The following is a 144179-nucleotide window of genomic DNA, read 5'->3' as shown; positions in this document are numbered from 1 at the left end:
CTCAGAAATTGAGTCCCATAGTGCTCAGAGCCATTTGAACCTTTTTTTTTTTTTTTTTTTTTTTTCGCCTCGACCTCCAATCGTACAATATTTCCCAGCGTCTTTTAAGCGCAATTTGAATCTCAATAGCAACATGCGTTACATCACAATACGCGTCTTTTCCAGACCGTTCGAATGATGGTAAAAAAAGTATGGCGTCCCTTTTAAAAAACATGTACTTGCCTCATTATCTCGGTCAATATACACGTTGTGATTATTGTGCATGTACCAAAGTATGTGCCCCATAGTCGGCTATGATTCGCCAAACACCGCTTGTCGATACGTGCAATCTCCCCCGGAATAGTAGGGGTGTTACGTCTTACGCGACTCACCCTGTATATGCGTGAGAGAGAGATAAAGTCTGCAAAGGGCAGTAGTAGTAAAGAAGTAATATGCCTGATGTTCCTGATGCTGAAGATTCACTGCACGCTATTTTTAGCAAAACCTTGTTATTACGCATCTAAATGTCTCTAACATCATAACTTCTGAACTAAGTGTCTTACAAAAATGTAATTTTGCGGGTTCATTCAGTAGTATGTGTGGATACTGCCCGCGTACTCTGTTGTGAATTGAGCTGATGGTCAAGAAATAATAAATTGAAACACTATTATTACTGACATTTGTTGGCATAACACTGTCTAACGATAAAGCTTCACCCCATGAACAGCGAAAATGTAATAAGCGATAATCTTTATTCTTTCATCATTTTATGGCGGGTGTAAGCAAGAAAAAGCTTCGTAAATGTTTGAAATTATTTGTGAAGTTTGTAGGAAGTGGCGAAGAGCCGCCATCCTCAAATACTAGATGAATGAGTTCCAGTTAACTGCGCACTGTCAATTATACTATCTCAAGAAAAACACACAATTTGTAAGTATAATATTTGTTTAATTGTCGTAAGAATTACACGTCTTGAAGAGTATATTATGACAGGATTTAAAATTATTAAATTCAGTCAATAATTACGCGAAATTTTTAAAATCAAGTTTTTGTTACCCTTGAAAGGCGTTACATAGGCATCCTGTTGAAGCAAAACAGTCGCTGTATCGTGTGTGAGATACAGAGGCAAGCGAGTGTGCCGGGACTTACCTTGGGACTTAACCCAGTTCACTGCTAGGAGCGCCACGTCACCTTAACGCGTCTACGTGTAACGCACAATTATTGCACCATAATTTAGTATGAAATTTAAAGCCATATTTTACATTCAAACTTTGTCAACATACGTTTTATTGTAATAAAGTTTTAAATGTCAAGTCTTAAAGTAATTTAATCAATAGTTTTCGTAAACATGCAGTTTTAAGAAAAAAATAAGTGGTGCTAAATAAGAAACCCAGAAAGCCTAAATCTGGTCAGAATGTGCCTTTGGAGGTCATAAAAGAGTGGTGCAAGTTTCAAAGAAAAAGAATAAAAATAGCAACCGGAATCAACGCTTTTAAGAAAAATTGGAGGCTCTAAATATTAAACTCACAATTTTAAAAATTTCTTTAATGCTTCAGTTTAACCTAAGAACTAATAACTAAGAGACCAAGTTAAACTAACTCTCATAGTTTTTGAGTAGTTTAAGGAAAACCAAATTTGTAACTAAATTATACCCATTTGTAGTAGCTTAAGTACCTGTAATTTTACCAATAGAACATTTTGCCTACAGAATATGAAAAAACCTACTAAATAATAAGGCTATAACAAATTTTAGAATTGTAGTATTAATAACAGCCAATACAAGATCTATTAAAGTTATAGTTCAGAGGTAACGATGTACCGTTAGTTCCACTATAAAAATTCTAGAAGTCAACTGAATCTTCTTCTGTGATTTCAAGCATCTTACCAGAATACATGTAAGAATTAGGAATATTCTACATTAATTCATAACTTGGTTAGTTATTAAAGAATATATGTTCGAGAAAGCAGTCGTTCAGAGGCTGCCGTGTGCATAAGGCAGATAATAACAGATGTCCCCTCGGCCGTCCGCTGCGGCACATAAGTAAAAACAGCCTCAGAGGCAGCAAGAAGGTTCACTTCGCACTCACCCACTGTATGATCCGGGTCTGTTTAAACGTCGGATTGCGCTCTGCATCGGATGACGTCAGAGACGAACTACGATAAAACGCGTATTTTCTGTAGTAACGTAGTGAACTCGCGAGGACTGTACGCCGTCCCGGATGGCTTAAATTTTGCTAAGGTAACTGTTTGTGTGCCGTCCGTGATAATTACAAATCCGCGTGGCAAGTGGTGAATATCGTCTCCACTTTTGTGGCGAGCATTTATTTCAAACATCTGTTTGATTACTCAGGTCGAAAGACAATTTGGGAGGAACGTACCGTAGAAGTCGTCTCGGAACTGCTAATTGTGCTGTTTAGAATAGAGAGATTTACTGTCAATTGAACATAGTGATTTTCAAAATGTTGTGCCTGAGATACTTTACTCAATATAAGTTTGAACTAGAACTTTATACCTTCATTTATAACCATAGTCCTGATCCCGCTAAGTAGAAAGAGCATAGAAACAGTTCATTCAGTGGGTCAGACCTAAATGTAACCATGCAAACTGGAAACTAAGGTCAGTATGGTCTCCATCGCTTTCTGGCTGACCACAAAAATAAGTTGCTAGGCTCGCTTGAGAAAGACGGCGAACAAAGACACCAACAATAAACAACCATCATTAATAATTAAACCCGCTGCCCCACACTGTCGCAGTCACGTTGTTCCGCGTACCAGAATAGTTGTGATAAGATAGAAAAAGTGATAAGGAAATACCCAAGAAAGAGTTCAGATCGCCAAAACGAAAATGTTATGAATTCTTTCGTCTCAGCCCACAGTGGGAAGATGTTTACTTCGTTACTGAAACACAACGTCCATCGGTGGTTGTTTTGTAATATACAATTATCAGCACTGCAGAAGTATAATGTGAAGCGAAATTTCCAAATGCCTGATGACAAATCAGAAAAAAATCGTGAAACAAACATCGGCGGCTGCAAACACTTAAAGTAATTTCTAAATTAGCCATCACTTCGAATAATGAAGAATGTATTCCCCAACTTCTCGACCTAAGACAGAATAGAATGAATTAAGTAAATAATGATATAGATAAGACGTATGTTAATTCCTGAATTTATTACTGTTTTTGATACTGGATTATATGGGTTTGCAATAGACCTTACCTCTTTCTGTAACGTGTTTACAGGAGGAAATTCAAGTGATGTGCAATGATGTTCCAGTGAAAGCAAACTGTTACATAGGTCTTGAACTAACAGAATGAACATGTCCTATCAGCGTTGGAGAATTTTTTAAATAATGCTTTCCGAATGCAGCAATAATTTTACGTGCAATGGAAATTCCTCTTGTCAAAACAGTTTTTCTCAAGGAGAATGGTATACAGACATCTTAAGGAAATGGCGAACCGCCTAAAAGTGAGTTTGAGACACATTGAGGAAGGTTCAGAATGGCTCTGAGCACTATGGGACTTAACTTCTGAGGTCATCAGTCCTCTAGAACTTAGAACTACTTAAACCTAACTAACCTAAGGACATCACACACATTCATGCCCGAGGCACGATTCGAACATGCGACGTAGCGGTCGCGCGGTTCCAGACTGTAGCGCCTAGAACCGCTCGGCCACCCCGGCCGGCCATTGAGGAAGATAACTTGGCTTTTATTCGGCTTTGGACGAAAGCACTGATGTGACTGATGTTGGTGAACTTAACTTATTTGTGATTTTGTTGATACCTAGTTCACCTTGCAACACGCCCGGTACGAAGGGGAGTAGATATGCAGTACTAATAAAAGCTAGCCCTTAGGACTCGAGACTGTACAACACTCCCTAGACACAGGAATGGGGCTGGATATTTAATGACCGTGTGCCTAAACCCTCGTACGTGGTCCTTCCCGCGGCGGTTGATCTGCTGCTTTCTGCATGATGTGTCCCGTAATAACTATTGTGTAGCAATACCAAGTTGATCTGGTAGAATTCACTGCATTCTATTAAAACATTCTCACAGGTTAGGGCCGCACTGTTCAGAATTAACATTATTCCACAATGGACGTGATCGGTATTTGTACTCCAAGTACGTTATAGTTGTGACTTATGAAGATGCTGTCTAAATGATGGCATCAATGCTAAAACACGGTGGATAGAACACAAAATAACACTGTTCAGTCAATGTTTTATCAGTTGACAATTGGCACAGTTCTTCCAACAGTACTAAACAATTCAGTAGCTTATAACACGAGCGTGCGCGTGACCGAATCGCGGCGCGGATGCTCCATAAAATTTCGGGTACGATATACGAACGAGAAAGTACCTGTGCTCGTGATATTCAGCCAGTCAAAACGATATATGTTTCTTTCTCTTAGAACTTGCAATTAGGATCATACCAGTCCACATTACTTTTCCGTAACCAACGCGACGAGATTCATTATTGTTCTCCCGATACGACACACGGAACCGATAGACGTCACCTTTTGGATAAACGTTGATACCGCGTCGTGAAGACTCATATTAAACACAAAACTTGTGTGGGAAACATTTTCAGTTACTTCACCATAACTTTTAAGATAGACGCTGTAGTCACGGCGTCAGCGCTCGGCAGAGAGGCGACTATCGATAGTCAACAGTACAATTTTATGTTACAACCGTGATAGAGGAACAACTTAATTTGGCCTCAGTGGAAGACAGAACTACGGCTCACAACATACATTCTTACTTAGAAGACATTACTGATGAACATAACCAGTATTATGTTCATAGACATTCCAGAGCAGCACTTACCCTAAAACCTGCTGACGTCTCTTGCAGTAATTTTCCCGAAAGCCATGACATCATCAATTACGTTGAGCAAATGACATCGTGAAGGTTGAGTATGATGGTAAATTTAAAAATTAAAAATGTGCGAATGGAGAGAAAATTTAAAAATTAGAGACTACATAAGGCGGAAAATTAAAAGAACTAAGAAGGCAATGGTGATCTTTGACATACTTGGAGATTGCGAAAGTACTGATTCACTGACTAAGCAAAATGGCAACACCTACCTTTGCCTCCCCTCCACTCCCTCCTCCTCTCGTCCAATCCGATCCTAGCACTTCACAGCTCGTTAAAATGATACAACAAATTAAAATGTAGCCCCAGAGCGGCAATTAAGCCATGCACAAATGTACCTGAATACTTGAATTTTTATAACGAGGAATGGTACAGATTTCACCACATGGGCCGGCCGAAGTGGCCGTGCGGTTAAAGGCGCTGCAGTCTGGAACCGCAAGACCGCTCCGGTCGCAGGTTCGAATCCTGCCTCGGGCATGGATGGTTGTGATGTCCTTAGGTTAGTTAGGTTTAACTAGTTCTAAGTTCTAGGGGACTAATGACCTCAGCAGTTGAGTCCCATAGTGCTCAGAGCCATTTGATTTTCACCACATGGGAACAACAGACATTAATAACATTCATGTTTAAAGCATGACAGACTCCCAGTACAAAGGTCGATATCGAACTCTCAGTAACGAACATCCACATTGCACCTGTTATTCATCCTACCTACCAAACTGTTGAGAAGTCCTTGGGGTATACTGTCCCACTGCACTCTCGAGGAAGTTTTCAGTTCTTGCACGGTTCGGGAAGGAAGTGTTTGTTGAGAAACACGTCTGCCAAGAGCATCCCAGGTATGCTCTATACGTTTATGTCGGGGGTACGCAGGTAATTTCATTCCTTCAATATCTTCACTTTTCAGTGCGTCCGACACATCATCGATCGTGTGTGGACGGGAATTGTCGTCCAAGAACAAGAAGTGGGTACCTGCCGCACACGAAAACAGACGTACGTGATTCAGAATAATCTTTCTGAAATACCGCTATACTGTAAGGTACCTCACGAAAATATACACAGCGGTGTTTGGCCGTTGTGCATAATTCCTGCCCACACCATAACGCCTAGGCCTTGCCGATGACGTTCATAAACATTCTGTGGTGTGTATCGTATTCTAGACTCTCTCCACACTACCTGGTGGCCAGAATCAATTTCCAGAGTAAAAGGGCATTCGTTGGAGAAATTCACTCTGTTGCTGATCCCAACCAAAATGCTCCCTACATCAACGAACCTTCTGCTTTTCCTTTTACTGACATTGGTCGGGTTTTCTGTAGTAATTGTCGGTTGTTCCGTAGCAATTGGTAAATGTTTCTTAGCAAGGATCTGCTTTTGTGGAAAAGGTGCTTCCGGACGCCATAAAGAGTACAGGGTGCAGCCAACTGCAGGTGTCATGTGGGTACCAATAACGTGTGTCGCTTTGGATCGGAGCAGAATCTATCTGGTATCGGGCGGCTAGCGGAAATGGTAAAGACTGCCAGTCTTGCTTCCGAGATTAAGGCGGAGCTCACCATCTGCAGCATCGTCGATAGAATCGACTGTGGTCCTTTGGTGCAAAGCCGAGTATAGGGTCTGAGTCAGAGGCTGAGGCTGTTCTGTGACCATGATGGTCAAGGAGTAAGGTAGTTGTAGATTCCTTGACTTGCGCCATCGGGTGGTGGGTTTCCGGGTTCCGCTTAATAGGTCAGGAGTCCACTACACACAGGAGGCGGCTACACGGGCAGCAGGGCTGTGTGGAAGGGACTGGGCGGTTGTTTAGGTTTAGTGGGTCTCAAGGAACCACAGAAGGGGCGTCCGTCAGAAAGTGGGCAGGTAAAACACAGTAAGGTAGTGGTAGAAACGATTGGTACTGTAGTTGTAAATTGTCGTAGCTGTGTTGGGAAAGAACCAGAGCTCCAAGCCCTAATGGAAAGCACTGAAGCTCAAATAGTTGTAGGTACAGAGAGCTGGCTAAAGCCGGAAATAAGTCCAGCCGAAATTTTCTCAAACGATATAACAGTGTTCAGAAAGGATAGATTAAATACAGTTGGTAGTGGAGTATTTATTGCTGTCAGAGGTAGTTTGCCTTGTAGCGAAATTGAAGTACATAGTTCATGTGAGACAGTATGGGTAGCGGTTATACCTGACAATCGGACTAAACTATTAATTGGATCGTTTTACCGACCCCCGACTCAGAAGACATAGTTGCTGAACAGTTCAGAGAAAACTTGAGTCTCATTTCAAATAAGTACCCCGCTCATACAATTATAGTCGGTGGTGACTTCAATGTACCCTCGATATGCTGGAAAAATTATACGTTTAAAGCCGGTGGCAGGCATAAAACATCATCCGAAATTGTACTGAATGCTTTCTCAGAAAATTATTTTGAATAATTAGTTCATGATCCCACTCGAAGCGTAAATGGTTGCGAAAGCATACTTGGCCTTTTATCAACAAATAATCCTGTACAAATAGTGAGTGTTGTGACGAATACTGGGATTAGCGACCACAAGGCAGTTGCTGCTAGGCTGAATACCGTAACACCTACAACCATCAAAAAGAAACGCAAAGTATATCTATTTAAAAAAGTTGATAAAAATGCTCTTAACACCTTTTCAAGAGACAGTCTTCACTCCTTCCGATCTGATGATGTAAGTGTAGAAAAGTTGTGGAATGTTTTCAAAGAGATAGTATCAACAGCAATTGAGAGATGTGTACCACATATATTAATAAGTATTGGTACTGATCCCCCATGGTACACAAAACGGGTCATATCGTTGTTGCAGAAGCAACGAAACAAGCATGCCAAATTTAAAAGAACACAAAATCCCCAAGACTGACAAAGTTTTACAGAAGTTCGAAATATGGCGCGTACTTCAATGCGAGATGCTTTTAATAATTTCCACAACGAAATTCTGTCTCGAAATCTGGCAGAAAACCCAAAGAGATTCTGGTCATACATAAAGCACACCAGTCGCAAGACACAATCAATACCTTCACTGTGCGATAACAACGGTGAAGTCACTGATGACAGTGCCACTAAAGCAGAGTTATTGAATACGGTTTTCCGAAACTCCTTCACCAAAGAAGACGAAGTAAATATTCCCGAATTCCAATCAAGAACAACTACCAAGATGAGAAACGTAGAAGTAGATATCCTCGGTGTAACAAAGCAGCTTAAATCACTTAATAAAGGCAAGGCCTCCGGTCCAGATTGCATACCAGTCTGGTTCCTCTCAGAGTATGCTGATAAAATAGCTCCATATTTAGCAGTTAGGCCTATACACAACCACTCGCTCACAGAAAGATACGTACGTAAAGACTGGAAAATTGCTCAAGTCACGTCAATACCCAAAAAGGGAAGTAGGAGTAATCCGCTGAATTACATGCCTATATCACCAACGTCGATTTGCAGTAGGGTTTTACAACATATCCTGTATTCGAAAATTATGATGTACCTCGAAGAAAACGATTTATTGACATACAGTCAGCACGGATTCAGAAAATATCGTACTTGTGACACACAACTAGCTCTTTATACTCATGAAGTAATAAGTGCTATCGATAGGGCATGTCAAATTGATTCCATATTTTCAGATTTCCAGAAGGCTTTCGACACGGTTCCTCACAAGCGTCTTCTAATCAAACTGCGTGCCTACGGAGTATCGACTCAGTTGTGCGACTGGATTCGTGATTACCTGTCAGAAAGTTCACAGTTCATAGTAATAGACGGAAAGTCATCGAGTAAAACAGAAGTAATGTTCGGCGTGTCCCAAGCAAGTGATATAGGCCCTCTATAGTTCCTGATCTATATTAACGACATAGGGGACAATCTGAGTAGCCGTCTTAGTTTGTTTGCAGATGATGCTGTCATTTACCGTGTTGTAAAGTCATCAGATGATCAAAACGACTTGAAAAATGATTTAGTTAAGATATCTGTATGGTGCGAAAAGTGGTAATTGACCCTGAATAAAAAAAAGTGCGAAGTTATTCACCTGAGTACTAAAAGAAATCAGCTAAATTTCGATTACGCGTTAAGTCACACAAATCTGAGGGCTGCAGATTCAACTAAATACTTAGGGATTACAATTACAAATAACCTAAATTGGAACGATCTCATAGATAATATTGTGGTTAAAGCAAACCAGAGACTGCGATTTATTGGCAGAACACTTAGAAGGTGCAACAGGTCTACCAAAGTGACTGCTTAAACTACGCTTGTCCGCCCTATTCTGGAGTACTACAAAGAAGGGCAGTTCGTTTTGTACTATCGCGAAATAGGGGAGATAGTGTCACATACATGATACGTGAATTGGAATGGCAATCATTAAAACAAAGGCATTTTTCGTTGCGACGGGATCTTCTCAAGAAATTTCAATCACCAGTTTTCTCCTCCGATTGCGAAAACATTCTGTTGGCACCCACCTACATAGGGAGAAATGATCATCACGATAAAATAAGATAAATCAGGGCTCGCACGGAAAAATTTAAGAGCTCGTTTTTCGCGCGTGCCGTTCGAGAGTGGAACGGTAGAGAGACAGCATGAAGGTGGTTTATTGAACCCTCTGCCAGGCACTTTATTGTGAGTAGCAGATTAATCAAGTAGATGTAGAAGTAGATGTTCCATATCAATTGTCAAGCAGTGTAAGACACACATGTTGCACTGAAAATCACACATGGGCAATACTGCTGATCCAACTTACCGCTTAAAGTGCACTTGTCCACGAGAACGACCAGTATAAAAATGTTACTCCCGTGTCTACATTCGTCAGGTACATTTTTCTAACACCATTATCAGAGTCAGCCAAATATTAAAGTCATCCTATACTGGGGTATGATCTTCATCTTGCAATTCAAAAGCCGGCCGCGGTGGTCTAGCGGTTCTAGGCGCTCAGTCCGGAGCCGCGCGACTGCTACGGTCACAGGTTCGAATCCTGCCTCGGGCATGGATGTGTGTGATGTCCTTAGGTTAGTTAGGTTTAAGTAGTTTTAAGTTCTAGGGGACTGATGACCACAGATGTTAAGTCCCATAGTGCTCAGAGCCATTTGAACCATTTGCAATTCAAACCGCTGGTCATCTTCTACTGTCGCACAGTGAAAACTGCATAAATCTTTGGTGAAATAGCATACTGAACAGTTATAATACATTACGAAATCTGATACGCATTTTTGAATGAAAGTCGACTTAAACTGTATAATTTATTTGTGACAAATGAGCATTTTTTGCGGACAGGGCCTCGAACTCATACTTCCCGCTTTATGCGAGCGGTCGTCTTATACGCCTCAGATATCTGAGCACGCCTCCAGGACCGACCCAAACTTCCATATGTGATTCCCGCCAGAGGGAAACATTCGATACGAATCATCGTTTTAACCCGTTGAGGCATGGAATACTTATGATGCAACTTTAGAGTTTCTGTGTTGACAAATCTTGTGCAACAATTTTCCGTCAGACGTGCATGCATGTCTGAAGGAACAGACACTGCTTAACGCTCCACAGCTGCTCAATTACGTAATAAGTATTACATGTGTATACGGGTTAAAACGACGACCATATCAGCCATTACCTCTTACCGGTTACCTGTTTACTGTTTAACATTTACCATTTGACATTACATGTTACTCATTACCAATCACCCACAGTCTGTTTCCCTGTCACGCTGAAGAAGGGCCCCTATTAGCTGACACCCTCCCGGTAGCTGACACCCCACGCCAAGTGCTGGTAAACTTTATAAAGTTCCCAGAACAACTCTGACTTATAAAATTCCTGAAAAATATCGCTTTCAAAGACAACGTTTCCATTGCGTAATAGCATTATTTAGCATAATCCTTGGAAGATGACAAAACCTTTTGTACAGCAAGATTAAGCACTATCATGGTGTCGCTACAAAGTTTGTCTGACTTCGCAAGAACAGAAACCCTCGTTTCTTTCCCACAAGAATGAGTATTACTACTGTCTAGTAAGCTATTCCATAGAAGTGTCATCCATCGTTTTGATCATATGCATACTGTGTGTTTAACGTAGGAACTTTAACATCGGAATTTTGAAAAAAAGTTAGCGAAAATTTAAGTTGGCTGGTGGGCGTCAACCTGCTTTGTCACAAGTGGTCTGAAATGATTGTAGCCATACTACTATATAACCTCCGTATGAAAAAATTTCGTTGGTTGGTCATCACCTTCAGTGATTGGTCATATGACTGGTGTCGTGGCTATGGTGAGGAAAAAGTTTGAAGTAACTGGTTTCAGCAGGAAATACGATAGATCACATTAGATCATAGAGTACCAGCGTTCATGGCTCATACTTGTGTCATTGATGATTTTTATTTTATGGGCATTAGAAGATGATCCAGGCCATTTTCACGTGCCAAACGTTTCACCATTATCCGAACTTTGTGTGAATACGTACAAACAGCTTGGCTTGCTGGGCTTCAAAACTGCTATCTATGTCTTCGTAGCTTCTAATGATGTCACCAGTATTATGAGTCAAAACTTTCTTCAGAAAAACATGCCTTGGACCATGTCCATAAAACAGATATCACCGACGAATACACTGCTTATGTTCCACTTCTCACAGTTGCAGTCACTGTGGAAGTTTTTTTTCCATATATTCGCTGCTCCAGCAGTGCGCTCTCAGGCGACCGGCCTTCTTGTGTTGCTCGCGAGGTCGCAGGTGGGCATCACTCGTGTCCATACCTACTCTATAGTATCTACACTATCACTTATTAATTTCAATACAACCAATAAATAACATCTAGTTCTCTGTAGATAAGGTCTAATACCGTGGGCTCGGTTTAGGAAGCGAAGGAATAGTAAGATAGCTATACATACGTCATGATTTATGTTTGTGGTCATCGAGATACAATAGTATCCAACAATGTTGTGTACATTAACTTTATGTACCTATCTGATATTTTTGTTTACGTATTTGATGACGGACGCCGCATTTGGTGCACCTGTGTTGTTCCCTGTAGTGATGTGATGTCCTCAGCGAACGGCAAGCATTGCTACGATACAAACATGTGATTCCTGCGTGTCAGTTCCTTTGTGATATTGAAGTGTGCACATCGTTAGTATGGCTCCAAGAGTGGAGATATCCATAGAAAAACGTGCTGCAATTGTAGCACTTAGCCAACCAGGTTTATCTATTCGCCAAACTGCGAAACAGTGTAGTGTGTCTGTACATCCTTCACCGCCAGAAGACTACAGGTAGCGATAAGGAAATACCATTACGAGGACGACCACGTAAAACAACTGAGAGTGATGATAAATATATCCGAATTATCAGTAAGGGAAATAGATTCAAAACAGCGCCATAAATTCGTGCAGAATTGGTAGAAATGAACACGACGACAATATCTGTTGCAACAGTATAAAAGGAAATTGACTGAAGCAGGCTTTAAAGGATGCGTCACAGCAAGAAAACCCTTTCTGTGGGGCATAAATAAACAGAAGAGACTTGAATGGGCTAGAAAACATCGTAATTGGACATCGTAAGAGTGGACGAATGTGTTACTCACCGATGAATCGAAGTTCGAGACTTTCGGAACCAGTAGTAGAATACTTTTTCTCCGATTTGTACGTGAAAGCGTAGCCCATCAGTGTGTTCTGCCTACAGTTAAACACGGTGGTGGTTCTATTATGGTTTGGGGATGTTTTGCCGGAGACAGTGTTGCCGATATTTGAAAACAGAATGCTGTATGGATCAGAAGCAGTAACACCGCATTCATCGGTATCATGCAACACGAAGTGGATTGCGCTTAAAGCGGACAGATTTATCTGGGAAGTTAGTATATCCAGCAAGGAACACCTCTGGAATATTGTTAAGGATGTGTGGAATCATATAGATTCATAATACCTACAAAAACTGATTGATCGCATGCCTCGAGTTTGTGAGGCAGTTATTAAATCGAAAGGAGGATACTTTGATGAAAGTAAAATATAATGATAGTGATTGTATTATATATATATGGAAGTTAATATAATTATTTTTTGTGAGAAGTAACGTTTGATTTGTGTTGTAAATCTGAAATACCAGGCTGTATTGAAATTAATGAAAGGTAGTGTACGTGAGGTCAGAACACTCGTAAATGGGCTGATGGGGAAGGCTGTAGTGTCGGAGCCAGACGACAAGGCTACACGCCACAGACAATTCTCGTGTGCCTCTAGTAGTGAAACCTGCGTATATGTTAAGACGCTGTCGTGCTCCTGGCAGCTTGTATTGTTCGACGCTATAGCAAAAAAACGTAAGATATGAACGGTTTAGTTATCTCTGACACAACATGCGATCTTGTGCTGCATTTGTTTCACGTAAACCCGCAAACCCTAAATTACCATCAACAGTTTCAAATTAAATGTGTAAGCAAGGTGAAAATCTTCTTCCAAGAACGTCGAGAATCACTGTCAAAGTTTAATTGGACAGTGTTCGGTAACTTGAGGTGAGATATATGCCAGCATCTTTTAAAGAACTACCGATTCCATTGCCTCTCTGGCTTGCACATTCCTTTGGCGTACAGAGGTGTCGGAGTGGTAGGACACTTATAAGTTGCCCCGGCTTTTACATCAGCTTGCAGGAATATGTTTCAGTCTTACTGTCCTATAATTTTAAAGATATCGGATACCTAGATTAGGCAGTTTCTTGGAGGCAAGCTTATTCCTAAGGTACATCCGTCGGTAATTAGAATCTCAACTATGTAGCCTACGACACGCTATCCACACGATTCACACAAACACAAAATAGTCCGATACAAAGGTCTTGAAAGTGATTTAGGTTAAAAATTAGATAATACGCTTGTACTGAACATTCGATTTTATTTATTACTTGATTACAAACCACATTAAAACGGTTTCTAACTGTACTCGCATGAGTTAGCCATTGCCATTCTGTTTTTTATGGTCGCCTTTTCAGCATTAAACGTTTCGTGATCGACAAATGAACGTCTCTAAAACAACACCCGCGATCGCGCACTCATACATATTCGAGACCTCCTGACGTGATTCCCCCGAGAACGGTTCGAGTGCCGCAGACTCACTGCCACCAGCCAACCGATCTCAGGCGCCAACTCGCCCCTTCCAGAACCATAAGGCATCCCCGTCAGCAATACCGCTGCACCGTTGCAAAGAGGCGCACTGTTCTGTAGCAAAAAGCGTAAGGGGCAAATTCGATGCGTCGTACCCGTGTCGACGTCCATACCCTTCAACACTGGATTCCCATTCCGGTTCACATCTTTGTACGTCAATCCATATTTCCTACCCCATTCCTTCCCCTTCGGAGTTTATGTTCTTCGTCTAATCACCTCGCTGAAGACAAGACGAAAATCCTTAAATTTTCTTTTATCCTTCTACACGTAGTCCATCGAACTCGTCTGGAATTTGACTGATCGTTAATTTATTCGCCTTATTCGTCCATTAATGACATTTTGTTGATTCGAATGTAAACTACACGCTTCAGAAAAATATACAGGCTATCTATGGTTCTATGCCAAGATGCAGTACGTGAGGCCTTCACTATAAACTGATTTCAGTATGTGTCATGAATCATATATGCTGTCTAAAGCTCGTCTCAATCCCATGTATAGCTCACCCATATTTCTAAGTGTTCGGAGACATTCGATTAGTAAATACAAAAGGCAACATACATCCGATATAGTAAATACAGAGAAGAAAACATTAATCAGTGCCATTGGATGATGAAACGTGTATTCTTAAGCTAGGTACTTTGGTGACTACGTAACGCATGTATGATAGGAGGATAGTTTGGTTAATAGTATTGAAGGAATATCCATAGATAAAACGTCCATTCATGTTCGAAGAATAAAGCAGGCAAGTTACTACATCACATACCCGGGGCGGGCAATGATCCACTGGTACGCTGACAGATACTACTAGAATCATCCTCTTACATATACATCTACATACATAATCTGCAAGCTACCGAGCGGTTGATGTCAGAGGGTACCGCATACACTTCTAGTCATTTCCTTTCCCCTTACATTGACAAACAGAGCGAGAGAAAACCGACAGTCTATATGTCTCGCTACGAGCCCTGATTTCTCTCATCTTCGTAGACCTTATGTGAAACATACTTTGGTGGCAGTAGAATAGATCTGCAATCTGCCTCGAACGCCGGTTCTCTAAATTCCCACAATCGTGTCTCGCAAAGAGAGCGTCGACTTCCCTCCATGGATTCCCATTTGAGTTAACGAAGAATTTCAGGAATACCTGAGTGCTGATCGAACCTACCGGTAACAAATGCAGCAGCCTAATTCTGAATTGCTTCGATGTCTTTCTTCTATCCAACCTCGTGGAAATGCCAAACACCCTGTTAGTACTCAAAGTGGGTCTCACTAGCGTCCTACACGCTGTCTCCTTTATACATGAGCTACACTTTCCCAAAATTCTCTCAATAAATCAAAGCTGAGCTATCTCCTTTCCGTCTATCTACCTGACGTATACACTCAGTTTCGTAGCGCTTTGCAACGTTACGCCCATCTAGAAAAGTTTTTACTGAGTTTAACGAAGGCGATGTTGGCCTGATATATTCGACGATGCCCTTTGGCTACACTGACTAAATGATTCTTCTAAGAAATACCAAATTAAGATAACCTGATGATGCCTAAATAAGGCGAAAAGCGTAGTTGAAAAATAAAAAACTAAAATTGCAACCAAGACTGTTTTTAACCAATAAAATTACGCTTAGATATTTAATCGATGCCAGGTCATTTATGTATATGGAGAATAGTAGCGGTCCTATCATACTTTCCTGGGTCATTCCTGACGATACCCTTGTCTCTGATGAACACTCGCCGTCTTACAAACAAAGCGCAATTTTAAGTTTATTCAGCTTGGTCGCCCAGTTCCAGTTTATAGTACTGAAATGTTTATTTCGCGTCGTCATTGCCTGTTGACTTCACCACTGGGCTGTAGGCAGATACAGTAGTATACTTTGTCTTCGAAATAGAAACAATATATCGTTATTACATGACAATCTGAAATGGTAGCACACCACCCAGGTGACCAGGAGCCCCATACATTTTGTGAATGGACTGCGCGTAGCCTAGGGAAGGGAGCATAAACCCAAGGTAGATGAAGGTGAAAGTGACAAGAAGAAAGTCTGGAACAGTACTCCAGGTTGTCGGAAAGATATTATTCTCTCTGATCACTCCCATTAGAAAACGTTACTTCTTGATCCAAAAGAGATGGGAAATGTGAAAACCGAACTTTAAGTTTTTGTATATGGACCATAGATATCTTATGATGTGTCCTTATGTTGTATTAAGATCGCTTTCATCGCGAGATCTTACTGCCGTAAGCTCTGCCATCGTCATTCTAAGTGTCTGAAAATCGTTCTTCTGAAGACGACATACACTGTCAAGCCAAAGGGTTAAGATAACCTGCTTGATAACAAGTCGGTCCACTTGCGACACGCAGTACAGCAGCGATTCTGCGTGACATGAATTCGACAAGTTCTTCATAGGTTTGCGGTGGTATGTGGCGCAATATGTCTACACACAGGTCGCCCAATGCCTGTAAATGACGGGAAAATAGTCTGTGGGGGCAGAGCTGATGGCCCATAGCCTCCCAGATGTTTCCATCGTGTTCAGGTGAGGCCTATTCGGTCATCAATGTAAGTTTGTTACTGTGCTCCTGAATCCTCTGTAACATGATTTGGTCTTGTGATCCGACCAGTTATTATGCTGCAATACCATCAAGCATGAATGGATGCAGGTAGTCCACCGTAACGTAGTTCTAAGGTATCGTGGCTCCTTCGGTTACTATCACAGGCTTCATGGAAGCCTAGGTGAATGTGCCCCATCGAATAATACTGCTCCTACCTGTCTGAGTGTATAGCACAGTGCACGATACGAGCAGACGTTCACCAGGATGTTGCCGGACACAGCTATCGACCTTGCGTGATTCGTGCGATTAATCCGACCAGGATACAAGTTTCCGCTGATGCAACCACAAGGAACCTGTGTCTACTGCAAAAAAACGGTTCAAATGGCTCTGAGCACTATGGGACTTAACATCTATGGTCATCAGTCCCCTAGAACTTAGAACTACTTAAACCTAACTAACTTAAGGACGTCACACAACACCCAGTCATCACGTGGCAGGGAAAAATCCCTGACCCCGCCGGGAATCGAACCCTGGCTCCCGGGCGCGTGAAGCGAGAACGCTACCGCACGACCACGAGCTGCAGACTGTCTACTGCAATCTTAATCATCGATGCCTCCTGCGGGGCAACACATTCAGCGATATGTGCTAAAAGCAGTTGTACCTGCTGCAGCACTGTACTCTGTCGTCACATATGCCCCAGATCGCTGCCTATTCCGCTCTTCAGACGGAAAAAGACTCTAATCTTCTTTCCTATGCTGGGGCATGGACGACCAACAACTAATCGCCTACTGGTGGTTTCACAGCCGTTCAGCCACTTTCCATAGATGCTCACAACAGTAGCAAGCGGACGGACGACTAACTCAATGTTTCCGCAGTGTTGTTTCCCAGATATCGGACCATAATAAATTGCCGTTTGTAGAAGTCGCTCATATCAGAGGATTACCCTACCTGTGGCCCGTACATTCGCTACAATGGCTCTCCACTCATCTCTCTTCGACTTACATACATTCCTTACAGCGTCAGTTACCCGCAGTGCCACCTGCCGTATTAATTCCGTCGGTGGTAATGGTTACGTCTTGCCTCGTCAGTTCAAATGGTTCAAATGGCTCTGAGCACTATGGGACTCAACTGCTGTGGTCATCAGTCCCCTAGAACTTAGAACTACTTAAACTTAACTAACCTAAGGACATCACACACATCCATGCCCGAGGCAGGATTCGAACCTGCGACCGTAGCAGTCGCGGCCTCGTCAGTGTAATTTATGCTGCTTAAGACTAGAAAACTTCGTGGCAGCTGTCTAACTGTAATGTATGAAACAGTTGTCACATTTCACATCCCATGAAGACTCACACATCAATGAACAACAGAGTAAACTCCAAGCCTAGAGCTGCATCACAGTTCATCCAGTGCTACACAGAGAGATCAGCTCCGTTGATTCTATCAGCAGATATCATCTATACCAGACTGAACACACGCCCCCGGCTTGGATTTGCCTTTAACCTTTGCCGAGCTCGTGCGCTGCTACGAACAACGGGAACCTCAGCAGGTCAAAGCGGTGTAGTGCTAAGCTGGTAATTATTGTGACAGGAAAGTGAATAGTCAAACAGAACTTCGCTAATGCTATGTTTTAACTTTAAGGGCAGTATCAGTTTATGTAAGTGTAACGAAGTTTTTTCTATGAATGATTATACGCTTGTCTTGGCGCCCAAGACAGCTGGATAGTAGTTAGTGCAAACACGGTGGCAGATCCCCTCAAAGACACCATGCCTAAGATGATGGACGTTCTAGTATTTCTGCCTCAAATATTACGATTTCGCTGTGAACAATCAAAGACTTTATAAATGAAATTACCATTTTTTTAGAAAAAAATATCGTTTGAACGAGAATATATTTCAAAAGAAAAAGAAACGTGTACTCCACTAGGATATGCACAGCTTTAGCACAGGAAGCGGTTTGTATATCTCCTCTTTTCATTCTTAATTACTCTTCATTGTAAAAGATTCGTTATCTGTTGATAACTTCAAACACTGAAGCTTGTGCTCCGTCTCTAATGAACTCGATGTAGACGGGACGTTAGTCCCCATCTTCCTTCCTCCTCTTGATATATAGACAAAAGAGGTGATCCAGAAAAGAGAGCCGCACGGGGTAGCCGTGCGGTCTGGGGCGTCTTGTCACGGTTCGCGCAGCTCCCCCCGTCGTAGGTTCGAGTCCTCCCTCGGGCATGGGTGTGTGTGTGTGTGTGTGTGTGTGTGTGTGTGTGTGTGTTGTCCTTAGCGTAGGCTAGTTTAAGTTAGATTAAGTAGTGGGTAAGCCTAGAGACCGTTAACCTCAGCAGTCTGGTCCCATAGTCCTTGCATAAAATTTCAAATTTTCCAGAAAAGAAACGAATCATTTAATCGAGGTAAAATTCAAAATTGTGGTACAACCTAGGTTCTGAACACCTTGTCTTCAGCAGTTTCATGAAATCTAAGCTAATTTCTTGTATCTCACTAACAACATAAAAGATAGTAATTGTGAGTTAACGAGTGTTTCGCTCTCATTTAAGTATATGGCCGAAAAAGTCAGCCGTCAGGATTTGTGAAACGAACCCTGTCGTCGAGGACCGTGTGCCACAAAGGGCGCAGATTCACATCGAGATGGGGAAATTCATAGGCATCTGTTGTCTACTGGGGCCTAAGCTCTGTAGTGTGCGAGTGAGACAGACGAGAACCTACATCATAGGGAAACCCAGGGAAGCATAGCAGTGTTAAATACGGAGGACCTAAGATCGTCCATAAAGGGAAACATTTATGAAAACTGAAAACTGTTCAGTTCTGTAGTAATTCAGGGAATTAAGCCACAGTTATTTTAATCTACCATCCTTCATAAGTTATCATGGTGACCCCAATTAAACTTGAATATTGGTCACATTTGTAATAGTTTAGGATTTACTGTTAAAGTGAAACTAACAAGTTTTGTGACAAAGATCAGAATGCTAATATCTGAACGCTTTAGTCGATCTTAACGATCGACATTTCATATAGAAGCGCATCATTAAAATGACAAATGTTGTAAATATCACCTCTGTAACTTCATTTGTTTAAAAGATATAGTAAATTTAAATTAATAGTATTTTCAATTAAGCATCAGATCATCATTACCTCTACACAAACACACTGAACGATGACAGCATGACACCTTATTGAATCATTAGGTAATAGAATATTTGTTGTAAAGTTAAGTGCATAACACTTACTATTGTTCTTTATTGATTTATCATAAAACACATTGGTCAAAGGCTACTGGCCGTGACATTCAAAGTTAAGAAGGAAATTGTATTGGTTTTGTGTAAAAGAATTTAACGTCTATTATGTAATGGATATTATTGTTACTTTATTTAGAACGTAAAATCGGTCAACTTTTGATTATTTAAATATGTTAAAACGTAAAGTAATGCAGGATAAGCTGTAGCCAATCAGATGGAAGGCTTCAGGAAAGGGAACTGCCCTAGTCAGTTGAGCGAGGATATTCGGCGTGCGGGAAACGAGGCCGAGGACGGGCAGAGGTGAAAGCGGGCAGTTCTGGTCTAGACACCAAATAGAACAGTAAGGGTGGAGACGTGAAAGCGGAAGGTCGGTTCTTAGGTAACTAGGAAGTGGAACGACTTAGAAAATTTCGCTTTGTGTGGTATCGCGGGACTTAAGTCTCTGATCGGTGAGCAGCCGCGCGCCTGGAGTGAACTCTAACTTTTCGATTAAATATCGAGGTAGAGTATTGCGTTGCGCTATGAGATTGTGAATGATCGAACTGTGTCAAGTGGATATGCGCTCGATTGTAACAGTATCTCTTAATACTACCACTTTCGTTATTAGTTTGTTTTCTGAATAAATATTACTGTAACCAAATCGCAGCTTTGTGGGCTACATCATTTATAGGTCATTAATTTAGTTTCCGAAATTATTATTAATGTTATTATATATTACGTTAACTTTGTCTTTCGCAAACTTGCCATCAGCCAGAAAATTTAACATAAGGGCCACAAGTGTCTGATTTTATGCGTGTAATGCGACACGTGCGGTTCAACCCCTAGACGAGTTTGAGCCAAGACATTTCGACGAAGAGGAACCGCATGTGAGCCCGAACCTCTTTGGGATGTTAGCTCACATAATTAATTAATATTACTGACATTTGGAGAAAGTGTTAGGTGTCGATATAATTTAAGGGAAGATATCTAAATTAAGACACAAATATTTGGGTAAAAACTAGTCTTCCATCACTCTTATCGAAGCGTTAGTGTGGTACTCGATTCAATTCCATGTCTGCGAGCAAACACTGACGTGTAATATATTAACCTACAGGGTGTTTAAAAAATGACCGGTATATTTGAAACGGCAATAAAAACTAAACGAGCAGCGATAGAAATACACCGTTTGTTGCAATATGCTTGGGACAACAGTACATTTTCAGGCAGACGAACTTTCGAAATTACAGTAGTTACAATTTTCAACAACAGATGGCGCTGCGGTCTGGGAAACTCTATAGTACGATATTTTCCACATATCCACCATGCGTAGCAATAATATGGCGTAGTCTCTGAATGAAATTACCCGAAACCTTTGACAACGTGTCTGGCGCAATGGCTTCACATGCAGATGAGATGTACTGCTTCAGCTGTTCAATTGTTTCTGGATTCTGGCGGTACACCTGGTCTTTCAAGTGTCCCCACAGAAAGAAGTCACTGGGGTTCATGTCTGGCGAATAGGGAGGCCAATCCACGCCGCCTCCTGTATGTTTCGGATAGCCCAAAGCAATCACACGATCATCGAAATATTCATTCAGGAAATTAAAGACGTCGGCCGTGCGATGTGGCCGGGCACCATCTTGCATAAACCACGAGGTGTTCGCAGTGTCGTCTAAGGCAGTTTGTACCGCCACAAATTCACGAAGAATGTCCAGATAGCGTGATGCAGTAATCGTTTCGGATCTGAAAAATGGGCCAATGATTCCTTTGGAAGAAGTGGCGGCCCAGACCAGTACTTTTTGAGGATGCAGGGACGATGGGACTGCAACATGGGGCTTTTCGGTTCCCCATATGCGCCAGTTCTGTTTATTGACGAAGCCGTCCAGGTAAAAATAAGCTTCGTCAGTAAACCAAATGCTGCCCACATGCATATCGCCGTCATCAATCCTGTGCACTATATCGTTAGCGAATGTCTCTCGTGCAGCAATGGTAGCGGCGCTGAGGGGTTGCCACGTTTGAATTTTGTATGGATAGAGGTGTAAACTCAGGCGCATGAGACGATACGTGGACGTTGGCGTCATTTGGACCGCAGCTGCAACACGGCGAACGGAAACCCGAGGCCGCTGTTGGATCACCTGCTGCACTAGCTGCGCGTTGCCCTCTGTGGTTGCCGTACGCGGTCACCCTACCTTTCCAGCACATTCATCCGTCGCGTTCCCAGTCCGTTGAAATTTTTCAAACAGATCCTTTATTGTATCGCTTTTCGGTCCTTTGGTTACATCAAACCTCTGTTGAAAACTTCGTCTTGTTGCAACAACACTGTGTTCTAGGCGGTGGAATTCCAACACCAGAAAAATCCTCTGTTCTAAGGAATAAACCATGTTGTCTACAGCACACTTGCACGTTGTGAACAGCACACGTTTACAGCAGAAAGACGACGTACAGAATGGCGCACCCACAGACTGCGTTGTCTTCTATATCTTTCACATCACTTGCAGCGCCATCTGTTGTTGAAAATTGTAACTACTGTAATTTCGAAAGTTTGTCTGCCTGAAAATGTACTGTTGTCCCAAGCATATTGCAACAAACGGTGTATTTCTATCGCTGCTCGTTTAGTTTTTATTGCCGTTTCAAATATACCGGTCATTTTTGAAACACCCTGTACCTTCCTGTGTATTAGGGCTACTTCTACTCGTGCTACGCTACAGAGAAGATGTACAGAATATTTCAAGAACGAAATTCTGTGGAGCTGTCAATATCACGACTATACGTTACTCCGCGAGAGACACACTAGCTTATACGCCGAGCCAAAACATTACACAGGTACGAGACTACACGACTTACCGTTAGGCAAGCCGGCTGGGGTGGCCGAGCGGTTCTAGGCGCTTCAGTCTGGAACGGCGCGACCGCTACGGTCGCAGGTTCGAATCCTGCCTCGGGCATGGATGTGTGTGATGTCCTAAGGTTAGTTAGGTGTAAGTAGTTGCCGGCCAGAGTAGCTAAGCGGTTCTAGGCGCTTCAGTTCGGAACCGCGCTGCTGCTACGGTCGCAGGTTCGAATCCTGCCTCGGGCATGGATGTGTGTGGTGTCCTTAGGTTACTTAGATTTAATTAGTTCTAAGTTCTAGGGGACTGATGACCTCAGATGTTAAGTCCCATAGTGCTCAGAGCCATTTGAACCATTCTGTAAGTAGTTCTAAGTTCTAGGGGACTGATGACCTCAGACGTTAAGTCCCATAGTGCTCAGAGCCATTTGAACCATTCTGTAAGTAGTTCTAAGTTCTAGGGGACTGATGACCTCAGACGTTAAGTCCCATAGTGCTCAGAGCCATCAGCACCACCTGAACCATTTGAACCGTTAGGCAAACATGAGGTATCCCACTCGTTCAAGTGTACAGAAGCCAAAAGGGGTATGTCTAGTTGTATATCAAATCAAGAAGTCTTTCAACCGGAGTTAATATAGATCTGTACTTAAATGTTTCTATAGGAAATAAACTGAAAGAGGTTGGCAAAATGGCTCTGAGCACAGAAGCACCTAGAACCGCATGGCCACTCCGATCGTCTGAGAGAGGTGACGCGCCGATAAGCACACTGGTTTCACATTAGGGAGTGGTGAGGTTCCAATCTACGTCCAGTTATCTAGATCCCAATTTTTCATGGCTTCACTAAATGAATTAATTCGGATGGCGGTAAGGATTCTTTCAATAGTCCTAAGTTGATTTTCTATCAAATCCTAGTCTGAGGTTGTCCATCTTCTCTAACGACCAAGACCTCGACCGGGTAGCAACTATTAAGTTATCTCTTTCCCTCCTTTAGAAAGAAGAAACTGTACAGTTGAAGTATTCGACATAAACGCATAAGATATTAACAAAAGCACTGGAATATGCTGGCATAGATGCTCTGTAATAATCAGGCGATTAGAGAAAGTGTTTTGAATCAATGAAATGCATGTTGGTAACTTATATTCGTTGAACTTCCGTTGTTGAACGTTAGAAGCTCTCAAATGTCGCTTATTTAAGTCATTCAAGGAGCATTAAGACTGAGAAATATTTCACAAATAAAGGACTTAGTTGCGCTGAATACGAAGGAAAGTACTCCCAGCGCATCATAGATTCACTTGTCTTGCTATGTAAAAGAAGAGATAAGAGATCTTTTGCAAGCATGCTAGTATAAAAGATTGGTGTGTGGGACGGGGTGCTGTGCTAGTGGGAGGGGTGGGGGGGGGGAGGGGTTGGTGGAGCGGAGGGTTATGACTATTGTCTCATCAGTAGAGAAGTAACAGTAGAATGGGCCGGTCAAAGGCGCTTAGTGACTTCCAACGTCGACTAGTGACAGAGTGTCACTTGACTTACTAATCCATCAGGAGCATTTCAGCCCTTCTAAAGCTGCCCAAGTCATCTCTTGGTGGCACGATTGTGAAGTGGAAACGCGAAGGAACAATCACAGTCAAAAAATGACCAGACGGACCTCATGCATTGACGGACAGGAACCGTCGAGCATGTTGTTGATTGAATAACACCGCTTGAAGCCAGCGGAAGGAATAAATGGTGAGTTCAGAAGTACTACCAGGAGTCCAACGAGCGCAATGACTGTGCGTAAGGAGTTAAAAGGAATGGGGTACAATGATCGAGCAGCTCCTCATAAGCCACTTTTTTCTGTAATCAATTACAAGTGGCGCTTGCGGTGGTCTGAAGAGCTGGATGACTGGAAAAGAGTGATATTTTGTTGCAGTGAGATGCAAGGCTTTGGGTTTGGCGAATACCTGGAGAACGTTCCTACCATCATGTGCAGTACCAATAGTAAAGTGAAGGTGGTGTTATGGTATGGAGGTGTTTCCGTGATTAAGGTGTGGTTCCCTTATTGCGCTTAAGAAAACGCTGAATACGGAAGGATATGAACAGTACAGTGTACTGCATTCAGTACGGGAACAGTCAGGACAAGATGACTGTTGTGTTAGCATGACAGAGAGCCCTGCCATAAAGCAACATATGTTAGGCAATAGTTTTTGGACAATAATATTTTTGATGGACTGACGTGAACCCAATGGAACATCTTTGGGATGAGTTACATCGTCGACTTCACTTTAGACTCCAACATTGGACACCACTATCTACTCTTATTGGAGCTCATCAGGAAGAATGGGCTGCCATTCCTCGGCAGACATTCAGACGCCTCATTGAAAGTGTACCCAGGAGAGTAAAAGCCGTCATAACCGCGAAGGTTGGACACACACCGTACTGATGTTCGCCAGTAGTTGTCTCGACGGTTTGGATGAGATAGCGCATGTTGTTGAAAACTACACTGAAGATCCAAAGAAACTGGTACACCTGCCTAATATCGTGTAAGGCCTCCGTGATCATGCAGAAATGCCACAACACGACGTGGACTGGACTCGACTAATGTCCGAAGTAGTCCGGGAGGGAACTGCCCCCATGAATCCTGAAGGGCTGTCCATAAATCCGTAAGAGTACGAGCGGGTGGAATCTCTTCTGAACAACACGTAGCAAAGCATTCCAGATATGCTCAGTAATGTTCATGGCTGGGGAGTTTGGTGGCCAGCAAAAGTCTTTAAACTCGGCGATGTGTTCCTGGAGCCACTCTGTAGCAGTTCTGGAAGTGTGGGGTATCGCATTGTCCTGCTGGAATTGTCCAAGTCTCTCGGAATGCGCAATGGACACGAATGGATGCAGATGATAGACAGGATGCTTACGTACGTGTCACGTGTCAGAGTCGTGTCTAGACGTACCAGGGGTGCCATATCACTCTAACGGCACACTCCCCACACCATTACCGAGCCTCCACCAGCTTGAAGAGTCCCCTGCTGACATGCAGTGTCCATGGATTCATGAGGTTGTCTCCATACCCGTACACGTCCATCTGTTCGATGCAATTTGAAATGAGGCCCATCCGACCAGCCAACAAGTTTCCAGTCGTCAACAGTCCAATGTTGTAAGCCGATGTGTAAAGCTTTGTGTCGTACAGTCATCAAGGGTACACGGGTACACGGTATACTCGTGAAATGGTCGTACGGGAAAATCCCCACTTCAACGCTACCTCGGATATACTGTGTCCCATCGCTGGAGCGCCGACTATAACAGCACGCAGGCTATCAAGATGAAAGAGAGTGTGAACTCTCTTGCATCTTGATAGCCTGCAATTTTAGCAGCAGTTACCGATGTAACTACTGGGCCAGACACTTGTTGTCTTATATATAAGTGCCGTATTCTGCCTGTTTACAAATATCTGTATTTGAATAGGGAAGCATATACCAGTTTCCTTGGCACTTCAGTGTACACTCCTGGAAATGGAAAAAAGAACACATTGACACCGGTGTGTCAGACCCACCATACTTGCTCCGGACACTGCGAGAGGGCTGTACAAGCAATGATCACACGCATGGCACAGAGGACACACCAGGATCCGCGGTGTTGGCCGTCGAATGGCGCCAGCTGCGCAGCATTTGTGCACCGCCGCCGTCAGTGTCAGCCAGTTTGCCGTGGCATACGGAGCTCCATCGCAGTCTTTAACACTGGTAGCATGCCGTGACAGCGTGGACGTGAACCGTATGTGCAGTTGACGGACTTTGAGCGAGGGCGTATAGTGAGCATGCGGGAGGCCGGGTGGACATACCGCCGAATTGCTCAACACGTGGGGCGTGAGGTCTCCACAGTACATCGATGTTGTCGCCAGTGGTCGGCGGAAGGTGCACGTGCCCGTCGACCTGGGACCGGACCGCAGCGACGCACGGATGCACGCCAAGACCGTAGGATCCTACGCAGTGCCGTAGGGGACCGCACCGCCACTTCCCAGCAAATTAGGAACACTGTTGCTCCTGGGGTATCGGCGAGGACCATTCGCAACCGTCTCCATGAAGCTGGGCTACGGTCCCGCACACCGTTAGGCCGTCTTCCGCTCACGCCCCAACATCGTGCAGCCCGCCTCCAGTGGTGTCGCGACAGGCGTGAATGGAGGGACGAATGGAGACGTGTCGTCTTCAGCGATGAGAGTCGCTTCTGCCTTGGTGCCAATGATGGTCGTATGCGTGTTTGGCGCTGTGCAGGTGAGCGCCACAATCAGGACTGCATACGACCGAGGCACACAGGGCCAACACCCGGCATCATGGTGTGGGGAGCGATCTCCTACACTGGCCGTACACCACTGGTGATCGTCGAGGGGACACTGAATAGTGCACGGTACATCCAAACCGTCATCGAACCCATCATTCTACCATTCCTAGACCGGCAAGGGAACTTGCCGTTCCAACAGGACAATGCACGTCCGCATGTATCCTGTGCCACCCAACGTGCTCTAGAAGGTGTAAGTCAACTACCCTGGCCAGCAAGATCTCCGGATCTGTCCCCCATTGAGCATGTTTGGGACTGAATGAAGCGTCGTCTCACGCGGTCTGCACGTCCAGCACGAACGCTGGTCCCACTGAGGCGCCAGGTGGAAATGGCATGGCAAGCCGTTCCACAGGACTACATCCAGCATCTCTACGGTCGTCTCCATGGGAGAATAGCAGCCTGCATTGCTGCGAAAGGTGGATATACACTGTACTAGTGCCGACATTGTGCATGCTCTGTTGCCTGTGTCTATGTGCCTGTGGTTCTGTCAGTGTGATCATGTGATGTATCTGACCCCTGGAATGTGTCAATAAAGTTTCCCCTTCCTGGGACAATGAATTCACGGTGTTCTTATTTCAATTTCCAGGAGTGTATTTGGATGTCTTCAACAATCAAGGGATTACATCTGCGTTTGTCAAATATTCGAGTAAATTAAAGTTGGTAATATATAAAAGTGTCACTACTTGTTATTCTAGCAAAATGGATATAGGAAGCAGTATAAGAAAATAACGTTTTGTAGACGATGTAATCGTTAGAGATAGAAATCTAGATCGAATTGGGCAACGGGGGAAGGATATCGACCGTATGTATTTCAAAGTAGCCATCATCGCATCTTCCTTCAGGAATTTAATATGAATTCATCGATCGAAGCAGTGGTTGCGGCAACTGACAGCATCCAAAGGCAGCGTGATCAAACCTCCGTGCTGACACCGATACTGAGGTTTTGCACGCTTTTCCTAAAGCGATTAGAGCAAATTAACTTCTCAGTAGGAACATTAATCGTTCGTCTTCTTTACGTCTTTTAAATCAGTGTGATCGGATGGGGAATAGAACCATACTTTTCGTGAATGTTACACTTTAAACGGTGCGCTGTCCCTCTCCGTCATTCATGCAGCAGTGACGCGTTTTGAAACATAGTTAAATCTCAAATATAGTTAAACCTCTAAATATTTCATTACGGAGAAGAAAATAGCCTCCGTATGCTCTCGGCATTTTCGTTGAAATGTCATATATGTACGAGAAATTCTAGTGTATGCATGGGCATGAAAAGAGGGAGAGAGAGAGAAAATCTTTTTTATGGACTCCATTCGTACATGGGTAATAAATGAAAGCGCACTCCTGCGTCATCATTCAGTAGCACGCAAACCACAGTAGTAGAAAGGCAATCATTTGGCGTGGTGGAGGTGTGTGAGAAGCGCTTACCCCGGTGGAATTTCCACTTCCACATAGGGCGCGCCACCTGCTTTCTCGCTTTTCGGGGAGAATGGAGGCGGCCCTCACGGTGGGCAGCGCGGGCTGTGGCGACAGCTGTTTGCAATATTTCACGTCAACAGGTCGCCCGCATACCGCATTCATAGCGACACGGATTTCGGTCTCAGGGAAGAATCGTGCTCTGTAACGCGATGTCGCCAGAGGCTGGCAGTGCGGTTTGAGGCCTTTCTTGTTAAAGCAGATACCACGACCCAACGCACAAAAGGCTATTTTCCCCTAGCGGCCTACGTTGCTGGCTGTCCCTTTTTTTCCTAAGCAGTGTTCATTATGGCTGAAATCCCATAATGAGACTAATATGGGGTTTATGACACGTTAGGCCACATTCGGTCATCGGAATGGTGGTTTTAGAGCGTCAAATAGCCTCAACTATGGGAAAACTGTACTCTACGAAGCATTGCTTCTTGACAATGCTGTACTGGTTTTATACTCTCTGGGAATTTAATGGAGATTAAAACTTTTTGCTATGCAGTGAGATATAAACGGATAATTGCCTTCTGAGGGTGACGCTTTTAGACTTTTAAGATTCAACCATTTCTTACGATCCGTCTCAGAGCTTCTGTTGGTGAATACTTATTTTGTGCCATATACGTTCCCCCGGGGGTTGACACGAGAGCCTCTGCGGTGACTGGAAAGTGGAAGAATACTAACTGATAGAAAGTAAAAGTGAGCAGAGCCGAAATGAATGCGTCTAGCATTGACGATGAAAGGTAAGGGTTGGGTTCGAATCCTGGCCAGGCACAAAGTTTTAAACTGTTGGTTTAGTTACTTAGTCATTAATCTGCGGATAATATGCACATGACGCGACGTGTCAGATCGCTTGCAAATAACATATATTTTCTGTGAAAAAACCCAGCTGTATGATGGCAATTTACAACTTTTACAGAAAATGATCTTTACTTAACTTTTTTCTAACGAAATTTAATTAATGGAAACCAATCACATAATCATATTATATTCAGAAATCAATCTATGAAGTAAAAGACGTAGTCCAGTAGAAATTATTTAATTTCTTTTAAAACGATATTCATTGTCTGCCAACACCATTAATAGTCACGTAGGGTGGTCAAACATATTTACGATTTTATATTTCAATGCTTTCAGTGCAATAGGAAGATTATATTGTGGAAATTGTGACAAATTTGGTTCCTAAAGTTAGAATAGTAATTCTATTTCCATTTTTAAGCTGCCAACAGTTCTTCAATGAAAAAATCGTAAAAAAAGTAAATACACACATCAGAAAACTTTTGCATCACCCAGGTTTCCGAAACTCTCGAAGATAGCCATTGACTGTGGATATTGTATCACAGACACTGTTCCTTTGACCGTTCAGATATGTCACTAAACCTGCCCAAAGGTGAAAACAACAATGCATAAGCAGCGCCTATTAGACGGAGGGTGTTCGATAGCCGATCATTTCCAGTCATTCCACCGGGTAGGAGGTACACGGCTCGTGTTGTCTGTAGTTCAACCATGCCTAGACGATCAATACCGCAGTTCGGCCCGTCCGCATTGTTACTTTGTGCCAGGAAGGGCTCTCAGCAACGGAAGTGTCCAGGCGTCTCGGAGTGAACCAAAGCGATGTTGTTCGGACATGCAGGAAATACAGAGAGACAGGAACTGTCGATAACATGCCTCGCTCAGGCCGCCCAAGAACTACTACGCAGTAGATGACTACTACTTACGGATTATGGCTCTGAGGAACCCTGACACCAACGCCACCATGTTGAATAATGCTTTTCGTGCAGCCACAGGACGTCGTGTTACGACTCAGACTGTGCGAATAGGCTGCATGATGCCCAACTTCACTCCCGACATCCGTGACGAGGTTTATCTTTGTAACCACGACACCATGCAGCGCGGTACACAGGGGCACAATAACATGCCGAATGGACCACTCAGAATGTGCATCATATTCTCTTAAGCGATGGGTGTTGCATACGCTTTCAACCAGATAATCCTCGGAGACGTGTTTAGAGACAACCCTGTCAGGCTAAACGCCTTAGACACAGTGCCCAGCGAGTGTAGCAACGTGGAGGTTCCCTGATGTCTTAGGGTGGCATTATGTGGGGTCGACGTACGCCGCTGGTGGTCATGGAAGGCGCCGTAATGGTTGTACGATACGTGAATCTCATCCTCCAACCGATAGTGCAACCATATCGGCTGCATATTGGCGAGGCATTCGTCTTCATGGACGACAATTCGCGTCCCCATTGTCTACATCTTGTTAATGAATTCCTTCAGGATAATGATATCACTCTACTAGAGTGGCCAGCATGTTCTCCAAACATGAACCCTATCGACATGCCTGGGATAGATTGAAACGGTCTGTTTATGGACGACGTGACCGACCAAACACTCTGAGGGATCGCCGGCCGAAGTGGCCGAGCGGTTCTAGGCGCTATAGTCTGGAACCGCGAGACCGCTACGGTCGCAGGTTCGAATCCTGCCTCGGGCATGGATGTGTGTGATGTCCTTAGGTTAGATAAGTTTAACTAGTTCTAAGTTCTAGGGGACTGATGAACTCAGAAGTTGAGTCCCATAGTGCTCAGAGCCATTTGAACCATTTTGAACTCTGAGGGATCTTCGCCAAATCGCCGTTGAGTAGTGGGATACTCTGGACCAACAGTGCCTTGATGAACTTGTGGATAATATGCCACGACGAATACAGGCATGCATCAATCCAAGAGGACGTGCTACTGGGTATTAGAGGTACCGGTGTGTACAGCAATCTGTATCACCACCTCTGAAAGTCTTACTGTATGGTGGTACAACAAGCAATCTGTGGTTTTCATGAGCAATAAAAAGGGCGGACGTGATGCTTATGTTAATCTCTATTCCAATTTTCTGTACAGTTTTCGGAACTCTTGGAACCGAGGTGATACAAAGCTTTTTTTGGTGGGTGTATATTGAGAGATAGTTGTCGCTACGAATAATTTTTTTCTAAACAGCAGTAAACATGAAATTCGATAATGGACACCAAACAACGTTGCAACACGTTTCTTGGTGGTAGATACTTTGTGTCCAATTGTGTCATTATCCCCAGAAAATTATTCGATGTAGCGTTAATGTATCAAGATGTGCAAAGTAAGGAAATTTTATGATGTTTTTGTCACCAAAATCAGCAATTAAACATAGAGAAAAAGTTGCTGAAAACTAGCGTTTGACAGTGTACGTAATATGTAATATTCAATGCAAATCCTGATCACTATCCGTATCCAGGATTTTTGAACGTTTCGCTTTAAACATTTCCTTTCCCCATGCTCTTTTTTAATTTTATTTTTATTAGTAAAGATCTGTAGCTAACTGAATTAAACGATTCTTTTTTATTGCTAAGTCATTTTACCGACAAATAACTAAAAAAATTCTGAGTGTTTCTTTACTGCTCCTTCTCTTGTTGCAACTCCATTGGGCATGATTATGATGCTTACGACCACCAAAAAGAGCAGTGTATCTGCTCTGTTGGTATAAGATGGGGGGTTATATACCGGGTAATCAAAAAGTCAGTATAAATTTGAAATCTTAATAAAGCGCGGAATAATGTAGATAGATAGGTATAAATTGACACACTTGCTTGGAATGACGTGGGGTTTTATTAGAACCAAAAAAAAAAAAAAAAACAAGTGTTGCTAGACGCGTGAAAGATTTCTTGCGCGCGTCGTTTGGTGATGATTGTGTGCTCAGCCGCCACTTTCGTCATGCTTGGCATCCCAGGTCCCCAGACCTCAGTCCGTGCGATTATTGGCTTTGGGGTTACCTGAAGTCGCAAGTGTATCGTGATCGACCGACGTTTCTAGGGATGCTGAAAGACAACATCCGACGCCAATGCCTCAACATAACTCCGGACATGCTTTGCAGTGCTGTTCACAACATTATTCCCCGACTACAGCTATTGTTGAGGAATGATGGTGGACATATTGAGCATTTCCTGTAAAGAACATCATCTTTGCTTTGTCTTACTTTGTTATGCTAATTATTGTTATTCTGATCAGATGAAGCACTATCTGTCGGACATTTTTTGAACGTTTGTATTTATTTGGTTCTAATAAAACCCCATGTCATTCCAAGCATGTGTGTCAATTTGTACCTCTCTATCTACATTATTCCGTAATTTATTCAGTTTTCAAACTTATACTGACTTTTTGATTACCCGGTATATTTAGCAAGAACAGGAGCGATCCTATCATTCAGCTCATTGAACACCTGTAGTTGTTTGTCCCCACTCGGAGCAATTGCATTACCTACTACAAATATGACAAAAAGTCACGTATGAGATTTGCAACCATATGGATATTTATAAAAATTATAAGCAATACTAACAGGCCGCTCATAACTGGTATCACCATCACATGGTCGTAATACAAAGTTCATTAAAATATTTCAGAAGCAAACAACGTCACACACTACACTGACGTTGATCTTGATCACTTTTCACTATTATCTCATCACTGTGGATTTTTATGTTTGACATTGCGTCTGCAATATTTTCGTCAACTTTATATTTTGATCATCTGATGATGGGCTACGCCCGAAACGCGCAATGTAATAAAGAAGTTCAACTAACACCTTGTGACTGTTATTAGCGACGTACCATCACAGGTTACAAGTTTTGTAAATTCCTGAACTTATCTAACATGAGACTTTGATCCCAATAATTTAAATACGTGCTCAACTATTGACAAATTACACTTTAGCAAACATACAATTACGTTTCTCCAACAGAATGTTGTGATTTACACTGTCGAATGTATTAGACAATCCGCGAAGACTGTCGATACACGGAACTGTGAAATTTCGATATTTTAATACACAGTCTCCAAATTTCTAGGTGGTATGTTAGTATAATTACAGTGTACACTACGTGGCAGAGTAGAGAATTCATTTCCGACAATGTTAGTTTATGCAAAATTAAAACTTTTTCAGAATAAGAACTAAAGTTTCTGCAGAATCTTGTTGATCTTATTTAACCATGACACTGATATCGCAAAGTTATCTCGTTGATATAACAGATTCTCTCCTCTAAAATTCTGCCGCCAAGAGGAGAAAAGGTTGTGCTGCACCCTGCCTAATCGCCACCCTTAGCACTTTATTTATTTAATCGAATGGCTAGGACACCCCGTCGGGTAGACTGTTCGCTGGGTGCAGGTCTTTCAATTTGACGCTACTTCGGCGACCTGCAGTCGATGAGGATGAAAGGATGAGGACAGCACAACACCCAGTCCCTGGACGGAGAAAATTCCCCGACCCAGCGGAGAATCGAACCCGGGCCTAGAGGATCGACAATCCGTCACGCTGACCATTCAGCTACCGGGGGCGGACATCCCTTAGCGCTGATATTTTACGTTAAATTCCAGACATCTCTGCTCAGTCTGAAGCAATGAGAGTATTTGAGATAGATGATGGTGACCCATGTGTGAAATGGGTACATAAGTCCGGAGGTAGCTTTGGTGGTATTCAGGAGTAGTTCGTGCCTGTTTCATCTTGTCCTTTATGTTCCACAATCATCAAAAACCTCACAATCACTAGACCTTGCTTTGCACGCTATTATTACTATCAACATCATCATACGATTAGACATCGGGCATCTTTGGCACTCATGTCACTAAAGTAGCAACAAGTACGACGGCTGACGTCAGCAAATCAATTACAATGTGTAGTAAAGGCACAAGATTACTGACAGAACGGTTAAACTAAGAAGAACAGAAAACCAGAGATGGAATTATATGGTGTGGGAGGGGTGGAGAGAATGTGAAGCATCAGATGTTGCCACGTGATAATGTAGTGCTAAAATGAACAAACTGGTTGAGTTAGTGTTACCTAAATGCACACTCCTGGCCATTAAAATTGCTACACCACGAAGATGACGTGCTACAGACGCAAAATTTAAACGACAGGAATAAAATGCTGTGATACGCAAATGATTAGCTTTGCAGAGCATTCACACGAGGTTGGAGCCGGTGGCGACACGTACAACGTGCTGACATGAGGAAAGTTTCCAACTGATTTCTCATACACCAACAGCAGTTGACCTGCGTTGCATGGTGAAACGTTGTTGTGATGCCTCGTGTGAGGAGGAGATTGCGATTGCGGTTTATCGTATCGCGACATTGCTGCTCGCGTTGGTCGAGATCCAATGACTGTTAGCAGAATATGGAATCGGTGGGTTCAGGAGGGCAATACGAAACGCCGTGCTGGATCCCAACACCCTCGTATCACTAGCAGTCGAGATGACAGGCATCTTACCCGCATGGCTGTAACGGGTTGTGCAGTCACGTCTCGATCCCTGAGTCAACAGATTGGGACGTTTGCAAGACAACAACCATCTGCACGAACAGTTCGACGACGTTTGCAGCAGTATGGACCGTCAGCTCGGAGACCATGGCTGCGGTTACCCTTGACGCTGCATCACAGACAGGAGCGCCTGCGATGGTGTACTCAACAACGGAACTGGGTGCACGAAAGGCAAAACGTCATTTTTTCGGATGAATAGAGCATCATGAGGGTCGCATCCGTGTTTGGCGACATCGCGGTGAACGCACATTGGAAGCGTGTATTCGTCATCGCCATACTGGCGTCTCACCCGGCGTGATGGTATGGGGTGCCATTGGTTACTTGTCTCGGTCACCTCTCGTTCGCATTGGTGGCACTTTGAACAGTGGACGTTACATTTCAGATGTGTCACGACCCGTGGCTCTACCCTTCATTCGATCCCTGCGAAACCCTACATTTTCGCAGGATGATGCACGACCGCATGTTGCAGGTCCTGTACGGGCCTTTCTGTATACAGAAAATATTCTACTACTGCCCTAGCCAGCACATTCTCTAAATCTCTCACCGATTGAAAACGTCTGGTCAATAATGCCCGAGCAACTGGCTCGTCACAATACGCCAGTCACTATTCCTGACGAACTGTGGTATCATGTTGAAGCTGCATGGGCAGCTGTACCTGTACACGCCATCCAACCTCTGTTTGACTCAATGCCCAGGCGTATCAAGGCCGCTATTACGGCCAGAGGTGGTTGTTCTGGGTACTGATTTCTCAGGATCTATGAATCAAAATTGCGTGAAAATGTAATCACATGTCAGCTCTAGTATAATATATTTTTCCACTGAATACCCGTTTATCATCTGCATTTCTTCTTGGTGTAGCAATTTTAATGGCCAGTAGTGTAAAAGGCGTCAAACATGCAGAAGTACTGCCTGACAGTAACATGCGAAGAAACTAAGACAGATTTATAGAATATTTAGAAACCATTAAATGAACGGAAGGCTTCATTGATGTAGAGTATATGACAATAGTATTCAAAAACCGAACATTGGGAGATTATAAGTGACTATTTAGCGATTTATGATTTAAATTATGCAGAAACTCCATATTACTACATGCTCACAGCTAAATGAGACAGATTAGCCCAGGAAAAAGAAACATTACACGAGAAAAATTCACTTTTTATGAATATCATTCTGAAAGTGTGAACAAATGTGTAAGAACCAAAGACGTGTAATTGTATTCAAAGAAGAAAAACTAGCTTACACTGCTATTCGTTATATTCACCTATCTAATTCCCAGTCATATAAAAGCAGCGCTCTGAAACAAAAATTTCATCAGTAAAGTAGATGGGGTGTAGCAGCTAAGCCTTTAGGGAAGCAGAAGATAGTTGAACAATAAGCGAAACCTCCAAACTTACCAGCCACCTGCCAGCCGTTGTGGCCGAGCGGTTCTAGGCGCTTGAGTCCGGAACAGCGCTGGTGCTACGGTCGCAGGTTCGATCCTGCCTCGGGCATGGATGTGTGTGATGTCGTTAGATTTAAGTAGTTCTATGTCTAGGGGACTGATTACCTCAGATGTTAAGTCCCATAGTGCTTAGAGCCTCTTTCCAGTGACTTACATATTTCTTTCAAACGTATTAAAAAAAAAAAAAAAAAACTTCATGTCATCTTGCACGATCATGTGAGGAACAAATTTCAAATCTGAAATTTATGATAACGGTTACAGCGAGATGAAAAAGGTCATGGGATAACAATATGCAAATATAAAGTTGGCGGTAGTATTGCGTACACAAGGCATAAAAATGTAGAGCGTTTCCAAACTGTCATCTGTACTCCGGTGATTCATGTGAAAAGATTTCCGACGTGAATAGGGCCGCACGACGTGAGTTAAAAGACTTTTAACGGGGGTAGGTGGAGATACACGCATAGGACCATCCCTTTCGGAAACCGTTAGGGAGTTCAGTATTCCGAGATCCACAGCGTCAGTAGCCAACCGCAATCACTTAACGACCAAGAGCAGTTGCGTTTGCGTACAGTTGTCAGTGTCAAAACGCAAGATACACTGCGTGAATTAACCGCAGAAATAAATGTGGGACGTACGACGAACTTATCCCTTAGGACAGCGCGGAAAAATTTGCGACCCATGCAAGCGCCTTTGCTAACCGATCAAGATAGCCTGCGGTGCCTCTCCTGGACTCTTGATCATATCGATTGGACCGTAGACGACTGCAAAACCGTGGCATGGTCAGTTGAGTCCGGATTTCGGTTCGTAAGACCTAATGATAGGCTTCGAGGGTGGCACATACCCTGCGAAGCCATGGATCCACGTTGTCAACAACGCACTGTGAAAGTTTGTGGTTGCTCCATACTTGTGTGGGCTGTGTTTACGTGGAATAACTGGGTCCTCTGGTTCAACTGAATCGACCATTGACTGGAAATGGTAATTTTCGGCTGCTTGGGGACCATTTGCAGCCATTCTTTGACTTCACGTCCCCAGGCAACGATGGACTTTTTGTGGATGACAATGCGCCATATCATCGAGCCACAAGTGTTCGCGACTGGTTTGAAGACTATTCTGGAGAATTCGAGCAAATGATCTGGTCACCCATATCGCCTGACATGAGTCCCATCAAATATTTATGAGACACAGTAGAGAGGTCATTTAGTACACAAAATCCGTCACCGGCCCCACTTCCACAATTATAGATGGATTTAGAGGCAGTATCCTAATTATTTCAGCAATGTTCCAAGGACTTATGGAGATCATGCCACGTCAAGTTGCTGCACCACGCCGGCGAAAGGAGGTCTGACACGATTTTAGAAGATATCCCACGACTTTTGTCACATAAGTGTAGAAGAACGAGAATCAAAAACTGTTATATAACATTTGTAGACTTCAAAAAAGATACTACTCGATTAACAGGGAAACATTATTCAACATCTTGAAAGAGTTTTAGCTGACCAAAAATCATCGGGAATCGTAAAAGCCGCTCTAATAAATACGAAATGCAAAAACACATTTTAGGAAATATCGCCATGACTTTTGAGATCAGACTTTTGTAAAACAGTGAGATCAACTCTCCCTTCTGCTCTTCAACTGCGTTTTGGGAAAGGTAATCGCGGAAGGAAGGAAAAGAACAGAAGAAGGAATTTAAATAGTCTTAATCAGTAGAAAAGAAGATATCTGAGTACTGACTGTTCGGATTTTGCAGGTGCTCTTGTCGCCTCAGTTGAATATACAGAAAATGCAAAATGTAGAGAAATCTCCTAAAAGCAACAGCTTCAAAAGTAGCTCTATGCACATCTTCATGGAAAGCAGAGTGCATGACCAATGCAAAGGAGGCACCGAAATGCATGGAAACTGATGCAAGAACAAAAAATGTTACAAGATTTTAATATCAAGGTGACATAACACAACCGAATACTTTAGACGAAGGAGCTAACTTAAGAAGGACAAGAAAAATGTAAGCGTCTGTTCTATGAAAAACAAGAAAAGAAGAAATCTCTGAGGGGCGTTCAGTAAGTAATTCAACACATATTTTTCTGAAAGCCGGTTGGTTTTACTCATGATTCCAATACGTTGTATTTTTCTCCAACCTTTTGGCTACAAAACCCTATTTTTCAACGTAATCCCCAATCAATGCGACGGCTTTACGCCATCTTACAGAGACGACTTGTATGCCGGCATGGTACCACTCTGCTGCTCGACGTTGGAGCCAACGCCTTGATCCATCAGTAACCTCCCCATCATCCACGCATTGCTTCCCGCAGATTGCATCCTTCATTGGACCAAACAGATAAAGTCTGAAGGTGCGAGATACGGACTATAGCGTGGATAAAGAATAATACTCCAATAAAGTGCCAGACGTATTTGAGGCCTTTCGTTGTCAGGGAAAATGACAAGTTTCTTTGCGTTTATGTGACGACGAACACCTCGAAGTCGTTTCTTCAACATCCTGAGGGTAGCCCAATACACTTCATGTTTCATCATTACACCATGACGGAGGACACCAAACGGAATAACCCCTTCGTAGTCTTAGAAGACCGTCGCCATGCCTTTATCGGCTTTGAACTTCTTCTCTGGTGTGGCGTCATTGCGTGGACTGCCTTCTTGTTTCTGGTTCGAAGTGATGAATCCGTGTTTCATCGCCTGTAACCATCTCCGACAGATAATTGTCACTACGAGCCTCGTAAAGCGCAAGTAATTTCGGGAAGATGGTCCTTCGTTGCTCTTTATGCTCTTCTGTTAGGTTACAAGAAAACTAGTGCTTCAACTGGTGGATGACTGTGTCATCACCATCAACAGAGAGGTCTAGTTGTGCAGTGAGGTATTTGATTATAACCCATCGATCATCTCGAATGAGAGTCTCTGCTCGTTCCAGCACTGCATGCGTCAGTGCTATGTGCGGTCTGACGGCTTTGCACACCTTTTTGCGACAATGACAGACGTTTCATCCAGCGACCCACCGTGCTTTTCTTCACTACCACGTCTCCGCAGACATTCTAAAAGCAACTATGATTATCTGCGATGCTCTGGTTTTTCGCCAAAAGAAACTCAGTAACAGCTCTCTCGTTGGAACACAACTCCGTTAGAGACGCCATTTTGAAGGCTATGGATGACGCCGCCACTTATCGGAACTATAGGGGGTGCAGCAGGAATATGTCATTATGTACCACAACAAATTCAACACTTTTTTCGACCGAAAATGCCGGAGAAAAAGAGAGGGTTGCATTACTTATTGAACCCCCTCATACTGCCACAAATACAAAGCCCGGCACTTCAACACTGCCACTGAACGAGAATGCCTGAAAACTTGAGAATGCCTTCCCTTAAATACGGCCAAATTATTTAGGTGAAAGAGAAAAGTAGGAAATGAAAATAATCAAGAAAACCTTGGGGACAATACGTGACAATAGGAAATGTACGTTAAGTAATAATAAAGTGGTGTATGAAATTAGAAAGAAATTTTTAAGGCTTTCGTGGCCACTTGTTGACAAACTGCCTATTGGCTTCTGTCTCGGGTTCTTCGGCCGACGTACATCTAATGATTTTACTGACGTTTCGCCAGCACGAGTGGCTGGCATTGACCAAGCTTCACCCTCCATTGCCGACGGTGAACTGCAGCCGAGCTCGCGGCCGCAGACTATTATGTAACTGGCGCACCAACGTCCGAGGGCTTCTCCGCGGTCATTTCCGGTGCGGTTCTCCTCTTGCTACCTGTGACGGTCGTTTGCTGCAGTACGGGAAGCCAGGATCCGTTTACTTTAAGGCTTTCCTCTTTCTTGTTGAAAGTGTTCGCGTGTTTTTGTATCTCTACAGTTTCTCTGAACAAGCACGTGTGATAGTGCTTCTCTACAACCAGAACTTCAGTGTCGGTGAATTTTATTACGTAGTCGGACTCACTCAGTGCGTGCTCTGCCACGGCCAATTTCTCCTCCTGCCCCAACCTGCAATGTCGCTTATGCTCTTTGATCCTGGTGTTAATTGATCGTCCAGTCATTCCGACATAAACTTTTCCGCATGTGCATGGTATACGGTATATTCCCGACATTGCATTTGGGTCCCTTTTCTCCTTCGCCGATCTAAGACACTCTTTGATCTTCCTTGTCGGTTTGAAAATCGTCTTTACGCCATGTTTGTACAATATACGTATGTATCGGAAGTTCACTGGGCTTTTTGCGGATGATGCTGTAGTACATCGAGAGGTTGTAACAATGGAAAATTGGACTGAAATGTAGGAGGATCTGCAACGAATTGACGCATGGTGCAGGGAATGGCAATTGAATCTCAATGTAGACAAGTGTAATGTGCTGCAAATACATAGAAAAAAAGATCCTTTATCATTTAGCTACAATATAGCAGGTCAGCAACTGGAAACAGTTATTTCCATAAATTATCTGGCAGTGATTTAAAATGAAATGATCGCATGAAGTTGATCGTCGGTAAACCAGATACCAGACTGAGATTCATTGGAAGAATCCTAAGGAAATGCAATCCGAAAACAAAGGAAGTAGGTTACAGTACACTTGTTCGCCCACTGCTTGAATATTGCTCACCAGTGTGGGATCCGTACCAGATAGGATTGATAGAAGAGATAGAGAAGATCCAAGGGAGAGCAGCGCACTTCGTTACAGGATCATTTAATAATAGCGAAAGCGTTACGGAGATGATAGATAAACTCCAGTGGAAGACTCTACTGGAGAGACGCTCAGTAGCTCGGTACGGGCTTTTGTTGAAGTTTCGAGAACATACCTTCACCGAGGAGTCAAGCAGTATATTGCTCCCTCTACGTATATCTCAGGAAGAGACCATGAGGATAAAATCAGAGAGATTAGAGCCCACGCAGAGGCATACCGACAATCTTTCTTTCCACGAACAATACGAGACTGAAATAGAAGGGAGAACCGATAGAGGTACTCAGAGTACCCTCCGCCACACACCGTCGGGTGGCTTGCGGAGTATGGATGTAGATGTAGATGTAGATTCTGTCCGTCACTCTGGGAATGTATGGCAGAAAGGCCGTACCCGACATTTCTTTTTCTAATTCCTTACTTCGCCGAGTGTTTGGCTCTGTTACACTTCTAATATGATTTGTGGAATACCCATTGCTCCTCAGAACACTTTCCAGGTGTTGCATTTCTCGTCTGAAGCGCTGCGGCTCACATATTCGTCCTGCTCTCGTTACGAGCGTATTAATCATGCCTTTTTTCTGGCTCGGGTGATGGTTGATAGTTTGTGCAGGTATCGGTCCGTGTGTGTCGGTTTTCGATACACGCTGTGTCCCAGGTTTTCGCCGTCCCTTGTAACCAGCACATCCAGAAATGGCAGTTTCTTGTTCTTTTTTACTTCCATGGTAAATGTTATGTTGGTATGGAGGCTGTTCAAGTTTCTTAGGAAGTAACCGAGCTGTTCTTCACCATGGCTCCACACCACCAAAGTATCATCGACGGACCTGTACCACACCTTAGGTTTGCAAGTCGCCAAGTCCAGTGCCTGTGCTTCGAATTGTTCCATGAAGAAGTTGGCCACCACTGGACTAAGAGGACTACCCATGGCGACACCTTCCAGCTGTTCGTAGAAATCGCCATTCCACGTGAAATAGCTCGTTGTGAGACATGCATGGAAGAGCTTTGTGATGTCTTGCGGGAAAATGGAACCGATGTGCTCCAGAGCGTCACTGGGTGGCACTTTCGTAAACAACTAAACAACATCAGAGCTGACCAGGATGCCATTTGGTGCAAGTCTCAGTTTCAGAGACCAGGATCAAAGAGCACAAGCGACACTGCAGGTTGGGGCAGGTGGAGAAATCAGCCGTGGGAGAGCACGCACTGAGTGAGTCCGACCACGTAATAAAATTCACCGACACGGAAGTTCTGGTTGTAGAGAAGCACTATCACACGCCCTTGTTCAGAGAAGCTGTAGAAATACACAAACACGCGAACAGTTTCAACAAGAAAGAGGAAAGCCTTAAGGTAAACGGATCCTGGCTTCCCGTACTGCAGCGAACGACCGTAGCAGGTAGCAAGAGGAGAACCGCACCGGAAATGACCGCGGAGAAGCTCTTGGACGTTGGCGCGCCAGGTATATATAGTCTGCGGCCGCGAGCTCGGCTCCATAGTCCAGTGAAACTGTCAGAAAAAAGGCCTGCACCTTGCATAAGGTGGGGAAGAAAATTTTATTTTTTTAACTCGTTCATATTGCTGGAAAGTTAGAAAACCAAGTTTTGCCAACAAAATTTCTCTTGGGAAAACTTCTGCAGTCAAAAAGCTTCAAAAATTTCGGACTTTTTTCAGTTTTTGCAAAATATTTCAGTTTCATTTGCTCCTATCGCTTTGATGCCAATTTTCTTTTTTAAAGAGCACAAAATTCCCTACAAATTTGATTGTTACCATTTTTTTCTACTCCCAGTATCTAAGGCGTTACAGCTCGTCAAAAAATACCAATTTCTCAAATTTCGAGCAAAGAATAGTTGGTGACAATTTCCACGATGTAAAGTTCCGTAGAAAAGATAAAGTTGTGACTCTCCTTTCTGCGTTCAATTCTGTAAAAGCTGGGAGCACTAAAATTACTCCTGTTGATCCTATAACTCTTTTCCAAAGGATTTGTTTAATGAAACAAAGTGAAGAAGAGTTAAAAGCCTTTCTGAAATATGAACTTGCTCCTTACCCAATGTCCCTATTCTCAGAAAAAGGCATGCGAAAAGGAACAAAATCTTCATTCTACAATGCCTTCGTTCCTGTGGAAGATGTGAAGGCAGGTGGACCGAGTAAATTTTTTGTCATTGATGGAGGGTACCTTATCCACAAAGTGACATGGACTCGAAACGTTTGCTTCAAGTCAATAGCCCAAAGCTATGTTTCCTACCTGCAACGTCATTTTGGATCTCAATTTGCTATTGTACTTGATGAGTATCCATGTGAGGGAGACAAATGTAGCACAAAGAGTGCTGAGAGGATTCATAGGTCCAAACAACATTCTTCGGTTGACGTTGTGGTAGAATCAGAGATGGTGAACCAAGTCCCTCAGGACAAGTTCTTGTACAAAGAACGAAACAACATGCATCTGATCACACTTCTTAAAATGGAATTTCTAGAGTGTAGCATTGAAGTGCACCAGGCACAAGAAGATGCTGACTTTATAATTGTAACATCTGCCATTTCAAGAAACAAAGATTTTGGAATTGTTGTCATTGTAGGAGAAGATTTTGACCTGCTTGTGCTCATGACCTGTTTGGGGCAAGGCATTGAAAACTTATTTTTCTTAAAGCCAGGAAGAGGAAATGCAGAAGACAAGTGGTTTTCCACTGCATCTTACAAGTTTGACGGTGAATATATTCTGTTCACTCACGCCTTTAGCAGATGTGATACAACATCTGCTTTATTTAGTCAAAGAAAAATTAAGTGCTGCAATATTGTTGCGAAAAATGAACACCTAACCTCAGCGCTTTCCACGTTCAATAAACCACATGCTACCCGTGAAGAAATAATAACTGCAGGAGAGCAGGTTACTATCGCATTGTATAGTGGAAGTGTCAGCAGTTCCCACACACTAGACCATTTGCGGTGCCAGCTATTCGCCAAGTCTGCCACAAAAATCAAACTGAATCTTGCACGGTTGCCACCTACACAAGATGCTGCACAACATCATTCGTTGCGGGCTTACCAACAAGTCGAAAGTTGGATGGGAAACTGGGAACCTCCTGAGATATGGGCCTGGAATCACAGTGACCACGGTCCAGTACCCGTTATAATGAGCCAAGATCCAGCACCTGAAGAACTTCTTCACATTGTTTCATGCTCATGCAAGCTGAACTGTGGCGGAGCGTGCTCCTGCAGAAACGTGGGTTTGAAATGTTCTTGAATTAGCAAGAAATGTATTGGGGTCCACTGTGAAAACGTGCCAAAATTTTTATATGAAGACAGTGAAGAAGATGTTATGGAGGATGTTGAGGAAACCGCTGACGAAACCAACAAACTTGCTGAGGCTGACTCGCTGTTTAAAGAAGAGGTCAATCTGGGATCAACTCTATGTACAGAACCTGAATCCGTAACTTGTAACAACAACAACGTTATACAATTGTACAGATAACAATTTTTTGCTTCTGTTTTTCGATAAATTAGTATAATCGATGTTCTGATTTCATTTCTTTTTTGTTTCATGCCATTATGTTAAAGGAACTGTAAACAATTTTCGATGTGAATATTAATGTTTATGTCAAATTGCAAGCAATATTATAACAAAATGGAAATGTAAGAAATGTTGAAACTGTTGTAAGATGTCAAAGTTGTTATTGTGCGTCTGGTCCATACGTAGGCAATGTATTAGGATATGTGGAGTGCAAAACCTTTGGTGAATACCCTGTCTATAGGGGAGCAGTAAAAGGTGGATGGCAGGCGAGCGCGGGAAAATGCACACGGGCGCTGCACGGCATAACGGGCTCAGCAGTAGTAGTCGGAGTTGGGCATCGGTCTTAGAAACACGCTCTGGATCGAGGAGGCTCTCCTGGAAGACGCAGTTTCATTGAGCCTCGAATGTGCCGTTTCCAACGACTATACAGCATGGCAAAATTCCATAGGCACTAAATGGAAAAATATTGCGACGCTATGAAGAAGTAAAGTGCCGATACATCAAGAGCCATAGCTGTGATTGTATGTGTGCTCTGCGCCTCGCCATCTCGCCGTCCGCCAACCGCCGCATCGATACGAACAGGTTGAAACTTTTAGTACTGTATTCGTGTGGACCAGTGTTACTTTTGTTCCTTACTGTTCAATAACAACTTAACTTTTACCAGAACTGTCCTATCATTTAATTATCCTCATCACTAACCTAGACAGGTTCCTTTCCACATGTTGCGCAATCCGAGTGTCCCGAGATGAAGATTTAAAGTTTATGTTAATAATAATTACCTGCAGACCTATCTATGTTAGAATGATGTTTAAAGAACTTTGTTGTTAATGAATATATAGGTAAATAATATAGGTCTGACAAAGTTGGAAGATAATGTAGAAATTGGTTTAGTAATGAAGGCTAATTAATTTGAGACAAAAATAATGGTAGTTAAATGAGCAAGAAATAAGACAAAAAGAGTAGTAACTCATATATTGGAAATCTTCAGTGCTTAACGATTTTGATAATCAAAATTTCAGTACAGTGATCATAACAGTTTCAGGGTCCCCCCCCCCCCTTTTCTTTTCTATTCTTTTAAATTCTGAAGTGTACTGAACTGATTTGACCAGCAAAGTTAAAGTCAATGTAAAACAAAAATTTATTAGTGTTTTACCTTTTTCAAACTTGACATTGTATGTGTGTTTCGAAAGTGCTATTTCTAGGGTAACCTATGCCCGATTTTAATCAGATCAATAGACTGTACGAAGTTTGTAGTAAACATTATAGTGTATTGTTGTGTATTTATGGCTTGTTCATATTAGTACAGAAAGTGAAATTATTAGTTCAGTAGATTTTCTGGTTCTAAAATTTACCATATTATGCAGTGTTATTACGTGTTGTTTTGCGTATTCGTACTTCAACTTGTACAGGGAAGAAACTCAATTAATGCCTAATTAGGCTGGCGACCGTTTTATTAACAAATTGGTAGCATCTGCTGTGTTGTTTCTTGTCCGTCCTAACGTGTAGTTGCACTTCAGACTTGCTTGACGTATCATTGTTGTTACTGAGTGGGTGAAAGTCTGATTTTGCCTCCATTCTGGTACACGCGCTCATCATATATACCAAAATCCTTTCTTATAAGGTGAAGCCAGTCAAATTATCATAGTACAGGCTTTAAAGAGTATCGTGCGCCCGAGCGTAGGGTTACAAACTCAAGGTATTTCTGGTGACACTGAGGAACCTGGCCCATCAAAACGTTGGAAGAGATGCTCATATCTGACTCAAGAGCGCTTAAGTGCCATATTACATGTATTACACACCCAGAACTGTCAACATTTTTTAGTAACTGACATTGCATTTTAATTGTAATAAAGCTACTTATTTTTAATGTCAACTGTGTGGCTTTTATACACAAGAATAATTACCTACCTAATTAGGTTGCCTATTGCAGCTAATAATAGTTCAGTTTCCTGAGACAATTTATTTTGTGTGTGCGCGCGTGTGTGTGTGTGTGTGTGTGTGTTTATGTCTCTTAATGATGTATTTTTATATTTATAGTTTTACAAATACCAGAGCTGAGGTGGCCCATAGTGAACTTCAGGTAGTGATGTAAGAATCACAATAGTTGGGTGCCCAGCAATCATGTTGCATACAGAGATATTGAATACCTGAAAGTGAGGTGGTAAATTCCAACTTATAACATGATGTATAATGTATTTATACTACACAAACAGAAACTGAAAAAATAGTGTTCAAAAATAAGGTATCTTGCCAATATGCTCAAAATTAGAAAAAATTGGTAGTTTTTGAGGCGCTGTAGCGCCTTAGATATTGGGGGTAGAAAAAATGGCAAGAATCAAATTTGTAGAGAATTTTGTGCTCTTTAAAAAAGAAAATAGACGTTAAAGCGATAGGAGCAAACTAAGATATTTTGAAAAAACTGAAAAAAGTCCGAAATTTTCGATGTTTTTTGACTGCAGAAAGTTTTCCCAAGCAAAATTTTGTTGGAAAAACTCGGTTTTCTAATCTTTCCAACCATATGAACGAGTTGAAAAAATAAACTCTTCTACCCCACCTTTTGCAAGATATATTTACTATTTGACTGGACTACCAGTTCACCAACGACAATGGAGGGTGAAGCTTTAACAATGCCAGCCACTCGTGCTGGCGAAACGTCAGTAAAATCATTAGATGAACGTCGGCCGGAGAACCCAAGACAGAAGCCAATAGGCAGTTTGTCAACTTAGAACGAATATGAGATACAATGAGGAAGAGATGGGTTGTATTCTATGGACACCAAAAATGCTGGATATAAAAAATAATAAAAATTTAACTTTTTGATAGAAGTCAAAAAACAGCACTGACGTGGATAGAATAAGTTAAAGCAGACTTGAAAGAAATCGAGGTAGCAATGGAAGAAACATCAAAACACCGAAGTTTAAAAGATTTCAAGGACTTCGACAGAAAACGGAGATAAATACAGGCCCAGTACGAATAGAATAAGTAAGAGAAAAACATAGAGAAAGAATGAAGAACTGCTGGAAGGAAAGACAGGTGAAAACGAAGAAGACACAAGTTAATTCATGTGATCTTGAGTAGGCCAACTCAACTAAAATAGAGCTCAGAGTAGAAGGTAAGATATTTCTTATAAATGCTTTTTCGATGAATTTCTCTCAAAGAGAATAGGTGACGCAGTTAACAAAATGAACTGAACAGTTCAGTATATAAATGACATAATACATGAATCTAAATAGAATTCAAATACTGTAGGACAGGAAAATGCGCTAGAAGAGGAAGAGTAACAGGTTATTCCAGGAGGCGTTATGAATAACCCTTGTTGAACATTTTAGTCTTCCAGCTGTCGTAAGAAATTTGCCAGCCACCTGAATCATATTTTTGCTAAGTTCAGCAGAATACACGGAACAGGATGTGATACCAAACTCGCCATTGGATCACAAAGTATTATCGCTACACCAGAATTAGGTTAATTACAAATTAACAAGGTCTTCAAGCTAACAATGACATTAATTGATTTTGACGATAATTTGGTTACTGATTTTCTGGTATTGCGAGGGCAGTATTGATCCCCCCATATAGACGTATTGCCCATAATTTTTGCTGGTCGTAATTACAACAAATTCAGAACCTAGTAACTTTCACCAAGATGGATTTTTCCGTTTTAAGAAAACTTTTTGTGTTGTATGAAGAGTCCTTTTCGTATGAATACACAAGAGAGGTGCCACAGAAGCGGTTCAGGCGTTACACAAAATCATTGCCTAACAACCTGCCCAGAAATGTGCTAATGAGCACAGTTAGGCTGGATACGAAAAGCAGAGCTCCCCGTGCAGTCTGTGGTTTCCTCTGAAATACGAGGTGTTATATAACCCTTGCAACAAGGCCTCTGCCATTCCGTCAAGACACACCTCGTGGCTGGCACAACAGCCTCCAGACCACACCGTCCTACCACTTAGAATCCATGTTTAGACAGTGTAACTGAGTGCTACAGGTATCACAAAGGTCGAAAGCAGATTTATGGTTAGTCTGAGAAGCAGTCACTGATTTTGCTTCTCGTTTATGAGATCATATGGAATTACAATGGCAACTCGTAGCTGAGGAATTTACCGGAAGGTTCCATAGATTTATGTCCTCTTTTTCGGGAATTTGTTTAAAATTAATCAGCGTGTTCAATGATAGAGGACAGGGCACCGTTTTCCTGATGCGTGTGTGCGCAATTTAATGTAGTGAGTGTTTATGTGCAGGTAAGCTTACTTGGACCATTGGAAATTAGTCGTATGTTTACATTACGAAGTAACCTGTCGAGGTTGAACGACAGTAGATGGTAGTAATGGGTACAAAACGAGGACAGTGCTATGACAACTGTACAACATATACCTCTATGTGGGCTCCCTAACCGTAGGCATTATTATGAATAATATTACTGTTAAGTTTTAATGTGTTACGAAGGTTAAAATAATATTTAATGAAAGAAATGATTGCTCATTATAAACTACTGACACTGATTGATGGCAAAAGATCCTATGAATTAGAAATTACATTAAAAACATAGATCAAATATCTAGTATTACGGAAAGATTTACTTAATAGTAGTTCAGATCTTATTATTCTATTATTGTTATTTAAATATATGCACAGACTGTTCTGTCTCAAATAATCATTTATTTCTATGAGACTTTCTTCAGTTATGATTTTATTCGACCACCGAAGCTTCAATGTTGCCGCTGAGGTAATCCATCACATTCTGCTACCATGTTCCATCATCAGCATCTTTCGTTGGCCCTCTTTTCATTGCCATGTTTCTTCATTTCAGTCCTCTCATAATTTACGTATGTAGTTTTACCTGAATGGCGGAGCTTTGTCTACAATTCCAGTAATATTTATCTGGTATAGAGGTCGTTTGACTCCTACGTCGATGCCTTTTTACACTATTAGATCTGTGAGCTTCTTTGTTAATGCGTTCGAGGGTCTGTATGAAAATATGCGTACTAAATTGAATCCGTGGTCCACTTTTCTTTAAACAAAGCTTTGGTTCCACTTTTTTCCTTAATCCGTCCACTGAAATTGTGACAAGCTGGAATCAGGCCGTAGTAGTGGACGAGGTAGATGCTTTAAGCACGGTCAGGGCAGTGGCTGCTCATTTCCAACCCACACCTGGGGACGAGGTTTCACCTTTTCCCAACGGGATATAACTCAAAGTACGCTAAAAAGTGAGTAAGAAAACAGTAGTAATAGCGCTATTAATAATAACACAATAATGGACCCACAGTATTATATTTTGAAAATAATACCACAAATTAGAATGTACGCGAGTTAGTACGCTCCAATGAAACCACAGTATATTCGGCAACAGCATTCGCGAGGCCCCTCGCTTTATCGTTATGCTGAACTTCGCTGCTTTACCGTCTGTCAGCTCGGCATCAAATTCAGGAAGACAAAGTAATACCAAATTATGGTCTGTAGAGGTGAAGCAGGAAAAATTATTCCAACTTTGTCATACTGCTTTATATAATGTGGAATAACATATTTGTTATTGCTGTGGTTGTGGTCTTCAGTTCGAAGACTGGTTTGATGGAGCTCTACATGCTTCTCTATCCTGTGCGAGCCTCTTAATCTCCGAATAGCTACTGCAATCTACATCCTTCTGAATCACCTAGCTGTATTCATCTCTTGGTCTCTCTCTACGGTTTTTATCCCTCACACTTCCGCCGTATACTAAATTGGTGATCTCTTGATGTCTCAGAACGTGTCCTATCAACCGATCCCTTCGTTTGGTCAAGTTTTGCCACAAACGTCTTGTCTCCCGAATTGTATTTAGTGCCTCCTCATTAGCTACGTGATCGACCCACCTAATCTTCAATATTCTTCCGTAGCACATTACGAAAGCTTCTACTCCCTTTTTGTCCAAACAATTTATCGTCCATCTTTAACTTCCGTACATGGCTACACTCCAGATAAAATACTATCAGAAAAGACTTCCTAACACTTAAATCTATATTTGATATGAACAAATTTCTCTTTTTCAGAAATGCTTTCCTTGCAATCGTCAATCTACATTTTATATATTTCCTACATCGGCCATTATCAGTAATTTTTATGCCCAAACAACAAACCTCATCTACCATTTTAAGTGTCTCGTTTCCTAATTTGATTCCCTTCACCTGATTTAATTCATTTACATTCCAGCTTATATTGATGTTCATCTTATATCTTCCTTTCAAGACACTGTCCATTCTGTTCAACAGCTCTTCAATGTTTTTTGCTGCCTCTTACAAAATAACAAAGTCATCGACAAACCTTAATGATTTTATTTCTTCTCCCTGAAATTCAGTTCCTACTCAGAAATTTTCTTTGGTTTCCTGCTTGTTCAGTGTACAGATTAAATAACATGGGGGATAGGCTACAACGTTGTCTCACTCCCTTCTCATCCAATGCTCCCCTTTCATTCCCCTCGAGTCTTACAGCTGCCATCTGGTTTTTTGTACTAGTTGTAAATAGCCTGTCGGTCCCTCTATTTAATCCCTGCCACCTTGAGAAACGGAAAGAGAGTATTCCAGTCAACATTAACAAAAGTTTTCTCCAAGTATAAAAATGCCATAAATGTAGGTTTCTCTTTCCTTAACATATCTTCTAAGATAAGCCGTAGAGTCAGTATTGCCTCGCGTGTTCCTACATTTTTCGGGAATCCAAGCCGGTCTTCCCCGAGTTCGGCTTCTATCACTTTTTCCTTTCTTCTGTAAGAAATTCGTGTAAGTATTTTACAACCATGACTTACTAAACTGATAACTCAGTTATTTTCACACCTGTCAGCTACTGCTTTCTTTGGAATAGGAATTACTACATTCTTCTTGAAGTCTGATAGTATTTCGCCTGACTCATATATTTTGGCGGAATATCGTCTGCCCCCGGGATTTTGTTTCCACTTAGTTCTTTCAGAGACCTGTCAATTTCTTCTGGCAGTATCACACCACTCCCTCTCATCTTATACTATTCCTCTTCCCTTTCCTTACTACTGTCTACAAGTTTAAACACCCTCTATATACTCCTTCTACCTTTTAGCTTTCCCTTCTTTGGTTAGTACTGGTTTCCCATCTGAGCCCTTGATGTTCATACAGCTGCTTCTCTTTTCCACAAACGCTTCACTAATCTTCCTGTAGGCTGTGTCTATCTTTCCCCTAGTGGAATATGCTTCTAAATCCTTACATTTGTCTTCTAGCCATTCCTGCTTGGCCATTACTCCCGATTAAATTATCACTTACGTCTGCATGTTGTGTTCAACAAACTAACGGAGAAACATCATTCCCGCCCTTTTTACTGCTCATGAAAACCACACATTGCATGTTGTACCACCATACAGCGAGACCTTCAGAGGTGGTGGCCCAGACTGCTGTACACACCCGTACCTCTAATACCCAGTAGCACGTCCTCTTGCATTGATGCATACCTCCTCAACGGCGATTCGGCGTAGCCCCTCAGAGTGGTTGGTGGGTCACGTCGTTCATAAACAGCCCTTTTTATTCTATCGCAGGCGTGGTCGATAGGGTTCACGTCTGCAGAAAGTGCTGGCCACTCTAGTCGAGCGATGTCGTTATCCTAAAGTAATTCATTTACAAGATGTGCACGATGGGGGCGCGAACTGTCGTCCAGTAAGACGAATTCCTCGCCGATATGCTGCCTATATGCTTGCACTATCGGTCGGAGGATGGCATTCACGTATCGTACAGCCGTTACGGTGCCTTCCATGACCATCTGTGTCGTACGTTGGCCCTATATAATACCACCCCGAAACATCGGGGAACCTCCACCTTGCGGCACTCGCTGGACAGTGTGTCAGAGCTTATCGCCCCCCTCCCTGGAATTTAATGGCATGAGGTGACTTTTGTACTCAGATGTGGTGCCAATGCCCTCCGGCAACGCATCAAAACCTCGTTGCTTCCATGGCACGTCGCGTCGCCGCTATTATCTTTGTGGACATACCAGCTATTAGGTGGGTGGTCATACTATTCTGGCTCATCATCGTACATTTCTGTTAACTATGATTTGGGACTAAAGTTTCGTTACGAATTATACCTAAGTACACCGACTGCAACTCAAACATCATAAATAAAGAGCAGGGAAAATTATTTGGATGACTCCTCTCTTCAGTAGCTGTTGCTAGTATTTTTGTTTTTCTGCGATAAGCAAACTGCGAACTAAAAACTCATTCTCCAGAAGCGGCTCGCTTTTGTAGCATGACCAGATGCTATTAGCATAATGAATAAATAACATTCACTTTAATACAGGGTGATTCAAAAAGAATACCACAACTTTAAAAATGTGTATTTAATGAAAGAAACATAATATAACCTTCTGTTATACATCATTACAAAGAGTATTTAAAAAGGTTTTTTTTCACTCAAAAACAAGTTCAGAGATGTTCAATATGGCCCCCTCCAGACACACGAGCAATATCAACCCGATACTCCAACTCGTTCCACACTCTCTGTAGCATATCAGGCGTAACAGTTTGGATAGCTGCTGTTATTTCTCGTTTCAAATCATCAATGGTGGCTGGGAGAGGTGGCCGAAACACCATATCCTTAACATACCCCCATAAGAAAAAATCGCAGGGGGTAAGATCAGGGCTTCTTGGAGGCCAGTGATGAAGTGCTCTGTCACGGGCTGCCTGGCGGCCGATCCATCGCCTCGGGTAGTTGACGTTCAGGTAGTTACGGACAGATAAGTGCCAATGTGGTGGCGCTCCATCCTGCTGAAATATGAATTGTTGTGTTTCTTGTTCGAGCTGAGGGAACAGCCAATTCTCTAACATCTCCAGATACTGTAATCCAGTTACAGTAGCACCTTCGAAGAAAAAGGGACCAAAAACTTTATTGGCTGAAATGGCGAACAAATGTACAACTAAATGAAACTTTATAGCTCCCTTAATTCGCCGACAGATAGTGCTTAGCTCTTCCTTTTGTCGTTGCAGAGTTTTAAATTCCTAAAGCTGTGGTATTCTTTTTGAATCATCCTGTATTATATACTTCAAAACAGTTTTCTTTGTGTATGCTAGCCATGGCAACATCTCTAATGCATAATAACGCAAATGAAAAGACAACATAACACTGTTTGTGGATGTTCGTGCTTTGTAATCAAATTTAGTAAGATGCAGATAGCATATAGTTTCATATTACAAAATTAAACCGTACAAGAAAATCGTTTACAATGTTCGAAAAACAGAACTGAAAAGCAGTGAAGATAATTAAATAAGTGCACCATTGATGTGGAGGTTTGATTGCATCTTCTGGTAATATGAAAGGGGGAGCTCTAGTGACGAGAATGTGAAACAAGGAACAAAAAGGGCTGACAGTAATGAGTGCAATATATCAGTCTGAAGCGAAACTGTCATCTAGTCTGTAAAACCCAAAGAAACGAAAATTATCGTGTAGTAGTACCGATTACAATATAACCACTGGCAATGCTTCACCAATAAAAGCGAAAAGCGCATGAAGATTGAGCTATTTAATTTGACACAACTAAAGACAGAAAGGAACCAAAGGAACAAGTTGAGATTACCATACGTGAGCGTGGAATGGCATTTCTTTTCAGTATCTCGCAATTGGCAAATATTGCTCGTAATATATTTCCCTTTAGTTTCACACTAACGAATCCTATAGGCTTTCACAACTTTCATATGAGGATGATCGAGGTGTAATTGTTAGAACAGACCGTTATTTTAAATATTACGTGCGATTTTCACTGTACCTGGCTCAGTGGACAGCGCTAATTGTAATTTAATTTTATCTTGTACTCCATTGGAAAGGCATAATAACACGTTCAATATGGATCCTGCTCGCATCAGCTTGTCTCCTAATAGAACTGCTTATCGGCTATTGCTTAGCTAAAAAGGTCAGGGTCCAATAGAGAGGGTAAAGCCAGAAAGATAAATAGGCAATGAGATTAGACATCTCACTCTTTACTTTACCGTGTAATATCTTGAGAAAATTATGCGCTGGTAAAGCAACAAATTTACATGAACTGAGGCTGGTGAAATAAATTAAATGTTTCGAGATGATACTTTAATCATTCATTACGTAACTATTTCAGTTTTGAAATCGCCACTACACAGCTGACAGTTGCCAAATATGTGTAATTTAAGACTTCTTAGAGTTGTCGAATACGTGTAATTGAAGATCTCTTCGAGTCATGTTAAGCACTTTGGTAACTCGAGGCATTTTCCACCTCCCGATACTGTCATCATCCCAGTCTCAGTGTCATGCAATCCCTAACTACCACCCTACCATTTCATCGAAAACCCCAGCAACGCTTTACTTTCAGGAAGTGACTTACAAAGAGAGAATAAAAAGAGTCCACAAATCACAGAAAATGAAACATGTCAGTTTCAATGGTATAATCTTACTTTAACATGCCTAATACCATCACACCACTCCTGAAGGACGCAGAACGTTGTAATTACTTTCAATACCTTACGTGTTTCCGAAGATAGACATTTCGGATCCATTTCCTACGTTTCTTGTTTGTATATACTGAACGATCGCCATGTTACATCGGCGATTTCCTTGAACTACGTCGTAGAAGGCGAGCCCGTGATAGGACACTATCTGGCAATGTTGGATTTTCGCTTGGTGAAATAACTGTGAAAATAAAGCGACAATTATTTTGTCTTCGGTGCCAGCATTCAACATTTTCCGAAAAAATTACGAAGTTCTGACCCTACTTCATCGGTTGACGAGTCGGTAGCGTAATGTCTACGAAATTCTAAGTACTCTGTGTTCAACTCCAACCGGCCTTTTCTTTCACCGTCGTCGGATTAGACAGTACCATCACCTGTCTTATAACCTTACTTAACTCCTAATAGGAACAGAAAGTGAAAGATATATTATTTTCAGTATATCACTTTTTATTTCGATTCTTACTTTTATACTTGTCGAGAACCAGTGTATTTCCCACGGTGATAAGCTCCAAGCGTACTAAATCGAAGCACCATCAGTAACGATGCAAGACCCGTATGCAAAAGTCAAATTATGTGATGCGAAGATGATTAGGAAAAGGAGCTTCGTTAACGTTGCTAAATACCTCGCATTGTACGTCTAGTTATGCTGACGGTATCATGACAAGTTATTACCGAGCTGAAGACCTGGCCAAGGTGCAAGCACTGCCGGTGTGCGGCCGGCAGCCAGGGAGGTGACGTCCGAGGGGACTTCTATGACTAGGTTACACACTTATATGGAAGGCAAAGTAACTACACTCATCTTCAGAAAAAAAAAACAGAACACTTTGATCGACTAGAGTAGGATGTTCATATTCACAGGACATGTGCCTTAGTATGTATTGCAAAAGTGATTAGCATTTCAGTAACCTCGGTTCAGCATATATCTTGTAGCTTAGCACAGGGTCCGCCAGTCTGGAACCGTGCGACCGCCATGGGGTCCGATAACTTGTTTCATGCATGATGGCATCGACGCGTATAATGCGCAAAAGGCGCCTTTTGGTGTAGCCATTCGTGCTGCATACACCTGCGATCGTGCATTGTCTTGCCGAAAAATGGTGTCTGGGATGTTGTGCAGGAAGGGTACGGCTACAGGTCGCAGGAAGTCATTCACGTAGGTCACACTTGTCACAGTGTCCTGGATACGCCCCAACTGTGAGTTGTGGTTGTACCCAAAAGCAATCCACACCATTAGGACTTCAGTTGGCGCTGTATGTCTTGTGCGAATGCAGTCACTGAGATGCCACTCCCCCTGTCTGCGGCGAACCTAAATTCTGCCATAATTTTCAAACAAAGGAAGGCTGGATTCGCTCGAAAACACTATCTAATGCCATTCCTGATATCAATGACGTCGTTTCATACACCATTGCAGTCTAGCAATTTTTCGCATTTTTACCAAAGGTAGTCGGAGAAGTGGACGACGCACACGTAACCCATGCCGTAATAAATTGCGAAGGACCGTCACCCCTGATAGTATAAGATCTTCTATGGGAGTGAGGGTGGTATGAATTATGCGACCTGACGCATCTCGTGATCTTCTAGCCTTCCGTGAACCAGTCTCCACACTCTCGTTGCGCTGCCCAAAACACTTAGTCCCACACGAGCAGTAATTTCCCGGATTGATGTCACACATTTTCTCATGCCAATAATTCAGTAATTTGACGGTACGGTTCGCACATACGTCTGCGAGGCATCTTTCATGTCTGCTCAAGTCACAGTGATCCATTACCTTTGATTTATAGGGACAAAGAGAGCCGCGGATGGACTTGGTCGGAGGTGTTGCGTCGCGATATCGATGTTGACCTTGAGCCCGCGGGTGGACATGGTTCAAATGCTAATCATTTCTGCAGCACATACTAATGTACATGTCCTGTGAATATGAACGTCCTATCTCTAGTCATTAGAAGTGTTCTGTTTTTGTCTGAACTTGAGTGGATTACTGAATGCAACATTACCCTTCAAAGCGACACAGATACCTGATACTGTTTTTCAACATAGTTCTCAGTGCTCTGAAAATAACTGTTGAAATGTTCTACCAATTGTTCAGTTCTTCGACGAAAGCAATCAGCTTTGTCAAGGAGCCATTCGAAAATCATCTCTGTGGGTGTCCTGATCGCTGGAAAACCTTTTCACCCCAAACGTTCTTCCTCAGCTGGCTAGACATTGCCATCCGTCATCGATGTCGATTGCCTTCTTCCCTGATCAATGTGACCTATGTCTGTGAAGCCTCGCTCAAATATCCAAATTTCACTAATGCTGGACGCAACATCGCAACTGGTCGATATACTGGCAGAATATCACGGTGAATCTGAGTGAAATTTAGACATTTTGCCCACAAGAAACGTACTTTCCAACGAACGTCAACTCTGGAGTACGTTCCCAGTTACCTCTCCACTTCACTCCCTCACTGTGACGCCCCTGCTGTCCGTACTCCAACAGAACCGTGAAGCCCGGAGCATATACTCTGATAAGCCAACACTCTCGTTACGCTATGTTCTTAATGTGGGACGTTATGTGTAACTCACTTTCTGGAATCCCTATGTAGTAACAATGTACACTCTACTCTTCTTACGTCTGAAGCACTGTAACACGCTACACGTTTGGTCACGCCGCTGATCGAGTGGCCCATCCAAGGAGAGAAAGAGGAGTTACAATAGATTTCGTCTTTGCCGCTCGAGTCGCTTCCTTGACAGTGTCCGTGTAACTAACTTCCACCGCTGTACCGCTATCTTCCGCAGCTGTATCTGTCGATTCGCCATCTGTAGTTTCAGTCATTAACGACAGTGCCAACTTATTCTTCGCAACTAAACCGGCTGTTTAGTTTCTTTGTCCGTCATAGTATGTCAGCCTCGAGTCATCACTTACGTTTTCGACCTGACTTACTGGTTATCTACAGTCTTCTGACGTAAGCGAAAGCTTATGTGACAGTAGCACTTTCTGACTCCCCTAGTAGTTTAGTAGTTAGCGTTTTATGGCTGCTGATGCCGAGGTCCCGGCTGCGATGTCCTGTGACTGCTTCAGAATTTTCTCTGGTGAAAATGTCTTCGAACAGATTCATTCATCTTCACGAGGTCAAATGACAAGCTGTTTGAATACATCTACATCTACATATACGATATGTTCTTGAAGTTGCCTTGCGGTGTGTTGTGTATGGTACCTCTGGTACCGCTATTATTTGTCCCATCTCTGCGGTGAGAGAAGAAACACTGTTTGTAAACTTCCTTATGAGCTCTAAGTTCTCTAATTGTCTCGTAGTGGTCAGTTAGCGAGACATATGTGGCAGGCAGTAATATGTTGCTTCACGCTCCTTGGAATATACGCTCATCGATTTTCAACACAAACCCTCTCCTTGAAAGAAAACGCCTCTCTTTTGGTGACTGCAATTGCGATTTTTTGAACATTGCTGATCTCCGCAACTCTGTCCTGCCGACGAAACGACTCTGTAACGAAACGTTCCACTGTTCGTTGGATCTTCTGTATCTCTTTTGTTAATCAACCGATCACCGTCCTATTCGGATAATTCCGTCGTGTTTTTGTGTTTTTATACTGGTTATTATATTATGGATTTCTTTTTTTAATAGTTCTATAGTTAGTCCAATTTTGACACTGCTGTTTTTATTGCTGTCTTCCTTTGTCTAAACACTTTCTGCTTCTATAATTAGATTTTCTATGTAATCTTGATCTACTACAAAATTTACATTGTATTTTAATCATTTCTCCAACATCTGTCTCTCTTTACTGTTTAATCTGCAACACTCAGAAAACTTAGGACAAAACTTCAAAATGAAAATGTTATCCTTTCAAAAGCAGACAAGGGGAACACAGCGGTACTGATGGACAAAGAACAATTCATTCGAAAAACACATGAATTCGTCTCACAAAATAACATTACAAAATTTAAATCAGACCCATCAAACAGATTGGGGACAAAAGTAAAAAGCACTCTGAAAAATATGGACATTGCAATGGATAAAACGGAGAAAAATAAATTGACACAGATTAATCCCACTGTACCTGTTCTCCGAAGCCAACCAAAGACCCAAAAATCAAATCATCTTGTGAGGCGAATACTGGGTTTCACAAAATCCGCCACTTCCAAGCTCGCAGGATACATGTTAAAATTACTGTCTAAAAATTTCGAAGTACAAGAAGGCACAACCATTAAAAACACTAACCAGCTGATACAACAAATAAGAAATATTAAAATCCCAGACACAGTGACACTACTCTCATTTGATATAGAAACATGCATTCCAACATGCCAGTACCAGAAACAACAGAAGTCATTGATAAGAAACTGAAAACTATCAGTCATCTCCCAGATGAACAATTAAGAAAATACATACATAAATGAAGCTAATAACAGAACAAAAGTACTTCCTATCCTATAATGAATTTTATATACAAGGAGATACATTATCTACGGGGTCTCAGGTTTCAAGAACTTTAGCAAATATTTTTCTAAACCACATCGAACAAATTATTTTCACAAAAATAGATGCAAGAGAATGCAACATACACACATCAAAGAAAGTTTTGCATCACCTCGGCTCCGAGAGTTCCGGGACCTGCTCAGAAAATTGGAATAGAGATCAACATAAACATCATTTCCTCCCTTTTTATTGCTCATGGAAACCACACATTGGATGTTGTACCACCATACAGTGAGACCTTCAGTGTTGGTGATCCAGACTGCTGTACACACCCTTACCTCTAATACCCAGTAGCACGTCCTCTTGCACTGATGCATGCCTGTATTCGTCGTAGCATACCATCCACAAGTTCATCGAGGCATTGTTGGTCCAGATTGTCCCACTCCTCAACGGAGATTCGGCGTAGATCCCTCAGAGTGTTTGGTGGGTCACGTCATCCATAAACAGCCCTTTTCACTCTATCCCACGCATGTTTGATAGGGCTCATGTCTGGAGAACATGCGGGCCACTCTAACCAAGCGATGACGTTATCCTGAAGGAAGTCTTTCACAAGATGTGTACGATGGGGACGCGAATTGTCGTCCGTGAAGACGAATGCCTCACCAATATGCTGCCGTTATGGTTGCACTGTCGGTCGGAGGATGGCATTCACGTATGGTACAGCCGTTACGACGCTTTCCATGACCACTAGCGACGTACGTCGGCTCCACATAATGCCACCACAAAACAGCAGGGAAAAACCACCTTGCTGCAGACGCTGGACAGTGCGTCTAAGGCTTTCAGCCTGACCAGGTTGCCTCAATACACGTCTCCGACGATTATCTGGTTGAAAGCACATGCGACAAAAAAAAAATGGTTCCAATGGGTCTAAGCACTAGAGCACTTAACTGCTGAGGTCATCAGTCCCCTAGAACTTAGAACTACTTAAACCTAACTAACCTGAGGACATCATACACATCCATGTGCGAGGCAGGATTCGAACCTGCGACCGTAGCGGTCGCGCGGTTCCAGACTGTAGGGCCTAGAACCACTCATCAGTTATAAGAACGTGATGCCAATCCTGAGTCCATTCGGCATGTTGTTGGGCCCATCTGTACCGCACTGAATGGTGTCGTGGTTGCAAAGATTGACCTCGCCATGGACGTTGGGAGTGAAGTTGAGCATCATTCAGCCTATTGCGCACAGTTTGAGTCGTATAACGACGACCTGTGGGTGCAGGAAAAGCATTATTCAACATGGTGGCGTTGATGTTAGGGTTCCTCCGTAGATAGTGGTCATCCACTGCGTAGTAGCCCCTGATCGGCCAGAGCGAGGCATGTCACATGTCATCGTCAGTCCCTGTCTCTCTGTATCTCTTCCATGTCCGAACCACATCGCTTTGGTTCACTTCGAGACGCGTGGGCACCTCCGTTGTTGAGAGTCCTTCCTGGCACAAAGTAACAATTCGGACACGATCGAACCGCGGTATTGACCTAGACGGCACGGTTGAACTACAGACAATACGAGCTGCGTTGCTCCTTCCTGGTGGAACGACGGGATCTGAAAGGCTGTCGGACCCCCTCAATCCTATAGTCGCTGCTAATGCGTGGTTGTTTACTTCTTTGGGCGGATTTAGTGTCATCTCTGAAAAGTCTTAGGGACTGTGTCTGTGATACAATATCCACAGCCAACGTCTATCTTCTAGAGTTCTGGGAACCTCGGTGATGCAAAACTTCTTTTGATGTGTATAATATTGGTTCAGGTAAATGTATGACACCCTTTGCTTAATAGATGAACCACAATTAAAAGTTAAAAAACTACGTATTGATATCAACAAGGTATACAAAAATATAAAATTCACAATTGAAAGAGAACAGAATAAGCAAATTAACTATCTGGATATAACAATCGTAGAACCACCCACACTCACAAAAGCAAGCAACACTTCGACACAAGCTAAATTGATTCAACACAGTGCCACTCACTAACGAAAACTACTGAAAAGAACTGGACATAATAACGGAGACAGCACAAAACAATGGTTACAATAGTAACATAGTCACAAAGCTAAACAACAAAATTAAAAGTAAAATAAAAGCACCAAACCACAGACAACAACACAACAGAACCAAACACAAAGACGAAGTCTCATAACAACTACACAGAATAATCAGAAAAAGATGAAAGAAACCATAAGATGGTAGACAATGACATACAAACACAAACTCACCCATAAAATCAACAACATTTCCAAAAGACAGGGAATAAACATAGCATACACAACAGTTAAAACTACATAAAATATACCCCAAAACTGACAAAACCAGAGACATATACCAGAAAGGAGGTATTTATCAACTATAGTGTAACAGTTGTTAAAGCAGATACACTCCTGGAAATGGAAAAAAGAACACATTGACTCCGGTGTGTCAGACCCACCATACTTGCTCCGGACACTGCGAGAGGGCTGTACAAGCAATGATCACACGCACGGCACAGCGGACACACCAGGAACCGCGGTGTTGGCCGTCGAATGGCGCTAGCTGCGCAGCATTTGTGCACCGCCACCGTCAGTGTCAGCCAGTTTGCCGTGGCATACGGAGCTCCATCGGAGTCTTTAACACTGGTAGCATGCCGCGACAGCGTGGACGTGAACCGTATGTGCAGTTGACGGACTTTGAGCGAGGGCGTATAGTGGGCATGCGGGAGGCCGGGTGGACGTACCGCCGAATTGCTCAACACGTGGGGCGTGAGGTCTCCACAGTACATCGATGTTGTCGCCAGTGGTCGGCGGAAGGTGCACGTGCCCGTCGACCTGGGACCGGACCGCAGCGACGCACGGATGCACGCCAAGACCGTAGGATCCTACGCAGTGCCGTAGGGGACCGCACCGCCACTTCCCAGCAAATTAGGGACACTGTTGCTCCTGGGGTATCGGCGAGGACCATTCGCAACCGTCTCCATGAAGCTGGGATACGGTCCCGCACACCGTTAGGCCGTCTTCCGCTCACGCCCCAACATCGTGCAGCCCGCCTCCAGTGGTGTCGCGACAGGCGTGAATGGAGGGACGAATGGAGACGTGTCGTCTTCAGCGATGAGAGTCGCTTCTGCCTTGGTGCCAATGATGGTCGTATGCGTGTTTGGCGCCGTGCAGGTGAGCGCCACAATCAGGACTGCATACGACCGAGGCACACAGGGCCAACACCCGGCATCATGGTGTGGGGAGCGATCTCCTACACTGGCCGTACACCACTGGTGATCGTCGAGGGGACACTGAATAGTGCACGGTACATCCAAACCGTCATCGAACCCATCGTTCTACCATTCCTAGACCGGCAAGGGAACTTGCTGTTCCAACAGGACAATGCACGTCCGCATGTATCCCGTGCCACCCAACGTGCTCTAGAAGGTGTAAGTCAACTACCCTGGCCAGCAAGATCTCCGGATCTGTCCCCCATTGAGCATGTTTGGGACTGGATGAAGCGTCGTCTCACGCGGTCTGCACGTCCAGCACGAACGCTGGTCCAACTGAGGCGCCAGGTGGAAATGGCATGGCAAGCCGTTCCACAGGAGTACATCCAGCATCTCTACGATCGTCTCCATGGGAGAATAGCAGCCTGCATTGCTGCGAAAGGTGGATATACACTGTACTAGTGCCGACATTGTGCATGCTCTGTTGCCTGCGTCTATGTGCCTGTGGTTCTGTCAGTGTGATCATGTGATGTATCTGACCCCAGGAATGTGTCAATAAAGTTTCCCCTTCCTGGGACAATGAATTCACGGTGTTCTTATTTCAATTTCCAGGAGTGTATATAGGACAAATAGATAGAAAATTTGACGTCACATACAAAGAACACATGAGACACTGGAAATATGGGACAAACCACCCGCCATTTGTAGAACACCTAAGAGAACATAACCACAAACCAACCACTAGAGAAGAAGACTAGAAAATAATTAGAATCAACAATAAAAAAGCACCTCTTAACCCAACGAGAAATTCACCTCATAAAGAAAACGAAAGCAAAAATGAAAATCCTGTTGCATGATCAAGTACGTATGCCAAACTATTCATTGTTTATAATATAATGTTGTATATAACGATACCACCCAATATAATTACAGTACCACCCAACGTCTTTACGCTCAATTATCCACGAGCCCCTCCACAGAACATTGAAACGAAGAGTCAAATCAGCTGTCACCAAAGCTTTCAACCACTCGCTAACAGTTTGTAGATCATATTCAACACTCCACAACTCAAACCTCAAACCGCCAACCCCGCCCCCCCCCCCCCACGCCCCCATGCATACACACTAAAAAGCTCTCTCTCTCTCTCTCTCTCTCTCTCTATCTCTCTTGCCCCCTCCCCCCCCCCCCCCACCCACCTCCCCCCCACACACACAGGCGCGCGCGCGCATGTGAGCTCGCGATATAAGCTTCATGAATAGAAGTTGGTTTTGACCATGTATTACGTTATGTTGGCAACATGTAGGGAAACAAACCCAAGAAGAGGAAATACGTAAGGAAGTTACAATATTTACGTTACAGCTTCAGTGGAAATAGCTACATCGTCAGGCAAAAGAATAACATTGCGCCACAAAAAAGAGGGAGAAACATGAACAGTGTGAAAAAGTTCGGAATGCAAAATTGTGCTTATGTGTCGGTAATAAAATGGTAGTGCAACGTCTAGACCAGACGAGCGGAAACGCAGAACACAGCAAACCGCAAGTTATTACTTATTTACATAAAAAATCGTGAAGTGAACTGTTTGAAAATCTAAAAATAACAAAACTGTATCGTTATAGATCCCACTGATGTTGCTTTAGCGCAAGAAAAAGGCGAAACGTGTCTGGGATAAATAAATTAAGTTGCAGCAAGAAGAAGCGGTTTTATTTACAAAACAAGTATTTCTGTGCTTGCTGCGGAGGATGGCCACGTAAATAAGAATGTCAATATTATTTATGTATACACACGCTGCGCATTAACGTCATGCTATGCTGGTGAGCGCTATCCTAGTATCGGTCGAACTGCCGTTTTGTAAGCTACCACCTTCGTGGTGAACTACTCTTTTGACCATTATTCCAGTGTATGTCAGTCTGCCATCTTCCGTTCTTGTTATTAGTTTTATATGGCCATTCCACTGTAAATTGCTCCATAAACATACTCCGTGGTATTTAGTGGCTGTGACCGTTTCCAGTGATTGTTCGACAGTTGTGTAGCCACAGAACGTTTCCGTCTAGATATGCGACATATATTACTTATGTCATGCTGATACATTAGCCCCATAAGTACGAATTGGATACAACCACTCTATCGGAGAAAGATTCGTACCAACACATTGGAAACTTACACAGGTTCCCCCAATACTAAGCAATGGAATAGAAGGAATTCGGCGAATTACAGACCCATATCACTGACGTCGATTTGCAGTAGGATTATGGCACATATACTGCATTCTAACATACTGAATTATCTCGAAGATAAATATCTATTAATAGTCAACACAGAATCAGGAAATATCGTTCTTGAGAAACACAAATAGCTCTTTATTTGAATACACTAATGAGTACTATCGCTAGGGGACCTGAAATTGATTCCATATTTCTAGATTTCCAGACATCTTTTGACACCGTACCTCACAAGAGACTTCTTATCACATCGTGTGCCTATGGTGTACCGCTACGGTTGTGGACCATATTCGTGGTCCCCTGTCGTAAAAGCTATAGTACTAAGTAATGGATGAAAAATCATAGAGTAAAACGGAACTGTTATAGGCCTCTCTTTTTCCTCATCTACGTAAACGATTTAGGAGATAATCTGAGCAGTACTCTCAGGTTTGTCGGCAGTTGCTGCTGTCGTTTACCGTCTACTAAAGTCGTCAGATGACTAAAATGATTGCAAAATGACTTACATAATATATCTGTATGGGACGGAAAGTGGCAATTTTCTCTGAATAAGGAAAAGTGTGAGATGGTCTACATGAGAACGAAAATAAATCCGATAGATCTTAGTTACACGACAAATCACATAAACTGAAAACCTGTCAATTTAACTAAATACGTAGGAATTACAGCTACTCACTGCTTAAGGTGGAACGATCAGATAGATATTGTTGTTCGGGGAGGGGGAGCCGGAGGGATCGAACCCAAAACTGTGTCTCACTGGAAGAGTACTTAGAAGATGCAACAAGTCTACTACACAGACTGCATGTTACGCTATCCTGTCGTCTGTTAGAGGATTGCTGTTCAGTAAGGGATGATACTGAAAACGTCCAAAGAATGGCATCTCGTTGTTTAGTATCGAGAAATAGGGGAGAGGATTTCACAGATATGATAAACTAGTTGGGGTGGCAATCTTTAAATTAATTTTTCGTTGGGACAAGATTTTTTCCGAAATTTCAATCTCCAACTTTTTCCCCCCAATGTGAAAATATTTTACTGTTGTCAGTCGGAATTTGGAGAAATTATCGTCGTAATAAGATAAGATGAATCAGAGCTCTTACAGAAAGGCTCAATGGTTCATTTTCCCCAGACGCTGTTGGTCGAATGCCACAGAAGCTGTGAAGGAACCCCCTGCCTGGCACTTAAGTGTTAATTGGAGAGTAATGACGTAGATGTAGATGTAGATATGGATGTATATGAAGAAGATGACGGTCAGTTTTCAGTCGCTGCACCAAGCATCGAGCCTCTGCAGGTCCTCTAGCATTTCACCAACAATTTCCAGCGTTGCAACTTCTCTGCTTACAACAGCATCATTCACAAACAGCCTCACGGCCCTTCCGACGTTGTCCACTTAGTCGTTCATCCATATACTGAATACTAACCCACTAGGTCGTTGTAGAATCAGTGAGTACTAATGGCCTTGTAACAATCCCTTGAGACATGTCCATAGTAGCATTTTGTCAGATTATTTATGACGTTCTTCCGATCATTAAAGTAGAAACCGCAGTACGATCTTCATCAGCGATATATTTCCGGAAACAGATATTTAGTAATTCGGCTTTTTCTCCGTCATCCTCAGTTAGGTTGTTATTATGGACACTGAAAGTCTGGACGGATGGCCTCCATCCGATTACAGATTTAATTTAAAAGACATACACGGTTTTAGGATTTTCTGCCAGATCGGTATATAGAATTTGGCTTCCGAATGCGATGAACGTTTTACGCCGGGATCTTTTTGCATTAATTATGGCTTTGTTCAGATTTTATTGGTTTATGAGGTTTTGGCTACGTTTGGATCTGTGGTGATGCACGCTCTGGTTTCGGAGTAGCTTTCTGATACGGCTGTTGAACCACGGTGGATCCTTCCCATCTTTCAAAACTTAGCTCGTTGTATTCCTGATGTAATAAATTTTCCCCTCCATATTTCCCGAGAAAACTTAAAAGTTTCCTTTTAGGACAATACACTGAGATCAGTATTAACAGTAGCAGTCTTGAATTCAACATATGTTATATTTTCTATTTTTTACAAAATCATCCTTGATTGCTTAGAAAAATGTTGTAGGTGAGTAAATCATACAATCTGGACCTGGCATATAGACACTACGTGGGCCACAGGAGAGACGTGTGTCAATTCCTAAGGCACCAAACTGCTAATATCATAGTTCCCTAGACTTACACACTACTTAAATTAACTTAAGCTAAGAACAACACACACACCCATGCCCGAGGGAGGACTTGAACCTCCGGCGGGAGGGGCCGCTCAATTCGTGACGTGACACTTCCAACCAAGCGCGCACTCCGCGCGGCGCGAGCCCACTGTGCTTTGGCCATCGAACCGAAGTGATATCGTAGAAATGACATGGATTTGGTATAACCAAGAGGTCAACAGCAGAGCATACAACACTATTCCCTAATAACTGAACCCTTAGTCTTGTCACGGGAAAAGCTACGTACAACACTAACGTGCCGTGAAACACACTAATGTTACCCTCTGATAGGATTTCAAAGCTCGACTGTGCGTGTATCTCATGTAAAAAGGTATCGGACTATAATTTCAAATTTTGTGAAGTTGACAGTAAAACTAAACAGGCTTTAACCTTGGGAGTTAACAGAAGTGGTAAAATTATAAGTGAATGAAAAGAACTGAACGGTCGCCAGCCTAATTAGGCACATTAATTTGGAAATATATATTTGAGAAAATTTGATATTAGTTGTTGAAGTTACTGTTGTTGAGACTTCTCTTTAAATAGGAAATATTACACAAACTGGCACCGTACACTCTGTGCTTTGTGTAGCAGCAGTTACCAATAACACACACACCGGTAAATTACGGGGAGCAAAACTTCACCGAACTCATACTAATGACGGCCACAATCATTAGAATTACTCAATCAAAATACTGAAACATCACTGCAAGAAGCACAGAACTTATTTTGGACTTGAGGGGCTTCTATCTTGACTGACATGAATAACCCAAATAAGGATGAATAACATCTTAAATACACTGTTTAAGCTCCTCTGCATATAGCAGTTTCCTTAGTAATAGTACCAGTTCCTTTTTTTCTTAAAAGGAGGACAATGTGATGGGGACCCATAAACTGGTATAGTTTCACTAGCCAAGGTTCTTTGATTATTTCAAAAGTAAAGACTACCTCTAAAAGTTAATCCTTCACTTAAAGTACTTTGCAAGGTAATAAAATGCAACACTGGGCTTAATTAACTTCAAAAGGAACCATTCATGATGGGTACCAAAACTACAATGTCTTCAAAATGTGCACAACTTCACTTCTACAGCTAATACCGCAAATCGGTTGATTTAAGATTTATATGTATTTGTACTTTAATCGCCTGTGAAGAAGGTATAATTTGGCAGTAATATTTACACAATCTTGCACTCTGATCCCACAAAATTATATATTATAGGATACTTTAGCAAAAGCCTATCCAACTTTACTTTTATAGTTTTGGCTTTTAAATAATTAAGGTTTTCACTTTCCTATTGACTAATCCTTAATATTTTGTACTTAAACTTCCTACAATAACAATTTCACTTGGAGTAGTCCATAAACAAACCATCGAAGTTTTACTCTTACTTTAACTTTCGCTATTCCTTTTACTTTAGACAAAAAAATTTGTTTGAAACACATGAATGCCAAAATTGTACATGTAAATCAGGATGCTGGGTTTTAGTAGCACTTAGTGAGGACGCTGCGTAGATTGATGATCAGGACTGAAGTTATGGTTTCGAACACGAATTGATGTTTCATGTGATTATTGTTGAAACAACACATAAATTAACTGGTCGATGCGAATATATGATACGTAGCTGAATGTATGAAGTCTGTTAAGCAGCGAAGAAGATTAGTGGCAGCCGAAATGGTGGCTAACTGTACTCACAGCTCATGATGTACGAATGCTCTACAAAATCACTTCTTGGAGACTGATTTTCGACATATTAGAGCAATTCCATTATTTCGTGAATACCAAATAATAGCCAGATCCACATCCGAGGCTAATCCCTTCCAATGCAGCTTTCAGTTGCCTCTCTTAGCACCGTCAAGGTGTACCGTGCCAGACACTGCGTGCCGTTGACACAAAGGAGCCGCTAAGTTCGACTACCAAACGCAGCTTTTACATCGCGCCATGCCACTTTCGTTGCGGAGGGACTTCCCTACAGCGTTTACATGATACATATACTAGTGCCCTAAGCATGAAGCAGCTTTCAACAAACATATACTTATTTCATAAACATATTCATATTATAATAATTTAAAATTTCAACGTGTCCTTTGCCTTTTTTCATATATAAATTGTTGTTGGTGTGGTTCAAATGGCTCTGAGCACTATGGGACTCAACTGCGGTGATCATTAGTCCCCTAGAACTTAGAACTACTTAAACCTAACTAACCTAAGGACATCACACACATCCATGCCCGAGGCAGGATTCGAACCTGCGACCGTAGCAGTCGCACGGTTCCGGACTGCGCGCCTAGAACCGCGAGACCACCACGGCCGGCGTTGGTGTGGTCCTCAATCCTGAGACTGGTTTGATGCAGCTCTCCATGCTACTTTATCTTGTGCAAGCTTCTTCATCTCCCAGTACCTACTGCAGCCTACATCCTTCTGAATCTGCTAAGTGTATTCATCTCTTGGTCTCCCTCTACGATTTTTACCCTCCACGCTGCCCTCCAGTACTAAATTGGTGATCCCTCGATGTCTCAAAACATGTCCTACCAACCGATCCCTTCTTCTAGTCAAGTTGTGCCACAAGCTCCTCTTCTTCACAACTCTATTCAATACCTCCTCATTAGTTATGTAATCTACCCATCTCATCTTCGGCATTCTTCTGTAGCACCACATTTCGAAATCTTCTATTCTCTTCGTGTCCAAACTATTTGTTGTCCATGTTTCACTTCCACATATGGCTACACTTCATACAAATACTTTCAGAAACGACTTCCTGACACTTATATCTATACTCGATGTTAACAAATTTCTCTTCTTTAGAAACGCTTTCCTTGCCATTGTCAGGCTACATTTTATATCCTCTCTACTTCGACCATCATCAGTTACTTTGATCCCCAAATAGCAAAACTCCTTTACTACTTAAAGTGTCTTATTTCCTAATCTAATTCCCTCAGCAGCACCCGACTTAATTCGACTACATTCCATTATCCTCGTTTTGATTTTGTTGATGTTCATCTTATACCCTCCTTTCAAGACACCGTCCATTCCTTTCAGCTGCTCTTCCAAGTCCTTTGCTGTATCTGATAGAATTAAAATGTCATCGGCGAACCTCAAAGCTATTACTTCTTCTCCATGGATTTTGATACCTACTCCGAACTTTTCTTTTGTTTCTTTTATTGCTTGCTCAATATAAAGATTAAATAACATCGGAGATAGGCTACAACCCTGTCTCACTCCCTTCCCAACCACTGCCTCCCTTTCATACCCCTCGACTCTTATAACTGCCATAGGCTTTCTGTACAAATTGTACATAGCCTTTCTTCCCTGTATTTTACCCCTGCCACCTTCAGAATTTGAAAGAGAGTATTCCAATCAACATTGTTAAAAGTTTTCTCTAAGTCTACAAATGCTAGAAACGTAGGTTTGCCTTTCCTTAATCTTTCTTCTAAGATAAATCGTAGGGTCAGTATTGCCTCACGTGTTCCAACATTTGTGCGGAATCCAAACTGATCTTCCCCGAGGTCGGCTTCTATCAGTTTTTCCATTAGCGTTAATATTTTGCAACTGTGACTTATTAAACTGATAGTTCGGTAATTTTCACATCTGTCAACACCTGCTTTCTTTGGTAGTGGAATTATTATATTCTGTCTGAAGTCTGAGGGTATTTCGCCTATCTCATACATCTTGCTCACCAGAAGGTAGAGTTTTGTCAGGACTGGCTCTGCCAAGACTGTCAGTAGTTCTAATGGAATGTTGTCTACTCCGGGGCCCTTGTTTCGACTCAGGTCTTTACATTACATAACTATAATTTTTCTGCCATGCATCAAGGTGTTCAAACAACACAGTATGCACACTTCATAAATTCCAGATACATAGTTACTTAAAATAAACCTACTCCTAATCGATATAAGTGTTACAAGCACCCGATGGACGAGGAATTGCTATGTTACTCTATACGAAATGAATAAATAATTCAGATCCATTAAGAGTTTTTTTATTGTGACATCAAAAAATTTTCTGAGCATAGTTGAAACTTACAGCTGCCTAAAATATATAAAATTCACCTAACTCTGAACTAAGGAGTGCAGAGGTAAAATTAGTCTGACGATCAGTAAGGGAAACTGAAACAATCACTTTAATTAAGAAAGTGGTACTCAATGTCGGCAGGATATTCAGTTAATAGATGTTTGGAGTTTAACTTGAAGTATTATCTTTTATATTTCATTTAGCCTACATTTTCACGTTTATCTCCTTCACATAACTATCGGGTACGGTACCTAGTACCACCATCATGCCGTCCTGTGATCAAATACATCATGGAATACTGTGAAAATATTCTGTAGAAGACATTTATAAAGTATTTTTCTGTATAATAGCTGAAGTATGGTAGTAAGTGTGAGCTCAAAATGTAAAAAGCGTCTTATCACTGGTACGCGGTCATCTGTCTCGCTCACCAAAATACATTTCTCACTAGACTAATGCGTTATGGGCAATTCTAGGCACAAATTGCCGTTAAAGGTGTCAGAGACGCTCCCTATGTACAGGGTTTTACAAAAGATGGACCGGAGCTACTCCAGGATTACCAATGAAGCACTGTTACGTCCATCGCTGAACACCAACTGCTGACTAAATTACAGCTTTCTCGATAATTTATCGTACAACAGCTATCAAACGTTGTATTGTACGTTACAGTTCTTAACCATATCGTGAACAACACAGACGTCTTGGGCGAGTTAGTGGCAAATATGAAATGAGCGTATGGCATCGTTGGCTGGGAAGCCCCTATTCGGGGAAGTTCGGCCGCCAAGTGCAAGTCTTATTTCATTCGACGCCACATTGGGCTACTTGATGAGGACAACACTACACCTAGTGCCCGAGCGGAGAAAATCTCCAACCCGGCCAGGAATCGAACTCGGGCGAACACGTTACCACCCAGCTAAGCAGGAGGACGGAGTTAGTGGTTATCAGCTTTAATTGATAACACGATATGTAGGCTCTTCAAAATTACGCTGCATTTTATAGCCAAATTTGGCCTTTATTAACTTTGAAGAGTTTGCATTTTCGTGGAAAAACTATCATTCTCAGCGCTAAAAAAGGAGATTTTATACGTTAACGTGGAGAGCCTAATTTCACTATATGGACCAGTATAATGTAATGTAAAATATCAATATTAATCAGAGCACAACTATAGTGCCTACTACATAACATGTATGACAAATTATTGTAAAGTTTAAACGGATGTTGCTAACTTCAGGATGTGGATCCATGCGATTGATTCGTTTATCGTTTCCCTTTGCTACCGCTTCAGAACCGAAAATCGGTTCACATATGTTGATAATAAGTATATATTACGATCACCGGATATTTGTTTTGTAGCGTTGATCATTTCCACAAAACTTTATCACATCACGGTACATTTCTGATATAAATATTATTTTGTATATGATAAAAGCCACTAATCTCATTCCACAGGCTTTGAAAAAGTCAGTATCACATTAAGTTACCATATTTGCAATTTGCATTTCACCTAAATAAGTATTTATCCGTGCATTGTTAATGCTGATCCTGTTCTTTCACAAATTTCATAATAAATTTATTGTTGCTTCGTAATTATATGTTGTGCAACTGGCACTGTCACTCATTATTTTTTGGTGGGTACTGCCTGCGGTAAGTAATGCTCGCAGACAAATATGGGTTGATGGTTAGTATGGGTTGTGAGGTTAGATTCGTAGTGGGAGTACTTGATGCTATATTCGTAAATACTGACAGCTTCGTTCCGTTTTTAAATTAAGTGCACACTGCTCACGTCAGAAGGAAATGAAGATTTTATAACGTTCAACGTAGTTTCACTTAGGAATACACTCATACGATGATATGTATTGCTATCTCATGGGTACGAATCCGCTAAAATTTTCGGATTGAATGTCACATTTCTTTTCTCTGAATGAATGTTTACCAAGGCGCAAATCATTTCTGGGAATTTAATTACAGTCGTATGAGAAATCCCTGTTTTCCGCCCACGACTTACCTTATTCACTGGAAGCCGTATTCCACTCGTAATATTTTGAGCTGTTAGAGGAATTATGTAATCTGGGATGTCGAAGCTGTAAGAGATGAGAAAAATGGGCTGGAAGAGAGAAGTAAAAACTCTGCTATAATGCAGCACGTCGAGATTTAAAAATTATAAATCTTCATCACTGTTACCTGGATACGAAATTCATTCATATCCAAAACATGTCAGCTAAAACACCATTCAAAGTTATAAAAGACCTACAGTCTGAAAGTCAACCATAAAGATTATTATTTAAGTATCAGGAACCGTCTTCTAACAGATTCGTGCTTATCTTTATTGAAAGCGGATGTCTGTCTATTTTCTTTGAAGACAGAATTGTAAGAAAAAAGTTATCGTGGGTTAGAATTATGCGTGCTATTATTTTTTCCATCATCGTTAAAATACTCCGCAGCTGTTACCCTCCACAGAATACAGTATAATTTATGTGTACAAGGTTATTCCAACGCTTCACATTATTTTCTTTTATACTGTATCTCAACATACTCAAAAAAGTACTTCGTCGTTACTATGTCTATCTAATTCAGTGGAAGGTCTGTAAAAAACACAATATGAGAAGAGGTTGTAAGATGAACAACAACATCGGTGAAACAAGGGTATTGGAACGCAGTTAGGTGATATAAAAGAACTACGTTAGGAAATGAAACACTGATGGCCGAGTGCACCAAAGTCGGAAAAAGCAAGATAATCAAGGTCCTGAGGTCACGGTTAAAAATAATCCGGGTTCAAAATGTCTCTGCGTGGCGGTGCACCAAAGTTGATCAACGGTCAGCAAACCGTCGTCAGCCAACCGTGCATTTGACTGCCGTTAACTCCGCGTATTACAGTGGAAGGTGCCCTGGAAATGCAAAGATGTTAATTCAAATATGAATTTTCACGTAGCTACCTATATACATACCTCGTCTAGACGTTGTTGTCAAATGCTCTCACTTTCGTCAACAAACAGAAGTGTTTTTATACCCCGCTACTAGTCCGTTCCCTTATGTTTGGCGAAATGAATAATGAAAGAAGAATAACAAATTTTTCGAAGTAAAACACGGACATGCTTTTCGAATTGGTCACTGCGAATGCATTAGTTCTTGAAAATAAAGGAAAGGAATGTACTGTGTCTCGTTTTGGTCATTATTTTTTAGTTTTTTTTTTTCAGTCCGAACACCTACGTCATTTAAATATAAAATTCATCACATACATGCTAATTAACATACATAAGTATATTTCTTATGAAAAATGTGCGCTTTCCTTTTGTTAACGATATACTGTACACAGAAATCAAGTCCTCATTGCAGAAAAATTCCTAATGAGCTATCTTTAGTAGAAGACTTTCAATGAAGATTTTATAATTGGAAGAACTAAAAATTACGTTTTATAGTTTTATTTATTTTGTGCTTCACGTAAACGCTGTAAGAAAATGCTCCCCCCACCACACCACCCCTACACACACACCGCTTCACACAGCAAGCAGGGCAGTCTGCTTTTCGAGGCAGATCTACGATATTTTAGCATATTAAAGATGGGTACAAAAATTTGGAGTCGTTCCCTTAAGGGTTTTTGAGAGTTGCATAGAACTGGTTTGGGAGAGGTGTATTTCAGTTTTAAACTTCACATACTACAAACACAAAAAAATACAGAGTTCCGATTGTCACGTGGTCCCCATGTTAGAGAAAAACAGGCAATGCTGTCACCTTTTGAGGCACAGTTTAGCTCTGCTCCTAATAAGTTTCGTTCTTAATTTAGCAAACTTTATGGGTCCATCATAAGTATTGGGTACAGTATACGATGCCTTAAGTTTGACTCAGTTTATCGAAACGCACTGCAGTCTTAATACGTTACCGCTCGTAAAATCCTGGTCATCACCCCCCCCCCCCCCCCCCCCCAAAAAAAAAGAACAGTGCTTCTGCCACGGTCCGATTTGATCACTGTCAACTCTTGGTTTCCCCATCATCGAGGTCCATGCACCAGAATTTTCTGTTGAGCTGGTTTTAAACTCTAACTTTACAACTGGTAGCTTTTAATCGGGATTGCTGCGCTAGGTTGTGATAGTAGTAGATGTGTTATGATATTTGGGGTAGGGTAGTGGAGGAAAAGAAAATAAATGACAGTAATTAAATTAAAGAGGATAAAAATGCAGACTTTCAAGAACACGTAACATAAATTTAAATGTTATAAAGTTCCTGAAAGCATTTTCTGGAATTTAACATTGTATGGAAGCGAGTACCCTATCCCAGAGTTTCTAAATATGTGGACCACATAAACTGTTTTCGACGTATCAGACTTATTTAAATATACTTTGTTTGTCGAAGCTACCTTGTCTCCACTGGATGTTCGCAAACGTATTGTTAGTGTTATCTGATCTCTAAATTACTTGCATATATTGTTTTCTCGTGATATTTCTCATTCTATGGATTATCTTTCTATCAAATAGTAGTATACACCATATTTTCCCGCTGTTGTTTATTTCCTCTTGTTGTGTGTTTTGTATCATATTATTTTACGTACTACGTGTGATATTTCGGTGTAGTTGTATGTGTATAGCATACTTTGTGATTTTACTTTGTCTTTCATTTGCAGCAACATTTCGTGTGATTATGTTCATTTCTTTTGTGTGGCTATCTCTTTTCATTACGATTCTGTTAAAACCATATGTAATGTATCTGAAACTTACCTTTTTCTCTGTATTTCAGTGACTGGAACCGGTGTGAATGATTTTGCTGGTTTCTCTGAGTTCTCTGCACACTCAGAACTGGTTTGTGGATTTTGTTTTCTGATGTGAGGCCTACGAAGTCTAGTTTCTCATTTGTTTCAGTGATCTGTCTGCGAGACAGGTTGTGTCACCGACATATTAATACAACAATGTTACTTTTTGTCACTCAGGTTGGATTTTTATACCAAATTTTTGTTACCTGTATGGACCTGGAAGATATGAACCAGGAGGCCAGTTAATGGTAATCAGATGGACAGTCCCTGTTACTAGAAGGTGGTTCCTAATAATCTTATTTTATGCAAACACGGGCAAACACAGAATGGTGACAAGTATATTTATTTTACTCTCCTTTTTTTCCTAACAAAGTGGTGTTAATGAAAAAAGACATTAGGATAAACAAATTAGTTGGTTAATGACTGCCTGAGCAAATGCGCTACAGCCCTCAGTAGGGAAAATAAAGGATGGTAGGTGGGTGTGGACTGAAGAGTTATCTCCAGGTAGGGGGCAGAGTGGCACGCTGTTTGCTCACCACGAAATTTTACTCCATTTCATACCGAAGCCGATGCCTCCCTCAGAATACGTTCTTAATTGAGTGAGAAGCTTTCGTTTCACGGAGAAACGCTAATTAACCTGAAAACTTCGGACGCAATAGGGAGATATAACAACTAATATTTCAAGATCACAAACAACAACGAAGCCGCCTTGAGACACGAAGTTGATGCTACTTCTTTAACATACATCACTACATTTGTTGTTGTTCATCATCACGACAGTCTTTTGTCCTGATGATTAAATATGTAAGAACGTTTACTTAAGTCATTTTTACGTAACATTCACTGGGAAACCTTTTATAAATTTAAAAGCTTTCCTGTTGGCAATGCCGATGTTTCTCTTTGGGCTTTATGTAAGTTAAATACGCATCTTCCGTCTCATTACCGCCCCTTCCCCCCAACGTCCCACCATCTCTCTTTGTCCAGCGTCAATTGGATTTGTAAGGAATGTTTTGTTCTTGTGTAACATACAACTTTAGTACCATGTATAGTTTACAGAACTAATTTTGTTGAATGGTTACTTAAATTGAGATGTTCAGTGGAGTGTTATTAACATCCTTGCAATGAATGTCATATACAAATTTAATTAAAATGGGGAGAATTTAAAAACACACGAGACAATAGATCAGATATACCACCCTCTGTCCACCTCTCATTAGTACTCACATTCAACGTTTACATCTTACGTTGTCGACGGGACGTCAGATCCGAATCTTCCGTCTTCCTTCTTCTCATCACACATAAACATCCGCATTTACAAATGGAAAAGTAGGCTCCGTGCTAAAATAAGCCAAAGGATGCATTTGATTACAAAGATAAATTTAAGATACTCCGAAAGCATTGGCTGGACTATCAGATAAAAATTACTTTCGATTTTCCTGCACGCTGATGAATTCCTGAATAAAAAATTAGTATCTGACATTTCAAACACCCTTGAATGTAATACTCACAGTCGCCTTTTCGTCTGATAAAAGATGACAGATTCCATGGTGACTATTTTATTTGTATTACATCAAAACGCAGGGCACACTAGCATGTCCTACAGGCCAAATAATGAATTCACTCCTATGGGAAGAGTGCCCCAAATGATTTCGAGCCGCCGGTTTCTTGATCTATAGGTTATAATGATTTACTCCAAACCACTTTGCCTCACAACGATGCTTTATCTTGTGCCTCAAGAGAAGATCATTCCATCGAGGGCGAGACTATACTGGACCACAGTAAGTACTGTGTGTGGTGTTCTCCTTGACTTCTGGATGCGTCACTTCACCGACTGGAATCTTCACAAGCCCTAACTGCTAGAAGCATATCATATCATTCCTCTGCTGTTAGCAAAGGAACGAGCTCGGTGTTTTGGATCTGATTTGTATACACTGTACAAGCCCCCGGTGGCTTGCAATGGAAAGAAGTTGGACCTATTCATTTGATCACTGCTCAGATTAATACAACCAGCTCTTTATTCGCACAAAATGACGAGTGTTGTCGACAGGGATCTCAACTTGATTCCATAATTTTAAATTTCGAGAAGGCTTTTGACACCGTTACTGACAAGAGACTCCTAATCAAATTGTATGTCTATGGAGTATCGCTTCACTTATGTGACTTGTAAGGTGCCCCTTCTGTTCAAGCCACATTTTGTTTCCATATTCTCGAGTTTTACAATTTTGTATCTCGTTTGCTGATCTTATGTAGCATCCAGTGAGCAAAGCGGTACTGACGAAAGCAGACTGTCACGGTAAGATTTCAGTTGCCAGATTGGCTAAAGGAGCCGGTGGACCACATGGCGTTACCAATAGATGATAGTGTGAGGTGCTGTCACCAGAGATGAGAACGTTCATTGCGTCGACAGCGAGGTACGTACGGAAAGCACAGTCACTCAGGCACGAAGCAAGTAGTCTTACTTAATAATTATTTGCTAATAGAGGCCCAAAGCCATGAGTACTTTCTTACAACAATATTAAAATACCACAAATCGATAATCTTAATAAATAAATCGATGGAGTTTAAGGTAAATAAAATGTACAGTCGGCTACGAAATATCGTGAGTGTATGTACGAGGTATAGGCTATGCGCCATATTAATCAGCCGCCGTCACGACGTCTTTGGAACTAATTTTATCGTAAGACCATGCTCTCAGAAAATTGTTAGTTTTCAGGTAATCATTATTATTTGTGTCGATATTATCAGTTTGTCGAGTTCAGTAAATAAATGCATCATTATAGCGTCCCTTTTGAACGTTATTCCGAATAATACAGCTTCCTGCTTCAACAATTACAACCAGAGGAAGCAGAATCGCACTTTACAGAGAACACGACGGCACTGATACTGCTGCTGTGAGGGACATAAACTTCGAGAGTTTCTCGACAAAATACGAGCAGTGACGGGAAAGTTTTAAGATTGGATCCGCTACTGCTTACTGGTTTGGCGGGCAGGTATATGGAGGGTGGAGAGTGAGTCATCGCCTTGTCCTTGAACGCTCTCTGACAGGAAACTGCGTTTCCTTTATTCAGTTCGTTGTGATAGGTGGTTGAGTGCGTGTCTGTTAGGGCTTATTGCCGGATTCTGTCTGCGTGAAAATGGATGTAGAAACGGAGCAACGAGTTTGTGTGAAATTTTATTTTAAACCTGTAAATCAGCTTCTGAGACTTACGAACTATTAAAAACAGCTTTAGAGATAATTTTATGAGCCAGTCAAATGTTTTTGTCTGGTTCAACAGATTTAAAAATGGCCACGAATCATTTGAAGGTGAACCACGATCCGGCCGTCCTTCCACCTCATAAACGAGTGAGAATGTAGTGAAAGCTCTCGACTTAGTTAGCTCTGATCACAGATGTACAATTAGGGAGGTGGCTGATGAACTTAATGTAAGTTTCTATGCAGTTCAGTCAATTTTAACTAAAGATCTGAACGTACATCGAATGTCCACAAAATGCATTCCAAAAGTGTTATGAAGTGACCAGAGACAATACCGACTTGAGGTGCGCCAAGAACTGATTAATCGGACTAAAAATGACCCAGAGTTTTTAAACAGAGTAATTACAGGTGACAAATCGTGGCTATATGAATATGATTCGGAAAACAAAGTGCAGTCTTTGCACAGGAAGACTCCAGGTTCACCGCAATTGAAGGAAGCACGGCGAAGTCGGTCGAAAGTCAAAATAAGGTTGGTGATTTTTTTCGATTCTCCTGGTATTGTGAATCACGAATTTACCCCTGTAGGACAGGCAATTACCCAGGAATACTACAAATGTGTCCTTGAGCGTTTGTGGGAAAAGGTGCAGAGGAAGAGGCCTGCATGGTGGAAAGACAGAAAGGGGGGCTACACCATGACAATGCTCCGGCTCATCGTGCCTTCTCCATCGTTGAATTTTTTACCAAATTCAAAACTCCTGTGCTTCCCCAACCGCCATATTACCCTCATTTGGTCCCAGTGGACTTCTGCCTGTTTCCTAAACTGGAATTTTCACTGAAAACTCGATTGTAGACATCCAAGAAATACGGACGGCGTCATTAACACACTTCAGGAAAAAAATTCCAAGAAAGTTTCCAATAGTGGAAACACAGTTGGAGTCGGTGTGTTCAGTCAGAAGGGGACAGTTTTGATGGAGATGCGTCACAGCAGCATGTAAGTACCACCATTGTACAATTACAACCCCATTCTTAAAAACATTCCAATCATAACTTGTTGGTAAAAAGAATCCTACCCGACGACCCCGCAAAAATACACAAAGACGGATAGGCTTATTCTCCACAAATCTCGGATGGAAAAGCATCGCGAGTCGTACTACAGGCCCCTCATACCACCCTTTACGGACTCACTGGTTAAACTGAGACAATTATTTACTTTTATTTACACTGCAAGTTCCGTAGGACCAAACTGAGGAGCAAATCTCCAAGGTCATGGAACGTGTCAGTACACGAAATTACAACGTAAAAATTAATAACAGATGAACCTGAAAAAAGTCAGTCCGTAAGTTTATGTAAACGCTATCAACAATACAGTAAGAATATGATTAATTTTTCAAGGAAATCCTCTACAGAATAGAAGGAGTGACCCATGAGGAAACTCTTCTGTTTAGATTTGAAAGCGCGTAGATTACTGCTAAGATTTTTTAATTCGAGTGGCAGCTTATTGAAAACGGATGCATCAGTATACTGCACACCTTTTTGCACAAGAGTTAAGGAAGTCCGATCCAAATGCAGGTTTGATTTCAGTCGAGTATTAACCGAGTGAAAGCTTCTTATTCTTGGTAATAAATTAATATTGGTAAAAAGAAACGACAATAAGGAATATACATATTGAGAGGCGAAATTCAAAATACCAAGACTCGTTAACAGAGGTCAATAAGAGGTTCGTGAACTCACACCACGTATTCTCCGAACAGCCTGTCTCTGAGAAAAAAATGTCATTTTAGAATGGGAAGAGTTACCCGAAAATATAATACCATACAACATAAGCTAATGAAAATAAGTTAAGTAGACACATTTTCGTGTCGAACGATCAGTCACTTCTGATACCGTTCGAATAGTAAAAATGGCGGATTAAGTCTTTGAACAAGATCCTGAACGTGGGCTTTCCACGACAGATTACTATCTATCTGAACACCTAGAAATTTGATCTGTTCAGTTTCACTAATCATATGCCCGTTCTGTGAAATTAAAACATTAGGTTTTGTTGAATTGTGTGTTAGAAACTGAAAAAAACTGAGTGTTACTGTGATTTAGCGTTAGTTTATTTTCTACAAGCCATGAACTTAGGTCATGTACAGCACGATTTGAAACCGAGCCAATGTAGCACACAACATCCTTTACTACCAAGCTAGTGTCATCAGCATACAGAAATATTTTAGAGTTACCTGTAATACTAGAGGACATATCATTTATGTAACTAAGGAACTGGAGTGGCCCCAACACTGATCCCTGGGGCACCTCCCACTTGACAGTACCCCACTCAGACCAACATCATAGCCGTTATCAACAGTGTGAACAATGACCTTTTGGTGCCTGTTCCTAAAGAAAGAGGTGAACCAATTGTGAGCTTCTACCTGTATTCCGTATTGGTCCAACTTCTGGAGCAGTATTTTGTGTTTGACACAATAAAATGCCAGAGTTAAATAAAAAAATATGCTAAGTGTTCGGAACCTTTTGTTTACGCCATCCAGTACCTCACAGAGATAAGAGAAAATAGCATTTTCAGGTGTTAAGCGACTTCTAAAGCCGAACTTTACATTTCAAAGCAAATCTTGTGATATAAAATGATCAATTATCCTTACATACACAGCCTTTCCAATAACCTTAGCAAACACTGATGGCATATAAATAGATCAAAATTATGTACATTATCCCTTTCTCACTTTTTATAAAGCGGCTTTACTACTGAGTACTTTAATCGCTCAGGAAACTGACCTTCCCTAAAGGAAAAATTAAAAATATGGCTAAATACAGGGCTAACATGTGCAGCACAGTACTTTAATGTTCTGCTAGACACTCCATCATAACCATGAGAATCCTTAGTCTTCAGTGATTTAATTATTAACTCAATCTCCCTCATGTCATTATCAGAGAGGAATGTTTCAGACATCAATCTCGGAAAGGCATTTGCCAATAAAACTATATGAGTTCCTGTATAAACTAAATTTTTATTTAATTCATCAGCAATGCTCAGAAAATTATTGTTAAATACTGTACATATATCTGATTTATGAGTAATAGAAATATTTTAACTGTGGACTGACTTTATATCGCCGACCTTATGCTGCTGACCAGACACTTCCTTAGCAACTGACCATATGGTTTTAATTTTATCCTGTGAATTAGCTATTCTATTTGCATACCACATACTCTTTGCCTTCCTAGTAACATTTTTAAGCAACTTACAATACTGTGAAGCTACTGTAGCTTGATTGTGACTACTTCTAGCGTTTTGATATAATTCCTGCTTTGTTCTACGTGATCTCCTTAACCCTCTAGTCAGCCACCCGTACTGCCCATTACTACTAGTACCTAGTTTAGAATGTCCTAATGGAAAGCAGCTCTCAAAGAGCGTGAGAAATGTGTTAAGGGAAGCTTTTTATTAATCATCTATGTTACAAACATCCTGCCACTCTTGTTAGTTGACAAGGTTTAAAAAACCCTCTATTGCTGTTGTTCTAACTTTCTACATAGTTTGTAATTAAATATGGCACTGCTTTGAGTACAAAAGCCTTGTAGTGTTAAAAGTTTTGCGTCATGATCTGAAAGGGCATTCACGCTTTCACTAACAGAATGCCCATCTAGTAATGAAGAATTAATAAAAATATTGTCTATGGCTGTGCTACTGTTCCCCTGCACCCTGGTTGGAAAAAAAACACAGTTTGCATCAGATCACATGAATTTAGGAGATCTGCCAACATCCTTTTTCTTGTACCATCATATAAAAAATTTATACTAAAGTCACCACATGTAACTAGTATCTGGTACTTCCTACAAAGTGAATCAAGAGCCCTCTCTAGCTTGAGGAGAAATGCTCTGAAGTTGGAGTTAGGCGACCTATAAACAAAAACAATTAGAAGATTAGTTTCATTAAATTCAACTACCGCTGCACAACATTCAAATATCTGTTCAATGCAGTGTCTTGCTCCTCTATCAATTTATTTCTACTACAGCTTCTGCATTCCCAGGAGAGGATCTCACTAAAGTGACCACTGGCTTCCCCACTGCATTCTCCCCAATGAAAATACTTTGAACAAATCCTACACTGTAACCCACTACTCAAAAACCTACGTCAGATCCAACACTTCTCACTCGCGGTTAAATTTTACAGTTACTGAAAAAAACTATACACCTATGTTACCAAAGTTCAGTGACACCAGCAGAAATATTTAAGAACTAACAATAATGCTCTCGAAATTCTCTGCAAATAACTACTCGTATTAATACTACGACACCACAGCTAATAGCAATACCAACACAACTTCACAAAATTATTAGCTAAAACCCAAGAATTCAAACGGCCACTGGAACACTAAGCGAAGTTAAAACACTGAATGAAAATTTTAATGAAATATTTCACTAGAAACAATAAGAAACGTCAGTTGAGAAATAAAGCACGAAATTTACTAAACTACTTCAACGCACAGAAAACTCTAAAAAACACAGCGAGCGAACTATATCAAAAGTTTATTAAGTCTTTATTTCGCCACAAACGGCACGCAACACCGCTGAAGACTATTAAATTTGATAACTGTGTTACAGAGCACAAATAAGTTTGTCAGTACTTAGCTTAATAACCGCTACTGCTGCAGGGTTAGCTGGAGGGTTAGTACAAGTTAGGGGTTCTTACAGATTGGATCCACAGTTTTCTCGCAGAAACGTCACGCGTAGAAGCGGACCGGAAGTCGTAGAGTAAAACAGGATATGCAGCGTTCCACAAGGAAGTGTTATAGGCCCTTTCTGTTCCTAATCTACATAAACAATTTAGCAGATAATTTGAGTTGCCCTTTTAGAATTTTTGCATATGATACTGTCATTAAACGTTAAATAATGTCTTTAGAAGATGAAAACCAATTCAAAAATGGCTTAGACACGATATCTAAGTGATCCCAAGAGTGTCAATTGTCTCTCAGTAAGGAAAAGTGTGAGGTCTTCCGCATTAGTACAAAAAGAAATCCACTAAATTTCGATTACACTAGAAATCACAGGAAGTTAAAGGCTGTCAGTTAGACTAAATACGTAAGAATTACAATTATGGACACGTAAGTTCGAATGGTAACACATTTAACGTTGTGAGGAAGGCAAACCAAAGACTACTATTTACTAGCAGAACACTCAGAAGATGCAAAAGGTCAAAGGAGGAGATTGCATACACACGCTTGTTCGTCCTCTGCCAGAGTATTGCTGTGCTGTAGGGTATACTTACCTAATAGGGTCGGAGGAGAACATCGAAAAAGTTCAAAGAAGAGCAGCTCCGTTTTGTATTATCGCGAAAGAGGGACGAGTGTCACAGACGTAACAAGTGAGATGGTATGCCATCCATTAAAAAAAAAAGTTGTTTTCCGTTGCGGTGAGATCTTTTCACGAAATTTAAATCACCAGTTTTCTCCTATGCATATAACAATATTTTGTTATCGTGTATCTACATGAGGAGAAACAATCATCACAATTAAATACGAGAAATCAGAGTTCATACAGAAAGATTTAGGTGTTCCTTTTTCCCACGCGCTGTTAGAGAGTGGAATAGTAGAGAAATAGTCTGAAAGTAGTTCCAAGAAACCGCCAGGCACTTAAGTGGGACTTGCAAAGTAGTCGTGTAGACCTAGATGTAGATTACATAAATAAATTATGATGAAGTCTGTGTCTTCAGAAGAGAGATGTAGCCAATGTCTAAAAGTGTTTTCAACACAATTTCGGCGAAACATCACCCAAGTACGAAAAGCAGTTACATTACGGATTACAAATAGTAGCTTTAGGAGGCACTAAAGCAGGCAGCCGACGTGTGGTAGAAGAAGACTCGCAGTGTCCACTGTCCAGTATCTGCACAATTAAGGTATAGTTGCGGCCATAGAATTAACATGTACTGATGTTGAGGCCAAATGGATGGTGCCACAGTCAGATAGCTTTGCTCTACCTATTCCATTGGACTATATGAATCGCCTTGAGGTGAGACACAGTCGTTCACAATGCTCTTAAATTGAACTTATGGCCAGAGGATGTCTAATTTTTTGCACAAGAGTTGAGGTTAGAAAGTGCGTTACTGCCCCCGTACACAGGGTTAGTAGCTTGTATGACGGTATCAGCAATTAAGTCCACTAATCTGTTGAGCGAGAGTTGATCGGCTAAGCTGTTATAATAGTTACTTATTTGGACAGCATCGGAAAGTTTCGTTGTGGACTTGGCCTTCTCGATATGTTGGCACGCTATGTGGTGCCCACTGTAGACGCTGAACTGGCTGCTCCGCTATTGTGTTTTGGGTGGGTATGTCAGAAAGGCAGCTGGCTTTGTCCAACGACGGTTCTTTCGTGTAGGTCAGCAGCAGAGAATAAAGACGGAAGATAACCTGGCCTGTAGGTGCCAAGACAACTGCTGGAAGGCCGGAGGTCTTGTGTCCGAAAGAGTGGGAGTAAGCTGACGTAGGCTGTACTGGCAGAATATTCGTAGGAAGCAGTTCGTTGGGCCGATGGAGGAGTTGTAGCAGCGTCTGAGACTGTTCCAAAGAGTGACATGGCTGCTCTACTCCGCCTCACAGGTTTGGTCCAATAGATGATGAATGGAAGTATGAGAGCTGTATCATTTAATACCTTGCTTTATTGCATGCTCCATCTGGCTCTCAATTGTGTGAACCAGTTCCTCAACTCCGTTGTTCGATTCTGAAAGAGAAGAATGAAATTTTCTGTATATTGCCCGTAAGAGTGGGTTTAGAACGCCTTTCATCTTCTTAATCCGAGTGTACATCATATCAGTAACATTTCAATTCTTTTACAAAGCATCAACTGTTAGTAGTTCAATTCCCTATTATACCTGCTGATAAAGTGAGCTCACCTCAAAATTGCTGCAAAAATTTGTCAAGGAATTCAATGTGAAGACCAGACTGAGCACAACTCAAAATTGCTGCAAAATTTTGTCAAAATTTGATGAAACTTTTATCGGCAAAGTTATGAGTCGAATTTCTGGATGGAGAAGACGATTGACAGAAATTCTTCGATGTACGAGGAGTTCTGTAACCTTGCTGATCATATTATTCGTGTGGAAGCTAATAATGTTAAAGTTATTGGTTGCTCTCTACGACCAAGATCTCTGTGATCTAAACGAACGCTGATTGAGACTTTAACAGATAACATCATGTGGTATACACCACTTCTAACAAACACCGAACAACGCGCTCCAGTACGCGGCCGCCAAATACATCGCTGGCCGTCTTCACACGCACGCTCCCTTACGTGGCCGAGAAATACACTCCTGGAAATGGAAAAAAGAACACATTGACACCGGAGTGTCAGACCCACCATACTTGCTCCGGACACTGCGAGAGGGCTGTACAAGCAATGATCACACGCACGGCACAGCGGACACACCAGGAACCGCGGTGTTGGCCGTCGAATGGCGCTAGCTGCGCAGCATTTGTGCACCGCCGCCGTCAGTGTCAGCCAGTTTGCCGTGGCATACGGAGCTCCATCGCAGTCTTTAACACTGGTAGCATGTCACGACAGCGTGGACGTGAACCGTATGTGCAGTTGACGGACTTTGAGCGATGGCGTATAGTGGGCATGCGGGAGGCCGGGTGGACGTACCGCCGAATTGCTCAACACGTGGGGCGTGAGGTCTCCACAGTACATCGATGTTGTCGCCAGTGGTCGGCGGAAGGTGCACGTGCCCGTCGACCTGGGACCGGACCGCAGCGACGCACGGATGCACGCCAAGACCGTAGGATCCTACGCAGTGCCGTAGGGGACCGCACCGCCACTTCCCAGCAAATTAGGGACACTGTTGCTCCTGGGGTATCGGCGAGGACCATTCGCAACCGTCTCCATGAAGCTGGGCTACGGTCCCGCACACCGTTAGGCCGTCTTCCGCTCACGCCCCAACATCGTGCAGCCCGCCTCCAGTGGTGTCGCGACAGGCGTGAATGGAGGGACGCATGGAGACTTGTCGTCTTCAGCGATGAGAGTCGCTTCTGCCTTGGTGCCAATGATGGTCGTATGCGTGTTTGGCGCCGTGCAGGTGAGCGCCACAATCAGGACTGCATACGACCGAGGCACACAGGGCCAACACCCGCATCATGGTGTGGGGAGCGATCTCCTACACTGGCCGTACACCACTGGTGATCGTCGAGGGGACACTGAATAGTGCACGGTACATCCAAACCGTCATCGAACCCATCGTTCTACCATTCCTAGACCGGCAAGGGAACGTGCTGTTCCAACAGGACAATGCACGTCCGCATGTATCCCGTGCCACCCAACGTGCTCTAGAAGGTGTAAGTCAACTACCCTGGCCAGCAAGATCTCCGGATCTGTCCCCCATTGAGCATGTTTGGGACTGGATGAAGCGTCGTCTCACGCGGTCTGCACGTCCAGCACGAACGCTGGTCCAACTGAGGCGCCAGGTGGAAATGGCATGGCAAGCCGTTCCACAGGACTACATCCAGCATCTCTACGATCGTCTCCATGGGAGAATAGCAACCTGCATTGCTGCGTAAGGTGGATATACACTGTACTAGTGCCGACATTGTGCATGCTCTGTTGCCTGTGTCTATGTGCCTGTGGTTCTGTCAGTGTGATCATGTGATGTATCTGACCCCAGGAATGTGTCAATAAAGTTTCCCCTTCCTGGGACAATGAATTCACGGTGTTCTTATTTCAATTTCCAGGAGTGTACATAGCTGGCCGCACTTCTCCGGGCGGCTCGCGGCTACCATCGCTGGCCGCCTTCGCGCGCGCGCGTTTGTCAGCACACAGCAATTGGCTACGCCAGGAAACATTGCGATTGGTTTTCCCTGGGAAACAGCGACCTCAGCCGACGGCTCCATTAACTAGCACGCCTTATATAAACCCGACCGCCGCCGCAAACGACAGTTCTCATTGGGAAGTGCAGTACGCCGTGTTCCAGCTGCTTGTGGATGACTCGCCGCACCACTCGAGGTTACCTGGCTGCTCGGCGGCAATCTTGCGACTTCACTTGGAGAGACTGAACTTCACTGGACTTGGGCATAATTACGGGACGTGCACCCCACCATGCACATTCGGACATTGGTGTAACCAAACTTTAATTCTGCATTACTTCTGAGTGTGAGCCTGGGTAGACGCTTGGCTAACATAATTGTTAAAAAGTGATTTGTGATTTAATAAACCAGACTGAAGAGGTTATTGTGTTATTCCTGGTTATAACACATCACAAATTTGTCCGGTGAAAAAGTAGCTAAGCGAAGGGAAGAGATTTTTGTAGTTATCTTTATACATTCTTTAATGTTGAAAGTTACGAACCCTTATCTTTCACTTACTCGTGACAGGGTGCAGAACATATGTCATATTTATGTAATTTGTGTTCTAAATAACCCACACGACCTCAAAAACAAATCACAAATAATTTAATTTACCATCTACAGTGTCTGCCCAAACTCCGTTGACTAAATTTCGTAGGATGTTCAGAGATATTTTGGTGTAGGAGATATATGAGTTCCAACTGCTCGTAACAAAGTATTTAAATTTAATTTGATTATTGTTGAACTCATTTACTTTTGTATCTGTAATGCGCTAATAAGGCCTACACAAGACTGCAGGTTTCCACGATATGCAAATGGTTATGCAGGGTTTGATTCACCCTAGAAACTGATTATAACCAGACATAGCTGGTTATATTTGTTTATATTCGGTTCATATTACACATAAGGCAGTTCGGAGAGTTATATCGAAGATCACATAGGGGAACCCTTTTAGTTATTATAGAGTTTGAACGGCGCCTCGCTGTGGGTCTCCATTTGGCCAGCTGTTCAAATTGTGTCGTATCCAGATTTTTGTGGCTTTCAGATGTGACAGTCATCCGATGTTTGACAGCGGGTTCCGGCCGACCACGCTTCACCACCGCACGGAAGGATCACCGTACTGTCCACCAAGCACATCTTAACCACTTCACAACGGAGTCTGCCACCCGAGAATAGAGGAAGGACTCCCTTCAACAGGAATCACCATCCCATGTGTAGGCTGTCGTTAACAGCACAACACATACGGACATTTGTAGTGTTGACGTAACAGGAAAAGCATAAATGTCGTCGTATTATGTTCGATGAATCGTTGTTCTGCACTATTGAGGCTAATTCTCGACAGCGACTATGACGGTGACCCAGGGAGAGGTCCCATTCCTCGAGTGTTTTGGAGAGGCACAGTGGTGTTACTCGTAGCGTAATAGTGTGGCGAGCCATCGGGTATGGCTTCAGGTCATGGACGGTAGTGATTGTCATGTGTTACCTCTCTTGCGACAGGATTGTGGTGCTTGTTCACACATTTCTTGTATCTCTATGAACTGTCAGCGTGATTCTGAGACATTCCCGTGGCCAGCAAGATCCCCAGATAAGACCACAATATAATACCCCGTTCCAGTGCCAGTATCCATTAAATACAGGACTAGTTACAACAGTTGTGGGCCGTCTCGCCTCACGAGAGGGAACAACGGCTTTATATCACCCTTCCCAACCAAATCAGTGCATATATCCAGGCCAGAGGGGTTGCAACGTCATCCTGATAAATGGGCTCATACTATTTCGTTCTCTGTAGATCTGACTCGATTTTGTAATCACTGCTATAATATCACATACGAACTCGAATGGGACGATTTTCCTTTTATTTTCTCTTTCATCTGGGTACTTCACCTTCTGTCAAGCAGCTTATACATACGAATAAAAGCGCTGCAGTCATGGACAGTGCGGTTGATTCCGGCGGAGATTCAAGTCCTCCCCAGGGCATGGGTGTGTGTGTTTGTCCCTAGGATAATTTAGGTTAAGTAGTGTGTAAGCTTAGGGACTGACGACCTTAGCAGTTATGTCCCATAAGATTTCACACACATTTTCAATACGGAATAAACTTTATAAAAATGTTACCGAAGAAAATGATAAATGGAGGAAAATTATACTACAGATGCTATTGTGTAACACGAATTTGATAAGACTTTGAAACAGATAAGTGGGCATAAGTTACCTGGAACAGAGGACGTTCCTTATTATTTATTAATACCTTTGGGAGTATCAACCATCTCAAAACTATTCCACGTATTATGCAGGATAAGTGATATAGATCAAATACCGTCAGATTTCAAGATGAATGTAACAATCCCAGTATATAATAAGGTTGCTGGTCCAGTGTAATGATCCCAGTATCTAATAAGGTTGCAGGGGCAGATGCGAGCATTACTGAATCATTAGTTTAATAACATGGAGCTGTATAGTGTTAGTACAAACTATCTACTGAAAAGATATAAAGACTGATAGAACCCAACCCAGGGAAAATGATATGCAATATGGCTCAAATGGCTCTGAGCACTATGGGACTTAACACCTATGGTCATCAGTCCCCTAGAACTTAGAACTACTTAAACCTAACTAACCTAAGGACATCACACAACACCCAGCCATCACGAGGCAGAGAAAATCCCCGACCCCGCCGGGAATCGAACCCGGGAACCCGGGCGTGGGAAGCGAGAACGCTACCGCACGACCACGAGATGCGGGCCGATATGCAATACAAGGGACGAAATACAAGTAGAGAAAGGTCATATACAACTTGTACTGACGCCAGCCGGCGGACCTAACAGTCGAAGCACATAAGAGGGATGCACTAATTGAGAAGGGAAACAGACAGGCTCGCTGCTCATTAGCTACGCTGTTAAATCGACATATTGAGCAAGCAGGAAAGGAAACTAGGGAGAAATTTGGGAAAGGAGAAGAAATGGAAACTTTAACGGCTTACAATGATTTTATAATTCTATATGCTACACGAAATGGCACGGAGGATGTATTGAACAGAATGGAAAGTGAATTCAAGAGACGTTATAATTTTAATACAAGTAAAGCAAGGATAGTATAGTGCAATGAATTAATGCAGGTGAAACTCAGAGAATTTCATTGCGAAATTGAGCATTCATATCAGTAGACTTGTTTCGATATTGGGCAGAAAAGTTGCTGATTATGGCATACATAAAGATAAAAAAATATTAACCGTCAACAACCAGAAAAGCGTAACGGGTGAAGAAAAAATTATTGACAGTTTTAGGATGTATTTTCTAAAACATTTTGTTTGGGCTGTACCTTTCTATATAACAGACAAGTGATTATAAAATGTAAGATCAAAAATAGAATGGAAGCTTTGGAAATATGGTGCTGGAGAAGAATTCTGACGCTAGGTCAAATCTATAGATATTATAAAAATGAAAGTTCATTTGCATATACACTCCTGGAAATTGAAATAAGAACACCGTGAATTCATTGTCCCAGGAAGGGGAAACTTTATTGACACATTCCTGGGGTCAGATACATCACATGATCACACTGACAGAACCACAGGCACATAGACACAGGCAACAGAGCATGCACAATGTCGGCACTAGTACAGTGTATATCCACCTTTCGCAGCAATGCAGGCTGCTATTCTCCCATGGAGACGATCGTAGAGATGCTGGATGTAGTCCTGTGGAACGGCTTGCCATGCCATTTCCACCTGGCGCCTCAGTTGGACCAGCGTTCGTGCTGGACGTGCAGACCGCGTGAGACGACGCTTCATCCAGTCCCAAACATGCTCAATGGGGGACAGATCCGGAGATCTTGCTGGCCAGGGTAGTTGACTTACACCTTCTAGAGCACGTTGGGTGGCACGGGATACATGCGGACGTGCATTGTCCTGTTGGAACAGCAAGTTCCCTTGCCGGTCTAGGAATGGTAGAACGATGGGTTCGATGACGGTTTGGATGTACCGTGCACTATTCAGTGTCCCCTCGACGATCACCAGTGGTGTACGGCCAGTGTAGGAGATCGCTCCCCACACCATGATGCCGGGTGTTGGCCCTGTGTGCCTCGGTCGTATGCAGTCCTGATTGTGGCGCTCACCTGCACGGCGCCAAACACGCATACGACCATCATTGGCACCAAGGCAGAAGCGACTCTCATCGCTGAAGACGACACATCTCCATTCGTCCCTCCATTCACGCCTGTCGCGGCACCACTGGAGGCGGGCTGCACGATGTTGGGGCGTGAGCGGAAGACGGCCTAACGGTGTGCGGGACCGTAGCCCAGCTTCATGGAGACGGTTGCGAATGGTCCTCGCCGATACCCCAGGAGCAACAGTGTCCCTAATTTGCTGGGAAGTGGCGGTGCGGTCCCCTACGGCACTGCGTAGGATCCTACGGTCTTGGCGTGCATCCGTGCGTCGCTGCGATCCGGTCCAGGTCGACGGGTACGTGCACCTTCCGCCGACCACTGGCGACAACATCGATGTACTGTGGAGACCTCACGCCCCACGTGTTGAGCAATTCGGCGGTACGTCCACCCGGCCTCCCGCATGCCCACTATACGCCCTCGCTCGAAGTCCGTCAACTGCACATACGGTTCACGTCCACGCTGTCGCGGCATGCTACCAGTGTTAAAGACTGCGATGGAGCTCCGTATGCCACGGCAAACTGGCTGACACTGACGGTGGCGGTGCACAAATGCTGCGCAGCTAGCGCCATTCGACGGCCAACACCGCGGTTCCTGGTGTGTCCGCTGTGCCGTGCGTGTGATCATTGCTTGCACAGCCCTCTCGCAGTGTCCGGAGCAAGTATGGTGGGTCTGACACACCGGTGTCAATGTGTTCTTTTTTCCATTTCCAGGAGTGTATGCATGTATCTCATGTCCTCCTAAACCACGAGACCGATTTCAACCAAACTTGGTATACATATCGCTTATACATATCAGTTACAGTCTGGAAAGAATCACTGTGGGTTAAGAACCACCTACCTATCTGAGGGACTGCGGTGGGGGTGAAACGCTGCATTGCCCACGATGTCCAAATACATTTCACTTCGATTTCAACCAAATTTGGTACACATATTAGTTACGGTCTTCAAAGAGATGCTAGGGGTGTAGGAATCACCAGCCTCCTATTGGAATGAGGGTGATAACGTAGAGAGAAATGGGGGAGAAGGAGATGGACAGGCAGAGAGGGTGAAGGAGGAGATGGGCACAGGTAGGGGGAAGAAGAAGGATGGACAGAGAGGAAGGGGGGAACAGACAGAGGGGGGGAGAGGAGGAGATGAACAGAGATAAGGAAGAGGTTGAGCTGGAGAAAGACACGATGAGGAAGAGATAGGAAGAGAGAGAGGAAATGAGGCGATAAGCTGAGAGAGGGGGAGGGAAAATGGCCAGAGAAAGGAAGAGGAGGAGATGGACAAGGAGAGGGGGGAGGAGATGGACAAAGAGAACATGGAGGGGAAGACGAGCAACGAGAGGGAGGAGGAAGAAACAGAATTTAAAAAATCCTCCGTAGGTGGAATTACAGGCATTAATTTTCCACAAATATAGTTTACTGGGAAAAAAACAGGATGCTTATCTGCTCCAGCGAACAACACTAATTAAAACCCAAAAACGAGTGATAGGCTGAAGGCCTTTGTTCAACAACTCAGATTATCGCCCTTGGTCGAGTTTTCAACAAACTAATATTTACAGAGTTCTAATGTTTCATACGGAAAGAAGGTTCCGCAAACCTTTACTTTTAGTATGTGCACAGAGATACGGAGTCTTGGAAGAACAGAACACAGTCAGTGTTCTACCAAACTTCGTGAACTCGGTCATATCATCGAACCACAGAGACTAAGCTGTCAGCGAATCTGCAGAGACCAGCCGGTGTCCATCAAGGACGCAGCTGGTTGGTAGCAGGCAGAGGAGCCTTAGTGGAGCGGATGTCCATCTGTAGATCTGGCTTGACGTGAACACACTCCGCACTGCATTACGCACGCTTAAATACTAATGCATGGCAAGTTATCACAGTAACTATTTTAGGTCACATAGGTCCCCATCCTGGTTCACGACCCCTTGTGGCGCTGCCAGGGCCACCTAGTGGAACTACTGCAAATAAAAATTTCTGGTGCAAAGCGGTTGCGTGGCAGTTAGCCAACCCGCGAAGTCATTGTATGAATTGCTGGCACTACACGTGGAATACCGCAACATGTCAGAATCATAAGGATGGATGGAATGGAAAGAGAGGAGAGGAACATATAGACAGAAAGAGGGGGAAGGAGCAAATTGTCAGAGAGGGGAGTAAGAAGAGGTGGACAGTGAGAGGGCTTGGAGGCCATGGACCAACAGAACTTGGAATAAATACGCGCCTGGGCAATGTCAGGCACTCAGAAACTTATACAGTAGTGCTGCAGACACATCCAGATGTCTCAAGGAATTGATGATTTTGTAAAGGGGGAGATTAAGTGGAAGGAGGGATAACATTTTTCAGCGAGACCAAGGCTTGGGTTCAGTGCGCAAGTTCAAATGCATACAAGGTGCAACAATTACAACGATATAAAAGGTCTTTGGCAAGAAAGCTAAGTAAGAACTGCATTGAACCAGTTTTCAGGCTGATAACAGCAACGACATCATCAACAGCATCAACAACAACAACATTAACAGCATTTAGAAATAGCTTAAACTCGATATAATGGAAATACCACAAGCATTGGTAGAAGTAGGTGGTAAGATTCACCGGCCCACTGCTGACTGGGAAAACTACGTATGTGTTATCGGAGGCGAGAACAAACAGTCTTCCGAAGTAGTACTGAAAACTATGAGTGGCAGTTTTCTCGAACAACTAGGCTAACAACCACATGGGAGTGAAACATTGTAGACCTCCTAGTTACAAACGGTGGAAGGTATCTACTATGAGAGGCTGATTCAGTAACGGTGTATAATTAAATTTGGAATAAGAATGTTAGCATTCATATCCATTTTCACCCCACACCCCTCATAAACAATAGATCTACCTGCCTTTGCGATGCAGGTAGCTATACCATAGGTGCAACCACAATCGAGGGGTATCTTTTGAGAGTCCAGACAAAACTGTGGTTCCTGAAGAGGGGTAGCGTCCTTTTCAGTAGTTGCAGGTACAACGGCCTTGCTGTGCTGGATTTGCGAAATGCTGACATCAAAAGAAAATTACAGCCATAACTTTCTCCAAGGGTATTCAGCTCTACAGTCTGGTTAAATGATGATGGCATCCTCTTGAGTAAAATATTCCATATGTAAAACCGTCTCCCATTTGGATCTCTGGGCTTAGACCATTCAGAAAAATGCCGTCATCAGGAGAAATATACTGGCGTTCTACGGATCACAACATCGAATGTTAGGTCCCTTAACCAGGTAGTAGGTTACAAAATTTAAAAACGGAAATGAATATGTTGAATTTAGAAATAGTGGGAATTAATGAATTTCTGTGGCAGAAACTATGTGACCTCTGGTCAGGTGAATACGTTGTTATAAATACAAAATCGAATAGGGGAATGCAGGAACAGGTTTAATAATGAATAAAAATACAGGAATACGGGTAAGCTACTGCTAACAGCACAGTGGATGCATTATCATAGCCAAGATACAGCAAATCCCACACCAACTACTGTACAACAAGTTTACGAGCAAACTAGCTCCGCAGGTGATGAATAGATTGAAGAAATGTACGATGAGATAAAAAAAATTATTCAAATGTTAAGGGAGACGAAAATTTAACTGCTATGGGTGATTGGAATTCTGTAGTTGGAAAAGGAGAAAGGAAAAGTTGTTGGGTGAATATGGAATGGGCTAAAGGAATTTAAGAGGAAGCCTCGTGGCAGAATTTCGCACAGAGCATAATATAATCATCGTTGACACTTGTTTTAAGAAACATGAAAGAAGATTATATACGTGGAAGAGACCTCGACAGACTGAAAGGTTTCAGATTGAGTATATAACGGTAAGACAGAGATTTCTGAATCACATTTTAAAATTATAAGGAATTCCAGTGGCAGATGCAGACTCTGACAGTAATTTATTGCTTATGAACTCTAGAATAAAAGTGCATTAATTACAAAAAGAAAAGAAATTAAAGACATGGAACCTGGATATGTTGAAAGAACTAGAGGTTGTCGAGAGTTTCCGAGGCAGCATTAGGAAAGGACTGCCTAGAACAGGGGAAAGGAATACAATAGTAGCCGAATGGGAGCTTTGAGAGAGTAAGTAGTGATGTCAGCATAAGATAAATTATGTGAAAAGAGAGCGCCTAGTAGAAATCGTTGGAAAGCACAAGAGATATTGAATTTAAATAACGAAAGGAGAAAATATAAAAATTCAGCAAATGAAGCAGCTCAAAGGAAATACAAACGTCTAAAAAGTGAGATTGATAGGGAGCACAAAATATTTTAGCATGAGTGGCTAGGGGACAAATGTAAGGATGTAGAAGTATATATCATTAGAGGAAGGACAGAAACAGTCCACATTAAAATTAAGGTTACCTTTGGAGAAAAGATGAGCTGCGGTATGAATATCAAAAGTTCAGATGGAAAATCAGTCCTAAACAAAGAGGTGAAAGCTGAAATGTTGAAGGAATATATAGAAAGTCTAAACAAGGGGCTTGATGGCAATATTGTAGTACTGGAAGAGGACATGAAGGATGATGAGGAGGGAGATATGATAGTGTGAGAAGAATTTGATAGAGCACTGAAAGACCTACACTGAAACAAGGCCCCGGGAGTAGACGACATTCCGTCAAAGCTAATGATAGCCTTTCAAGAACCGGCCACGACTAAAGTCTTACATATGGTGTTCAAGATGTGTAAGACAGGCGAAATATCTCGTGACGTCAAGAAGAATATAATAATTCCAATTACAAAGAACGTAGGCGCTGACCGGTGTGAATCTTACTGCGCTATCAGTTTAATGCGTCATGACTGTAAAACACTAACACGAATTCTTGTAGAGAAGAGTGGAAAACCTCGTTGAAGCCATCTGTGGGGAAGATAAGCTTAGATTGCAGAGAGATGTAGGAACACGCGAGCTAATGCTGACTCTATGACAGATTAAGGAAAGGAAAATCAACTTTTATGGCACTGGTAGAATATGAGAAAGCTTTTGACAGTATTGACTGCAATACCCTATTTGAAAGTCTGAAAGTAGCAGGGGTATCATACAGGTAGCGAAAGGATATTTATCCCATCAAACAGGAAAGGAAACCAGTGATAGAGAAGGGAATGAGACGAGTTTGTAGTCCATCCTCAGTTGTATTCAATCTGTAGAATGAGCAAGCAGTAAAGGAAACCAAAGAAAGAATAGGAATTAAAGTTCATGGAGAAACATAAAAACTTCGAGCTTTGCTTATGACATTGCAATGTTATCAGAGACAGCAAAGGATTCTGAAGAGCTTTTAAACGGATTGGACAGTGTCTTGAAAGGCTAATGGAAGGTAGTAGAATTAGCTCAGGTGGTGCTGAGGGAATTAGACTAGGCAAAGAGACACTTAAACAGTACATGAATTTTGTTATTTTGGCAGCAAAATAACTGATGTCGGTCAAAGTACAGGGCACTCAAAATGTATCCTGGCAATGGCAAGAAAGGCGTTTCCGAAGAAGATAAATGTTTTGCCAAGAATATCGATTTAAGTGTTAGGAAGTCTTTTCTTAAAGTATTGGTATGGAGTGTAGCCGTGTATGGAAGTGAAACTTGTACGATAAACAGTTTAGACAAGAAGTGATTTAAAAGGAAATGATGATATTAAGTTGATCATCGGTAAGGCAGATGCCAGACTGAGATTCATTGGAAGAATCCTAAGGAAATGCAATCCGAAAACAAAGGAAGTAGGTTACAGTACACTTGTTCGCCCACTGCTTGAATACTGCTCAGCAGTGTGGGATCCGTACCAGATAGGGTTGATAGAAGAGATAGAGAAGATCCAACGGCGAGCAGCGCGCTTCGTTACCGGATCATTTAGTAATCGTGAAAGCGTTACGGAGATGATAGATAAACTCCAGTGGAAGACTCTGCAGGAGAGACGCTCAGTAGCTCGGTACTGGGTTTTGTTAAAGTTTCGAGAACATACTTTCACCGAAGAGTCAAGCAGTATATTGCTCCCTCCTACGTATATCTCGCGAAGAGACCATGAGGATAAAATCAGAGAGATCAGAGCCCACACAAAAGCATACCGACAATCCTTCTTTCCACGTACAATACGAGACTGGAATAGAAGGGAGAACCGATAGAGGTACTCAGGGTACCCTCCGCCACACACCGTCAGGTGGCTTACAGAGTATGGATGTAGATGTAGATGTAGAATGGAATAGAAGCTTTTGAAAATTGGTGTGACAGAAGAATGCTGAAGATTAGACGGGTAAATCACATAACTAATGAGAAGGTAATGAATAGAATTGGGGAAACCAGAAATTTGTGACGCAATCTGACTCGAAGAAGAGATCGGTAGGCTGTACGCATTCAGAGACATCAAGGGATCACCAATTTCTTGTTGGAGGGAAATGTAGAGGGAGGGGAAAGGTAAAAATCGTAGACGGAGACCAAAGGATGAATATAGTAAATATATTAAGAATTACGTAATTTGCAGTAGTTATTCTGAGATGAAGAGGCTTGCACATGATGTAGTAGCATGGAGAGCTGCATCAAACCAGTCTTCAAACTGAATACCTCAACAACAACAACATTGTCAGTTTTCATATCATGTTGTTTGCCGAAGTGACATTGAAAGCAGAGAGACAATCAGAGTGATTTCATTTCTCGCTCATGAAGTAGCTGCTGTGTTGGTCAAAGAGCCGGTCGATGTGGCCGAGTGCTACCAGGCTCCTTAGTCCGGAACGGCCATGCTGCTACTGTCGCAGGTTCGAATCCTGCCTCGGGCATTTATGTGTGATGTCCTTAGTTTGGTTAGGTTTAAGTAGTTCTAAGTGTAGGGGACTGATGACCTCAGATGTTAAGTCCCATAGCGCTTAGAGCCGTGTGTGTGTGTTGGTCAGAGAAGTGACATCCGCTGTGGTCAGTAAGACAAATGACTGAACATAATGTGTGACCTCAAGAGACGTGGTTCAGGTTTTGGACTTACTGATTCCGAATAAAGTAGCAATGCAGCAGACATCAACAGTTCCTTTACTTTCCTTTCTTCCCCTTCCTCATTCAATTTATAATATGTATCACAGCTGCGGAATCACCACAGGTTCTGTTCTTTCAGACATGTCGGAAAGAACAGACACTATGCATTTGCTTAAGAAACAAAGGAGCTTATGGCTCACACACTTCCATAGAAAATGCCGCCTTAAACCAGTAACGTTGCCGCCGTAAATAGGTGATATTCGCTGTGCCATGCTGAGTTTATGCGCATAAGAGAGAATGCTCTAATTACTTCTTTTGTAACTATAGATTTCCTAATCTATTTGAGTCAAATTTTGTGAACTGGTCTATGAAATAAATAACAAAAATATTTTCGTGAATGGTGCTTCTGCTATTTCCTCATTGCCATCAGCTGACAAGTTAGTTATCACATTCGTATGGTGCTAACACATTGACTGGAGCGTCCTGCCAGGTTACCTTGTGTGAATTCAAATGAAAGTACTGTGGTCACGTTACAGCTATGCTGAAACATGTGGTACGCTTGTAATATTTTGGAGACCAACTTGTCTTGGTAAATTTGAGATTTTCCCCATCGTGTGCTGTCCAGAGACTTCTAAGTCTATAGTCTTGCCAGGTTGTGTACTTCTTCTTCTTCTTCTTCTTCTTATTATTATTATTATTTCTTTACTTTCTCAGACGTTAAGTCTGGTTAAAAATGGAAAGTGACGCGGACCTTGATTACGCGTCACTTCCTTTTAACTGTATGATATGTGTTATTTTGCATTTAGGAACTTTCGGGTAATTGAACATGTATCAATAATTACAGATTTCTGTAGTTGTATATATAAGTTTGGATGTATCTGTATTGCATTGATATACTGGTGGATATTGCGTGGTATGACTCCTGTAGTTGATAGTATACTTGGTATTATGTCAACTTTATCCTGATGCCACATGTCCTTGACTTCCGCAGCCAGTTGGATGTATTTTTCAATTTTTTCTCATGTTTTCTTTTGTATATTTGTTGTATTGGGTATGGATATTTCGATTAGTTGTGTTAATTTCTTCTTTTTATTGGTGAGTATGATGTTAGGTTTGTTATGTGGTGTTGTTTTATCTGTTATAATGGTTCTGTTCCAGTATAATTTGAATTCATCATTCTCCAGTACACTTTGTGGTGCATACTTGTATGTGGGAACGTGTTGTTTTATAAGGTTATGTTGTAAGGCAAGCTGTTGATGTATTATTTTTGCTACATTGTCATGTTTTCTGGGGTATTCTGTATTTGCTAGTATTGTACATCCGCTTGTGATGCGATCTACTGTTTCTATTTGTTGTTTGCAAAGTCTGCATTTATCTGTTGTGGTATTGGCATCTTTAATAATATGCTTGCTGTAATATCTGGTGTTTATTGTTTGATCCTGTATTGCAATCATGAAGCCTTCAGTCTCACTGTATATATTGCCTTTTCTTAGCCATGTGTTGGATGCGTCTTGATCGATGTGTAGCTGTGTTAGATGATACGGGTGCTTGCCATGTAGTGTTTTCTTTTTCCAATTTACTTTCTTCATGTCTGTTGATGTTATGTGATCTAAAGGGTTGTAGAAGTGGTTATGAAATTGCAGTGGTGTAGCCGATGTATTTATATGAGTGATTGCTTTGTGTATTTTGCTAGTTTCTGCTCGTTCTAGAAAGAATTTTCTTAAATTGTCTACCTGTCCATAATGTAGGCTTTTTATGTCGATAAATCCCCTTCCTCCTTCCTTTCTGCTTAATGTGAATCTTTCTGTTGCTGAATGTATGTGATGTATTCTATATTTGTGGCATTGTGATCGTGTAAGTGTACTTAGCGCTTCTAGGTCTGTGTTAGTCCATTTCACTACTCCAAATGAGTAGGTCAATATTGGTATAGCATAAGAATTTATAGCTTTTGTCTTGTTTCTTGTGTCAATTCTGTTTTCAGTATTTTTTTAGTCTTTGTCTATATTTTTCTTTTAGTTCTTCTTTAATATTTGTATTATCTATTCCCATTTTTTGTCTGTATCCTAGAAATTTATAAGCATCTGTTTTTCCATCGCTTCTATGCAGTCGCTGTGGTTATCCAGTATGTAATCTTCTTGTTTAGTGTGTTTTCCCTTGACTATGCTATTTTTCTTACATTTGCCTGTTCCAAAAGCCATATTTATATCATTGCTGAATACTTCTGTTATCTTTAGTAATTGGTTGAGTTGTAGATTTGTTGCTGCCAGTAGTTTTAGATCATTTATGTATAGCCAATGTGTGATTTTGTGTGGTTATGTTCCAGTAATATTGTATCCATAATATGTATTATTTAGCATGTTGGATAGTGGGTTCAGAGCAACGCAGAACCAGAACGGACTTGATGAGTCTCCTTGGTATATTCCACGCTTAATCTGTATTGGCTGTGATGTGATATTATTTGAATTTGTTTGGATATTAAGTGTGGTTTTCCAATTTTTCATTACTATGTTTAGGAACTGTATCAATTTAGGATCCACTTTATATATTTCCAATATTTGTAGTTACCATGAGTGGGGTACACTATCAAAAGCTTTTTGGTAATCGATGTATGTGTAGTGTAGCGACCTTTCTTTAGTTTTAGCTTGATATGTCACCTCTGCATCTATTACCAGTTGCTCTTTACATCCTCATGCTCCTTTGCAACAGCCTTTTTGTTCTTCATTTATAATTTTGTTCTGTGTTGTATGTGTCATTAATTTCTGTGTAATGACTGAAGTTAATATTTTGTATATTGTTGGTAGGCATGTTATGGGGCGATATTTTGCTGGGTTTGCTGTGTCTGCTTGATCTTTAGGTTTCAGATAAGTTATTCCATGTGTAAGTGTATCAGGGAATGTGTATGGGTCTGCAATGTAACTGTTAAATAATTTAGTTAGATGTGAATGTTTTGAGGTGAACTTCTTTAGCCAGAAATTTGCTATTTTATCTTTTCCAGGGGCTTTCCAATTGTGAGTAGAATTAATTGCTTGGGTGACTTCACGTTGCAAAATTATCACTTCAGGCATTTGTGGTATCATCTTGTATGTGTCTGTATCTGCTTGTATCCACCGTGCATGCCTGTTATGTTGTACCAGGTTTGACCATATGTTGCTCCAGAAGTGTTCCATGTCTGTTATGTTTGTTGGATTGTCTATTTTAATGTGTATGTTATCTATTGTCTGGCAAAATTTCTTTTGGTTTGTGTTGAATGTTTGGTTTTGTTTCCTTCTATTTTCACTTTTTTGTATCTTCTAAGTCGTTTGGGCAATGCTTGTAGTTTCTGCTTCTTTTCATCTAATTGCTCTATCGCTTCTTGTTGTGAGATTTTACCTAACCTTTTTCGTTTTTTTTTCTGACATTTCATTTCTTATAAATTGTGTTAGCTGTCTGATGCCATTTCTCAGTTTTTCTATTCTGATCTGTAGCCTGTGTTGCCATGCTGGTTTTGTGGGTTTCTTCTGTGTGTTGGTTGGTTCTGATCTCTGCCTAGTGTGTATATTTAGTGTAGTGAGTGCTCTTATATAAACCAGTAGTTGTAACTCTTTCATAGTTGTGTTTTCATTTATTTTGTTGTGTATGATTGTGTTGATAGTTTTTATTGTTGTTTCGACTTGTGGGTTATTTGGCGGTCTTTGCAAGAATGGTCTAATGTCTGTATTTGTGTCTTTGTATTCTATATATGTCAGCTGAAATTTTTCTTCTATATCTAACATGTGTGCCACTTCGTGTTCTATTTGTGCTTGTTCTGGTGGCTGTCTTAAGATTTCGTTTTCCTGTGATTGTTTAATTGATGCGTGTTGTTCTTTGTTTGTTTGCTCTGGGATGTTTGAATCCATTACTGTATTTTCTTCTTCTTCTGATTGCACATTATTTTGTTCCAATATTTGTTGTACTTGTTGTTTGATGTTTTCTAATTCTGACTGGGGTATCCTGTTATTTTTGATTAATACACGGATCTGATCAGCTAGTCATTGTTCTGTTAAAAATTTTAATTATGGGTATCTGGTAATAAATGTTGTGTATACTTTTGATCTGTATCCAGTTGTGTTGGTTTCTAGGTTTGTTGCTTGGTAATAACAGAACATGAGGTGTCGATTAACTTCATCTGACCATCTCATCCTCTGTCTTTGTTTTCCTTCTAGGGTGGATGCAAGAAGCATATCCAGAAAAACACCTCTATTTGGATTTAAATCATTTTTCAGTTGGCTAGCAGTGTCGTTACCATTGTGGGCGGGCATAGGGTTCAAGCGTCGTCCCCAACCATGACGGCGCTTGTCCGAGGCTTCTTTAGTTCTGTCCTGAACCAACTAATCACACTAAAAGGGGGGTTAGCCCTATTAGTGGTTTGTTCTTTTCGTCGCCTTTTACGGCTGGCAGAACATACCGGAGGCCTATTATTATTATTATTATTATTATTATTATTGGTGTTATTATTATTACCTCTGCTTTGGTTATTGTGGAATCTGTGTTCATTTCGTCTGCTCCACACATCCAGTTCACCGACGCTTCTCAAAGATGCTGACCTACAGAGTTCCCCAAACCAATATAACCTTGTACCCTACGTGGTAGTTTACAGTGTAACACATGTAAAAGGAGTTTTCCAGTAACCAGTCATTTCACATGTTCTACCTATCTTCATAACTTCTTTCAGTAGGTCCTCATGAAGATGCATTTTAGAATTCTTGGTATATTTCACTTTGTGTACTACTTACCAAAATTCTCCTCACTTTTACTTAAAAATTCTTCCAAAGTGTTACAGTCATCAGTCGCCCTAACTGCCCAGTTCCTTGCATCGCCACGAAGCTTTGTTTCAGCTGTTAACACTCATATCTCAGGTAATTATTTAGGCATTAGTTTCCTGCATGCTTTCGTAAAAGTTACAGGGTGGATTTTTCCTTTTGTGTCAAATTTTTCTAATTCAGTCCCCGTCTGTTTATTACGCGCTCCTGCAAATGGAAACGTTATTGTGAACCTCCTTCTGTTTTCTAAACCTTTCACTCTTTCAGCAATATTGGCAGTAGCTACCCTCAGATCCTCTATCTTCGACATTCGATACAGTTTACTTAAACTGCCCATTTACTGCCTCCACAAATTCCTGAATCCTAGCTTCACCATCTGATTAGTAGTCACTTCCACTTTATCTAATATTTCTCCACACGCATCTACCATTTCACTGGCATCTTTTGAGCCTTCTTTTATTCCTGCTTCTACATTTCTTTTAATTATTTCACCCACAGATTCCCTAGTCATATCCTCAATGTCTTTCCTCAATGAATCCTTAATGCCTGTATATGCTAGCCCAACCTGTTCACCTATGGGTTTGATAAATGATTTATTTAGTGAATCTTGCAATTCTGTTCTTTTAGGCTTTACCTCTGTTCTTAATGTTTACAATGACTGACTGACTTCTTTCTTTATAGCCTGCATTGACTTACACAATGATTCATCCAATTTCTTTCTTTCAGATACTGATTATGTGCTTATTGCCTGTATACACTGCTCCAACCCCAGTAATATACTCTCAAGTGTATTGTTATTACCACTTCAGTACATTCCTGTCTCCCTATTTACTTTACCATCAGGTATTTTGTACCTAAATTTACTTTCCAACCTTCTATGATCTAAATCTTCCGTTTCCTGCTTTATTGTCATGTATGGATACATAACTGTATCTTCCCAAATTCCTTGGTCAAATTCAATCACTTACAGATTCACTGTCACATGACTTGTAGCCTCAGCCTCAAATTAACTATCTTCTACACTACTAATGTCTGCATTTCCACCAACTGCGTCCATGTTGTCTACATAACCAGAAAGTCTTTGGTCCTCTACATAAGGCTCCTAGTCAGTCATCTTGAAAACTGATTTTAATTTTACCCACAAAATTGAACAAATTTTGGCAAGACCTTTCTACACGTTCGCCATTTGCGATTTTACATTTGAAAATGCATTGAAAACGGTCGCCACGTCCGATGTCCCCGTTCGGTTCAATTTATTTTGTCCTAATTAGGATGTAGTAATTACCATATTAAGCGTGTGTGGCAATCGGAGTCGTAAATTACGGGAGACAGTCGCATGCTGTAGATACTCATCTATGTGGTGGCAAAGCAGTCTCTTTTGCCTGAGAGAGTTTGCAATCTATCACAGGAATTAGTCTGAATGATAGTAAATGGATGTTAACAGCAAATGATCGTGGAGGGAACTTAATAAATTTAATATTAACAGCCTTTGAGCTGACGATCGTACAGGGTGTTAGTTCAATATGGAGCACTTAAATTCGCAGTAATACCAAATGTTAATGTGACTGTATCAAAATCAACATAATAAAACTTTATGATTGGCGACGCCATGGAGTGTTCTGTGCACCACGACCAGATAATGGATATAATTGGAAGGAGTAACAGCCTTGATTGTATTTTTTTTTTTTTTGTTTTATTTTCCGCAAAAGCGATTTTCGGTCACTTAGTGACCATCCTCAGTGCTGTAAGATACAATTAATTGTATCTTAAAGCACTGAGGATGGTCACTATGTGACCGAAAATCGATTTTGCGGAAAATAAAACAAAAAAAAAAATACGACCAAGGCTGTTTCTCCTTCCAAAATTTTATGAGTAACCTGACAAACCTTGAAGATACTTATCTACTGAGGTGGTAAAATATTTAAAGTTAATATTGTAAAAATATATCAGAGAAGGTGTGGAAAACTTAGTCAGTTAGTAACATGTAATCAGAAATTACTTAATGGGACTCAGCTATTACCTGCACCTGGTTCTCACTAACACAAGCCCACATTTCGTTATAAGCCAATAGTTTCGATTTGCAAAGTACGCAAGCCACTGCAGTTTTATGAAGGATAGAAGAAGAAGTTTCACTTTAGTGATGTCTTATTTTCATCAGTAACAGCGACTCACAGCATCCATTAGGATATTTGGTTCGTTTATAATTTATATATGAAACCTCAAAAAAAAAATGTACCTCTAAATGTAATTGCAAGTGTAGAACTAAAAATTTCACTAGTATTAATATTAACACTTGTTTTTAGATGGGCCCGGGCTTGGGACCGGCTTGCGGCGGTAAAAAAACCAGGGTCCGTCCGGCTCCAGATGGTAGCACCCTGTCATAGGGCCCCTGCCTAGGGTTACTAGGTGAAACCCAGCCAACGGTCTCAATGGCGGAAGAGGAACAATTTCCCAACGGCAGAGAGAGCGGAAGAGCTAACTCCAGGGCTTACTACCTTGGTTTTAATTTCGGATTCGGGGCAACCCGATCCCCCAATTTATTATCCAACAATTACAGCAAAGCATGATGGGAACGTCGTCAAAGATAGACACTACTCCAAGAGGTAGACCGAATGGCAAATCCTCCGTTGTTCGTAGAAACAATGCAAAGGGGTCAAAGGATTTTGGAGGACCCCAACCAACATGTATGCAGCCCTCAACACTGAAATTTAAGAAAGCAACTATGTTTGCAACCCTAAATGTAAACTCTCTAATTAAAGTAGGAAAATTGAAATTATTGATTGAAAAGCTGAACCAGAAAGAAATTTTAATATGTGCATTACAAGAAACAAGGTTTTTAGATGAAACTGCTTTAAATTTTGAAAACTATCGTTTATTTAAAGGAAAACCAGGTAAAATCTTAATGAAACAAATGCCATACCTGGGAACAGCATTTCTGGTACATCACTCAATTTTAGATTCAGTTACTAACTTCTACTCGAGTTCTGAGAGACTATCCATTCTTGAGATTAAATGTAAAAACAAAGGATACTCTATAATCAACTGCCATGCACCCATAAACCAGGACAACAAAAATAACCCGGAGAAAGTTGAAGAATTTTGGGAGATACTTGAAATGGAACTGGATAGATGCTCAAAGAAGAACATAAAAATGTTAGTAGGCGATTTTAACGCACAAATAGGAAGGGAGAAAAAATACCAGGGAACAGTAGGCCTCTTCCCAGGTCACAAAAGAACTTCAAAAAATGGAGAAAGGCTTATAGAGGTATGTAGGCATTTCAACTTGAAAATAATGACAACACATTTCAAAAAGCTGAACCGAAAAACTAAAACATGGAGATCACCAAATCCACTTCTCGGAGAATTCCAAATCGACCATGTGGCTATCTCACTTCATTGTCAAGAAGAAATTCAAAACACTAAAGTGCTGAAAAGCCTTGATGTTGATTCAGACCACTATTTGACTACGATTAAATTCAGACCACTCCCATTTCGAAAAGAGAAGAAAACCTTTTACAAAATTCCAAAATATAACACAGAAACGTTAAAAAATGAAGAAATTAAACAACGGTTTCAGAGAGCATTGCACAAAGATAGCGATGGCATATCCACAATAAATAAGGAAGCGGGATGGGAGGAGATCAAAAACGAAATAGTTGAAATAGCAAAAGAAAATTGTCTCGTGAAAAGAGTAAGAAGACATCCATGGTGGGGCAATGAATGTGATGAGAACCTGCAGAAGAGACAGAAATTGTGGCAGAAATGGAACTCCACAAAAGATCCTCAAGATCTTGACAATTTTAAAATCCAGAGAAGAGAAACAGCTAAGCTTTTCCGTAATAAAAAAAGAAGACAATTTCAGGATAACCTAGAACAGATTGAGGAAGACTTTAAAAGAAATAATTCTAGAGATTTGTACAAAACTTTTAGAAAACAGCTAACCAAATACCAATCCCCAAATTTATGTTTTAAAGATGAAGAGAACAAGCTAGGTTTGACAAACAAGACTAATTGTGAAATATTAGCAAAATATTTCGAGAATCTACTAAATTGTGAACCACCCAAAGATAAAATGAGTTTTGAAAACCACCGAAATACTAATACCGAGTCAAAACCTCCAGACGCTGAAGAAATAAAACACATAATACACAGTCTAAAAAACAATAAAGCCCCAGGTGAAGACTCCATAGTACCAGAAATCCTAAAAATAATGGATACCAACCTCCCACAAGTTTTGGAACATATGTTTAAGAAGATCTGGGACGAAGAAAGAATTCCTGAAGACTGGCAGTGTGCCCTGATACACCCACTACACAAAAAGGGGGATAAGATGAATGATAATAATTATAGAGGGATCTCGCTACTACCAGTAGGATACAAAATTTTGTCAAGGAAATTACTTCAAATCGTGGAGCCAGTTCTGGATAAAAAAATAGGTGAATATCAAGCAGGTTTTAGACAAGGTAGATCCTGTGTTGAACAAATATTTAACCTGAAAACACTAATTCGTTACAGAATCTCAAGAGGCCAGAGATTTGCAATAGTATTTGTAGATTTCAAAAAAGCATACGACTCGGTAGATAGAGAAACATTACTGAAAGTATTGGAAGAATTTGGGGTCGATACGAAAACAATTCAAATTATCAAACAGACGCTAACAAACAGTAAGGCCAAAGTTAATTTTATGGGTGAAATTTCAAGGAAGTTCGAAATTAAAACAAGTGTTAGACAAGGTGATGGTTTATCCCCAATCCTCTTCAACTGCGTACTGGAAAAGATATTGAGAATATGGAAAGAAGAACTCAAAGGCACCAAGAATGACATCAGAATTGGAACAAAAAAAGAAAAAATAGAAGTGGACTGTTTAGCTTTTGCAGACGATCTGGCAATAATTACAGAAAACGAAGAAATAGCTCAGAACTACCTGGAGAAACTACAAGAAGTTTCGGCCAGAGCTGGACTGCAGATTTCATTTGAAAAAACCGTGTATATGTCTAATCATAGAAATAACAAGAAAAATCTTATTACTAAATACGGCAATATTAAGAGAGTAGAAAAATTTAAGTATTTAGGTGAAATAATTCAAGTGAATGGTTTAGACAAGAGTGCAAACCAGGCGAGAGCAAGGAAAATGGAATTTGCTTTTCAAAAAACCAAAGACATATATAACAAAAAAAACATTTCGATTCAAGCTAAATTAAGACATTATAAAACTGTCATTAGACCAGAATGCCTGTATGCATCGGAGTGCCTAACTCTTAACAAAAAGGGGGAAATAGAAAACATGGAAAAGAAAGAAAGGAAAATTTTGAGAAAAATATTAGGACCGAGAAAGATTGGAGAAGAGTACAAGCTAAAGAGTAATAAGGAAATATACAAAACTATTGAGAAAGTGAGTGAGGCAATGCGTAAACGCAGACTAACGTTTTATGGTCACCTGTCGAGGATAGATGGAAACAGACTAACAAGAAAAGTGTTTGAACATAGTAACAGGAACGAAAAAACCAACAATAAATGGATACAGATGGTGAAAAAGGATTTGGCCTATTTTAATGTCACCCGTGAGTCAATCAGGGACAGGGAAAAGTTTAGACAAATAGTGAACGAAATTAAGTGTTTTCCAGAAGAAACGAAACTAAAGAATAATAACAGGAAATGGTCGGAAGAGCGGAGGAGGAACCACTCGAAAATGATGAGGAAATATTGGGAAGAGAGAAAAAAAGATCAAAAAGCCGGGCAAGTGAATTGTTGAACGTGGTCCAAAGATGGCCGAAATCGAAAGAAGAAGAAGAATATTAACACTATTCAGGTGTGTACACATATCTTGTAATCTGACTTGTTCCACATCATATCGATAAAATAATCGTGAAAATGATCAACGGAACATGACATAACATAACTAGACTCACTGTAAGTCGGTGAACGATTTTGTATTCAAATAAATACCAGTTTTCATCACTGAAATTATAAGGACGTTAATTTTAAATACATAAATAAATACACGAGATAAGCATTTGCTCTATAAATAGCCAGTATACTTTTACTCAGCTTGTACTTCCATTTATGTCATGGCTATTACGGATTCTGATAAAATGGCTTCCCCACATGAAGTCCAGTCTACGTCGCAGCACAGACAGAATAAGACTGTTACAAGTTATAGGACAGACCAAATAAAAATGTTGCATTTTACGTGTCCAATCCTCTTCATCTAATGCTACAGAAATGTAAAGTGACAGCTTACTATTTGTGGTTCTGAATGAACAGTATCTTCAGTTGTACCTTCAGCCAGCAATATATCACTTGCAACTTGTAGAGACTCCAGATCCACAATACAATTGGCTTTTTACTCCACAATGAGTCAGAGCAAACCTCTTCTTCCATAACCGCACTTTTTATTAAATAGTAGCATCGTTCAGCAGTCATCCGAGGCTAATTTTACCAGTGCTTCCTTTTCACCACACGAACAGCATACACAGTATACTGTACTCACACTGCTACTGACTACTTACCTTAGACAGTCTTTGTTCGAGAGCTATCTCTTCTCAAAAACTGCGGGGTACTGCCACTTGCATTAATGTACGGGAATTCCCTTAACAATTATTACTTATTTTTAAAGCCATGACTGTTTATAGTACACTATCCATAATTTTACATTCGATTTAACACCCTTACCCTCTTTAGAAAATAAGCAGAACATGATATATTTGATTATTTCTTACTATAGTTTGGTAAGTATGCAACTTAGGGTGTTTGCCATTTGCACATTACAGAGACCCGTTTTTACAAACAAATTGTGTCATTGCAACCACTAGAAGGCATAAGCATCTACATTAGGCATGTCTCATAGAGCACCTCTTTCAATGCCAGCGGACCACACCTCCAGCGAATCGTTACTTTTAAAAATTGTGATGCACAAAGTCGAACAATTTAACTGATCAATATTTTGTAATTCTGTTAGTAAAAATTGAGTTTAATGTTGTAATGACACCTGTATTGTTACAAGTTGACTATGAATAAGACTTCAGGAGGACGCTAAATTGTCCGCTAACTTCACATGGCTGATAGGATGTTTTAAATGTGATTACACACATAATAATTGAACCGATAGTGTGGGTTGCGTCTCAGTGCAGCCAAAATCGATATCGACTGTGGACTTTAAGTTAAAAAGTAGTAAATTAATTCTGTTGCGAGTCATCATTCTACATTCTGCGTATTTTAGCGGCACTTACTGATGAACCTTTTAATAAATAAAGTTATTTTCTGTTGCGCTTAAATAATCAGTTTTGGTCACATGCAAAATAAGTTATCAGTCAGGTGGGCTTCAATGTTCAGCGTTGATGAGTTAACCGTAAATCAGCAGTATCAGTCAAATATGTTTGAACACTCAGCCCCACGTTCTTTACTTCACCAATAAGCAAATAATTTTCAACAGACGTGATATTCTCACAAGGGATTAGCGACCCTGATGCTGCTACTGGAACAATGGTTACAAAAGACAAAAATGCTTTTAAAAAGGCTGGATGGTAAATTTGTTTCGTCGAAATGACAGAAAATCCATAGTAACATATATAATGGACGTGCTTAGAACATTTATTTTATATCGAGCAAACGCGGAACAATTGTCGTTTAAGTTGAAAAAAGTAATAAACCAAGGACTAAATAATAATGTTCTAAAAACAATTGAAAAAGACAGGAAAGGCCCACTCTCGTTTAATATTAGGGCTACTATTCGTAGAACGATGTGAAATCAGTCTAACGCACTCTAGACACAAAAGGGAATGCAGTGATGCTATATTTAATTACTAGCTGTGTACCCAGCGCGGATATGTATTGCAGTCCAGTTAGTCAATTTCCTCGTTCCTCCTCTCTCCATTTCCTGATTTCGCCCCCGCTCCACTCCCTCTTCTAATCTCCTCCATTCACTCTCTCTGTCAGTCTTCCCATTCTCCGTTAACATCATTGTCTTTTGTTTCCCTGTGCATTTCCTCCTTCATCCCCCTCCCTCTAGACACCACCTCCTATCCCTATGTGGGTTCATCTCCTCCTTACCCCTCATTTCCCATCTCCTCCTCCCGACCTTCTTTCTCCAAGTTATCACCCCCACCCCAACAAAAGGTTGATGGTTCTCACCCCAGCAGTATTATTTTCCACATATTAAATAACATGTTTACCAATTATGGTTGAAATCGATCCATTGGTTAAAAATGAGCCTTTTACCCACCGCTTTGCCAAAGTACGCACCTGTAACATATATTTAACGTATTTCGCACATATTTGTACACGAATTTAGTTTGTGTCTGCAGCTAATTTTAGTCTGTAGTTTCGTTTTCACGCAAGTCACTTTTTGTGATGCTATACCTCCTAATCATATAGCATAAAAGGCCGTAATTTTCCTGGTACGTTCAGTTGTACGAGTATATTTAGATACTGTGTGCGAATCTTGTTGCGAGTAGTGTTAGTAGTATAAACATAATATATTGAAACGTTATGCACGATGCGGCATTTTTTAGGCTTCTTAGTGTTTTTCTCGTCGTATCTCTTGAACTATATGTCATATAAATATATGTTTGTGTAGGTACATTCAGTGGTATAGGTGGATGCTGTCTGCGAAGGTTTTTTTATTCTCAAGGGAGAAACATACAAATTTACAGTATCCATACACATCAATAAATATATGTATATATAGACAGATAGATAGATAGATAGATACAAATTGTATTTATATTACATGTGCCCAGTACTTTGCAGCCGCCAAGGAGTGGCTTGCAAATCATTCTTCGCGCAGGATGTAGGCCACAACGAGCACTGAAGCATGTGCCTTGTGGTTTACCCTTATCCACATTCACAGGACGTGTCTTTTGTTGTGAAGCCCCATACTAAAGTACTGACAAAGTTATTTGTGCACTGTTATACAGCTATTAAATTTACAATTTTTAGCGGTGGTTCGTGCTATTTGTGGCGAAATAAAGGTTTAATAAACTTTTGGAAACGTTCGCTCGCTGTGTTGTTTAGAGTTTTCTTTCAGTTGAAGACATTCAGTAAATTTCGTTCTTTAATTTGCACCTGACGTTTCTTATTGTTTCTAGTGAAATATTTCAGTAGAATTTTGAATCATTGTTTCAACTTCGGTGAGTGTTCCAGTGACCGCGTGAGTTTTCCGTTTTAGCTAATAATTTTGTGAAGTTTTGTTGGAATTGGTAATAGTAGAGAGAGAATTTCGAGGCCGTTATTGTTAGTTCTATAAATAGTTCTACTGGTGTAACTTAACTTAGGCAACATATACGTGTAGTTTTTTTTTCAGTAAATGTAAAATTTTACCATGAGTGCGAAGTGAGGGCCCTGTCGTAGATTTGTCAGTAGTGGATTACGGTGCGGGATTTGTTCAAAATATTTTCATTGGGGGAGAATGCAGTGGTGAATCCAGTGAGCATTCCAGCGAGATCCTCTCCTGGGCATGCAGAATCCGTAGTAGATATAAGTTGATAGAGGAGCAGGAGCGCAAGATCTGTTCCCTTCGGGACCAGTTACAACAAGCAAAGGAGGAACTAGATAGGTTGAGGAGGGTCAAGGGTGTTGGGAAATGAGGATTGGCAGTTGGCAAGGAAGCAGTTTGGAGGAGGAGGCATTCATACAGTTATACTGTGCGCATATGCAATTGATTTGACCAACTGTCGGAGCTGAGTGGTCAGAAGCCTCTTTTAGCTAAAGGTGTAGGGAACATACAGCAGTCCTCAGCATTTAGGAGGCCTAGGTCAGTTGCAAAGTCTGACAGAAAGAAGAAGGTTCCGCTGCTAGGTAGTTCGCACGGCAACATTGTTAAGCCTAATTTAGGATGGGCTCAGATGACTCACAGCACAGGCGAGTTATTAAGGAATGTTACGAAGGAGGACTGAACAGATATTTGAGTGATGTGCACGGGCAGTTGAATTTAGTGAAACTAAATTTCTGATGGTTGTTGTTTATAAGTCCCCTTACTCTGATGTCAGAGGATTTCTACTTGAGCTAGAGACTCTTCTTGATCCACTTTAAAGGAAGTACCCGAAATTAGTTATATGTGGTGACTTCAATTTTAATTTTGTATATGATGGTACAAGAAAAAGGATGTTGCTAGATCTCGTAAATTCATATGATCTGATGCACACTATGATTTTTCCAGTTAGGGTGCAGGGGAACAGTAGCACAATCATAGATAAGACGAGCATTCTGTTAGTAAATATTTTAACACTAAAAGGCTTGTGTACTCAAACAAATGTCACATATAATTGCAAACTATGTAGGAAAGTTAATCCAACAGCAATAGAGAGTTTTTTAAACCTCGTCAAGGAACCAGAGTGGTAGGATGTTTATAGTGCCGATAACATAGATGACAAATATAGCGCTATCCTTAGAACATTTATCATGCTCTTTGAGAGCTGCTTTCCATCAGAAATTTTTGAACGGAGTACTAGCAGTAAAAGGCAGCCCGGGTGGCTGACTAGTGGGACAAGGATATCATGTAGAACAAAGCGGGAATTATATAAAAATGTCAGAAGTAGTCACAATCAAGCTGCAGTAGCCATTTCAAACAGTACTGTAAGGTGATTAAAATGTTATTAGGATTGCAAAGAGTGTGTGGTACGCAAATAGAATAGCTAATTCACAGGATAAAATTAAAACTAAATGGTCAGTTGTGAAGGAACTGTCTGGTCAGCAGCACAAGGTCTACGATATGAAGTCAGTTAATGGTAAAAATACTTCTGTTGCAGATAAATCAGATATATGCACTGTACTTAACAATCATTTTCTGTGCATTGCCGGTGAATTAAATAAAAATTTAATTTCTACGGGTAATCACATAACTCTGTTGGCAAATGCCTTTCTGAGATTAACGTCTGGAATACTCCTGTATGATACAGACAAGGGGAGGATTGTGTCAATAATTAAATCACTGAAGACTAAGGACTCTCATGGATATGATGGAGTGCCCAGCACAATATTTAAGTACTGTGGAGCACATGTTAGCCCTGCATTTAGCCATATTTGTATTTTTTTCTTTAGGAGTGTTCAGTTTCCTGAACGATTTGAGTACTCAGAAATAAAGCCGCTTTATAAAATGGGAGATAGGGATAATGTAGACAAGTTTATACCTATTTCTGTAGCCTCAGTGTTTGCTAAAGTTATTGGAAAGGCTGTGTATGTAAGGATAATTGAGCATTTTATATCACAACATTTGCTATCAAATGTATAGTTTAGCTTTAGAAGTCGTATAACACCTGAAAATGCTATATTCTATTTTCTCTGTGAGGTACTGGATGGGTTAAACAAAAGGTTTCGAATGCTAGACTTATTTTTTTATTTAACTAAGGCATTTGATTGTGATGATCTCAAAAAGTTGCTCCAGAAGTTGTGTCATTACGGAATATTGGGAGTAGCTCACAATTGTTTCACCTCTTACTTTCGCAACAGACAGCAAAATGTCATTATTCACAGTGTTGAGAATGGCTGTAATGTGGGGTCTGAGTGGGATACGGTCAAATGGGGGGGAGGGGGGGGTGCCCCACGCTAAATCACAGCAAAACTCAGTTTTTGTCTAACACATAGTTCAACAAAAACTGACGTTTCAATTTCACAGAATGGGCATATCATTTGTGAACCTGAACAGTTCAAATTTCTACGTCTTCTGATAGACAGTAAACTGTCGGGGAAAGTCCATTTTCAGGATCTTGTTCAAAGACTTAATGCTGCCATTTTTACTTTTCGAACGGTATCTGAAGTGAGTTATTGTTCGACACGTACATTAGTCTACTTTGCTTATTTTCATTTGCTTATGTTGTATGGTATTATATTTTGGGGTAATTCTTCCCATTCTTAAAGGATATCTTTGGCTCAGAAACTGGCGGTTCGGGCAATAAGTGGTCTTAGTTCACTTACCTCTTGTCGATCCCTGTTTACGAGTCTCGGTATTTTGCCTTTGGCCTCACTATATATTTATTACTTACTGTCATTTATTGTTAAAAATATTTGCTGATTCCCAAGAATAAGCAGCTTTCACTCAGAAAACATAGCACCATTTGGATCGGACGTCCTTAAATGTTGTGCAGAATGGTGTGCAATATACTGTTGCATCCATTTTCAATAATCTACCACAAGAATTTAAAAATCTTAGCGGTAATCCATGCCCTTTGAAATCGAAACTGAAGAGTTTCCTCATGGGTCATTCCTTCTATTCTGTAGAGCAGTTCCTTGAAAAATTAAGCTGATTCTTATTGTATTGCTCATTGCGTTTACTTAAAATTATGGCTTGACTTTTTTGGGGTTCATCTTTTATCTGTTGCTACTTTTATGTTGTAATTTCTTGTACTGGCACGTTCAATGACCTCGTTTCACTTTCTGTAGTATGTCATAACATCCTTGGTTTTGATGTTATAATCTTGAATCCCTGTTGCTCAAGAATAAGATACGTGGAAGTGCAATATTAATAATATTGAAAATCACAGGTTTTATTAATATTTTTATTGTTATTTTTGGTATTATAAGTGTAATTCTTATAGTTTTTGCTTTTCAGTTATTTACTGTTATATGGTGGACAGCTTCGTAATAGTTTGATTTAAACTGTTAATATATACGGAATGCATCTGTGCTTACAGGTGAATAATTGCTTGTTCTAAAGTTTGTTTATCAGAGTACTTAATTGATCTTGCTAAAGACGTAATTTGATTTGGTTAAATGAGCAGAAATTTTCACGTCCACAAAATAAGGAGAGAGATCGCTCGACGCTTAAGGTGTAACGAAATGTACACCCAGTTGTCGTCTCATAAAACCACAGGCGAGGAACTCCCAGAGCGCCTAATCAAATTACGGTTTATGTCCCGAGAGGAGTCACCTGTTGCCTTGCTTCACATCACAGGAAGCGCTGTCTCCAGCGACCTCTGGACGTTTCTTATTCTTTTTACCTGTAATCAGCTTTCCCGACAGCGAGACCTTTTTCCGAAGACTTATGAATTACAGTTTCTGTGTGGCCTTTGTATTCACTTATATCGGATGAGAAAATAAGTATTATCGAACCTTTAAGTGCCTTGAGTATCCTAAAGATGTTTTATAATTTAATTTCTCACAAAATGTTACTGCCATTAGAGACACGCACAATTTATAATTCGAAACAAAATGATTGGATGAAAGTATTTTCGCCCTTTCACTTCTAATAGCCACTTCCTTCCCGGGAACTCCAGTTCAGATTAGTAATACAAAATGATTAACGTTTAGCCAGACACAATATATTTCACCTATTAATATTAGGCATTTTCATTGGCCTGTAAATAAAGAATATTATTTAACTGCAAATACATTGTGATAAATGTTTTATGGTGCAAATTGTTATTGACAAAATAATTCTGCAATGTAGCGCCTCGGTTATGTATATATACATTTGTATTTATATTTTATGCCTCCTAAGAGTTAACAACTGATCAGGTTTGAAATACGTATCTCTTATTGGTAATTGGACACCTTCGTATCCTTGTGCAACAGAACTGTTACAGCTGTAACGACTTTATTGTCCTCGAAATGTTACAACCTCAGTAAAATTCCATTTTCTGTCAAAGAAAGTTCGTTCCAGCTTAGATTTAAGTCCGTTTTGAGAGACCACTGAAAACATCTCCGTGAATCCTTGCACGTGGAAGCATTTGTTTTATTTTATTTACACCTCAAGTTCCGTAGGAAAAAATTGAGGAGCAAATCTCCAATGTCATGGAACGTGTCAGTACCTGAAATTACAACATAAAAGTAATAATAAATAAAAACAAATGTTTATGAACCCGAAAAAAGTCGGTCCATAAGCTTAAGTAAACGCAATCAACAATACGAAAAGAATATCAGCTTAATTTTTCAAGGAACTCCTCGACAGAATAGAAGGAGTAACCAACAAGGAACTTCTTTAGTTTGGATTTGCAAGCGCTTGGATTACTGCTAAAATTTTTGAATTCGAGTAGTTGCTTATTGCAAATGGATGCAGCAGTATATTGAACACCTTTTTGCACAAGAGTTAAGGAAGTCCAATCCAAATGCTGGTTAGAATTCTCCCGTGTATTAAGCGAGTGAAATCTGCTTATTCTTCGGAATAAGCTAATATTGTTAACAAGAAATGACAGTAAGGAATATATATATTGAGAGGCCAATGTCGAAAAACCCAGACTCGTGAACAGAAGTTTACAAGAGATTCGTGAAATGACACTAATTATTGACCGAACCGCCCGTTTGAGCCACATTTTAGTATCTATCTGAACACCTAGAAATTTTAACTGTTCTGTTTCACTAATCGTATGCCCGTTCTGTGAAATTAAAACGACAGATTTTGTTGAATTGTGTTTTAGAAACTGTTAAAACTGAGGTTACTGTCATTTAGCGCTAGTTTATTTTCTACAAGCCATGAACTTAGGTCATGTACTGCACTATTTGAAAACGAGGCGACATCCTTTACTACTAACGAACTCCCCTATGCTGTCAGTCACTTGACCCAGCCCTGCACGTTAACGCGCCAAACATCCGCAGTAAGGTGAGGCCGATCATGAAACTAAAACAGTTGCACGAAATGCATATTAGTGCCATCAGATTGAGTAGCTATCTTAACCAGGTCGCCACCTACATCATATTCCCCGTCCCTATCAAGACTGTTCCCTGCTCCACCCAGTGCCACTACCTGTTACTCCTTCGTAAAATTCTTATATAACTTCCCCATGCTGTCAGTCACCTGAGCCAACCCTGCACTAGGCTTCACAATGCTGGTGACCTGGTACTCACTCCCCGACACTTCCTGCAACTGGTGGCCCGCACCTCTATCGTGAGAACTACCTAGCAGCAGAACCATCTTCTTTCTGTTAGACTTTGCAACTAACCTATGCTTCCTAACTGCTGAGGACTGCTGCATGATCCCTACATCTACAGATGTACGAGGCTCTTCTCCACTCAACTCTGACAGTTGGTCAAATCTATTGCATGTACACAAAGTAAAACTGCCTGAATACCTCCTCTACCTAGCGGCCTTCTTTCCAACAGACATTTCCCATTCCCCACCTCCCTTCAACCTCCTCAACCTATCTAGTTCCTCCTTTGCGCGTTGTAATTGAACCTTGGAGGGCACAGATCTTACGCTTCTACTCCTCTATCAACTTATTTCTACTACAGATTCTGCATTCCCAGGAGAGGATCTCACTAAAATGACCACTGGCTTCCCCACTGCATTTCCCCAAATGAAAATACTTTGAACAAATCCCACACCGTAACCCACTACTCACAAACCTACGACAGAGCCCACACACCTCACCCATGCTAAAATTTTACAGTTACTGAGAAAACTATACGTCTGTGTTAGCGAAGTTTAGTTACATCAGTAGACCTATTTAAGAACTAACAATAACGGTCTCGAAATACTCTGCCTACTAAGAATGCAACTACTTGTATTAATACTACTACACCACAGCTAATACCAATACCAACAAAACCTCACAAAATTATTAGCTAAAACCAAAAAATTCAAACAGCTACACAAGACTGGTTAAATTATCTGCTAACGAAATGATAAATAAGTATATAGAGCATCGTCAAATGAATTAAGTCACTAAAATATTTTGCTTTTTTTAAGTCACAATTTTCTGCAGTGTTTTCAGAAAGAAAGCAAACGTCGAACGTAATTTCAAAAAAAAAAAATTTAGGGCCGTTGGTGATGAAGATCGTTTGAGAGAGGCAGTTTAACCAGATGGAACAAACCATACAGGGTGTGGTTAATGATTTTGTTTAAAGTAACATAACGCTTGTAACTTGAAACTAAACTGATGGGCCCGGAATATCAAACTGTTTCCGCTTGAACGACAAATGGCGTTTTAGTGACCTGGTACACATCCTGTTTATTGAAGACAGTATACAAGATTGGTTTACACAACCTACAGGTCCTGTGTAATGAAACAAATTCTCGCGGTGAACAAAAAGTGATAATCCAGCCTACATGGCAGACGGTAGTAAGTCGTTATTCGTAGCACTAATCGTCGTCTGAGAAGAATCATAGTGTAGCTGATGCCCTTTAGGAGCGCTGTCCGCGGCTTTTGGGTCTAGCAGTGCCGGTACGGATGCTGATGGCTTTGCCACATGAGCTGCGTGAAGGACATAGAGGCGCGGATGCCAAACTGATCCTTGTTGTGCGAGAGTTACCACGGCGTTGCAGGGAAGAAAAATTGTAATAACAGCTGACATTAATGCTAAATCCCCCCTGTGGTACAGTGGCACAAGAGATGCTAACGGTGAAAAAGTCGGGGAACTTACAATGGCATCACAACTTGTGGTGGCAAACAGGCCTGGCAATCCTCCTACCTACGCTGCAGGAGGAGGACAGGGCACAAATATTGATATCACCCTTGTAACTCCAAATACAGCTAACATTATTCAAAACTGGAGAGTCACAGAGAATGCCACCACAAGCGACCACAATTTGATATCTTTTACTTTGGGAGAAAGAGAGTGCCGCTGGGCCACTGGGTGGGAGGCGCAACTAAATTACAGAAGAGCTGACTGGGAACGCCTAGCGAGGGAGTGTGACATTCCTCCATCACCGGAAGGTGACATGCATCTGGACATGGACGTAGACCAGAGAGCAGAGGAACTGGTGAATGCAGTGACAAGAGCGGTGAAGGCAGCCGTACCTATAAGGAGGAAGGCCATGGCGGCCTCACTGTCACCATGGTCGGCTGAACCAGGAGAACTGCGTCAATCTGTCAGAAGGCTGAGGAGGCACTACCAGCGCAGTGTCGTCTGGCAGGAAAGACAAAGGTGGCAATGCTATATAGAGAGGAAAAGCGGAAGTTCCAAAAGGAACTGCGAGAAGTTAGGATGAGGAGCTGGGAAAACTTTGTGCTCAACCAGCTAGTCACGGATCCATGGGGGCTTCCGTATAAGTTGGTGAGGGAAAAAATCCGCTCTCCTCTGGAGCTATCAACAGTCAGGTGCGGAGACGGGATGACGGAGTCCTGGCAGGAGACTGCGGGGGTCCTCCTCCGGTCCCTGTTGCCTGACGACAATGCGGATGGTGAGACAGAGGGGCAGAAGCAACTCAGAGATGAAGACCAAGAAGTATACGTTAATGAGACGGCTGTCTACCCCTTCTCAGAGGAGGAGGTGGCAACCCACATAAGGTCATTGAAAAAAGGAAAAGCACCTGGGCCAGACGGCACTGTGGCGGAGGTGGTGCAGTTTCTGGCTCCTCAGCTGACTGCGCCACTAACACATCTATACAACGAATGCCTCAGACAGGGAAAATTCCCAAAGAGATGGAAAATGGCAAATGTAGCAATTTTAAAGAAAGGACCAGACAAGGACCCAGCAGAAGTGAAATCTTACAGGCCGATTTGTCTGCTGGATGTATTTGGCGAAATACTGGAGAAATTGTTGGCTGACAGATTGACAGCATACCGAGTGTTGTGCGGGGTGAGCGACAGGCAGTTCGGGTTCAGGCCGGGGCGGTCGGCATCTGATACAATCGCCCCGGCGGCCGACGTCTGTGGCTCGACCCCGCACAAATACGTAGTTGGCATCATGGTTGATATCAGTGGCGCCTTCGACAACCTGTGGTGGCCTTCGCTCTTCTCCTGCTTGCTGGAGAAAGAGTGTCCAGGGCCGCTATACGGTTGCCTGAAGAGCTATTGCAAGGATCGGGAGGTCTGGTTATCATCATCTAGCGAAAGAGTTGGAAAGATAATTACCAAAGGATGTCCCCAAGGTTCCGTCTTAGGACCCCTCTTCTGGGACATCCATATGGAGCCTTTATTAGATAGATTACAACAAAGTGATGAGGTGCTACGCGGATGACCTCCTCCTGTTGGTAGGTGGCCGTAGCCGCGAAGAAATTGAACCGAAAATAGAGACAGCATTAGACAAACTCCAACAGTGGTGCCACACGACTAAAATGACGATATCGCCCAGTAAATCCACCTACCTCTTACTAAAAGGACATCTTATTAGAAATCCGACTGTCAGAATAGATGGTTCACCAGTTCTCCGACGACGTGAGACACGCTACTTGGGAGTTATCATTGATGAGAGGTGGAGTTTCGGAAGACACATTGTTACTGTCACCCAGAGAACCCTTCAGATATTAAATAACCTCATTTCAATAGGCCATAAAAGATTCCATCTTCCTCCACACCTAATTAGACTCTATCACAACAGTATCCTAACCTCAGTTGCGGGCTATGGCTCGGGAGTCTGGGCGCACAGGCTCACGAGGGTTGTGCCCGCCATGGCAGTGAGAAGGGTCCAGAGAAGCATGGTATTAAGAGCTGTGGGAGCCTATAGAACATCTCCAGGGGGGACCTATCAGTCATAATGGGGCTCTGCCCTCTGGACATAAAGATAAGAGAACAGGCGGCTTGGTATTGGGTCAAGAAGGGAAATTGTGAGAAGATTGCGGATATTATGGGTATTAGGGTGGGGGATAAAAGAGAGATAAGGAAAAGAGGGGAGGAGCTCTGGCAGGAGACTTGGGAGGTAGAAGAGGCTGGACGGAGAACCTTCCAGTTTCTACCTAATGTGAGGGAACGACTTGAAGTACTTTGAGCCTACAAGAGGTCTGATCCACTTTCTCACTGGCCATGGACCCTACCCGACCTATTTATGTCGATTTGGGAAGAGGGCAACACCAGCGTGCGACTGTGGCGATCCGGAGGGTACTCCCGAGCATGTAGTTTACGAATGTCCCCTCTTCAATGATATCGCAAACACACTACGAGACAGACTACTCAACCGAGACACATACCAACTACTCAGACGAGAGGAAACCTTCCAGACTTTAAACACCTTGGCAAACGAGGTATCTCGAAAAGTTCTATTTGACTATTTAGGCGAGATACACTAAATAATGACAATAACCACCGATTGCGTCCAAAAGCCCTATTCCCATGCCGCCTTTGCGTGGACTGGCCGACTTCATCTAAGTTGGAATCCGCCACGTGCATGACTAGGGGGAGTAGGGAACGACCACCGATTGTGACACACACCAAATATGACGTAGGTTAAGTTAGTTTGTAGGACTTAGTTATAGGAATTTAAGATAGGGACTGCAGCGAATTGAACATCGAGGCCTGCCCAGTGCCAGGGGCATGCTCTTCGGGGTTACCGCGAAGAGCAAGGCATATGAAAGTAGGTTTATATCCTCACTGGCACACATGTGACGCTGCAGAATACATACATATATTAAATTAGTTATAGGAATTAGGTATACACAGTATAGGTAGATAATAGATGCCCGTTGTTATACTAATAAGTGTAGCTCACATACTAAAACTAAACTAGCTGCAAAATTTATATAAATGTATAACTGTTAGGACACAGTAATGAATTAAGGAAGTGGGTTGATTTGTATAATTATAATGGTTTAATAATAAAGAATTTAAAAAAAACTGATCCTTGTGGAAGCCTGCACGGGGATGGAAGATATGGGAACGAATGTGGTTGACAGTTACAAAAAAAGAGACTTTGTTAGACAGGGAACTATAAGACATAAACAAATGATTGGAATTATGTAGCTTTCTGCTTTCAATGTGTTTCCAGAATGCCATTCAAAGAGCAAGGTTTTTTCGTGAATGAGGGAGCAAAACGTAGTGAAACTGCGTTTGTTAACATGTAAGGATAGGAGATGGGTGATCATATCGTCTGCCACGTACTTGGGACTTACGTCAAGCAAAAGTAGGCTATATTTTTGTGTGCACTTCGGTAACGTGCTAAAAAAAGCCTTGTTCTCTTTGCATGTGACGCTGAAATATACGTCTGTGAAGCTTATATCAGTTTGCGCTGCCATGAAAGGATCTGGGAACCAGATGAATTTATAGGTAATCTACAAAATCTCATACACACCCCAGGGCCGGAGGCGTACGTTCACTGACTTAACAAGCAGCTTAAACTACCATGAGGATCATTTTCGTTTGCAAATTAAACTTGCTGGCCGATGGCGCATCATTGGATCGCCTCTGGAATACTGCCCTCATTATTGCCGCCGCCTCCGCCGCCATCACTTGTCATCTGTGTGGCTGCCGCTGCGTCGCCCCCTGTCACCTCTGTCGCCGCGGCCGTCACCGCCTGTCAACCACGACACCGCCGCCGCTGTCATTCTATATCTGTATCGCTACCAACACCGACGTCGCCTCCGCCACCGCCGCTGCCTCGAAGTCGTATATATTGCCGGTTACTCTTAATCCTGTGTGTTTGCTGCAACAATCGCTGTTTTCAACCTCTGAAATTATAATTTTGTCCTCGCGGCCAGCTCTCACAACGCTTTTTTCGTCCATCTGTCATAAAAACCTAAAATTATTCTAGCCGATCACCATAACAAAAGCTGTCTACACAAACGTCTACTCAATAAGGACAAACGTAAACGTCTTAAATTCTTATTCACTATCCCCAGCTACTCCTCCGCATTACCCACCGCTAGGACACTTATCAAGCTTACCCTAATATCTTTCTCAAACTCTGATTGAATTTTGTCATGCCGAGAAATTAGAAGGAGCGATCTGTTTTACTTGACAGTTACTTTCTAAAGCCAACATCGTATAAATGTTTTTTTTTTTTTAATTTACAGACAACCGGTTTCGACAGTCTTTGATGTCATCATCAGGTTCTCAAAATGTTATGTCACAGAATGTGCTCATTTTGAGTTGGATCCAACGCCAATTTGTCATGTAGATAAAAGTTAGCACATACTACACAGGTTTGTCATAAATAAAACATTTAAAATCAGGAAACACATCGTGTACGTGGCCATGTCCAAATGCATAGCGCACGCAGATGATTGTTAAAACATAAAAAAACACAGTATGAAAGTTCCTATCTCTGACTCGGTCTTTCGTTCGTTTATGAGCAATCAAATGCTGACCTCCTTTTTACTCAAAAACTGAATGTACTGTCCTCCGATATAAAAAGGCTAAACTGCAAATACTATTGCTAATAGCGTTCTCAGTGCACAAATTTATATAAAGACCAAACTGAATGGCATTCACTGTGCAGGAAATTAAATCAAAACTGTTACTCAGAAACTACTGGCAAAGTCAAACTGTGCTCTACCCAAAAAAACTGAAACACTGAAATTACATAGCAACACTATGAAACATATTGTTCACTGGCCCATTTCGAATCTGAACTACAAAGAAAATTCTTAGAATTTGGGCAATGGAAACGTGAGAAAGGAAAGAACCTACAAAATATGAATCTTACCTGAAAAATTACACATGATCAGCAGCAACAGCACAGCATGAATAAATCGTGCCAGCTAAAATATGCTAAAGTAAAACTAAACTACTGGGAGAAAGACTGGGATGACTTTCTCCTACTAAAAAGAAACTTCTTACTTGGAATGAAAATACTAATCCATTCGTTATAATGAGAATGCTGTACTTTAAGCTCTTATTTCACAAGAACGTAAACTCACAGGAAACCAAAAACTTTACTTTCTTTACAAAAGTCTTGCAATTCGAAATGAACTAAACTGAAATGACCTAAACTGAGGTGGGGAGGTGGACTGTTCGGTTAAAAGATTCGTGAACATTATCATTATATGCCAACAAAAATTCCTAACTTAAAAACATATTCGTAACGCAAATTCATTCCCTCTGTTCCATAAATGACGCGTGTATTATTCCTTCCATCAGATTAGCAATTCCTAACAATTTTCTTCAGCAAAATCGTTGTCCAGCATGAACACGCTTGAAGTTCTGCCAGCTTACACAATACCCAACTGTCAACTGCTCCCCACTCTACAACTGAGTCAAAGATAAATACGTTCAGCTATGCTACTGTCATTGCCGTAAGCTGAATATTCTGCAGATATCACACGCGATTGCTTCGCTCTCGTAACGTGAAAGTTCTGCACATTCTTAAATTATCCGCCAATAAATGTCCAGTCTACCCATACATTTCCACCTTTTATAATCCCTCACCCCATTTGATAACATTTTCATACGTTTTTATGTTGTCTTACTATGTGAAAACTAGGAAGACTCCATAAGATAAATAAATAAACAAAATTTTACAAAACGCATAAATCGAAAACATGTACATAAAGTAATTGGACTTGTGGATATTCGTTAAAAGTCTGTGCCCTATGTATTGTCAAGTTCTGATAAGGGTCTCAAATGAAATACTTAATCGTCAAACGAAAATATCATTACAGAATGGAAGTCACTGCAGTCAGTACAAATTCCTGTCGCATTCTTACATCTTAACAGTTCCTGATTAGCCTCAATCACTGTGCATTACTGCATTTGTATATGAAGCTAACGTTTCAGTCCGTTCAAGTCCACTCATGAAATACCATCACCAGTATTGCACCAGAATGACGAATGAGGACTGGAGTTCATCCAAAACAACAGCGAAAACTCATCTTGAAGTTGACCGTCAAATAGTGCTGGAGTCTGGGCAAGCGAGTAACAGAAACTCCTTCTACAGTGGAACATTAAGCAGTAGCTGAAGTCTGACCAAGCGACCAACATAGAAAACTGTGTGCTGCCAACCATGACCAATGTTGTTAGCAGTGGTGAAGTTTCGACATCATGAGTGTTATTAGATATCCTTCACGGACCAAGAAATCTTCCACAAGAATTTAATATCTTGTCCAACATAAATTCCTATACTGGTTGAGAATTGTCTCTTGCAATCATGACTTGAGATTTTGGCTGATAAATAAACTCTCTCTTGTCTGGTAATGTCACATATTGGAGAAAACTCTAAGTGATACACAAAAAATCACAATGCAGATAACGACACAGTCCTTCATTCACCAACCAAATGGAAAGCTATATCTAATCTGGGAAAAGTTTGCGGTATTTGTTTTATCCCTGGCACACCACTGTATATAGTATATAAACGGTTTACAATCACATAATTATATCCACAGAAAAATTACATAGACATATGTAAGAAATTACGTAAAACATGACATATACACTTATACAATACATAGATGATAATGATGATGAAGTCCCATACTCCTTGACAGTGCGTAGGGGATCGATGCGGGAGACCCGCACCACCGTACTAGGCAAGGTCCTGGTGGAAGTGTATTGCCATTGCCTTCCTCCGGCCGTAATGGGGATGAATGATGATGATGAAGACGACACAACAACACCCAATCATTCCGAGACAGGTGAAAATCCCTGACCCCGCCGGGAATCGAACCTGGGACCGCTACCGCGAGACCACGAGATAATACACATATAATTATGAAAATTCAAACATTCGGAATAAACTGTTCGTAACGAAGCGAATAATATGAAATATTGGACAAGGAGAGATATCAAACTACGTACAAATAAGAAATGTACAAAATAAGAAACATAGTAATGAAGTGACAACAAATTCATTTGTGTTCAGAAGAAATCGAAAACATATTAGAAACCGGCATCTTTCCATTTAAACTATGAAAAGCAAAAAAAAGTATAACGTATCGCTAGAAACACATATCCTTTGGCACGAAAATTATCATTACTTTAAAATATCAGATATCTGCCTTAGGTTCATGACCATGTCTTTAGGAATAGAATCATGTGTCAACAAGTCGTGCTCACCCATAATTGTCAAACATCCCCACGTATGCATCAGATACGTACTTTATCACCTATACCTCAAAAATTCCTCATATTATTTTCCTCCTATAGCTTTTAAAATCTACTTCGACGTCTCTTATTCACCAGTTATATTTTCCTAAAATATCGTCTTTCAATCATATAACTTCCGTAGAACTCAAATTATACCTCAAGTATTGCTCAAACTTCATATCTATACTTCAGGCTATCCACATTCTCAAAACCAAAAACTCAGAACCATTTTTCTCAACCGTGCACTTCTCAAATCATTGCTCTATAAATAACCATATTCTTTTATCAAACCTTATATCTCGAATCATCACTTGAAATCATTTCTTAAACTCTCATTGTTAATTCATTGCCAACTCATGAGTTTCTACTGTAGGTCTATTACTTAAAGTTTGGGAATCTCGCTAAAATTAGAGTAGCACATCACACTCATTCACAGAACACAGAAAAAAGCATCTAACTGCAAGCAAAAAAATGCCAAGAAAACTATACAACATAACATCTTTAAAAAATTTCATCACTAATGCAACTGCACATAAAAAAACATCGAAAACACAAAATCATAGAAAAGTAAGTTCTCATAGTACATGCAACAGTGTATCACATCATAGCAAAAACTGGGTTAACCACTGCAAAATGTATTGTATACCAAGATAAATCAGTTTGCCTGTCAAGTGAAGAAAGATGACACTGAAATGTAAAACAAGAATAAATATATGATTATCTGCACTAGCCTACTTAGATTGGTGTAACATGGTACTTCTTACACTACGTATGTATTACATGGTAATTCAAAGGTTTTTGGCGAAAAAGGCAGTTAGTAATTTTTAGAATTTGCTCTATTTCTGTGGTAGATTTCCTCTCTCATTTGTCATAGTTTTTGAGTAAGCCTCTGCCAATGACCTACCAGAACGTAAACATTATCTGGAAAAATTTCTTCTCATGAACTTTCAAGAGGTCTGTACCAGGGAAGGTTAAAGGTTAATACAAAGCGGTAAGACTAGCTTTAAGTTTGCAAAAGTATCTAAATTAAATTCGCAAGAAATACTGCTGACATGTACACTAAACATCATTCACTAGAAATGTGGTAACTGCATTCCATCTAACATTTTACTGACTCACACATCAACGCTTTCAGGTGTTCAAGTAAAAGTTTGCAAAAAAAAAAAATGGCTCTGAGCACTATGGGACTCAACTGCTGAGGTTATTAGTCCCCTAGAACTTAGAACTAGTGAAACCTAACTAACCTAAGGACATCACAAACATCCATGCCCGAGGCAGGATTCGAACCTGCGACCGTAGCGGTTTTGCGGTTCCAGACTGCAGCGCCTTTAACCGCACGGCCACTTCGGCCGGCTAAAAGTGTGCATACAGACTGTGCAAATCATTTCATATCGTTCAAGCATAGCATGACATCTACACTTGCTCACTTCTTGGCTAGCAACTTGCTAAATGTAAAATTCTTACAACAACATGTGTCAACAGAAAACAGAGTTACTAACCATTCATAATTACCTCAAATATCATTATAACCTTAATACGGATATTTTGATGTCGTAATTTTCTGGTGTGAGGAAACTGTACGAATTCTGTGATTTTATCTGGTAGTTGCTGATTCTTTAACACTAAGATTGGAAGCATAGAAGTTGAGTCATGAGGAATCTCGTTTATGACATTTTGAAATGAACTGAAATATCAGTCCCAGTTTCTGCGTCGACGGTGGCAATAGAGTCTGCAAAACTTCTTAAAATCTTTCAGTATAATTTCTGAATGTGGAGAGTATAAGGAAATAAATATTGGCTAGTTAATGTACACACCCAAATACTGTATCGAAACTGAGGAATATTATCTGATATGACCTTGTCAGCATGTCCTACATGATATAGATAGTCCTTAATGAAAGCTCTCGACACTGTTCCAGCTCTAGCCTTACACAAAGGGATGAATGGTCAAAATTAAGACGTCAACTCCACTGCGACGAAAACATAAGAAACAGTATTTCTGGATCTAACTAGTAGTCCTAGTAAATCTACAGCTACTAATTATTTTAGCTTGGATGGTGTGATTGGAAAAAGTGCGTACAATCTGAGATGGTGGAAGGTTTGGCGTTTTGACAGAGTTTACACTTCGCAAACACTTTTCGTATTATTTTCTCCATATTGTTAAAACAGCCCGTGGTCCGTAATTTGTGGACACACTTCTGTGGTCCGAAATGCGCATAGCTTAAGTGCGTGTGCCATATCAGCTTACTGACAAATTTCTCTGGAATACATGCCACCCAAAGTAAACATTTACAGTGGTACGTTGAAAGAGGAAATCTTTTCTGACTAAATAAAATTGTCTGATAGCAGTATTTCTCCTGTCTGTCATTTTTCTTTAACATCAATTGAAATGGGATCTTTATTTTGTTCTTCTGCTATGTTGAGCAATGAATTTGAGATAAAGTTTTCGAAAGCTACTTTTTGCAGATAAAGAAAGGTAAAATTTGTGTCCTGTAAAGTGCCTGAGTTAAATCAGTAGGGGTACGAGGTAAAGCATCTGCAGTGGTGCTGTCTTTTCCTGGAATGTAACACATGTTGTTGTTGTTGTGGTCTTTAGTCCTGAGACTGGTTTTATGCAGCTCTCCATGCTACTCTAACCTGTGCAAGCTTCTTCATCTCCCAGTACTTACTGCAACCTATATCCTTCGGAATCTGCATAGTGTATTCATCTATTCGTCTCCCTCTATGATTTTTACCTTGCACACTGCCCTCCAATGCTAAATTTGTGATCCCTTGATGCCTCAGAACATGTCCTGCCAACCGGTCCCTTCTTCTTGTCAAGTTGTGCCACAAATTCCTCTTCTCCCCAATTCTATTCAGTACCTCCTCATTAGTTATCTGATCTACTCATCTAATCTTCAGCAGCACCACATTTCGAAAGCTTATATACTTTTCTTGTCCAAACTATTTATCGTCCATGCTTCACTTCCATACATGGCTACACTCCATACAAATACTTTCAGAAACGACTTCCTGACAATTAAATCTATACTCCATGTTAACAAATTTCTCTTCTTTACAAACGCTTTCCTTGCCATTGCCAGTCTACATTTTATATCCTCCCTACTTCGACCATCATCAGCTACTTTGCTCCCCAAATAGCAAAACTCCTTTACTACTTTAAGTGTCTCATTTCCTAATCTAATTCCCTCAGCATCACCCGACTTAATTTGACTACATCTTTCAAGACACTGTTCATTCCGTTCAACTCCGCCTTCAAGACCTTTGCTGTCTCTGACAGAATTACAATGTCATCGGCGAACCTCAAAGTTTTTATTTCGTCTCCTTGGATTTTAATACCTACTCCGAAATTTTCTTTTGCTTCCTTTTCTGCTTGCTCATTGTACAGATTGAATAACAGCAGGGAGAGGCTACAACCCTGTCTCACTCGCTTCCCAACCGCTGCTTCCCATTCATGCCCCTCGACTCTTATAACTGCATCTGGTTTCTCTACAAATTGTAAATAGCCTTTCGCTCCCTGTATTTTACCCCTGACACCTTTAGAATTTGAAAGAGGGTATTCCAATCAACATTGTTAAAAGTTTTCTCTAAGTCTACAAATGCTAGAAACGTAGGTTTGCCTTTCCTTAATCTATTTTCTAAGATAAGTCTTAAGGTCTGTATTGCCTCACGTGTTCCAACGTTTCTACGGAATCCAAATTTATGTTCCTCGAGGTCGGCTTCTACCAGTTTATTCATTCGTCTGTAAGGAATTCGCGTTAGTATTTTGCAGCTGTGACTTATTAAAGTGATAGTTCGGTAATTTTCACATCTGTCAACACCTGTTTTCTTTGGGATCTGAATTATTATATTCTTCTTGACGTCTGAGGGTATTTTGCCTGTCTGATACGTCTTGCGCACCAGATGGTGGAGTTTGGTCGGGACTGGCTCACCCAAGGCCGTCAGTAGTTTCAATGGAATGTTGTCTACTCCCGGGGCCTTGTTTCGACTCAGGTCTTTCAGTGCTCTGTCAAACTCTTCACGCGGTGTTGTATCTCCCATTTCATCTTCATCTACATCCTCTTCCATTTCCATAATATTGTCCTCAACTACATCGCGCTTGTATAGACCCTCTCTATACTCCTCTCACCTTTCTGCTTTCCCTTCTTTGCTTAGAACTGGGTTTCCATCTGAGCTCTTGATATTCATACAAGTGGCTCTCTTTTCTCCAAAGGTCTCTTTAATTTTCCTGTAGGCAGTATCTATCTTACCTCTAGTGAGATAAGCCTCTACATCCTTGCATTTGTCCTCTAGCCATCCCTGCTTAGCCATTTTGCACTTCCTGTCGATCTAATTTTTGAGACGTTTGTATTCCTCTTTGCCTTCTTCATTTACTACGTTTTTATATTTTCTCCTTTCATCCATTAAATTCAATATTTCTTCTGTTACCCAAGGATTTCTACTAGCCCTCATCTTTTTACCTAGTTGATCTTCTGCTGCCTTCACTATTTCATCCCTCAAAGCTACCCATTCTTCTTCTACTGTATTTCTTTCCCCCATTCCTGTCAATTGTCCCCTTATGCTTTCCCTGACACTCTGTACAATCTCTGGTTGTTTCAGTTTATCCAGGTCCTATCTCATTAAATTCCCACCTTGTTGCAGTTTCTTCAGTTTTAATCTACAGTTCATAACCAATAGATGGTGGTCAGAGTCCACATCTGCCCCTGGAAATACCGTACAGTTTAAACCCTGGTCCCTAAATCTATGTCTTACCATCATATAATCTATCTGATACCTTGTAGTATCTCCAGGATTCTTCCATGTATACAACCTTCTTTTATGATTTTTGAACCAAGTGTTAGCTATAATTAAGTTATGCTCTGTGCAAAATTCTACCAGACGGCTTCCTCTTTCTTTTCTTACCCCCAATCCATATTCACCTACTATGTTTCCTTCTCTCCCTTTTCCTACTCTCTAATTCCAGTCACCCACGACTATTAAATTTTCGTCTCCCTTCACCACCTGAATAATTTCTTTTATCTCATCATACATTTCTTCAACTTCTACATCATCAGCAGAGCTAGTTGGCATATAAATTTGTACTATTGTAGTAGGCGTGGGCTTCGTGTCTATCTTGGCCACAATAATGCGTTCACAATGCTGTTTATAGTAGCTTACCCTCATTCCTATTTTTTTATTCATTATTAAACCTACTCCTGCATTACCCCTATTTGAGTTTGTATTTATAATCCTGTATTCACCTGACCAAAAGTCTTGTTCCTCCTGCCACCGAACTTTACTAATTCCGACTAAATCTAACTTTAACCTATCCATTTCCCATTTTATATTTTCTAACCTACCTGCCCGATTTAATGATCTGACATTCCACGCTCCGATCCGTAGAACGCCAGTTTTCTTTCTCCTGATAACGACGTCCTCTTGAGTAGCCCCCGCCCGGAGATCCGAATGGGGGACTATTTTACCTCCGGAATATTTTACCCAAGAGAACGCCATCATCATTTAACCATACAGTAAAGCTGCATGCCCTCGGGAAAAATTACGGCTGTAGTTTCCCCTTGCTTTCATCAGTTCGCAATACCAGCATAGCAAGGCCGTTTTGGTTAGTGTTACGAGGCCAGATCAGTCAAACATCCAGACTGTTGCCCCTGCAGCTACTGAAAAGGCTGCTGCCAGTCTTCATGAACCACACGTTTGTCTGGCCTCTCAACAGATACCCCTCCGTTGTGGTTGCACCTACGGTACCGTTATCTGTATCGCTGAGGCACGCAAGCCTCCCCACCAACGGCAACACATAGGGAAATTATATTCCTGCTAGATCGATGCGCAACGACATTATCTTTCATTGTTTAACTTGTAGGTCATTAAAATTGTAAGGCCTTGTGGTCTGAATGAACTTTTCTGTCGTTGCCAAGTAGATAGTGCACAAATTTCGTAAACGCTCAGATAATGTCTAAGGCCCCGAATTCTGTGATTGAGTAATATCTTTACGATTTACTTAACACTCTACTGGCTAACACAATAGTATTTTGGGCAATGATTCCATTCTTATTGTGCTCTTGGAGAAGATGAGTTCCGAGTCCTATTTTAGAAGAATCTGTAGTTAAACAGAAATCTTTTGAGAGATGAGGATGAGCTAAAATAGGTGCAGTGAGCAGTGCCTCTTTTAGCGCATCGTACTCAAATTGTGCTTGATCATTTCAGTGCCAAATGATGTTCTTCTCTGGCAAAGCACATAATGTTGGTGTACTTACAATTTTCAATTTCAGAAATCTATGGCAAAAATTTACTACTCCTAAAAAGCTTATGACTAGTCGTCTAGTAGTAGGTGTTGGGACTGCTCTGATTAGTTGTAGTTTTTCAAGTTCAGGTGCAATACTTGCTGGTGAAATGTTACGGCCTAATAATTTTACATTCGTCTTACCAAAATGGGATTTCTCCAAGTTTACTATCAAACCTGACTCTTCAAAATTTCCAACAAATTTCCTAAGAGTTTGTTATGTGTTGACCAAGTTCTTTCTGACAACAAAATATCATCGCTGTAGGTGGTGATGTGTCTCCTTAGATGGACTGGAAGGACAGTGTTTAGTCCACGAATAAATGCTGCTGATGAAGTACTTAAACCAAAAGGCATTATACAGAATGGGTAACACCGTCCCAAAACATAAAAAGGCTGTGTATCCCTGCAGTCAGTCTGTAACTCTGTTTGGAAAAACCTGGAGCGTAAATCTTCAGGTAACAATACTTGTATGCCATATAAATTTCATAACAATTCATGAAGTGTCTGGGGTTTGTCTGTGTTAGGAAGAATCACAGTATTGATATGACGCGAGTCCAAGATCTACCTAACTGAACCATCTCTTTTTTCAACGATGTGCAGTCGACTGTTGTATGAGCTGACAGTTGGCTCAATAACTCCGTTTTCTAGCATGTACAGTTTCTCAGCCTTCACTTTTTCTCGGTAATGAAGTGGTATTACATAAGGTACTACACAGAATTTGTTGTGCTCTCTAAACTGAGAATGGCACTAAAATCTCTTAATGGTGCCATATCTATGTGTAAACATTACCGCATATTCTTTTAAAATTTCGCTAAGTTCTTTCCTGTCATGTTCATCACAATTTTTTGTTTTCTCGATCTTTTGCTGGTTAAGTGTACTTAAATGGATTACCTGATCGTACCTATCGTTGCTTGTAGAATGATAAGCTGTATTACTGTAACCAAAATCGGGTGAGGATTGAAAAGAATCATTATAAACGAAACACAGGCTGTGGAACTCTTACTCTTGTGAACTTAACCAATCTCCAAAGTATATAACGACATGTTGATCTAAAATTGTTAGCTTAAATTCTGCATTATTAAAGTTCATCCCTGTTTAGTATTGATTGAAGAAACTGACACCTTAAGTTATCCGAGTAGAGAGCAATGGCACAAGGAGAAAGTTTATAGCAAAATTGTATCCATGACAAGTAAATTCCAGAAAGGACTCAAGTTTAATTCCCGGAATGGCACCTTGTATTTTAATTTTTCTAAGTGGTAGTGTCAGCCGAAATATTGCTTTTGTACATTTATTACACGCTGACTCTTTGACAACTGATACTGCGCTACCTGTGTCAAAAACTGCCGTAAAATTTTTAGTAGCAACGCAAATGTTGATTACGGGGTGTACAATTTGTTTTGGTCCAACTTCGTTTTCCTGGAGTACAATGTTCCTAATATCTTCGAAGTGCATAAAGTTAATAGCTACGGCAGCAGAGTCGTCTGTTTGCTGTCTTTTCCCTTGAGCTGCCGGGACCTAATGTCATTGTTTGTTCTCTTTATACTTTTGCTCACTGGCATTAGGTGTCGCTGATCTAACTTCGACTGTCTCTACCTGTCGTTGTGGTGGCGATCGACCAGAGTTCTCCACACACAGACTTGTTTTGCTAGCTGTTATTCTGATGTTTGTTGTTCCTGAATTTCCATGGTCATGCCAGGTGTTGTTTTGACCTGACTGATTACATGAATATCCGTTATTATTGATGTGGGTATTATTATATTTGGGGCTGTTTATTAAATGATGTTTATTTCGTGAATAAGGGTTCGAATAGTGGTTTCTGAAATTGCCCCTGTCTTCGTAGTTTTTCGGTGCTACACTTGCGTGTCGTAAGAATTGTGTGTATGGTCGCGTCTGTAGTTGTTTTTACCGTCAAATTTATTATATGATCTATCGTTGTTTTTACTGTACGTCGTGTGTATGAGCAATAGTAATTATCAAACTTGTGGTCAGGGGGTTTTCCTATTAGAGCGCTATCACTGTCTAATTACAACTCTTACAAAATGTCAAAAACTCTTCTAAATCATCCTTGCACCCGCTTGCCAAGATTATTTGACATAAGTTGGTAGGTAATTTCGTGAGGCAAGTTCTAATTTACTTAGGATGCTGAGCGTATGGTACAGGTATTGGTTCCGCCGTATCATGTCTTCGATATACTGTACTGGAGTTCAGGATTCCGATTGTTCTAAGTTGTTCAATATGATTATACTGTGTTTGATTCTATCCTGGTTTCAAGAAGACCAGTATGAAACTAAAAATGCCTGGTAAAAGTTCTCTTCTGATTGACAGTCTCTTATAACAGATCGCATTCTGACTCCTGGTCCATTTCCTAGGTATCCGCACATCAATTCCAGCTTGTGTTCAAGAAGCCAATTTGGTGGTAACGCATAGATAAACTGGAAAAGCCGCACCCTAGGATGAATTTCGTCAGTGAAATTTTGGAAGACTTTGAACTTTTGTACAGTGAGGAAGTGTTTATAATCAAATGTGTCTTTCCGCCTTGGCGCAGAGTTTTCGCCGTTGCACCAAGAGCTCTGCTAGCTGTAATTTCTTGACATATGAAACGGTTGACGCTGATAATCTTCCAAACGCCATAAGTTACCATTGTCGTCTAGGTTTTCACAGTGTAGACTTGTGTTATTAGGTATAAACTCTTGTCTACGCTTGTTCAATTCTACTTCAGTGCGGGATGGGAAAGTTGTGACTGTATTTTGCCAATGTCATTCTTTTGTTTATTATTGATTTTTATCTGATTTTCCTTGAAATGTTTCAACCATTGGTATTCAGCTGTGTCTGCGAAGCGCACAGGCACTGTTTCAGCGGAAACTGGATCACTGTTGGTAGACAAATTGTAATTATTGTGCTTAGTTCATCAATTTGTTCGGAGTTGTTGCTTATTTGTTTTGTCAGTACTTCTGATAGTAAGTGCAAAGTTTCGAATTTCTTGGTAATTTCTTTGACATTATCTTATTATAATACGGGCTGCTCTTTTATCTCGGTAACTGTTTCGTTGGGAACGGCCTCTCTAATTTTCGCCATTATTTCTGCGCGGTCGGTTTTTTTTGTGTGTTTCTAATTTTTTCTAGTCGGTTTCTAAAATTTGTAATCGGTTGGTAATACCGTCAAACACTGGCTGAAAATTTTCCTTTATTTCTTCTCTGAGTTCGCGTAATAAGTTTTGTATCTTTTCTTGTTTCTGTTTAAACTGTTCATTACTTTGTTCTTGTGACTGTTTACCGTCTTAACTCAGCTGTTGAAACCGTCCGTCATTTTGTTCTAGAATCTGTTTGATCTGATCGCTTGTTCGTTCCTGTCGCAGTTGCGACTGTTTAAGCAGTTCAAGTAACGTTTGAAGCATCAATGTTACGTTCTGATATGAATTCATATTGTTCGACACAGTGAGAGAATCTGATCTACAGGAAAAGAACGAAGCAAAAGCAAAACTAGAATCTCTGTTATTCAACGGCATATCAGTATCTTCGTTGTTCACTGTTTGCGGTCAGGTTTGAATGTCATAAATTGAAGACTTATTGTCTAGCGAGTCTTGTTCGGTTTGACAACTATCGCTCGTTTCGGAATTTTGTTCCATTTCAGGTGTAGGCACTTTTCCCAGCACTTGCATAATTAGATAATGATCCATTGATGCAACACAGTAACTGTTCATTACCATATGAGTCAAATAACATGACTCTGCTGCGCCAGGTCCTGTTGCTGCCCTCACTGCGCTGAACGCGCCTGGTTTTCATTGTTGTAACAGCTCACACTCCGCTGCAGAATGAACATTTCATGCTGTAAACATCCCCTAGCCTGTGGCTAAGCCATGTCTCCGCAATAATCTTTCTTCGAAGAGTTCTAGTTCTTCAACGTTTGCAGCAGAGCTTCTGTGAAATTTGGAAGACAGGAGACGAGGTATTTCAAAAAGTAAGGCTGTGAGGACGGGGCGTGAATCGTGCTTCGGTAGCTCAGATGGTAGGGCACTTGCCCATGAAAGGCAAAGATCCCGAGTTCGAGTCTCGGTCCGGTACACAGTTTTAATCTGCCATGAACATTCAGTAAAATGCAGAGGTCAAATTTTAACACATAATGATTCTTTGATAGACATACTGAATACATGTCACACATAATGAATATTTATTACACACCAAGTACATGAAAACACAGAAAATTTCACACGTGACAGCTACACAAGAAAAAAGCTGTATGGGAAGAAAAATGAAACTATTAGTACATAAAACATTCGCTGTGCTGTGTGTTTCAGCAAAAAAAAGAAAAAGAAAAAAAAAATTATCTGACTACTTTTCAAAAGTGCCAGTGAACAGTTCTGGCAGGGTCGCCAAGTGAAAGTTACTTGCTCTGACTCGATCTTTTTTCCGTTCGTGAGAATTAGAATGTCTCTCTGCTTTTTACTCAAAAACTGAATGTACTGTCCACTGCTATAAAAAGGTTGAACTGGAATTGTCAAGTGTGTTTCGGTGCACACATTTATGTAAAGACAAAACTAACTGGTGTTAACTATGAAGGGAATTAAATCAAAACTATTACTGAAACACCACTATCAAATGCCAGTTGTGCACCGCAAAAAAAAAAAAAAAAAATTACGTAACAACACTATGAAACCTGCACTAATACACTATTTACTGGCTCATTATAAATCTTGATTACAAAGAAAGTGCTTAGAATTTGTGCAGTGGAAATGTGAGGTGAGACAGGAAAGAAATAACAAAATATGAAGAGAACATTACCTAAAAATTTACGGCATAATCAGCTGCAAAAGCACAGCATGAAGAAATCGCTCCACGTGAAATATGCTAAAGTAAAACTAAACTGCTGGGAGACTGATTGAGATGATTTTCTCATACTAAAAAGAAACTTCTTACTTGGAATGAAAATATTAATCCATTCATTATAATGACAATGCTGTATTTTAAAATCTTATTTCACAAGAATATAAAACTCACTGGAGACCCAAAGTTTTAACTTTCACTGCAAAAGTCTTACAAGGCAATGTTTTTATGATTATGGAAGTTGAATTGAACTAAACTGAAGTGACGGATGTAAAATGAGTTGGGGAGGTGGACTGTTCTGTTGCAGGAACCACGAAAATTATTACCTTAAAAACATATCCATACTGCAAATTCATTCTTTGTGTTCCATAAATGTTGGGCCTGTAAGTCCTTCGATCTGCCAGCTTACACCATGTCCAGCACTCGACTACCCTCCGCCTTACAACAGAGCCAGAGATACGCAGGTTCACAGATGCTAACGTCAGTGCCGTAAGTCGACTATTCCACACATGTCACACGCTACAGCTTTGCTCTCGTAACAAGAAATTTCCGCTCATTCTGAAACAATCCGCCAATAAATGTCATTCCACCTATATATGTGCACCTTTCAAGTATACAATAAAATACATGGTCACTGCTGATTAGACATGATGTAGTCATTGAAAATCCACCACACAGACTTGTCATCACTGAAGATGTAATTTTGTTTCAACCAAATTTTTCGAAAACCACACACACACACACACACACACACACACACACACACACACACACACGCACCGTTATCAGCCCCTCATTTATGTGTATTCTCCATTTTCGTTTTGAATGATTACATTATGTCCAGCTAACGTTAGCAGAAGTGCTGTTGTGTATTTTATTGTATACTGTGTTTTGTATGACGTAACAATCATCTGCTTGCGCTACATATCTGGACAAGCTCGCGCAGTACGATGAAAGCAGGCGACAACCACAGAAACTCTGACATGTGCTTCCCACGGCCAGATAGTAGCACGCATCTTGGTTAGGTGCGCTGCGCTATGTGCGAGTGGCACCTGTAGTGCAGAAGACAACTGGAGCACTTGCAGATGAAGCCAGCCTTCTGGAAGCCCCACGTGGGGCGCCAGTCACGACCCAATCACGCTGCTCCTGCACTGAGCCTGGGAGCGGCCCGCCCCTAGAGAGGCACCAACTCCCAAAACGAGGGCTTAATGCCAGAAGATCGGGCGGCGGTGTCTGCATGCTGACGTACGGTGTGGAGGTGCCTGGCGTAACCTCCTTGTCGCAGTGGACCAGCGAGTATCTCCGTTAAAAGTCACAGCTGTTTATAAGAGACACCGACCCTTTTGCTGTGCCAATGCGCCACTTTCGATCTCTCCCCTGACATTTTCTCACAAGGGAACCTCCCAATCGCACCCCCCTCAGATTTAGTTATAAGTTGGCATAGTGGTAGGCCTTGAAAAACTGAACACAGATCAATCGAGAAAATAGGAAGAAGTTGTGTGGAACTATGGAAAAATAAGCAAAATATACAAACTGAGTAGTCCGTGGCAAGATAGGCAACAACACGAATAGTGTGTGCTCAGGAGCGCCTTGGTCCCGTGGTTAGCGTGAGTAGCTGCGGAACGAGAGGTCCTTGGTTCAAGTCTTCCCTCGACTGAAAAGTTTAATGTTTTATTTTCAGACAATTGTTATCTGACAAACTCTTATCTTTTCATCACTTTTTTGGGAGTGATTATCACATCCACAAGAAAAGCTAAATCGTGCAAAGTAGAAGAATCTTTTACCCATTCTCGAAGTGTACAAGTTAGGTGGGTCGACAACATTTTCCTGTCTTGTGACGCACATGCCGTCACCAGTGTCGTATAGAATATATCAGAGGTGTTTACCTGTGTAGGAATCGGTTTTGAGCTATGACCTTGCGATCAAATGTTTTCGGTTCCCATTGGAGAGGCACGTCCTTTCGTCTACTAATCGCACGCTTTTGCGGTGCGGTCGCAAAACACAGACACTAAACGGACAGATCTAAACTTTGCGAAAATAAAAAAAAATTAAATTTTCACTCGAGGGAAGACTGAAACCAAGGACCTCCAACTCCGCAGGTGCTCACCCTAACCACGGGACCACGGCGCTCCTGAGCTGACACTCTTCATAATGTTGCATATCTTGCACATGGACTACTGAGTTTGTATAGTTTGCTTATTTGTTTCATAGTTCCACACAACTTCTTCCTGTTTTCTCGATTGATCTGTGTTCGGCCGGCCGAAGTGGCCGTGCGGTTAAAGGCGCTGCAGTCTGGACCGCAAGACCGCTACGGTCGCAGGTTCGAATCCTGCCTCGGGCATGGATGTTTGTGATGTCCTTAGGTTAGTTAGGTTTAACTAGTTCTAAGTTCTAGGGGACTAATGACCTCAGCAGTTGAGTCCCATAGTGCTCAGAGCCATTTGAACCATTTGAACCATCTGTGTTCAGTTTTTCATGGACTATCCACTGTGCCAACTTATAGCTAAATATGAGGGGGGTGCGATGGGGAGGTCCCCTTGTCTTACCGCTGCTGGGGCAGGTTTTGTGCTGCTGGGCATCGTCTGTCGCGCGATGCATAAACAGTCATGTTGCTGAAACTGGCATACCGACCTCCTGCGGTCACAGAGTCACCGTCGGCCTACAACATCTGCAATGCTACGCGGTTATGCTTCTTTAGAATCGTCAAAAATAGTGGTGGCGTTACAGTAAACCCTCTTTTGGAAGACGCCGTCCCGGGCCTCTACCCCGGAGAGATTTGCAACAAAGCTCAACATACATCGTCAACAGCGTGCAACAATGAAAACCAAATTCCACTTAGTAAGTGCTAGGCAGATTGGACCACATGGTACAAAGACTTCGATTTTACTGTGAAATGCTTTGCCCATTAGACTTTTACCAATAACTACAATTTTACGTCTGTATAAAACTAATTAACCGCCCATTAGTTCTTCGGTAGAACACAACGTATCACTAACAGCATACCGCTAATTCTGGCAACTCTCCGTATATCGCTTAACACCTCATCACATTTATGAAGGTCAAAGTGGCCTATTCACAAGCCTTAGAAACTCTTAAACGAGAGAAAATCCATTTCTTACTACTACCCATATTACAGTGTCACGCATAGAACAACCAGCGGAAAAATGCTCCTGCAGGAACACAAAAAAAAGAGACTATGTTCCTCTTTAAAGACTGTTTTACTTCTCACTTACCACTTACAAGTAAGAATGATACAGCAAACCCTTCGTCTCTTCATAACCTATCCTTAGCAAGTCTCCTTTTCTGACTCTTTTAAACTCTTATGTCCAGCAACTTTTGTCCATCCAGTGGTTTTTTAAGCAATTATTGTAGAAAATTATTCGGAACTTTGTCCATACACAACAGTTCCCCTTGTACTTTCCTGGAAACTATATTCAGACACCTATCCTCGTACGTGAACCACATATGGCGGTACCTCTCACAGCACATCGAGATGTAGTTCCACTCATCTCTTATACCATAGTGTTAGTCACAGACTGAATTCTTCCTAAAATGCTCAGCTTTCTGGTACCCCCACTCACCCAAAGCAGCTTTCTGGTAGATTGTGGCACAATATCATACGAACTGGGCCATAGCGGTTTTTGTATTCACCTTACCTGATTTGTATCTTAAGACAGACGAACCTTGCAACGGCAGACCACTAGCGACAATTTCACTATCTACATTTTTGTCCCTCTAAGTTTCATCGTGTGTCCTCGCAAATGGGTTTGATGTCCAGCCACAAAGTTTTCTCTCCGATTTGCCTTGTACGTTTCATCTAAATACACCCATCTCGCACATCAGACTCCCGCTGTGTTGCAGACACCTTGCAACGCACGTCAGTAGCTTGCTCTGCAAGGCTGTGACCTAGTGCTCTAGTTACTGTTGACATTCAGAGCCTCAGGCAGACACTCCTTAAAAGAGTCTGCTTTGTCGGCCCGTTCACTAACTTTATGAATACGTCTTCCCATTCTTTCTCATCGTTCACTCCACCTTTCGGGAAATGTATGCATATGCACTGCTCCTTCTATAACATCTGAAATACAACTATCAATCACCAGCTTCCTGTGCATTTTCCATAGTACCTGCTATAAAATCACTGTTTGTAGTTCATCTCTCCATAACACAAATATCAGTAGTACACGTACTTTTCCGTATATCTGGCCCGAGTTCCACGGCCACTAAAGAACACCCATTATGCCGGCCGGTGTGACCGAGCCATTCTAGGCGCTACAGTCTGGAACCGCGCGACCGCTACGGTCGCAGGCTCCAATCCTGCCTCGGGCATGGATGTGTGTGATGTCCTTAGGTTAGTTAGGTTTACGTAGTTCTAAGTTCTAGGGGACTGATGACCTCACATGTTAAGTCCCATAGTGCTCAGAGCCATTTGAACCATTTTTTTTTTTTTCAATCCACCAGTCATCGAGTGTCCTCCGCATATCTTGGAGAATCCCTAATTCCTAGCACAAAGTGCTTCCAATCTTTTAGAGAATTTTGCATTGTCCACTTCTATCTACTTCGGCAGCTATAATTTTCACTTCTCTTACACGGTAGCTCCTTGTGGTATTGAAAACCCCACTCCAGATGGTACTGACCACGACATACTTAATATTTCCTCAATCACACAAACATACCTGACAAGGACACTTGAGCGTGCCACTATCCCAATACGGTTCCCAAAATAACTTATCATAAAGAACATTTGTAACAACGCAACGAAATTCTTTGTCTTTTCGTTCTGATGTAGATGGCAGACTACGATATCCCATTATCACTATGACACTATCAGGTATTTTAAACGCAGTATGTTCCCAGCTTTCTACCAAGTAAGCAGTATGCAAGGGAATTCAAAACGTCGGTTTGCAGAGAAACTTCGGAAAGATTAAACACACAAAGACATGTGCATACCGACAAGCACACACTCGCTCACACACACACACACACACACACACAGTAAACACTAGCACCGTGACAAATCAAAGTGGACCAACGTCAGAATTCATGGATAGTGAAATTAATAATCAACGGGTGAAGCAGCATTAACTCTGTCACACAGTTTTTTTTTAACAAGTGAGAGAGCAGCATTCCACGCAGAATTTGAACGAAAGCCACCATATCTATTTATAGTGTTAATTGCTAACTTCATTTTCAACTGCTTGCTTAATAACACATTCAAGTTGCTGGTAGTGCATATCAGAACAATATTCCATACAATGACAGGTACCAAGACTATGTTCTACAGTAGCAGGTTTGCTCGGCTGTTGTGTGTATGATGTTATGCTCGGTACATCCGTCCTCCACAGTCCTGATAGTCTGACCAATGTATGACACGCAACAACTGCGAGGAATACGGTAGAAACGTGCTTTACGCAAATCAAGATCATCCTTGAGGTACCTAAAAGGACCCTCATCTCAGATGAGGACTGCGCAAGACCAGCATTAGCGCAATACAGGCTTACAACAGCCGAGTAAATCCGCCATTTCCGAACGTTGCCCTCGCACCGGTTATCCTATGGAATATAATAACACAGAGATTCTGGGCTGCCTTTGCGGCTACTGGGACAGTTTTATTAAGGAAGTAGTTGAAATTAAATTCGAAAGTAACCTTATAAATTGAGATGGTGCTTCTTGTTTAAATTCTGCATAGAATCCTACTCTCTCCCTTGTCAAAAAACAGCAGGACAGAGTTAGTTCTACCTCACTCGTTGGGTATTAATTTCACTAACGATAACTTCTGACGTTAGTCACCTTTTAATTGTGTGATGGCAATAGTGTTTTATCTTTCCAGAGTTTCTCTGCAAACCGAGGTTGTAAATTCCCTTGCCCAGAGCTTACTTGCTGCAGTTACACATTGAAAATGGCAGGGTGTCCTCCTATCGTAATATAGATGGTTGTCGACGTCACCTGGCTGCAGTTCCCTAAGTTATTTGAACATATGTACCACAAAGTTACCACACACGTGTCAGCAACAAAAGATTTCACTGTGTTCGTCTTCACCCAGCTCTTCTAATCCCACCGTCGGTTCTACCACCAGAGGATTCCCGTACACGGTTGGTGACTGCAGTTGTA

Source organism: Schistocerca americana, chromosome X (assembly GCF_021461395.2).
Source record: "Schistocerca americana isolate TAMUIC-IGC-003095 chromosome X, iqSchAmer2.1, whole genome shotgun sequence".
Lineage (NCBI taxonomy): Eukaryota > Metazoa > Arthropoda > Insecta > Orthoptera > Acrididae > Schistocerca > Schistocerca americana.
The sequence above is the reverse complement of the archived record's forward strand: the minus strand, read 5'-3'. Positions refer to the sequence as shown.